The sequence below is a fragment of the Typopeltis vanoorti genome, chromosome 25 (assembly GCF_054136105.1).
Source record: "Typopeltis vanoorti isolate ZY-2024b chromosome 25, IOZ_Tvanoo_1.0, whole genome shotgun sequence".
NCBI lineage: Eukaryota > Metazoa > Arthropoda > Arachnida > Uropygi > Thelyphonidae > Typopeltis > Typopeltis vanoorti.
Genome location: NC_143573.1, coordinates 62,795,537 through 62,939,715, shown reverse-complemented (window position 1 = coordinate 62,939,715; position 144,179 = coordinate 62,795,537). Strand labels below are relative to the sequence as shown.

The 144,179-nt window shown below is 36.0% G+C and overlaps 1 protein-coding gene across 1 annotated transcript; it reads left to right on the top strand.

Annotated features, from left to right (window-relative positions):
* Positions 1-82,944: 82,944 nt before the first annotated feature.
* LOC150092791 (lysosomal aspartic protease-like) lies at positions 82,945-143,827 on the top strand. Its single transcript, XM_090414821.1, has 7 exons — positions 82,945-83,077; positions 88,244-88,377; positions 91,912-92,096; positions 104,800-104,922; positions 119,885-120,032; positions 123,338-123,436; positions 143,187-143,827. Exons 2-7 carry the CDS (start codon positions 88,330-88,332, stop codon positions 143,346-143,348), a joined length of 765 nt encoding a protein of 254 aa, XP_090270947.1. The 5' UTR covers positions 82,945-83,077; positions 88,244-88,329; the 3' UTR covers positions 143,349-143,827.
* The last annotated feature ends 352 nt before the right edge of the window (positions 143,828-144,179 follow it).

Genomic DNA, 144,179 nt, shown 5'->3' with positions numbered 1-144,179 from the left:
TCCGAAGTGATTATTGTATTTATATGTGATATAATTAGTTGTCTGAGGTCTTGTTATACGCTATGTGTTTCTGACTGTCCTGTAGTTGGCATCAAAATAATGTTTTAGCAAAGCTGCATAGTGACATAAATGTTTTGCAGTCAGTATTTTGTGTTCTGACATTGCAGCGTATATAAAGTCGTTGTTGTCTCTTTGTTCCCAGAAGATCAGTTTTATCATTTAGTACTGTAACGAGATTAATCTATTTAGTTTGTAGGCTGCACCGAAAGCATAAGTTGTTATAGCGTATCTTAATAAATTTTGGAATAGTGTTTTGTATATTAGTGTTTTTAGGCGTGTGGGAACTATGTCTTTTAACCTGTAGAGTTTGCCAATTATTGTTCGGAGTTTGTTGTGTAGATGGTTTATGTGGCTATTCCAATTCATATCTGCATCGACGGAAATTCCATGGTATCGTATTGTTTCAATCTGAGTGATTATGGTGGTTTCATTGTTCTGTGTGTTTTTTTTTGTTGGAAAGTAGATGTTGGATGGTTATATATTTGTTATCAACTGGTGGAGTCAGTGGATTTCTGAATATCATTAATTTTGTCTTATCTGAGTTTAGGTGTATGGAGTTTTTCGTGAGCCAGTCTGTGATCAGATTTATGTCATGTTGCATATTTGTTTGGACTATGCTTGCGTTATTATGGATGGATAATATCGCTGTATCGTCTGCGTATTGGAATATCTTACCTTTGAGAGATAACTGATTAATATCGTGCATGTAAATGTTGAATAGAGTTGGGAAGAGAACAGCTCCCTGTGGCACTCCACAGGTTACTGGTAGCTCTCTACTTCGGTTTGACCCGATACGTGTGATAGGCACACGTATCGGGTATTTTGAAGGTAGTTTGTAAACCACCTGTGCAGAGGCCCGTCAATTCCAACATGGCTCAGCTTTTCTTACAAGGTTTGATGTGTGAATGTATCAAATGCTTTAGTTAGATCAATAAAGACTGCCATGGCAATTTTGTTTTTGTCTAAGGGGTATTGTAAAGTCTTCCAAGAGAGATGTTGTTCCCTTATTTTTCTGAAAACCATATTGTGTTTTGGGGATAATATGAACGGTCTCTGTATATGCTGTGAGTTTCTTCAGTGCGATCCGCTCCATAATTTGATTGATAATTGGTAATGTTGCTAAATAATTAAGAAGTCGACATTTTCCTCTAGGATCCGATGAGGTAGCTTTGCTGCTGGTTTCAATATTTAAATTATATCTGTCTAAATTTAATTTTGTAGCGGAAATTATTAATTCTCCCGTTTACATATTAATGATCAAGGTCTTTATATACACCCACCGAGCTTTGACAGAGGAAGTTTATTAAGCATTACACATTATCATTCTGTCTGTAGCGGAAATATGGTTAAATGCGTGACTCTCTCACTCTCTCTCTCTTCAAATTCCAAATGAACGTAACGTGAAAGCTGTTTAAAATGAATTACATTTCCCCTCCTTTTTTTTAGTACAGTGTAACCGCAAAAGGTTATAAGCCTATTTCATATTAGTAACACTGTACTTTTTTAATCACTTCAGTTTCCAATAAGTAGGATTGTAATGGCCTCACATCAGGGGATGAAAATCATCTGCTACCTAAAGGACATTCATAAATAACTGGCTCGCAGTAGAATTCATTCTACTGCGAGTAGAATTCTGCAGCATGTAACGTTGGTGAATAACCCGGCCAACGAGATCGGCCAAAAATAAAAAGTTTAAAGCTCTTTATAAAAATTAGGCCAATTAAATAATCTATAAAAGATAATATAATACACACATAGCAATGTAGGCTGATTATAGCAGTAGAATACTACTCAGTATTTTAAAGGAAATTGTGCTTGTATTTGCGACAAGCTGTTGATAATATTTCTATCTATTATGCAGATGAAGTCATAGAAGAAGCGGCATACTTTATCTCCAAAAGGAAAAATCGGTCTGCTTAAAAAGCAGGAAATAGATAAAAACAGATGGGTTTGTCGAATGAATGGTTGTCAGAATGATAACCGCATGTTATATGCACATATATTTTCATTTGTAATAACTGTCTGTTTATCTGTTTATTTACGAGGATGCAGATAAATGTTCTCTTTTCTTTGCTGAAAGTAATGGCTGTATTTTGTAAATTGTGTCACATAAGTTACAACGGTAGAAATGAATTCCAGGAAAAAAACGAGTTTATTGTACATTCGTAGACCCATAATTTCAAAATAACAAAACAAGCAGGTCACCTTCGTTTTCCATAACGTGTTTTATTTATTTTCTCCTTATTAAAAAAAAAAAAAAAAACACTACTGGGTGTCGTTTAAAAAAAAATTGAAATCTCACCCATACCTTATTTTACACTTTTAAAAATGTATTTTAATTGCTTATAACATTAAATCTTCGAGACTTTTAACTGTTTCCAGCTATTAGTTTTAAAGGGCATGTTCAGTGCATTGCAATTTATATTCTTTCCCTTCAATCTTTGTGTTCTCAGTTAATTTTTGCAATACACCAATGAATCGATAAGCATCGTTCACAGAGGAAAGCAAACATTCCTTGGTACATAAGTGAAATACCTCTTGCAGTTTATCCCTTTCCAACCCACTGCAAGGAATAAAATGTAAAAATGTCCAAAGAGAAGCCGTTTTTGAACACCAGAGTAGCTGTAATCTTTATTTCAACATATTTATTTATTTCTACAATATAAAATAGTCCTTAAAATTTTATTTTGAATTTATTTAAAGTGCTTCTTGTTTCCTGATCAGATTTTTTTTTTATTTTTTAAAATTTTCCTTGGTTATTTCTGCTCTTAGTGAGAACTAAGATCGAGTACTACACTTTTTTTTTTCATAAACATAAACTAAATTTTCCATAAACTGACACTAAAATTATAATATTGGTCATAAAAAATGGAACATCAGTTTTGCTAACATCTTAATGATGTTTACAGCAAGTTTTTTTCGATTGTCTCTGAAGCAACCTGGACTACGTTTCTACGAGAACACCCCAAGTAAGCAAGGTATAATGGCAAAACTGAACAGACTTAATTCCCATTGAAGCACTATAAACAATGCCAAAAGATTTCAAGTTGTATTGGCAATTGTATTGCTGCCTTTATCACCAATTCGAGACCTTTGAGTAGTACTTTATTTACTTATATGTAGGTTTACTATACGTCCCGGTTTGAAGGTATGGTCCCGGCCAGTTTGTCATTTTGTCCCGGTTATTTGGTAAAAATTTAAAAGTGCAGAATATACACGCAGTATGAAAAGTGCAGCCTCGGAAAATGGTGATTAGGCAACACGAATACCCCACTTTGACACTGGCCTGTACGCTGCGTCGCAAGTCATTGTTGAGCATGCGCAATCTTAGTTGAGTTTAGATTGCGAGTCGGTGTTTCTTTTCGGCGTGTTGTTTGTGATTTTTTTTTTACTTCATTAAATTAATTTAACCCCAAAATGCCAAAAAGAAACTGTGTGTTTACGGATGAATTAAAAAAGGATTATCCGTTTTTTAAAAAAAGTTTGTGGTCATATTGACAAAGTGAAATGTGAACAGTGCTCTTCAGAATTTTCTGTGGCTCATGGTGGGCGTTCGGACATAAAAAATCACTTGACATGTGCGAAACATAAGGCTAGTCTAGCAGCGGCAGAAACTTCCTCAAAGATATTGTCATATTTTAAAGGTGCCGCTGCAAGTGACAAAGAATTTTTAATAGCTGCTAAAGAAGCACCTTTTGCATTTCATGTTGCTATTCACAATCTCAGCTTTAAGTCTGCCGATTGTTCATCTAAAAATTGATATCAAAGCTTTTTGAAACAAAGTTTGGACTGGGTAGAACAAAATGTGAAGCTGTCATTGTTATGTGATGATATCAATTGATTCTTCCAACAGGAAAGAAATTAAAACTGTGCCATGTGTTGTGCGGTATTTTGCACCAGACTGTGGAGTAAAAGTTAAACTTTTAGACTTTCAATCAGTTCCCGGTGAAACTGCAGAAATACTGACAAACCATTTAATGTCAGTTATGAAAACTCATAATATAACAAAAAAGTATTGGATTTTGTGGAAATAACTACAATACCAATTTTGGGGGTGTAAAACGGAGAGGAGAAAACAATATTTACAGTCGATTGAAGAAGAACTAGGAAGAAATATTGTGGGCATTGGTTGCGGTGTTCACATCGTTCACAACTGTCTTCAAACTATAGTTGATGTTCTACCTATTGAAATAGAAGCTTTAGTAGTCAAAATTTATAAATATTTCCACATTTAAACGGTTCGAGTCACTCAACTAAAAGCGTTCTGTGAATTTGTAGAGTATAAAAAGGTTCTTCAACTTGGCAACACCCGTTTTCTTTCGCTACTTCCAGCTATTGACAGAATACTTGAAATCTATCAGGGACTGAAATCATATTTTATTTCACAAGAACACTGTCCGGTGATGATAAAACAGTTCTTTGATAATGATTGTGGTGAAATGTATTTGTGGTTTGTGCACGGGCAACTCAGATTGTTTAACAAATCTATCTTGATTATGGAAAGTACAAAAGCGAGTGCAAAACAGATATTGTCATTGAACTTAGAAAATTAAAAACAAATCTTGAGGAAAGGCGTGATAATAAATTTATACCTCAAGAAGCAAAAAAGCTTTTTAGAATACTGGAAAATAATGGAAGTATTAATATTAATACAACACTACAAGAGTTTACAAAATTTTATGACCGATATCTTTCTTACATTGAGCTTTGGGAAAACAGTTTTGGTGGAGCAGAATCTTTTACTTGGATAAACAACATTGAATTAACTTGGTCGGAAATTGAAACTTCAGATGAAAAAATTAATGAAACTGTTGCAAATAATGCAATAAACATGGATGAACTGTTTGATGAAGTGATGATTGCAAAAACATTTTGGTCGACAAACTATGACATTTTGAAAAATACAAGTTGCGAAGAATAATGGATACAACTATTTAGTCATTTCAAATAAAAGGACATTTCATTGCCCAATCTTGTCCAAATTATAGAATACATTTTCAGCCTGCCAGGCACATCTTCACCTATCGAAAGGATATTCTCAATAATGAATAACATATGGTCTGAAGAAAGAGGTAGAATGGCTGAATCAACAGTAAAAGCTGTATTGCACTGCAAACTTAATAGTGAACTAAATTGTAGTGAATTTTTCGACGCGATTAAAAATAACAGAGAATTTTTAAAGAAAGTTCACGCTAGTGATAAATATTAATAACTTTTTAATAATAAGTTATGTTCAGTTAAGAGTAATTAAAAATTATTACTACGAAATGTTTTTTGTTAACCACTCCGTTATTTAGCCTTTTGAATCATGCGTAGGGGGCGTTACTTTCTCTTTTAAGCAAACTCTCAAAAATGTTCCTGTTTGATAAAAAAAAAATTATGGTAAGTCTACCTATATGCGAACCTATCTGAATTTATTTAGATCTTTATTTACCGATCTGAGCAATCGGTAAATAAAGGTATTTACTGATCATTTATTATTATTTATATCTGATCATTTATTTATATCTGAAATAAAAATATTATTTCAGACGACGAAGTGACAACGATTTATTAATATCGCTTTGCCGGATTTCATCGTTGTGTATTCTATTAATAACTGTATTAAAAGTAAGTTAAAAAATTAAGATAAAAGAATATGATAATAATAATTCTGATATGAATAGTAGCTGTGACAAAAAAAATGCATCATATTATATACAAAGTAATTAATTAATGTACTATTGCACATACATATGAACAAGGCTTGACAAATACGCTAGTATACTCGCCCGTGGCGACTAGCTGCAGACCTGACAAAATAGAAAATGTTTTATTTAATAAAAAAATAACATCTCAACCATCTCCACGATGAGTCTTTGACTCCATGGAGGTTTTTATAATAATAATAATTATTATGCAACACTGTTAATCATTTGAAACGCCTAAAACACCAAACTTGGCAACCAAAAGAGGCGTCTCCGTGCTAGATTTTAAACGTTGTAGTTTATTTGTTATTATTAACTAAAAAAGCATATAACGTATATATAGTTACCTATTAAATACTAAATATTATATCTCGGAATTTTGTGTTCACTTTTTTAAAATAATATTCAGCTCCGTTGAAAAATTGGAAACCAAGAAAATCATGTGATTTGACGTATAAAAAAAAAAATAATAATAATAATAAAACCCGACCATATGATTCACATATATATTGATGTAATTTCCTGTGATATTTCCTGTACCAGATATGTGCAGTTTTCAATGATGAATGACTCCTAGTTTTTTACTATTCTTTAGCAATCCGTGATGATTTAATGCCTTTCCGGTATTGTGCACATGATCCTGAGCAAATAATTGCTCAGGTGCTTTTTTACAAATGACTAACCTTAATACTTAAAATTTCATCAATCATATGAAGTAGATTTCATGATACTCAGATAATATAATATTCCATATTCTAATGAGATATATTTTAATAAAAGTTAATATATAAGATTATGGCAATATCTTATCTATAGTACTCATGCAAATTAATAGTCTCTTAGTATAGAAACTGCAAACTTTCTGATCTTATCCACCAGCAGAGGCGGCTCGTAGCTTGAAATCCTGGGGGGTGCTGCAACTTTCGAAATATACATACACACTGTAAGTACAGTGTATACGTGTTTGGATAAAATATCAAAATTATGGTAAAAATTAAAAAAAAATTCAACAAGAAAAAATATTGCTTATTATCGATAAAATTATACAGTTTGGTATAATTCAAAATTACTTACAAATAAAATATATTCTTGTTTTTTTTCATAAAAAATATTGCCTATTATCGATAAAATTATACAGTTTAGTATAATTCAAAATTACTTAAAAATAAAATCCATTATCATAACCCCGATAATTCTAAAATAAAAACTATAACATATGTTATGTCTTTAATTGTAATGTCCAAATATTTAAAGAGACGGATTAAACACGATAAGAACTACGAAAACACTCTACTACTGGTGCAAACTGCATATAAACAACAGTGGAACTGCGCGACGGACAGTGCCGCATTGCATGAAGACATTGTTTCCCTCTTCATGAACATTCCCCATAAAGAAACAGTAGAATTATTAACTGAGAAATCTCCGTCTGATATAGTTGAATTATTCAAATTTGTTATCAGATTCGGTTACTTCACCTGGAAAGGTAAAATTTACAAGCAAGAAGGAACGGCAATGGAGTCTCCTATATCACTAAACTTAGCAAATCTGTTTCTAGAACACCTGGAAGAAAAAATTTTCACTTTTGAACCCAAACCAAAAATTTGGCTACGATATGTCGACGACGGCTTTGCAGTCTGCGATCATCCCGAACATGAATTACACCAGTTTCTAGATAAAATAAACCTTCTTCACCTTCGCATCAACTTTACGCTAGAAAAAGAATCTCCACAGGCTATCTCCTTTCTGGATTTACACATTCAAAGTAAAGAAGACGGTTCCATCGCCACGTCTGTCTATCGCAAGCCTACATTTTCAGGTCGCTATATTCACAATTCTTCCGCTCATCATCCATCTCAGAAATCTGGCATCATTAAATCACTAGTTTCCAGAGCACACAAATTCTGCTCCTCTGAAGAATATCTAAACCAAGAACTAGAAATAATCAAAAATACAGCCATAGTAAATGGATATATTCTTAAAACAACTCACAAAATCATCAATCACTTCCCCACACATCAACGTAAACAAGAAGTCCATAGGATTCCCTTACGTCAAAGGCATCACCGAACGTCTTTCAAAAATTATGAAGAAATACAATTTTGCCACTACTTACAAACTCATCAACTAACTTGTTACCTTCTCCTAAGGACAAACTCTCACATCTGATGTTAACTGGCATTTATGAGATCCCATGCTCCTGCAAATTGTCTTACTTTGGACAGACAGGTAGATCTGTTCAGAAACGCATCTCGGAATATCAAGACCACATTGGTCTTTTCAAACAGAAATCTGGTCTCTCTCAACACGGAGTTGAAAATCCAAACCATAGGATCCATTGGGAAAAGTCAAAACTTTTACACAGATTTTTATATAAATATGAACATTTATATAAAGAAAGTGCTGAAGCCCTGCTTCACAGAACCAAATTTAAACCGCAACGACGTTCTTACTATTCCTAAAGTATGGAAAATTGTCATACAAAATTGTGTAAAATAATCTTTATATATGTTAATTTTTATTTTTATTCATTTTTTTATAACACGTTACTGCACGCATATTGGGATTCCATTGTAATCATGCGCCCTAACTGTATGTTATTCCTAGTATTGTTTGAATTACTGTACTGATGATGTCTCAAGATATTTGGGATCTTTATTGATAAAGGCCAAGATATTATTCGAAATCATCCCAGTGTGATTCGGAACGGATGACCTCTGATATTCCCTTGAAGTTTCGTTCGAACTATGCTTATCTTGAAAAGATAAGGATCACTGAAGCATCAAAAGTGATAACGTTCAGGGCTAGTCTTAGGGCAAGCCTTAGTCCTGTGCTCCAATTAATTTTTTTTAAAGAAATGAGACGAAGCTTTTACACAAGACCCATGTCCTATTCTCTTCTGAGTTCACCTTTCTTTCTAAAATTCTTTCAACTACCTGAAGAAGAGGAAATCTGAAAATAAATAAATAAAATGAAAATAATTTTTATTTTTGTTTAAAAAAGCATGACTGGTCTTTGAGACATTGTTATCGATGTGCGACAGTATTTGACGTGAAAAATAAAACGGTTTATTCTTAAAACCTTCACCTTCGTTCTTGGAAAATCGATCAAAATATTAGTGGCTATATATTGTTACACAACGCCGCAGCAATTTCCCGGAAACCACGACCATCCTCAGAGAGAGATATTTATAGCGAGTCAGGTGTGTAGCAGTAAATCCACGATTCATTACAACTCACAGTCTCGTTAAAAAACGCATTCCCTGATTTTTTGACATTTCATAAGTAAAGGACAAACCTTTAGCTCACTCTCTCGACACCAATCAGCATCTTTGCAATCCGTCTTGCACGCACTTGAACAGTGGCGATCCGTACATAAACACTGCGACAATGCAGTACTCCCAAGGAAAAAATGAAAAAAAAAAAAATTTTGTTTGTGTTTATAAATAATAACAATGCTTACAACATTATATAAATTCAATACAACATGTTAAAGGTTACAGCTTATGTTTTCACATTGATTGAATAGTTAATTGGAATTGTTCGATTAAAGCTTTAGATTACGAAACAAACGCACTGCGATCTAACGCCGATGTTCGTTTGCGCTAGTCATTGCACGTTACGTCATTAGATACACTGCCGTCTGGGCAGTGTATCTCATTATTGCGCGCGTTATTTCTGTGAGATATGAGGATTCAGCTTTTGGCTTTTGATGTAAACGGACATATTATTTTAGACTGAGCCTGATTAATTTGTTTACAAGGTTTTTCACGAAACGCACATTGCACTGGTGCAGACACAGTTTGTTTCCTATTGTATCCCCCTCTGCATGAAACATGCAAGAGGTCTAATGGCCGGCAGGCCCCACCCGCAATGAGGACCAGTGGTGGATTTATGGTTTTATTTAGGGAGGTAGGATTTCAATCTGTGGCCAAGTGAATTCGTGACATTCCTTTTCCCCTATTGTAGGACAGCTAGTTGTATTGTATTGCTGGTAGACACGTGAGAGTATCTATGGGATTTGTTAGTGGACCCTCAAAAGTGCACAGGATTACTTGCAAGTTGCTCGGGACACCTGAGCAACTACTGGTCTCTCTTCTAATCACAAAATAATCCAAATCATGGACACTCCATATGATGAGCTAGACTTCAAACAGCTATTGGCAGTCTTCAAGCATGTAGGTGGCCTGTTGCAAAGAAAATGGCGAAGAAAGGTAGCAATACACCAAATAGCAGAGGTTGAATCAGAGGACTACCAATCCCCTGACACTCTCTTGAGCACTTCTCAAGATAACACCAAGGAGATTTTGTCGCCAGTTATCGACCAGCCCCTAGTGGACTCAGATGACTCTACAGACTATCAGGTTGTCAGCAGGAAGAAGCACAAGAAGAAGTCGCCAGCTGCAGAACCTGAAATAATGCCTCAACTCTTGGAAAGAACAGCTCCAATGGACTTAACAGCACAACCTGATGAGAGAACAGAAACTGATTCCAGGGCACAACCCAAAGAGAGGTTTCCACCAGTAATTTTAAGAACAAAAGAAAAATGGTCTTTAATTGCAGAGACGATGAGGAATACAAACATCAAATTTACATCAGCCAAGAGTACGGATGAAGGAATCCGGATTCAACCAGAAGGAACTTCCGACTACCGCCGGCTCAGCAGACTTTTGGACGAACTGAAAGTCCCATGTCACACGTTTCAGCTTAAGAGTGAAAAAAAAATCTAAAAGTAGTTATCAGAGGTCTGGCTGAAACCGGCTGAAAAAATAGCTGCTGACCTCAGATCACAAGGCCTAGAGCCAATTAAGGTTTCACTCATGTACCGAGCAGACAAGCGCCCCATGCCTCTGGTCTTAGTCGAGATCAGTAAAGACCATAGAGAAATTTATGACCTTAAGACAGTCTGCAGCTTAGTCATCAAGACCGAACCTCTCAGAAGAAAGGCTTCAGCCGGTCAATGCCATCGCTCAAAAATATGGGCATGCACAAAAACTATGTAAAGCAGATTATAAGTGCGTCAAGTGCGGTAACAACCATCCCTCGCACACTTGCGTCAAACCGCGAACCACGCCCGCTAAGTGTGCAAACTGTGGTTACCCACACCCAGTCAACTATAAGGGATGTTCACTCCACCCATCTAACCTGCAGAAGACCAGAGAGGCACTTCACCCGCCCACCCAGAAGCGAGCCACACCAGAAATCAGAACGCGGGCTGTTACTCCCGAGAAATCATACGCATCTGCGGTCTCTACAAGTAACAAACCGGCATCTTGCAACCAAAACCCCGCAGCAATCCTAGCTGCTACTCTAGGAGAGACGTTAACGGCCTTTAGCAAAACAAATCCCAATCGGGCCGACACCAACAAATTCCTCAAGAACACACAAGTTATCTTCTCCATGATTAATGGATAACAGAGTTACCACAGCTAACTCAATTCAGATCGCATATTGGAATGCTAACGGATTAAACAACAATCTCCTAGAACTAAAAGAATTTACTGAACGATATAAGATAGACATCCTTTTAATCAACGAGACCCACCTTCGGCCTTGCGACAACTCAAAAATAAGGTACTACACACTACTTAGGACAGACAAGCTCAATGCCAGAGGGGCAGAACAGCTATCTTTGTCAAAAAAAAAGCATAAGACACAATGAGATCAAGAAAACAACTACAAACCTGGAAGAAACTGGAATTGAGATACACACCAACAACACAGGTACTCTAAAACTATATTCGGTCTACAACCCTCCAGGCAAACCATTCCTAGCCTCGCACCTTTCCCAGCTTCTCGACACAAACGCAGCAACAATAGTGGCGGGAGACCTAAACGCAAAACATCCTGTGTGGAACAGTAGAAACGCCAACAATAATGGGAAGAGCCTAGACAAATTTGTTATGACAAGAAACATCACCATAGCAGGTCCTGTTGAACCAACACACTATGGACCACTGGGCAAACCTGACGTGCTGGACATAGCCATTTTCAGGAATCCCTCGCACCATTTCCAGTTACAAGTTGTTAATGATCTTAGCTTCGATCACAATCCGGTTCTGCTTAGCCTAGGAAGGGAAGAAGAAACCATCCCGGACAATCCTACACAAATCTCAAGAAGCTCAACGCAGCTCTCTGCAACATCACAGGTCCTGTCCCAACCATCTCCTCACCCAAAGAAGTAGACACAGCGATCAGTAAACTAGAAAGCATAATCCAAACTGGCCTTGCAACAGCCTCCACCTTTACCGCTCCAGCTGAAGCTAACCAGCTCCCAGAAGAGATTCTAAAGCTTATCCCCAACAAAAACAGGATCAGACGTCGATACCATGCAACACTATCACCCCAGGATAAACAAGAGCTAAACAGGGCAACAGACCTAGTCCGATATGCGATCAAAGACCATAAGAATCAACTATGGGAGAGGAAACTAAGCTCCTTAAACACTGAAGATAATTCATTATGGGAAATGGCTAAAGCCCTTTGCAGCGATCAACCCAACATACATCCAATCCATGGAGAAAGAGGCATAGTCTACCGAGACGATGAAAAAGCAGAAGCCTTTGCAGATGCCCTGGAGCTGCAATTTCAACCAAACTTCACTCATGTGGATTTGCGCTTCATCGAAAAAATCCACAGGCAAGTACTCTGTGCACTTCATCATCCCGCCAGCCATGACAACACAAGCTATACTATGCCAAAGGAAATATACCAAATCACAACAGAAAAGCACCAGGTCCTGATCAGATTTTGAAACAAAATTATAAAAGCACTCCCTCACAAAACAATAATGCATCTAGTAGCTATCATCAATGAGATGCTAAGACTTAACTACTTTCCCAGTCGCTGGAAGCAGGCAGTATAATCCTCATCCACAAACCGGGGAAAGCATCTCAATTCCCCCAGAATTACAGACCAATCAGCCTCTTGTAAGGCCTTGGGAAAATTGCAGAAAAAGTAATACTAAAACGCCTACAAAACGAAATGGATAATCTAGATCTAATCCGAAAAGAACAATTTGGTCTTCGCACAGGTCATTGCACAACTCAACAAATCCACAGACTTATAGAATACATAACTACCGGATTCAATTGGAAACAACATACAGGTGCTCTTCCTGCATGTGGCGAAAGCCTTCGATAAAGTGCGGCACAAAGGCTTCATCCACAAACTAATAACAGCAACATACTCACTAAACCTCATACAAATCATAGACTCTTACCTGAAAGACCGAAAATTTCTACTGAAACTCCGCAGCCTCAGATCCACTACAAGAAGTATCACAGCAAGTGTCCCACAAGGCTCTCTTCTGTCGCCAATACTTTTCAATATTTACATCTCAGACGTCTCAAACACTCCATCAACTATGATGGCTTTTTATGCAGATGACATGGCGATACTGGCCAGATCACTCAGGCCAGACCTAGCCACACAACGACAACAAAATGCAGCAACAAATTTTGAAAAATAGTTTCAAAAATGGAGAATAGACGGCAATGCAGACAAGAGCACGGCCATACTCTTTACCAGGAAGAAAGCAAACCACCACGGAACAGTCACAATGTTCAATACCGATATCCCATGGCAAAAAGAAGTAAAATACCTAGGAATCACTCCTACATCTCCCATACCTGCAACAAAGCTAACTCAGCAATAGCTCAACTCTACCCTCTACTCAAATGAAGAAGCAACGTGTCCAGAAAACAAACTAAGAATATACAAAGCAATCGTCAGACCAACACTAACTTACGGTTCACCAGCGTGAAGCCACACCTTCCTAGCAACATCAAATATTATAAATAATCCACATCAAATGCCTCCGAATGATCTTCGATGGCCCGTGGTTTGTGAGGAACACTATTTTCCATCAAGACTGAAACCTACATTTCTCCTCCAGATAGCAGCCAAGTACTTTTCTCAGTTATCACTCCATCCCAACCAACTCATTGAGTCATCAGATTACTATTATTATTATTATTATTATTATTATTATTTCAGGCAACTCCAAGGAGACGACAGACTCATCGAGGGAGGCCTTAAGATCATGTCAAGAACAACTATTCGACATTCACACAGTATCTATCAATCATACCTCGCCTTGAACTCATTCACGGTCATAGTACCCACAACAGACTCTGGTATCTTATTCCACTAATTTACCACTCTCCAAGTAAAAAACCTAGCTCTAACACCCTTGTTAAAGACATTCTTGCCCAGCTTCCATATATGGTCCCTAGTACTCCCACCACCACCAATCCTATTCTCAAAAATATCTTCTGGATTGATCTTATAGAAACCCTTTGGTAATTTGAATGTCTCAATCATATCACCCCCTTTTCCGCCTATCAACCAATTTTTGCAACCTTATGAAAACAAATCTTCAATATGTTTTCATAAGGTTCATTCCACAAGCCTGCCACCATCTTGGTCACTCGTCTCTGGATCCTCTCCACCTCCTCCCCATCAAGAAGAAACCCTGTATCCATATATGGGCACAGTAGTCCAGATGGGGCCTTATCAAGGCTCGATATAGAGGAACAATATCTTGTTTGTCTGTGCTTGTTAAAGTATTTTTTAGTAACCAAATGATTTGATGAGCTGATTTAGCCACTTTTGCAATGTGTCCCCCTAAACTTCAACTCTCTATCCACCAACACTCCCAAATCCCTGGCCTTATCAATCTCCTGGAGTATGGTTCCACCAATGTGATATACTGCTGCTAATCTTTTCACTCCAAAATGCATAACCTTACAATTTACCACTTAAATTGACATTTATTTTCCCTAGCCCAGTCCTCCAAACTATCCAAATCATCCTGCAAAATTTGGACATCCTGTGCACTCACAATTGCTCTACCCAACTTTGCATCATTAGCAAAGAATAGAACACTTCCTCTCAGATCCTTTCCTATATCGTTAATGAACAAATTGAAAAGTAGTGGTCCAAGAACAGAAACCTGCAGCACACCACTAGTCACAAGCCGTCTTTTGGACCCCACTCTTGAATAAAAGACTCTCTGGCATCTCTCCATCAAACAACCTCTTATCCATCTCGCCAACTCTATATCCATCCCCATCTGCTTCAGTTTACTGATTAGAGTTCCATGTGGTATCCTGTCAAAGCCTTGGCAAGGTCCAGTAAAATCACTGTAAACCCATTACCCTTATCCAGTTCAGCCGTCACTGTGTTATAAAACGTGAGCAAGTTACTGAGGCATGATCTACCCTTCACAAAACCATGCTGTCCTTCATACAGTATCCCATTTTCATCTATCCAATCCTGTATTCTTCTCTTGACTAGTTTCTCCAAGACCTTGACTACATTTCCTGATATGCTAATCGGTTGGTAAATTAAAACAATAGTCTTGGAACCTCCTTTATGTAGTGGAACTATTTCCCCCTCTTTCCATCCCCTCGGAACTAACCCAGACCCGAGACTCAGATTAAACAAAATGGTCAAGGGTACTGACAATTCTTTAGCCGCTTCACGTATGACACGAGCTGGTATAGCATCCAATTCCACAGATGTATTGACAATGAGGTTTTGCAATAGACTACTCACCTCCACCTCATTCACCACAATTCCCATATAATCTATTGGTTCATTCATTTCTGCAATGTCACCAACTGGATAATATACTCTTGCAAACTGCTCGCTCAGTAATTCAACTATATCAACTGATTCTGTTCCCTCCCTACTATCGGCATTCTTTAAAATCATTCTGCCATATACATATTTTCTTTTACTTGCAACATAACGAAAAAACTGTTTAGGATTCTCTTTAGCCTGCATGGCCAATGTTCTTTCATAATCCTTTTTTGCTTTTCTTACCACACTCGTTACCCTTCTGGCCTGTGCTTTATACTGTTCATGTGCCTGCCGGTCACCTTTCTCCTTAAATTCCCTTCATAGTTGTTTCTTTTTTTGCAGCTCAATCTTAATGGTGTTATTCATCCATTTAACTCCTACTTTATTTATTATTCGGACTCTAGGTATACAGTCAGCCATTGCTTCATGAAATTTTTAACTGCTTCCCATGAACTGTCAACTTCCCTTGCAGTTGTACATGCCATGGCACTGTACCATCAATCTCCTAAGCTTGTCATACTCACCAGCCCGATAATTCCACATGTACCCTGTCTTAATTGTAAATTCCACACCTTTAGCCACCTCCCATATCAAGACCCCATGACCACTCTCACCAATTGGTGGCAACGTGGTCATATTCGTTACAGCCAAATTCTCAGTTGTAATTACCAGGTCAAGCACTCTCTGACCACTAGTATTTTCCATTAAATGCTGTCGCAGATAGTTATCCCTTAATAACCGCATAAAATTTCAATTCCCTCCTCCCATGTGTCCTCTCTTCCTTCCAATGAATGTTACCATAGTTGAAATCTCCCATAATAATTACCCTCCTTCCACTCATTTCTTCTATTTGCTTATGCATACTTTCTCCACCATCTATTCCATCACCTGGTCTAGCAGCACCGAACTGTATAATTAGTTCTGCTAATTTCAATCTCACACCAAATAGCCTCAGATGTGCTCTTTTCTCTATTCTGCAGTTCCACTTCTATTCTTCTTGGCTGTAGCTCATCCGCTATCATTCATCAATAACACTCCTCCCGACATTTTTTTCTCCATGTCACTCCTGAACACTCGATACCCCTCACATTCAATCCCACTAGCTGTGTCATCTTCTGTCAGCCATGTTTCACTAATGCTAATAACCTGTGGTCTGGAAGTGCCAACCAAGGCCAAAAATTCTTCCCTCTTGTTCCTAATACTTCTGGCATTTGTATACATGAATTGCAGAAGCCAATTTTTCCCATCCCTATTTTGATGCCTTATACTAACTATCCCATTCTGATTCGTGGTCTTTCCTACTCGCTTGGGTATATTACACACATTCACACACTGAACTGTCTCCCTAAAATCTGCATATCTACTCCCCCCCCCCCTCTTAATAACTTTAGTTTCTAATTCATACAGTAAATCAAATGCTGAATTTCTTTAACTGTTTGAAAATTGATAATTAAAGTCGAATATTCTGTCTCTCTACTCTCTTTACTCCAAAAGTTACTGTTATCACAAGGAAATGCTAAGAATTGCTGTATTTCATAAATATCTCGAAATCTCGTCCTGTAAAATCAAACAAACAGATAAATGCTCAGTAGATGAGATAAAGTGGACTGACATTTTGCTTGTCATATGACCTTGCACTTGATACAAAGTAAATTTAATTAAAATTAGTTTTATCACCACACAGCACTGTATTGTATTGTCAAATATGACAACACAATCACAAGGTATTGCTAAGAATTGCCGTACTTCAGAAATATCTTAAAATCTCGTTCTGAAAAAAAAAAAATAAAAATAAATATATATATAGTTTATAAAGAATTGAATGACTGGACCGAGATTTAAGTAAAAAGGTTTTAATATAAAAACACGACTAGTTTCGGCTTGTAACCTTCGTCAGGTGACATTATAAAAGAAAGAAAAAAAGAAAAAACACTAAAACACTGAAGCTTAAATAAACTATGAACATCATAGAGAGTCTCTATACATAATTGACACTAAATCGTTGTGGTTGTATTTAAAGCTGTTCTTTCGTTAGTTGTATTGTTGGGAAAGTGCGTGCTAGTAGTAGCATCTCGTGAATGCCAGTATATGATTACAGCTGAATGACAATCTGGGAGGTTGTAGCTCAAGTTTTTTTTTTCTTTTATAATGTCACCTGATGAAGGCTGTTACAAGCCGAAATTAGTCGTGTTTTTATATTAAAACCTTTTTACTTAAATCTCGGTTCTAGTCATTCAATTCTTTTAAAAAATATGTATGTTAACCGAGTTAATGATCATTCTTTCATATATATATATATATATATATATATATATATATATATATATATATATATATATATATTATTATTATTATTAATAAATTATTTATTAAATTCTTTATTCATTGTTTAAGCTTAATTAGAACGTTGAGTTTTTCATTCATAACATTTTCCTTTAAAGAATATTAATAAGAAAAGCTGCTATTCTTTTCTAATGTACAAACAAGCCAATCCGAGAGACAGGAAGTTAATCTTGCAAGCTTGCGTTTTTCATACTCAGGTGTACAGTGAAAAAAAAAAAGAAGAAAATGATGTTGCCAAAACGTTCTAATAAAAACTTCATTTATAATATAACATCAGACAAAACTCATTCAAAGATAAAAAGCCAATCCATAGTACAAGGAAAAGGCACAAAAAATCCCATAACAAAAAAAAAAAAAAAAAAACTAAACCTCTCATGGGAAGAATGATATTACCTTCATCACATCAGCGAATGTAGCTCGGAATAGCAGTAGGCATTACAATTGCATGCTCATTCAATACACAACAACTTCAGTATGCAAGTATGAGAAGTCACTGATTAACAAAACACCACAATAATAATCGAATTTCTGATATGGAGTCTTATAGAGTGTACCGAATAGCATGACATTACTACATGATTTAATATATATTATTACTAACTTCATATCAACAATTTCCTTCCAAATTAGTCAGTTATTTGTTAGATCTTCATTCCTGTCATATATTCTATGTCAGTTTTCTAAAACATTTCTAGTTGCATTAGTCCATCTAGTAGATAACAAATACCTGTTATTATTTTAAAACCAATTATACAAAAAAGTTTGCTTTTGAAACTTTTAAAAGTTCCGATTTTGGTTTTACTCCTTATATTATTATTACGTGACACCTGAAGGAGTCCAAGGACGCATCTCGTGAGTGCACCTACGCCACTATACACATCATTTCCCGTACTTAATCCTTCAACTACTATAACAACGACACTACTACCATTAACACACAACCCCAGCTATTGCCTACAACCACCACCACCAGTATCTTGTGTCTCTAAATTGTGTGTTCTCATGGCCGATATATCTGTGTGCGGAAAGAAAAAACCAGAGTTTTCGTCTCTACTTCTCTCGTATGAGATCGGCTAATTCACATTCAACGGAAAAAGCGTATAAAAGCCACAATTTGCTTAGCAGTGTTGACATATCGTTTCATGTTGAATAAAGCTCTAAATAGAAGTATACCTACATGCGCCATCTTGCCTCCATTCTTCTAGTTTTGTAGGTTAAAGCTCGTATCATATCAGTAAAACGAAGTAGCTGTATAACGTTCATAGGCATTAATTTTTCATGGAATTCATAAAGAAAAGACTTCCCATGTCCTTCATTATTGGTTGTACTGCGTTATTATGGTTGCACCGTTATTTAAACAATTCTTGGCAAAATTGAAGTTATTTTTTATTTAATAGTATTAATAATTCCCTATTGCTGGCTGAATTTTTATCGATAGAGACTGAATCCTTTAGAATGCCTGTTTGTACAATTTGGAGCAGAACAACCTCCCATTTCGCTCTAAAGTCGAAAAAATCAAGAGCTCGAACGAGGTGCCACTCTGGGGCCAATATGGCGGAAAGTAGGCGTACCTTCTATTTAGAGGCTTAATGTTGAAGAACTGCATGAGGTGTCATTTATATATTGCTTTATTCTTTTGTATTTAATCTCTTTGCTCTGAACAAGTCGAAGGTTGTGTTCGTCGCATCTTAATCATTTTTGCATCTGTTATATTAATAACTTATTCTTTTGGAGTATGATTTACACCCTTTCAGACTTCTTCCCAGAATTATATCCCGCTTGGTGCAGGGTCCGCTAATTTTTTTTTTTTTTTACATGAGATGGGTCTACTTCTCCCGTGGTGACCCACTCCATCTTGGGAGAGTGTGTGCATATTAACCACTCGGCCAACCAGGCTGACCATTTACACCGTTTCAGTGGCAGGTGTAAATTTAAAGCTGAACTGAAATGATGCACACTAAAGAATAAAAAAAGGGAATATCATATATATATATATATTTTTTTTTTTTTTTTTTTTTTCTGGTTAAGGATCAATAAGGGTTGGATACATAAAATTATACAAGAAATAAGTGATGTGATGGAAGAGTTAGAAGTGGTTTTCTGCCTAAAGTTGAAATGCTAGGAGAAGAAAGTGATGAAATATCCGGAATGGTGAGACAATTTAAAATATTGCCTGAAGGGATGGCTGGAACTTGGATGGTCTGAATGCATTCAAAATTAATCTAGATGTTGATTTGTATATTTATCTCATCTTTTCCATAATGTGCTAGTCTAAATGGCCTGTCGTGACCAATGATTGTCAAACAGTATATTATTGGATCGATTTGTCTGCTTCGAGCAAAAAAAAAAAAAAAACAGGAAGTTAAAATCATGCTGCCTCCATGTAACACTGGCTAATTTTCTTCAGTGAAATAGAGCGTATAAAGGTTAATTTTTCTTTCTAGAAAGAATTAGAACTCAAGTCATCTATTTTGCCCTCGATGAGTCTAAGGACTCCTTGGAGTCACCCGTGATAATAATAATAATAATAATAATAATAATAATAATAATAATAATAATAATAATAATAATAATAATAGGTCTTTCCAGAGAGGCACATTCAGGTTGTTCTTCTAAGTGCAATATAATGCTGTTTATTAATTTATTATTAATTTATTATTATTGTTGTAGTTAATTTCAATGTAAAACGACCTGTAAGACACTTTATTAGTTAATCTTATAGTAGAACCTCTGCTACTAATGGCTCACGCAAAAAGTTAAGCAAGTTTGAGCGCGGTTTTAGTAGTTGGAACCGAGAATCAATCGTTCGATACTGTTGGCGCTCTCCCTCAATGAGTCATTGGACTCCCTGGAAGTGTCACATAATAATAATAATAATAATTGGTAAGACAGAAATTAATCAAAAGCAACAATAAAAGTAGGCTACAGATGAACCTAAATATATTTAAAATGCTATTTTCTATAATATTTGATATTATTTTTATATTATTCAAAGCTTAATCTCTTCATGAAATACACAAGCTTCTTGTTTACCTGTTTATATTGTTATATTACCGTTCAAGAAAGCAACTCAACCATATTTAATACCACGCCCTAAGAACAAAATAAAAAAATAATAAATAAAAATAAACGAAAATAACTTGCAAACAAATAAATAACAGTTTCATAGACGTCCTAACAAAGAGTCAGAAGACAAATAAAAATCTATTTTGCCCACAGTATTTTGCTATTTTTAAAGAAATATTTCCGATTTAATTTTTTTAAATATAAACTGTAGATATGATTATAAATGTAATGTATTCAATTTTTGATATATTGGGATTATTATAAAAGCATGTTTTAAAAATGAAATTCTGCCTTCCATCCATTGTATATAATCACATACGACAATCCACTTCAATAATGCATTATATTGGAATACAAAAGAAAATGATGAAATATCATATCAAACAAAACTTCAATTTAGCTTAAAGAATTATACCGAAATCGATTTAGGGATTTGTTACTTAGTTAATTTAATCACGTAAATTTTAAAAGGTAGGTACAAGACTAATAGAAATATCCTAGCCCTCCAGAATATTTCTCTTAGTCTTTACCAAGTAAAAAAATTCTCTTTACCAAGTAAAAAATTTCTACAACTCAGACGCTTCAAGTGGGAAAATTATCAGACAGAAACAATGGAAGCGACCAAGAAAAGATAAAGATAAGCGATTAGGAATCTCAGATATTTTAAAAGTAGTCACGTAGAATGTACGAAGCATAACAATTTGACTGTATAAAATTGTAAATAGTTTTACTATGTTATACAGTCGTCTTTTACCATTTAGGCAAACTAGGCAACCGCCTAGGGCGCAAGCCACGAAGGGCCGCATAACTTTCAAAATTTTGCAAAATTGAAGGCAAGAAAAATAAAAAATAGATTTTCATATATTATACATATCGTATATTACTTTGTATATTATTAATAAAGCATGCCAAAATAATTTTTATTTTTTATATTTAAAATTTCATTTTAAAAAATATCCAACTTCTGAAATAAGGAACGTACTTGTAAACTTTGCCTAGGGCGCAAAATAACCTAGCACCTACAGTGTATACAGTGCTAGGTTATTTTGACACATCAGACCAACATATCAGAGCTTCTAGCAGAGTTGCCATTTCAATCGATAAGAATGGGAAAATAGAATAATAATACTAATTATTATTATTATAATTATAATAATAATAATTATTATTAATTATGTCTAATAATAGTAATTATTATTATTAGACACCTCCAGGGAGTCCAAAGACTCGTCGAGGGAGAGTGTGCCAACAGCATCGAACGATTGATCCCTTCCAACTACTAACCGCACTCAAACTTGCTTAACTTTTTTCGTGAGCCATTAGCAGAGGCTCTACCAATCGACCAACCTTAAAGCTACTTAAATATTAGGAGTATGTCCCTGAAGAAGGTAGAAAGGAAGAATGAATAATTTTATGAGGAACTACGAGAACGTTTAAAATAAATGTAATAAAATGACTATATATTAATAGAAGGATATCTTAACAATAGAGTTGGAAATAATTCAATCCCAAATGTCTTAAGAAAAATGAAGCACTTTGCATGAATACAGTGGTCAAGAACTATTAGACTTCTGTATTTTCAATAATTTAAAAATAACTAATACTTTTTTCTAAATAAAAAAATAAATAAATATACGTTGAATGGTAGAGGAACAAGATCTATAATTGATTATATCATTACTAATCAGAAACTAGCTCGACGTGTAAGAGATGCACATGTTTACAGAGGAAATGGATTTTTTTCAGATCATTACTTAGTAGTTTCTAAAATAAAAATACCAACAAAATGGAGAAAATAAGTAAATAAGGAAAAATAAGAAATAGAACAAGTATACAAAGTATACAATGTATATCTATTACAAGAAGAAAGCAGTAGAATGTTATATCAATCACGATTACCAGATTATCTAAAAGAAGCCAAAATCAATGAAGATATAGAAGAATGGAAAACTTCAATAAAGATAATTCATAAAGCAGACTCTGAAGTACTTTAAAAATATTAAAAAGAAAAGCATTAAAATTTTGGAACAGGTATAGAAAATGTAATAAAAGGACTAGTTCAGCCCACTGATGTTCAATAGGGTTGAAATCAGGGCTCTGTGGGAATCAGTCAAGTGTGGTGACATTCATGTCCACAAACCACGCAGTTACAGCAGCAGCCTTAGGACATGGTGTATCGTCTTGCTGAAAGAAACAGTGGGTGGTTCAGTAGAAACACCACAAAGTAGAAAATAGTGCATAATTCAGAATATTCAGATTCCTCTCGGAGTTCAATGTTCGTGGCATCCAAACAGAGGTCCGAGACCAAACGAGGAAAAACAGGACCATACTATCACACTGCCCCATCCGAATTTCATTGGAGGTATGCCCTCTGGTAAGAGACATTTGCCGGTTATCCTCCAAACCAACAACTATCCATCTACTCGGTAGAGGATATAGCGTGATTCATAGCTCCATAACACAGCTTTCCACGCTTCCACGTCCAACTATGCACTCTCTTTGTACTATACAGGACAACGCTGCATGTTGTTTCTGGTAATGTCGGGCTTGCATATTGCGGCTCTACAATGGAAACTCTTTGTGACCCTAGGTTCTGAATGTTTTTATGCAGATTCGTGTTCCAGTCGATGCTCGAAACGCACACGTTGAATGCTGACACGTGTCAACGTGTCAGCCGACGATTGGCGGTTTCCGCATATTATCCTTCATAGCACCCTACGCTCACGTTCAATAAGTGTTGTTGGTCGTCCACTGAGAGTAGCACTTGCAGTTGACTCCCTGTGCTTCCATCTCAGTTATGGTATCATTGCTTATTGACATGGGATGTCCGCATTTGTCAACAATTTGTCAAACCGATAGGCCTGCAATATGACATTCTATCACAACACCGCTTTCAAACTCCCTTGGTCCCAATTTATACTGACTACAAACACGTCACGCGTTACATGGCACGATGCACTTTGGGGGTGTCTCTTCATTTCTTTCCGAGCAGTGTATATATTGATAAGGTTATTAAATTTTGAAAACAACAATAAAACAAGGTATCCAGTACCATTAACCAGAAAAATTGCTGTGAATGCAATGCTGTATGCAAATCATCAGATTACATTATAAGGCAATGAAGACGATCTTCAAAAATTAGTTTATGAAATTAAATAAGCCAACAAAACAATTTAAAAATTGCACAAAGAAAATCTCATGCATTTAAAGGTGGAGATCATGTTAGATCAAAAATAGTAATAGGAAATACAAGAATAAAAAAGGTGACACAGTATAAATATTTAGGCTGCATAATAACGTATCTAAAAGATAACGAAATTTCAGGATATCTGTGAAACAAGTAAAGGGACACTGAATAAAAAAAACAAGACGAGAAATCAACTAAAATTTTATATATGGTTCAGAAACATGGACTGTTAAAAAAGAAAGATGAAAGTAAAATACAGGCTGCAGAAATGAAATTTTTAAGAGCAATGAAAGGATGCACAAAGGACCATATAAAAGATGAGGATATCAGCACACACACACACACACACACACACACACACACACACACACACACACACACACACACACACACACACACACACACACACACACACACACACACACACACACACACACACACACACACACACACACACACACACACACACACACACACACACACACACACACACACACACACACACACACACACACACACACACACACACACACACACACACACACACACACACACACACACACACACACACACACACACACACACACACACACACACACACACACACACACACACACACACACACACACACACACATTCAATGGACAAAAATAGTATGTACAATTATAAACAAATTAATAAATTAATCCGAACAAGTCCATTCGTCATGTTTTTGGTTTTGGTTTACTATTTTAGTTTTTTGGTATTCATCATCATCATCATCATCACGTAGCTTCCTCAATGCGAGGGTGCAGCACCATGTCCTTCTAGTCCTCTCTGTTGGCAGCTCTTCGTTTGTTTGAGCATAGTCACATGATCCTGTCCATGATCTTATATAATCAAACTATGTCCTTCTTTTTTACCTCTTGTCCTCTTCTCGTAGTCTTTCCTTCTAAAACTTGAGGAAATCAGCAGGGCTCCTCTGTCCTGCTGATCTCCTCAATGCATGTCCTGCAGTCTCATCTTTCTCTCGATCATTTTCTGCAATAAAGATTTCTGTGTTTTCATTCTCTGTAGCACCTTTGCATTTGTCACGTGCTCTGTCCATGAGATTTTCAGGGCTCTTCTGTAGCACCACATTTCAAAGGCCTCTATCTGTTGTCTTACTCTCTTCTTGAATACCCAAGTCTCACTTCCATTTGTGAAAACTGGCTAAACTAATGTTCTTGTGATTCTCCTCTTTGTCTCTATTCCCACAGAACTTCTGAGCAGATCTTTATTTTTCCAGAGGCATCTTTACCCATAGCTGTTCTTATTTTTATTTCTTTATCTTGTTTTCCACCTGGGGTAAAGTAGGCACCTAAATATTTGTATTCTATTGTATGCTCAATTTTTATATTGTTTGTGAATATTTCGTTTTCGTGTTAGTTCACTATTTTGGTTGAGGGCTGCGTGTTTTAACTGTCTCTACGATGTTTGTTACAGTGTTGTGCATTTTTAATCGTATAAAAAAGTTGTATTCGTAGTGCTTTATTGACTTTTTAGCTATAAAATGGATACATCTACAAGAAAGCATTCAAAAATATGGGCTCTTTCTCAGCACTCATGGATGTGTGACATCCATGACTGAATGACGAATTGCCAATCACTGTGATGTTGATTTTGAGTACTCATTTTGACTACGCGATTTTAAAGAGGTTTAGAGACAGATATCTTTTATCCTGACAGAAAAGGAAAATATGGGCGAAAAAGAAAAACTATATTTACTCAAGATCGTATACTAGTTAAGAAAAGCAAAATGAATTCAAGATTTTCTGTTGCCTACTTAGAGACTTGTTTGTTAGTGGGATTAATATTTCTGACATAACAGTTCGTCGAAGATTATTGGAAGCAGTGAAGACTGCCTACAGACCAAAACCGAAACAACTGTTGACGAAGGCTTTGTAGAAAAAGAGGCTTCAGTGGGCAAAATTGTATAAAGATTGGACTGTTGAGAAGTGGAAGATCATATTCTCAGATGATTTCTTCGTACAAGGAGAGCGAGTACCCTATGTTCACAAATCAGCGGCTAAGAAGACTTCTCCTGCTCATCTTCAACAAGCTCCTAAATACCCAGCTAAAAAGATGTTTTGAGGTTGTTTTACACATGACAGTCCAGGATCACTTGTGCCCGTTGATGTTATAATGAAAAGTGACCAATATATAAAATTATCGGGGGAAAAGAGTGGGCCCACAGATAAAGAACTCATCTTCCAACAGGATCTCACCATACTTCAAAAAAAGTGAAAGAGTTCCACAAATATCACATCTAATTGTTTTAGTGGCCAGGTAAATCTTCTGACATTAACTCAATAGAAAATTTGTGGGCCATAGTAAAAATTATATTTTGAGATTTAAATTGTGTTACAAAGGATAACTTAATACAATCTATTATAAAAGTATGGTTTTGAGATGCAGAAATAAATAAAATGCGTTCTACATTGGTATGGTCCATGCCTAAGCGAATTAATGAACTTATTAGGAATAGAGGAGCACTTATAACTTATTAGGTAAAGTTGAAGTTTAATTTTTGTACTTATTTTCTTGCGAAATTAAAATTTTTCTTTTTCTTTAAAATGTGAGTGTTCGAATTAATATGTTCGTTACCGTCGTTGGTAGTGCATGGTGTAGTGCAGACTGTGGTTGTGTACTGTAATATAATGCAGACCACGCACACACACACAAACTTAATAATAATAATAATAATAATAATAATAATAATAATAATAATAATAATAATAATAATAATAATAATAATAATAATAATAATAATAATAATAATAATAATAATAATAATAATAATAATAATAATAATAATAATAATTATTATTATTATTATTATTATGGTTAGTCGATCTCTGGCACGGGCAAGCAGGTTTTTCCTCCCGGAAACTCGGGTTTTTCGTCCTGTAAACTCAAGAAAATCGACCGTAGAACCCACATTATTTCAGACATTAAATATATTGTGTTAGGGTTAGAGACCACGAGATGGCGGCACATTTGAGTCGTCTCTCTTCACTGCGTACCGCTTAATTAGTGATAGCCTTGGGCCATCTGTCTCTGATTGGGTACCAGTGGAGATTGAACTGCCCACTCAGTCTCCAAAAGTTAGATAGGGCTAAATGGCCTCGCCTACTCCCGTATATACGGGAATAAAAAGGCGTTAGCTGATTTTTGGTTATAATATATGAACTTGAGCTGCAAGAGTTATGTAATAAACCAACAACTCCAGTAACAGAAATTCATCAAGAGGTAGCTATATCAAACTTTGGATTTCAACTCAGTAAACATCAAGCTGACGACATACCTCAGAATGTCGTCAGCTTGATATAGGTAAAGTTGAAGTTGACAAAAGTGCAGTGTAAAATGAAGTCAGGGATATTGGAACATATGAACTCCATAAATGACCGTATACGACTACCACCATTAAAAGCTTTACAACAATGTAAGCTAAAACAGCTGCTCTTAGACGCAAATGCTGTAATGCTGTGTTGAAACCATCACAACCAACAGTATAAAGGAAACGAATCAGCTCCTGTACAGCACAGCCTATATCATTTCAGTGAAGCTTGGTTGCAAACCGAAAGAGCAAAAGCCGAGGATGAAACAGTTTGCACTATGGAAAATCCAATAAGAACGAAAAGTCAACAGATTTCGAGCTGATCTAAGCAACTTAAAGAGTTTTAAAGAAGGATGGCTGAAAAATAGTAACATAAAAACGAACTGATTAACATATATAATTTGGCCAACAAAACAATTGCTGAAGTTACCGAAGAGCTAAAACAAAGAATTACAGCGACTGCACAGAAAATTAAAAGATATGAAGCAAGAATAAATCAATATTTACAAAATATGCAATTTCGACAGAACCAACGTCAGTTCTTTCAGTCTTTCCAGAGAAATACAAATGCAAACCATCAATTCACCAGGAAAAGAAGAAACACTCAAATTTTGGAAGTCAATCTGGAAGACAACAAAGATGCCTCATGGATTAAGGAAATAGAATCAGAAATGAAACAAAAACAAATGCAAAATGTCATTATCATTAAAGAAATGGTCAGTGCTCAAGCTAGAAAATTAAAAAACTGGAGTGCATCTGGCAAAGACGAACTACATGGATTTTGGTTAAAACATCTAACCAATCTACATGATCGAATGGCAGAACAATTTAATTATTTGTTGCAGCCAGGCTCAGTGGAAGACTGGATGATATCTGGGCGCACTTTTCTCTTCATGAAAGATAAGGATAAGGGTGCAGACTCAAGTAACTATCGCTCAATAACATGCCTACCAACTATGCTTAAGCCGTTCACTGCAATCATAGCAAATTCCATATACCAGTACTTATCAGATAATCAGATGTATCCAATTGAACAAAAAGACAATTTTCAAAAATCTAGAGGAACAAAAGACCAGATCGTTATTAATAAAATGATTCTCAGAAACTCAAAAAGACGAAAAACTAATTAAACATGGCATGGATAGACAACAAGAAAGCATTCGATTCCCTCCCACATTCGATTCACTCCTGGATCCTAAAATCACAAAAAATATTTGGAATTAGCAAAAACATATGTTCGTTTCTGTCTGCTGCTATGAAATCATGGAAAACAACATCAATAGTGAATAATGAACGATTTGGAGATATCAGCATTAAACGTGGAATTTTTCAAGGTGATTCCTTGTCACCATTGCTCTTCAACATTTCTTTGATACCTTTGTCTATGATTCGGAAGAAAACAAAACTTGGATATGAAATTCCTAAATGTAATATTAAAATTTCCAATCTGTTGTATATGGATAACTTGAAGCTACATGGAAAATCGGCCCAGCAAATAGATTCTTTATTGAACACAGTTGGTATATTCAGTCAGGACATCCAAATGGAATTTGGTTTAGATAAATGCGCAATTTTATCTATTAAACGAAGAAAAATCAATGAGACTAGCAATTTTAATTTTGATCAAGAGAAATATATAAAAGCAATTTCAGCTGGCACACACTATAAATACCTAGGAATATTAGAAGCCAATGATATTCTCCACTCGAAAGTTAAACAACAGGCAGCATCAAAATACATCTAAAGAGTTAGAAATATTCTGAAAACAAAACTAAATGGATTAAACACAAATAGAGCAATGAATTCATGGACTATACCAGTTATTTATTTATTCATATGGGGTTTCCTCCCTTTTCTCCCCGTCTCTATTGGGGAGAGTTGAGCCCCCCTCATGGGGGGTTAAGTATTTATGGTTGCAGATCCGTGTGTGTGTTCACGGGGCGGGTTTGCCTGCTTGCGGGATGAAAAACCCCAGATAAACTGGGGAAAAACCCTGCTGTCCACGCCAAGACAGGCTAACTTGGCTATGGCTGAGGAAGATTATTAAGCTCCTCACATCGGTGACGGGAATCGAACCCAGGACACTCCTTCCCTAGGCATATGGTTGCGAAGCGCAAAGCCACTAAGCTAACCGTGCGGACAGGCTATACCAGGGATCCGATACACAGCTGGCATAATAAATTGAACAAAAGAAGACCTGGACAAACTAGACCGCAAAACTAGAAAACTAATGACTATGCATCATGCATTACATCCACGAAGTTATATTGACCGGTTGTACCTATCGAACAAAATAGGTGGAGGGGGTCTGGTGCAAGTGAGGCAGACTGTGGAAGAAGAAATTGGTTTAAGAAATTACATCGACAATAGCTCTGAGCCAATGCTTCAAGCAATCACACAAGAGTGCCTTCTAAAAGTAACAGGAAACAAATCCGATTACAAAAAGGAACAACAAAATATCCGATATGTGCACTGAAAAAATAAACTTCGATATAATGAGGACAAAATTGACGTGAACAAGACATAGCAATGGCTACAACGGATACATTAAAAAAGAAACAGAAGGATCAGAAGCAGCTCAAGAACAGGCATTACAAACTAATGCAATCAAAGCAAAAATTTTGAACATCAATAATAACAGCAAATGCAGATTATGCGATCAGAAAGTTAAGACTGTAGAACATCTAATCAGTGCCCGCAGCAAAACAGCTCAAACTGACTATAAATACAGCCATGATCAAGTGGCCAACATAGTTCATTGGCATGTATGCAAAAAAATATGGCTTTCCTACATCTGATAACTGATGGGAGCATAAAATAGAGACTGTATTGGAAAACGAAACAGGAAAAATTCTCTGGGACTTTAGAATACAAACTGATCGACATTTGGAACACGATAGACCTGACATCACAATTATCGAACATCGATAGGTTTGGATTATCGATATTGCAGTACCCAGGGATAACAACATTAACAACAAAGAACTGGAAAAAATTACTAAATATCGAGATCTGGCAATTGAAGTTGGCCAACTGTGGCTTAAACACATCAAAGTCATCCCAATAGTTATCGGTGTACTTGGTACAACTTCAAAGGAGCTATCTAACTATTTACAGTAATTACTAATTAAAAATCAATGAAGTGACCCCATATGACCTACAAAAAACAACATTACTTGGAACAATCCATATTTTACGACGCTACCTGACGGACTATTCGTAGATTCTTGGGTAGAATCTGAACTGTTCTGTATCACCAGTCAAATTTTTATTTATACGATATTTTGTTTTGACTGTGTATCAATTATGTGAATAATAATAATAATAATAATAATAATAATAATAATAATAATAATAATAATAATAATAATAATAATAATAATAATAATAATAATAATAATGAGAGCCTGTGTAGCTCAGTGGATGTTGCGTTTGCACACCACGAACTTGGTTTCGAGTCTAGTCGGCGACTAGAGGAAATATTTCTAAGCCTTTTTTCGACCGGTTCCCGAGTTAGTCGATCTCTAGCACGGGCAAGAGGGTTTTTCCTCCCGGAAACTCAGGTTTTTCGTCCTGTAAACAGGACGAAAAACCCGAGAAAATCGCCCGTAGAACCCACATTATTTCAGACATTAAATATATTGTGTTAGGGTTAGGGACCACGAGATGGCTGCATATTTGTGCCGTCTCTCTTCACTGTGTACCGCTTAATTAGCGATAGCCTTGGGCCATCTATCTCTGATTGGTACCAGTGGAGATTGAACTGCCCACTCAGTCTCCAAAAGTTAGATAGGGCTAAATGGCCTCGCCTACTCCCCGTATACGGGAATAAAAAGGCGTTAGCTTATTTTTATAATAATAATAATAATAGACTAGTCTTATAGCTTGATTTGCTTTGGTTGAAATTCTAACTGTTCCAACTAAATATAAATATATACTTTTTTACACTGTAGGATGAGCTGTTTCTTCCCATCTTTTCAAACTTTCAGGTGGTCTTTGCAAACGCCCTGAATTGGATATTCCAACATTTTTTATAAATTTACAGTGAAATTTAGGTTGCTCAGAAACACAAGCAGTGATATTGTGCATTGACCGATGCATGAGGCGAATAGCATGCTTATATGTCATATGACATCCTCATGTTAAATGCACCTAGAATCGGCTATGTGCATAGTTTATGCTAAGTCTTTTGCATTTAGCATAAACTGTGTGCCCATTTTACAGCATTAAGACCATATGCATCCTCTCTCCGAATTCACGAGAGTTGTTCTAGTTTTCCTGACCACGGAGTAGTCATATATTTTGCTGCACGATGTACAGGGCCATTGTAATCACTAAACAACTAAGCCTTAGTTACTAAGGCAAATGCCTAGGAGCGGTAGGTTTGGAGGGCTGCAAAATTGTATCTCAACCATCAAAACAGTTTTTTGGTTTTAATTTTACATATTTTCGTGAATTTAGGAGCTACAAAATAGTGCTTACTTGGGGGGAAGGATACCTATCTTAAAAACGACGCTGACAATGCAACTAATACAAACCATAACACTGGTCACACTCGCATTCTTAGGTTACTAACATTGGTAATTTATAGCACTCTTGTTAGCCACTACAGTCTTCAAGATTGTAAGACCCCAAGACACAATGTTATGCGAACTCTCCTCCCATCTACTTATTTCCATGAAAATATTCGTTATAGTAATTAATTATAAAGAACACAAGAATATTTTTAATTTCAGGGACAGCTTAAATTTAGAAATCCATCCCAAACATGGTTTGGAAAATTTGAGAAAGAAGAGAAAGAAAGTTGAGAAAGAAGTAGTAATAATACTACTTCTTTCTCAACACTAGTAGCTTGTCTAATATTAGTTGACAGATTGTAATAATTCATAATTATGCAAACACATTTAATTTTCTCATATTTCTTAACTACGCAAAGACAAACGAATGTTTTCAGTGGCAAACTGAAGTTACATCATTTTTTTTTAGCGCTTGACCTCACGAAGGAAGACTTGCTTTCGAATCTAGTCGGCGACTAGAGGAAATTTTTCTAAGTCTTTTTTCCACCGGTTTTCTGGCACGGGCTAGCGGGTTTTTTCTCCCGGAAACTCGTCCTGGAGAAAAATGGTTACTCGTCCCATAAACTCAAGAAAATCTACCGTAGAACCCACATTATTTCAGACATTAAGTATATTGTGTTGACATTGTATATATATTGTGTATAATAATAAAATACATAGCTATCGTTTTATCATGAGTTGTCTCGCCTTCATGCCTGTGCAAAATTGGAGTAGCGTGTGAGCAAGCGGAAATTATTCACAGGCACCATATTATAGAGGTGAAGATTTATGGGTTTAATTATAAAAAGAAACGATTAAAACAGAGACACCGATGGAAAAAAATTAAAAAAAGTTGCTGAGCTTACAATAATTTTAAATGTATCTTTTGGCCTTAAAATGACCATCTCTGCTACTAACGAAAAAAGTTCAGCAAGTTTGAGTGCGGTTAGTAGTTGGAAGAGGATCATTCGTTCGATGCTGTTGGCACACTCTCCCTCGATGAGTCTTTGGACTCCCTGGAGGTGTCTAATAATAATAATAATAATAATAATAATAATAATAATAATAATAATAATAATAATAATAATAATAATAATAATAAATAAATATATGCCTCTGACATCAAAATGTTCATATATGCCGGCAAAGGTTGGTCGATTGGTAGAGCCTCTGCTACTAATAGCTCAGTTAAGTAAGGATGAGCGCGGTTAGTAGTTGGAAGGGACCAATCGTTCGATGCTGTTGGCACACTCTCCTTCGATGAGTCTTTGGACTCCCTGGAGGTGTCAAATAATAATATTTCTATGCAATAATTAAAATATACTATTCTGTTGGAAATAGAATTTTCTATTTTATTACGTGTTTTAAAGTAAAAAAACAACAACTAAAGTAATAAAATACTAATAATTAACACATATAATAATAATAATAATATTTTTAACCAGTAAAAAAAAAACCTGTTTGTGATGTCTATAGCAACAAAAACTGGGAGAGTTCTATACAATCAGGACTAGATAATTTGCTGATGTCATTTCTGGCGATCGCAAGTGGATGGTTGGTCATGTGATCAACTGCGCCGGTTGAGTTTGCCCATGTGATGTTGATTGCGTTACTGTTGCTGATTTAAGCACGAAACTTGTGAGGTTGTTCTTCATTCCTTTGAATAGAATAGCGAAATGAAGTTTAATTTTGCTGTCTTACTTTTAAGCTTTCTGGCATGTGCCAGTAGCCAGAAAACGATGAGGTAAGTGGTTTGTGTATGTTGTTTTTATTGAAAATGCCCATGACGTATAAATGATCAAGTCATGATAAACGAAAGTGGTAATGTTAGAATGCAACTTTTATATTGCCTCCCTTGATGAATCTTGACATAGGACAGAAGGTTGCACTTAATTGCTATTTGAGTAGGCGGCAAGGTGAAATTGAAATAAGATTTGGATACTATTGAAATAACAGAAAAATTAAGTGTGGCACCTCATTTACATTTATGTTAAGAGTATGAATATTGAAGTGAATGGAAGTTCTTTCCCCCTTTTTGTTATTATTTGTATAGTTTTTTTATGGTTGTAATATTATTGTATATATTTGTGTAATGGTGTCTTTCATGGTTGGTGATTTTATAAAGTTAATTATGAAGCAGGTGCATTAAGTTGGGGAGTGATGAATTCATGGACATCTCCCACACATTGAAAACCTAATTTTCTGTCTATGCAATCTCAACCTCCCTTGCTTACTGCCAAACTCTTTTGTGTCAGAATTTTTGCTAAATGGTAGGAAAGTGTCTTGATGCATTCCATGAGGTTTAGTTCCATGTTCCATCTTGTGTCTTGGTGTGGAACTACTTTACTATAGTACCTGAAATGGAGTAGATACTGTTTCCTAGTTAGTTTATTAGGCATGTTCATGAAAGGTGTCTCTGCACTGTGCACATATGAAGGGATTGAAATGGGGGATAAGGAGGTGATAGCACCACTGTATCAGATATTAATTTAGCCATTATCTGGATTGCTGTGCACAGATCTGGATATCTTGAAGATAAATAAACACTAAAGAAAAAGGTTCTGATGCAGGTATCGTCATAAGATTGTGGAATGTTGGCTATGAGGATAGGTTACCCGAATGTGATTGCATTTCTTTGTAGAAAGGAAGCAGAGAGGGGATATGATTGAACCTCTAAGTTGATGGGAAGAGCTTATCATTTAGATATTAGAGACATATTGTATATATGTGACTGGAGAGGAAAAAATCATTTCCTAGGAGTATAAGGTGAGAGTGACCACGTAGTCCTGACTTGAAGGAATTTATGTGGAATTGTAAGACAGTTTACTATATTAGACCTAGCAATCAGAGCAATACAGTGGATGAAAAAATTTGAATGAAGACAGAGGTCAGTAGTGCTTGGGAAGTAGTACTACTGACTTCTCTTCCTTTAGAATATCTGTTAATTAACAGCAGTGAATAAGATAAGGTGAAGTAGAGTAAAATGGATAATTAGAAAAATCAAACAGTTGAAAAAGAGGTTAATTAAGATCTGTAAAGAGAGAAGTAGTTGTATGAGGCTCTAGTTAGAGAGGTGACTGGTATAGTAAAGAGAGAAAAAACATTGCAGTGAGAGAGATTAGTGCAGCAATTTAAGGAGAATCCCAAGGAGCTTTTTTGTTATGTGCAGAGATGACTTGCTTGATGGGGTGTGGTAGTTGTTTGACAAAGGAAAATGAAGGAGAACTATTTAATTATCATTTTATTAGGATGTTTCATTCTGGTGACTGAGTCTTTATTCCTGGAGGATTAAGGGTGTGTGTAGAGGGTTAAAATTGAATTTAGAGGATGTATTCCAACTGCTGAGCACTCACGTAATAAGGCAGTGGGACTAAATGGAATTTTGCCACATTGAATTAGCTGTTCAATACCAATCATTATCTTACCCTCCTTCCATTTCTTGTAGTGGAAGGAGGGTAAGTAGTGCCTATGCATAACATTTTATGGTAGAATGGAATTACCAGTTTATATTTTTTCTATGGTCAAGATTTTGAAAACATTGGTAAGATACTGTATATAGAAATGGGTAGTGAGGGCTGTATTATATATAAAAGCCAGCATAGATTTGTTGAAAAGCAATATTGTTTTAGCAATCTGGTTCTTTTATGATAGAGTACCAAGATCAGTATGTTAGGAAAAGGCATATGTAGGGTTTTTATATTTTGCAAAGGAATTTGATATGGTGCCACATTATAAGTTGATATTTAAGTCAATGTTTTGGTTTAGATATTGAAAACTGGCTTTATAGACTATCAGAGTTGTATGTGGTGGTGGGGGGGGCTGTATCATGGGGGCAGGAGGGTTATAAGTGACTTACTGGGACCATTACTGTCACTGGATTACAGAGAGATATATACTTGTTTGCAGATGATATGAAGTTTGGGAAGGATATTAGTAATGGTGCTGATGCTGTGATTTTTTAAGAGGATTTGAATAAGCCAGAAATGTGGCAAATTAATGTCAGTTTAATACAGCTAAGTTTTGAAATTTGTGATCCCCAAATGGAACCCTGCATACCAATTTGCATATAAAATATCCAGGTCCTTAAAGAAGTACAACCTCTACACAGCTTTTAAGCCCCACTGGAAGCTTGCTACCCTAATCTGTTCCAACAAAGATTAGCTTCCTTCTCTCTCAGTGCCTGGAGTATATATCAAGTGCCCTGTTCCTGCAAGTTGGCATACTTTGGACATACAGGTAGATCAGCCATCATCTATATAGGTGAGCACAAAACATACATCTGCAATCATAACTACAGTCAATATGGTCTTGTGGACCATATATTGGATATCACTCGCAGGATCTTTTGTGATAAAAGATCCTGCGAGTGATATCCAATGCTCTATCACGGTAAATTTAAATAAGACTGTTTTTGGAATCTGCTGTAGCACTCAGAAATCAACTGAATTTAAATAAATATGGATGCAAGGAACTTTCCAAATTTGGGAAACATTAATTCTCATAGATCTCAATTTACAACCTGGGCCTTCTACAAATGCCCATAAAGGATGCCTCAGCTAGATAGGACTTCAGTCATATCCACATGCTTCATTTAATATTCTGTTGTCTTTGTGCTTCACAAGTGTTAGTTTTGTACTCCCTGAAGATGTCTCAGTGACTGAGATGAAATATTAGAAGAATTAAAATAGCATTTAATCCATTCTTGGTGTTGTTAATACTCCATTAAACCTCCATCGTGATATCTTCCTAGCACTTAAGTCTTAACAATGGAGAGAGAGAGATTCAGTACCTTCCCAATCTACAAGGGTATAGAGTAACACAGTCTGTAGTGTATATAGGACTGAACCAGATGGTAGTGCATTTTGAAGTCTTCCTGATCAGTAGGTGCAAAATCTCACTGCCAAGTTGTGCCTGGATGGATTCTGTGTACTGGCATGCAAGGAGCACTGTCAAGATGTTATGGCATGGAGTTGAGATGATCTGTATAGGCAGTATATGGTTTGACCTGTGGTTTGAAATATGACCTATTTCCTATCATTGTATGTTTCTCTGCTCTTTTTCTCTTTACCTTTGCAATACTATCATGAAACTAAATCTAAATAAATGTAGTTGTGCTGCAGTTAAATTAAACAAACAACAACAAAAAAAAACTCCCAAAAATTTTTAAAAATATCTTACAAAAAAAAAATTTCTTTTGCATTCACTTTACCAATATTCATGTTATTAATACCAACCTAAGGTGCAGTATAACCAGCAGACATCCAGCCCTTATCTCATGTTTTTAAGGAATCCAAACTCTGCCACAACAACCACAGTCCATCTTAACTGTCAAACTATGCTCTATATGATTCCTTCTGCCACACACATTGCAGAAGGATGGGGGGGTGGGGGGGGGGGGGGGTGGGGGGGGGGGGGGGTGGGGGGGGGGGGGGGTGGGGGGGGGGGGGGGTGGGGGGGGGGGGGGGTGGGGGGGGGGGGGGGTGGGGGGGGGGGGGGGTGGGGGGGGGGGGGGGTGGGGGGGGGGGGGGGTGGGGGGGGGGGGGGGTGGGGGGGGGGGGGGGTGGGGGGGGGGGGGGGTGGGGGGGGGGGGGGGTGGGGGGGGGGGGGGGTGGGGGGGGGGGGGGGTGGGGGGGGGGGGGGGTGGGGGGGGGGGGGGGTGGGGGGGGGGGGGGGTGGGGGGGGGGGGGGGTGGGGGGGGGGGGGGGTGGGGGGGGGGGGGGGTGGGGGGGGGGGGGGGTGGGGGGGGGGGGGGGTGGGGGGGGGGGGGGGTGGGGGGGGGGGGGGGTGGGGGGGGGGGGGGGTGGGGGGGGGGGGGGGTGGGGGGGGGGGGGGGTGGGGGGGGGGGGGGGTGGGGGGGGGGGGGGGTGGGGGGGGGGGGTTTCAGACAACCATTTTTGACTTTTCCCAGAGGTGTGGCAAGGGGCCGAATCCTGCTGCCATACATACGGCCTACCATTGGCTACCCTTGTTATCCAGGGCTTGACTACAGTTAGCAACTCCACGAACAAAGCCCGAATTCCAATGCCAGGGTTCTTCAACACCTGTTCCTGCAGATTTGCGAGGAATTCTGCTGTACGAACGCAATCAGATCGTCTGCTAGGGATCTTTCTTCTTGCTACATCCTCGTAGTCACCATTGCAAGTCTCTAGTTCATGCCTGATTGTTTTTACTGTATTCAGGGAGCATTGGGCAGCAGTCGTAATATCCTTATTTTGATGGCGGGCACGAATCATCATGATACAAGTTATTCTCTTCCATGATTCAGGTGGGTTCCAGCTATCCATCCTTTCTGACATCTTGTATATGAATGAAGAAGGGTCCAAACTTTTAAATGAAGAGAAGTGTGTGTTAATACATGTAACTTACGGAAAAATATAATTAATTATAAATATGTCAAATTTATCCCGAACACCCTGTATATATCATCATCATCATCATCATCATCAAAAATTCCTGCCATGTACCCTCAAGGGGTGTACAGGATATGACAGTACTACATGAAAAAATTACATCATTACTAACTTCCCATCTACAATTTTCCTCCAAATCAGTCTGTTACTTGTCAAGACTCCAACATTATCAGATCTTATATTTCTATCGTCTAAGGCACTTTGTACCGTATCAATCCACCTATAGCTTGGTCTTCCTCTGGGTCGTTTTCCTGCCAACCTGGCAGAGAACACTTGTTTTGCTAATCTTTCCTCTCCCATTCTATTTAAGTGACCATACCATCTGAGATTAGCTCTGCTAAAGCATTCCTGGATGCTGACAATGTCAAGTTCTTTCCTAATATCCTCATTTTTAATATGATATTGCCATTGATGCCATCTGTTCACGCCTCTAATCTTTCTCAGGACTCTCATATCTGCGGTCTCTAGTCTTTGGTCAAGTGTTTTACTTCTGACCCAGCTCTCAGATCCATAAGTTAAAATTGGTTTGAACACAGTCTTGTATACAGCTAATTTAGTGTTCCGACTAATTTCTTTCTTATTCCATATGAATTTATTCAATTGACTTCCCACGATACCAGCTTTGCTGATTCTGTTGTCTATTTCTATATTTAGTTTACCATCTTCAGTAAAAATTGTGCCTAAGTAGCTGAAATGTTTTACTTGTTCCACAGGTTCTCCATTCACAACACAGTTGACATTTTCAATGATTCTGCCTATTTTCATTGTCTTTGTCTGTTTATTGCTGACCTTCATACCATATCTATTACAACAGCTATTCAATTTAGTCAGAGAATCTTGCAGACTTGTAGCGGATTTATTTAGAAGTATAACATCATCCGCATAAAGCAAATTGCTGACATTAACATCTCCAATTTTGATATCAGGTTTAATACCACATTCCTTCATAATGTGATCCATATAGATAATGAATAACAGAGGGGATAATGTACATCCTTGTCTCACACCAGATTTAACATTAAACCATCTTCCTGTACTTCAATTCTAACTGCTGACTCACAACTCAAATAAAGACTAAGTATTGATTGATATAATGCCCCATTGACACCATATAACTGCAGCGTATTGAATAGCTTCTCTCTTGGCACCTTGTCATATGCCTTTTCCAAATCGACAAAACTTAAATACAGATCTTTGTTATATTCCCATGCTTTCTCGACTATTTGTCGTAAAGTGAAGATCTGATCCTGACAGCCTCTATTTGGCCTGAATCCAGCTTGTTCTTCACCAAGCTTTTCTTCCACAATTCTTCTCAACCGTTTCTCAAGTATACTTGCATAGATCTTGCCAGGAACACTCAGTAGGGAAATACCTCTGTAATTCTCACATTCAGTTTTATTTCCCTTTTTATATATGGGTACAATGAGAGCTCTACTCCAATCATCGGGAATTCTTCCCTCTGTCCAGGCTTTCTGAACTATGCAGTGCAGCCACTGTAAGACTCTTATACCACCATACTTCAGCATTTCTGGTCGAATATCATCTACTCCTGCTGCCTTTCCACATTTCAAGCCTTTGATGGCTTTTTCTACTTCAAGTATGGATATGTATTCCTGACTGCATGCCTGGTCAGTGTTTTTTTATCACTGTGCTGTTATCACTGCTTGTTTCATTTAGCAGTTTTTCAAAGTAATTACTCCATACTTCAAGGATATCTTTTTCTCCTGTTTTCATTTCACCTTTATCATCTCTAATTCCTTTTACAGCACTCTTTCCTCCATTCCTAAGCTTCTTCAACAACCTCCAGAATATTTTGCCACCTTCTTGATATTTATTTTCTATATTCTTGCCAAAGTCCTCCCATGACTTTTGTTTAGCTAGTTTTACACACTGTTTAGCTTTCTTACATTTGTCTCTGTATTCTGTAAGAGTAAAAGCTGACTTATTTGCCAGGAACTTTTGATATGCTTTCTTCTTTTCCTTCACTGCCTCTTTAACTTCCTGTGTCCACCAGGGAGTTCTGATTTTTTTATCTTTGCACACAACCTCACCACATGCCTCTCTGGCAGAATCAATCAATGTTTCCTTCAGAGTTTGCCACTGAATCTCCAAGGTTTGATTCCTGTTCTCAAACTCTTTCATTTTCTTTTCAATAATATTTCTGTATTTTAGTCTACAGTTTACATCTGAGAGCTGCTCAACTTTTATTCGCTTTAAAACTTTCTTACATGTTATTCTTTTCAATATGAAATTCAATTTTATCCTGCTCAAGACTAAATAGTGATCACTTCCAATTTCAAATCCTCTGTACACTCTGGTGTCCTGCACCAGGGAGAAAACATCACTATCAACAATAACATATTCAATGAGACTTTTCTTATTCCTAGCCTCTTCTCTCCATGTGAATTTGTGCACATTTTTATGTTGGAACATGGTGTTAGTAATAACCAGTCCATGTCCTGAGCAGAAATCCAACAGATATTTGCCATTATTATTAGCTTTGCTCTTTTCTCCAAATTTTCCCAAAATATTTTTGTATGTCTCACAATCATTTCCTACTCTACTATTTAGATCCCCAACAAGGACCAACTTTTCCTTTTTCATTGTGTCAGTTGCTTTTTCTAAAGCCTCAAAAAATTCCTCCACTTCTACCTTAGTAGAACCTTCTGTGGGACCATAGGCACAAATAAGTCTCATTGTCCAGTTCCCCATTCTCATATTTGCCCACATTACTCTACTTGAGACTGACTGCCATTCAAGAAGATTAGCCTCGTATTTTGTGTTGAATACTATGGCTACTCCTTCTTTTCCTTGATTGTCATTTCCTGAATATAACATTTTGTATTTATTGCTCAGAAAGATCTCACCAGTTTTGGTCTTTTTTGTTTCAGTCATCCCTATTATGTCGATCTGGTACTTATCTAATTCCTCAGCTAGCTCCATTTCTTTGCCATTCAGGCTTCTTACGTTGATAGTACCGATCTTTAACTCTGGTGATGTTGAGTTGGGGTTTGTTTTCAGATTTGTTCCAGTAGCTGACTTTTCGCTGTTCACCCTGTTTCCCTGGCGAAAACAACGGGGGCCTTGTTTAACCGGGCGACGCCCCAGCCGGCATGAAATTTTGTCATGTTGTACCATCATTTTTTATTTTGGTTTAACCAATAAGAATACAATTTGGTCGGCTAAATCCCAAATTGCCAGCCCATCCTCGTTCGTTCAGTATCAAAGTAGATATCCAACAGGGTGCACCACGAGAAGGTGAGGATTGGACATTAGGTCAGAAGCCCTGGTCGGTTCTCCGCATTCCTTTAAAGGCTATGTGGAGGTCTCCTCTCAGTTATACAGCTTTGACCCTTAATCACCCCTAATATATATATATATATATCTCCGAAACAAGAAATTTGGAACCCATATCACATCAATGTTGAGTGTTGGCAAGGTGAAAATGTTCCCGTTATTATTTATATATTTCATTTATTAACTAGGGGAGCTATGCCCAACCCCCCGTGTTCCGGTATGGTAGACCAGTTCTCCTTCAATTGTGATAACTCGAAAGGGGGTTCAGCCCCTGAATTCTGATGACTCGAATTTTGAAGACTCGACACTCAGGGTAGCCCCTGAGTTTCAAAACATTTCGATAAACATGACATAAAAAAGCTTATCATTTTATATATATATAGGGTAGATTTTGTTTCATTATTTTTTATTGTTTTGATGAAATACTTTACCTGGAATACTCTTTCCAGTTTCTCTGTGTCATAAAAAGAACTTAAAAATTAGCCTTCAAGATGAAAAAGAAACAGTGCATTCGGGTATCCCTCTATCAATATTTGTAGTCCTGAAAAGGACTGTTTTGATGGCCTTGAAAACAAACATTTTTTATTTCATACTGTTCAGAATTTAAAATTCTTGAACAGCGTGGAACACCTTGAAGCAAGGGTAAACACACAAAGCAGTTTTACACTCAGGGCACCAGATTTTTGTTTCTTTTCTGATATTTTTTTTATTACATACATAATATTTGCGTGGAGGTTTTTTTTTTATTAGCCGTTGGTGATAGATTTTCAGGATAATGGTTGGAGTTAGCAGCGTTCAACCTCAGATGTCTGACAGGATTTCCTGTTTTTCTGCTTGCTGAAGAAGGTGCATGTGCATGCAGCAATGCTTTCGCAATTTCTATTCTGTATTCTAGATATGTTATGGTAGACAAACATTTTTTCTTGTACAGGAGGAAACTATTCCAAATAACAAAATCCAAACACTTCAAAATTCAAATAACATGTCCAAACACTTTTTTGTAATATTTTTTATGCTGTTTCCTCATTACAGAGTAGAATGATAGCTGCTGATCGCACCTGTCGACTCAACCCATAGTGTCGTTGTATGCACACACAGCAATGGGTTTTTCTTTCTTCAAACCATGCTTCTCCACGGATTCCGCTGATGGATTGTGCAGGGAAGATAGCAGAAAAACATCTTTTTTGTCTTTCCAACGTAGTGCACTTTCCCTCGCTGATAAGTTCGGATTTCCCCCTTCGATAGCTTTCCTGAAGCCAGATCTGGAGGCATATCTCGCCTTTTTGCATTTACAGTACCATAACTATCTGTAAGATGCTGTAAAAGCAAATCAGCGAGTTCAGGACACATATATAGTAATTATCCATTATAATGCAGTAACCTTTCCCCAGTAAAGGGTCTAGTAACTGCATTACTGCACGCATCGACAAGGGGAGATCCGAATATTTATCGTGCTCGATTACAGTTTGCTTTCCCGTATAAGGTTTGAAATCCCAAAGATATCCACTTTCCGATTCGCAAAGCATAAAAAATTTTACTCCATACTTCGCTTTCTTTTTGGGAATATACTGCTTACATTTCAGTCCACCTTTGAATGGCATAAGGCTTTCATCGATACTCAAGTCTCTCTCAGGAATGTAGAGTGATCTTCATTTTTGACGGATTTTCATCAGAAAATCATAAATTTTGTTGAGGACTGGGCAAGGATGTGTTGCCTGATCGTATTCTTCATTATTCTGAAAATGCAAATACTTCATGATGAGACTGAATTGTTTTTCAGTCATAACATCACGAAACATTGGCGTGTTCAGAATCTAGTCTATAGACCAATACATTTCGAGAGCGGGCTTTCGAAATGTATTTCGAAACTTCGGGTTTTTCACTTTCTTTATTCTGATATTGCATTTGAAGGATGACAGTGATTTTAAATATTAATTTCACCTGTATCTGAATATCACATAATTTCCTGATTTATAATAATCAGGAAATATGTATATTGTCTGATTTATAATTTGCTAATTTATAATAATCACCACATAGTTTCAGTATCGAAAAATTAAAGTTATGTGGAACAATTACTAGAGAAAAATCACGAATTAAATAAAAATTGTACCTATGTTTCATAACAGTTTTCGGGTGTGTGATAGTAATGCAACGGGGGGGGGGGGGTTTAAACTATCAGAGGCGAAATAAAGTTCAATTCTATTGTAAAAATATGGAAATGAAATTTCACATTTGATATACATATTTTGAATGATAAAAATAAGCAAATGTATCGCTTACTTTAAAAATTGGAGAATAAAATATCTGAATTATGCAGAAAATATAAATTTAAATCATAACTGTTAATTTCATTTTGTAATGACCAATTATACAAGGAAACCAAGAAAGTGAAAGTACAGATTACTATACAACATGAAGAAAAAATTTAGTAATATGATTAAAGAATTTCATGTTATTCTCTATAAAGCAAAGTTGCTCAAGCGTGTCCTAAAGGAAATCTGTTAAGTATTATTCGATTTTGATGGTTTTGTACAAAAATAAAATTAATATAACCTGGAACGTCGGCAGCCGGTTTTCTTTTCTTTTTTTAAAAGAATATTCCAAATAATTATCGTAAATTAATTTCTTCGAGAACAAAGAAAAATCTTTTGTCAAGTAGCGATTAGAAAAAAATTAGCGCAAAAAAATAAAAAATTAAATTGGTTAAGTGAAGAAATTATGCAAGACCTTTATTTTGTCCAGAAATTAAAATTGTATTGTACAATAAAAAGAGAAAACAAAAATATAAATAATTTCTCTATTTTTAGTCTATCATATATAACTAAAATCCAGTTCACCAGCATGGAACAAGAAAGTCCGTTTCTTGTTATAGGCAACTGAGAGGCAGCTATGAACGGGAGATAATCCGATTAACCTTTCTCTTCAGCGTGAGGGTTTATCACACCTTCTAATTGACATGACAGTCAAAGTGCACTTCTTATCCAGGTTCTTTAAACAGGAGGGCTGAATCTTATCCAGATTTAGTTGGACGTCTATAGATGTCCTAGCCGGTAGGAAGGTTAACCTTTAAAATTGATCTTAGAGACCTTAGCAACCCTTTTTAGCCAATGGCTACAGCCTGTATAAAATAGATAAAATATTATATGCATTCCCCCCCCCCCCCAGCCCTCCTGCACCCAACACACAGGATCAAAGTAGTAAAGCCATTCCCATTTCATATGTTAAGGGTACATCAGAAAAAATAGACAAAGTTCTTTACAAATATGATCTCCATGCCACTTTAATTCAACTGGCTACTTTTATTTATTCTCCATTCTCCTAAAGCTGTATGTCCTTTTGAACATCCGGGAGTGTATCAAGTTCCTTGTGCCTGCAAGTTAGTCTGCTTTGGACAGACTGATAGATCAGTTAACATACACCTTGAGGAACATAAAAATTACATCCGTGATCATCTGTATGGCAAGTTGGGATTGCAGACCATGTTCTGGATACTTTTCATATGATCAGATGGTGAAAAACATCTTGATTACATAGAAGTCATTACAAGTCTGAGAGGCTATTCTTAGAATCAGCATCAGCTATGAAGCAATCTCTCAACCTCAGCAATTATGGTTGCATTAATTTACCAACAATCTGGGAGACTATCATTTTAATATCTAATAGCTGGACTTCTCTGAATTAACTTTGTAGTTATCTGATCCACAATGGGTACCATGCAAGGACATTAGGTGTCAGTTACAATTTAAATTATTTCTAAATTTACTTGGTTTAGTGCTGTGTACCTGTCACAATTTCATTGTGCTCTGGTGATGCAGAGTAGAAAACCAGTGAAATATTAAGCGAGTTTAATAAATGTATGTTTTCCTCTTGATGTTAATTATACCAGTAAAATTTATTATGAAGTCTAGTGGATAGGAGGGATAATGATATGATAGAGACATTATAAGTTGGTAAAGCATTCTTATTAAATTAATGTTGAAGAAATTTTTCATAAAATATTGTAAGAGGGAGGAGTGAGAACAAGAGGTGATCTCCAGAAACTGTATAAGGAGGGTGTGCACAACTTACCAAGAAGCAAATTTTTTGCATGGAGATTGCTGAATGGTAGGAGTATGTTAATATTTAATGAATTTATTTATCCTGTAGGCGACTGCACCATTGTTAATATTTAATGAATTATCCTATAATATGTGCCATTGTTAATATTTAATGAATTATCCTATATAGGCTGCGCCATTAGTTATTTATAATGTGTATTATAAATAATATTTCATTTACTAACAATTATTTTTATTTTTGACTCCGAGTGTCCCTATATGTTATTATATTTGCACAAAGAGTTCACTCCAATTGGTGCAATGACTTTAACTCACTCTTTCAGAATCCAACTAATCATTGACTCAATACCAAGTACAAAATAAACACATTTAATAAAACTTAAAACAATATATATACACTTCTAGTAAAAATACATAACTACAACTACAGATTAAATGGATCCAAGGCCTTATTTAAAAAATATAAACTTACTCTTAAGACAAAACACTTTTTCTTTCACAAATCACAAAAAAAATGTTCATAGTCTTATTCTCTTCCTGTTAAGGCTCTATCCAGAAGTTACAAGGTTCTGTACTTCATTTTTTAGGATCCCTTTAAAATTCCTTTTTACTGCCTCACACAAAACAAAATCAAGTTCCTTCCTACTTGAATATATCTTGGCCAGTTTATAAAAACTTAGTTTCAAGATTTCCCTTTTCTTTACTTATTCCTTCTTGAAACATATTATTTCCACTATTCCTTTTTCGGAATACAATATGAAATTTCCTTTTGACTGCCGCACACAAAAAATTCAAGTTCCTTCCAACTTGAATATTCCTCGGCCAGTGTTCTAAAAACTTTCCGAACGCTCTCTTGTTTACCACTGTAACTTGGATACGCAACGCTTTTCTTGTCAGCTGTCAATCAAACATCAAGTTCACTCCGGGAGCATGCGCACTTCAACAACGTCAGAAACTACGCATTGTAATAATATGGCTGACTCGCTGTATCCACCAGCGCTGAAGAAAGTCTTTCATAAACACAAAATTCAACATTTAAAAATACAACAAACTTTCTTATAAATAATACAAATAATCAATTAAGTAAGTACTTCAATATTTTTACTTCCTTACATATTACTTCTAACATAATATTTTCATAACGAGCACATCACAAGTGCAGACACTGCGTGTATGAAAACAAAAACTAACAAGCAAAATTAATACGTAAAAATATTCAGAATTTATAATATGATTATTTTTACATCAGTTTCATTTTTCTGTGAAAAAAAATTTTTTTTTTTTAAAAAATTTTTTTTTAAATATTTAACTTACATCTGAACAAACTTTTAATATTTATTTCTAGATTGTTATATTTTAAGTTCTAATCTAATTATCTAATCATTATGTATATCTTCTGAATCACTAGTTTCAGAATCATCTGACACTAGAGATAATTCTGAACTTTCTTCTTCCAAATTAGTATACTTAAAAATTTCATTTTTATACCTTTCAAACACTTCATTTAAACTACTTGAATGATGTCCTAAATCTATAGAATCATCACTATCAGAATCAGTTTCTACAGGTTTTTGAGATTCTAAAAGTTTCTGGGATTCCTTATCCTTACTAACTAAATTTGAGGTATCTTTAACTTCCCTTTTCTTATTTAATCCTATATTTATCAACCTATGAAATTCCGCTATACTTTCATCAATATTTGAATCAATTTGATTATCATTATTCCTACATTGTACATCATCTGAAATGTGTGTCTTGGGAATTCTAAAATTTCTTGTATTTTGGTTCACTTTACCAAAGTTTAATTTTTTCTTTCGCTGCATATTTGAATTATGAATATTAGATCTATTCCCTTTCCTATCATTTAACTTTGAATAAGATTCACAATTAGTATTAGGAAAACTACATTCATCCTTCAATATTTTATTCATATTATCACCTAAAGTAACTAAATTTTTATTTCCCAAAAAGTACCTTTTTAATCTATCAGAATGTACATTTAAAATTTTACTAGGATTATTGACATCTTGAATTCTAAAATTCACAGGAGAAAAATTGTCTAAAATTCTAAATGGACCTAAGGCTTTCTTTCCTAATTTCCCAACTCTTTTAATACTAGATTTATCATCTAACAATACTAAATCACCTGGTACAAAAGATTTATATTTTCTAAAACGATTTATATATTGTCTAGTTTTCTGAGCACTTAATTTACTTATTCACCTACTAGTCTATGAGTAGTGGAAAACTTATCTATTACTAATTCTAAATATTCATTTATATCACTGTATCCTGTATTTGGAATAACTGAAACAAGTTCATTAGGAAAAACTGGATCAAAACCATATAATGCAAAAGATGGTTTTTCCTTGATAGCAGAATGAAAAGCAGACCTACATGCAAATAATGTTTGAGAGATATGTGTATCCCAATCATTCATTTTGGTGTTTGCCAACTTTGAAAGTATTTGCTTTATGTTTCTATTTAGTCTTTCACACATACCATTACATTGCGGATGATAAGGTGTTGTAAAATTCTTCTTAACATTAAGCAATTTACATAACTGTAATAATAGTTCAGATGTGAAATTTGCTCCTTGATCTGAAAGTAAGGTCTGAGGAGTTCCATATCTACAAACTATCATATTCAAAAACTTTCTTGCAATAGTTTTTGCAGATTGGTCTTTCATTGATACTGCTTCAGGAAATCTAGTTAGCATGTCTATGACTTACTAGAATATACCTATTTCCTTTTTTAGTAATTGGTAGAGGACCTACTACATCAATAGCAACAGCTTGAAATGGTCTAGTTGGAATTGGAAATGGTTGTAAAGGAGCTTTTCCTCTAAAAGGGGATCTTATTTGGCACTTATGGCATGACTTGACATACGTGAGTATATCACTCTTCATACCTTTCCAGATGTAACGATCCTTTATTCTTTCCAAAGTTCTAGAAAACCCTTGGTGTCCTGCTAAGTCAGAATCATGGAAAGTATACATAATCCAAGGAATCATTTCAGTTGGTGCCAATATTTTCACCTTCAATTTTCCATCTTCCATTTGTCTAGATAAGAGTAACCCATCTTTATCTAAATACAAGTTATCCAGATTCAAAAATGTATCTAGTTGAGTTTCCTCTTTCAATACTGCTTCATAAATAGTTTTTAGTATGGGATCATCCTTTTGAGCTTGGATAATCTTATCCTTTTCCCAAATTTGTAAACTAGGATCCTTATTCTTTAGAGTTTCAATATTAAATACTTGATCAATATCACTAGTATCTAGAAAAACTTCAGGAGACTGCTCTAATTTTCCACTGTCACCTGATTTCCTATCCAAACAGCATTCTATTCCACACAATGATACTGTATTATCAACAAAATTACACACAAACCCATGACGTTTCAGAAAATCAATTCCAAATATTATTTGTACATTTGGATTTGAAGATTCTGGAAGAACAATTAAAGAATGAGAAACTTTCAATGGAAAACAAGGAATTGAAATAAAGACATTAATTTGCTTATAAGCTGAAATTTCAGATTCAAATATTCCTTTTAACTTAATTGGATTGCTTAAAACTGAAATATCATTTGGAATTAGAGATTTAATTTTGTTAAATAAGCTATAAGAAATGAGTGAAATGTGTGCACCTGTGTCAAGTAAGATTTCACAAGGTACATCTTCAATAAATCCTTGTAATACTGTTAAAGGATTACTTTCATTAGCATAAGGAGCTAATGCTACATCAAACTTTCTTTTATGGTTATAGCTGTCTTTGGCTTTACCCATGTTTAGTGAATAGTTTGACATTTCTGTCCTTGCCAGTATAATATTGGAATAATAACTAATTCCAGATTTATTTTTATTCTCTGATTTCTTATTTTGAAAACAAGATCTATCTCTAACATAACAATCTTTAGCAAAATGACCCTGTTTATTGCATCTAAAACATTTTGGAATGTATCTCCTATGAGATGCTTTATTCCTGTTAATGCTATCAGATTTACAAGAAAAAGATTGATTATCTGTAAGATTTTTGGATATTGATAAATCCGACATCATCTTAAACAGAAGTTCCTGTCCTTGTACTATGGGTCTCTGTTGTCTTTCTATTTCTTCACTCAGAAATGTTTTCAGTTCCTCATATTTTTCCAAATCATGTAATTTTACCCTGGAATCAGATTCTGGAATATCTTTAGTAAAATTCACAGAAGTTTCCTTAGACTTTTTCTTTTTATTTTCAGCTTTACCCTTTTGAAGCTTTTCTTCTCTCATTTTATCAGTACCCACAATGCTAGAAGAATGAGTTTGATTATGCTGAAAAGAATTTACTTGCTTATTGCTTGAGGAATGAAAAATATCTCTTAATCTTTCTTCCTTTTCTTTAACAAGCTCAAAACATTGTTCAAGATTTCTAACTTTTTTCTTATACGCTGTTTCTTTTAAATTATCCTTAAGGCCAAGCCTAAATTGATTAAAGAGCAACCATTCTAAAGAGGATTTCTCTTCAGATGAAATATTAAATCCATGAGCAATGGTCCACAATCTATGATAATATTCAGAAACAGATTCCTTATTACCTTGGATACACTGTTGAATCTTCCAAATGTTAGGCCCTAATTCTCTTACATTTGAAAATTCTGATATTAGCAAACTTTTAAAGGTTGCATAATTGTCAGTATCTCTTAGTAAAGGAGATGTGTTTAAGAATGTTTTGGCTTTTCCCAACAATTTATTACGAAGTATAATTAACAAGTGAAAATCTGACCAATTTCCTAAATCTTTAATTTTTTCTGCATACCTAAAAAATGTTTCTATGCTTTCACTACTATCACCTGAGAAAGAAGGTATTACTAAGGTTGGATTTATTAACCTAAAAAATTCTTCATCATTAACTGAAGGAACTTTACTACTAATATTACTATTTTCTGTAGCCATTTTTTTTTTTTTGATTTGAGTCAAGATTTGCCTTTTGGATTCTAAAATAGTTTAGTCATAACCAATTATCCTGTCGTCGACTGCGCCATTGTTAATATTTAATGAATTTATTTATCCTGTCGACTGCGCCATTGTTAATATTTATTGAATTTATTTATCCTGTAGGCGACTGCGCCATTGTTATTTATAATGTGTATTATAAATAATATTTCATTTACTAACAATTATTTTTATTTTTGACTCCGAGTGTCCCTATATGTTATTATATTTGCACAAAGAGTTCACTCCAATTGGTGCAATGACTTTAACTTACTCTTTCAGAATCCAACTAATCATTGACTCAATACCAAGTACAAAATAAACACATTTAATAAAACTTAAAACAATATATATACACTTCTAGTAAAAATACATAACTACAAATACAGATTAAATGGATCCAAGGCCTTATTTAAAAAATATAAACTTACTCTTAAGACAAAACACTTTTTCTTTCACAAATCACAAAAAAATGTTCATAGTCTTATTCTCTTCCTGTTAAGGCTCTTTCCAGAAGTTACAAGGTTCTGTACTTCAATTTTAGGATCCCTTTAAAATTCTTTTTTACTGCCTCACACAAAACAAAATCAAGTTCCTTGCTACTTGAATATATCTTGGCCAGTTTATAAAAACTTAGTTTCAAGATTTCCCTTTTCTTTACTTATTCCTTCTTGAAACATATTATTTCCACTATTCCTTTTTCGGAATACAATATGAAATTTCCTTTTGACTGCCGCACACAAAAAATTCAAGTTCCTTCCTACTTGAATATTCCTCGGCCAGTTTATAAAAACTTAGTTTCAAGATTTCCCCCTTTTTCTTCTGTACTTATTCCTTCTTGAAACATATTATTTCCACTATTCCTTTTTCGGAATATAATATGAAATTTCCTTTTAACTGCCGCACACAAAAAAAATCAAGTTCCTCCCAACTTGAATATTCCTCGGCCAGTGTTCTAAAAACTTTCCGAACGCTCTCTTGTTTACCACTGTAACTTGGATACGCAACGCTTTTCTTGTCAGCTGTCAATCAAACATCAAGTTCACTCCGGGAGCATGCGCACTTCAACAACGTCAGAAACTACGCATTGTATAAATATGGCTGACTCGCTGTATCCACCAGCGCTGAAGAAAGTCTTTCATAAACACAAAATTCAACATTAAAAAAATACAACAAACTTTCTTATAAATAATACAAATAATCAATTAAGTAAGTACTTCAATATTTTTACTTCTTTACATATTACTTCTAACATAATATTTTCATAACGAGCACATCACAAGTGCAGACACTGCGTGTATGAAAACAAAAACTAACAAACAATATTAATACGTAAAAATATTCAGAATTTATAATATGATTATTTTTACATCAGTTTCATTTTTCTGTGAAAAAAAATTTTTTTTTAAAAAAATTTTTTATATTTAACCTACGTCTAAACAAAAATTTTAATATTTATTTCTAGATTGTTATATTTTAAGTTCTAATCTAATTATCTAATCATTATGTATATCTTCTGAATCACTAGTTTCAGAATCATCTGACACTAGAGATAATTCTGAACTTTCTTCTTCCAAATTAGTATACTTAAAAATTTCATTTTTATACCTTTCAAACACTTCATTTAAACTACTTGAATGATGTCCTAAATCTATAGAATCATCACTATCAGAATCAGTTTCTACAGGTTTTTGAGATTCTAAAAGTTTCTGGGATTCCTTATCCTTACTAACTAAATTTGAGGTATCTTTAACTTCCCTTTTCTTATTTAATCCTATATTTATCAACCTATGAAATTCCGCTATACTTTCATCAATATTAGAATCAATTTGATTATCATTATTCCTACATTGTACATCATCTGAAATGTGTGTCTTGGGAATTCTAAAATTTCTTGTATTTTGGTTCACTTTACCAAAGTTTAATTTTTTCTTTCGCTGCATATTTGAATTATGAATATTAGATCTATTCCCTTTCCTATCATTTAACTTTGAATAAGATTCACAATTAGTATTAGGAAAACTACATTCATCCTTCAATATTTTATTCATATTATCACCTAAAGTAACTAAATTTTTATTTCCCAAAAAGTACCTTTTTAATCTATCAGAATGTACATTTAAAATTTTACTAGGATTATTGACATCTTGAATTCTAAAATTCACAGGAGAAAAATTGTCTAAAATTCTAAATGGACCTAAGGCTTTCTTTCCTAATTTCCCAACTCTTTTAATACTAGATTTATCATCTAACAATACTAAATCACCTGGTACAAAAGATTTATATTTTCTAAAGCGATTTATATATTGTCTAGTTTTCTGAGCACTTAATTTACTTATCTCACCTACTAGTCTATGAGTAGTGGAAAACTTATCTATTACTAATTCTAAATATTCATTTATATCACTGTATCCTGTATTTGGAATAACTGAAACAAGTTCATTAGGAAAAACTGGGTCAAAACCATATAATGCAAAAGATGGTTTTTCCTTGATAGCAGAATGAAAAGCAGACCTACATGCAAATAATGTTTGAGAGATATGTGTATCCCAATCATTCATTTTGGTGTTTGCCAACTTTGAAAGTATTTGCTTTATGTTTCTATTTAGTCTTTCACACATACCATTACATTGCGGATGATAAGGTGTTGTAAAAATCTTCTTAACATTAAGCAATTTACATAACTGTAATAATAGTTCAGATGTGAAATTTGCTCCTTGATCTGAAAGTAAGGTCTGAGGAGTTCCATATCTACAAACTATCATATTCAAAAACTTTCTTGCAATAGTTTTTGCAGATTGGTCTTTCATTGATACTGCTTCAGGAAATCTAGTTAGCATGTCTATGACTACTAGAATATACCTATTTCCTTTTTTAGTAATTGGTAGAGGACCTACTACATCAATAGCAACAGCTTGAAATGGTCTAGTTGGAATTGGAAATGGTTGTAAAGGAGCTTTTCCTCTAAAAGGGGATCTTATTTGGCACTTATGGCATGACTTGACATACGTGAGTATATCACTCTTCATACCTTTCCAGATGTAACGATCCTTTATTCTTTCCAAAGTTCTAGAAAACCCTTGGTGTCCTGCTAAGTCAGAATCATGGAAAGTATACATAATCCAAGGAATCATTTCAGTTGGTGCCAATATTTTCACCTTCAATTTTCCATCTTCCATTTGTCTAGATAAGAGTAACCCATCTTTATCTAAATACAAGTTATCCAGATTCAAAAATGTATCTAGTTGAGTTTCCTCTTTCAATACTGCTTCATAAATAGTTTTTAGTATGGGATCATCCTTCTGAGCTTGGATAATCTTATCCTTTTCCCAAATTTGTATACTAGGATCCTTATTCTTTAGAGTTTCAATATTAAATACTTGATCACTATCACTAGTATCTAGAAAAACTTCAGGAGACTGCTCTAATTTTCCACTGTCACCTGATTTCCTATCCAAACAGCATTCTATTCCACAAAATGATACTGTATTATCAACAAAATTACACACAAACCCATGACGTTTCAGAAAATCAATTCCAAATATTATTTGTACATTTGGATTTGAAGATTCTGGAAGAACAATTAAAGAATGAGAAACTTTTAATGGAAAACAAGGAATTGAAATAAAGACATTGATTTGCTTATAAGCTGAAATTTCAGATTCAAATATTCCTTTTAACTTAATTGGATTGCTTAAAACTGAAATATCATTTGGAATTAGAGATTTAATTTTGTTAAATAAGCTATAAGAAATGAGTGAAATGTGTGCACCTGTGTCAAGTAAGATTTCACAAGGTACATCTTCAATAAATCCTTGTAATACTGTTAAAGGATTACTTTCATTAGCATAAGGAGCTAATGCTACATCAAACTTTCTTTTATGGTTATAGCTGTCTTTGGCTTTACCCATGTTTAGTGAATAGTTTGACATTTCTGTCCTTGCCAGTATAATATTGGAATAATAACTAATTCCAGATTTACTTTTATTCTCTGATTTCTTATTTTGAAAACAAGATCTATCTCTAACATAACAATCTTTAGCAAAATGACCCTGTTTATTGCATCTAAAACATTTTGGAATGTATCTCCTATGAGATGCTTTATTCCTGTTAATGCTATCAGATTTACAAGAAAAAGATTGATTATCTGTAAGATTTTTTGACATTGATAAATCCGACATCATCTTAAACAGAAGTTCTTGTCTTTGTATTATGGGTCTCTGTTGTCTTTCTATCTCTTCACTCAGAAATGTTTTCAGTTCCTCATATTTTTCAAAATCATGTAATTTTACCCTGGAATCAGATTCTGGAATATCCTTAGTAAAATTCACAGAAGTTTCCTTAGACTTTTTCTTTTTATTTTCAGCTTTACTCTTTTGAAGCTTTTCTTCTCTCATTTTATCAGTACCCACAATGCTAGAAGAATGAGTTTGATTATGCTGAAAAGAATTTACTTGCTTATTGCTTGAGGAATGAAAAATATCTCTTAATCTTTCTTCCTTTTCTTTAACAAGCTCAAAACATTGTTCAAGATTTCTAACTTTTTTCTTATACGCTGTTTCTTTTAAATTATCCTTAAGGCCAAGCCTAAATTGATTAAAGAGCAACCATTCTAAAGAGGATTTCTCTTCAGATGAAATATTAAATCCATGAGCAATGGTCCACAATCTATGATAATATTCAGAAACAGATTCCTTATTACCTTGGATACACTGTTGAATCTTCCAAATGTTAGGCCCTAATTCTCTTACATTTGAAAATTCTGATATTAGCAAACTTTTAAAGGTTGCATAATTGTCAGTATCTCGTAGTAAAGGAGATGTATTCAAGAATGTTTTGGCTTTTCCCAACAATTTATTACGAAGTATAATTAACAAGTGAAAATCTGATCAATTCCGTAAATCTTTAATTTTTTCTGCATACCTAAAAAATGTTTCTATGCTTTCACTACTATCACCTGAGAAAGAAGGTATTACTAAGGTTGGATTTATTAACCTAAAAAATTCTTCATCATTAACTGAAGGAACTTTACTACTAATATTACTATTTTCTGTAGCCATTTTTTTTTTTTTTTTTTTTTGAGTCAAGATTTGCCTTTTGGATTCTAAAATAGTTTAGTCATAACCAATTATCCTGTCGTCGACTGCGCCATTGTTAATATTTAATGAATTATCCTGTATATAGGCTACGCCATTGTTATTTATAATGTGTATTATAAATAATATTTCATTTACTAACAATTATTTTTATTTTTGACTCCGAGTGTCCCTATATGTTATTATATTTGCACAAAGAGTTCACTCCAATTGGTGCAATGACTTTAACTCACTCTTTCAGAATCCAACTAATCATTGACTCAATACCAAGTACAAAATAAACACATTTAATAAAACTTAAAACAATATATATACACTTCTAGTAAAAATACATAACTACAACTACAGATTATATGGATCCAAGGCCTTATTTAAAAAATATAAACTTACTCTTAAGACAAAACACTTTTTCTTTCACAAATCACAAAAAAAATGTTCATAGTCTTATTCTCTTCCTGTTAAGGCTCTATCCAGAAGTTACAAGGTTCTGTACTTCATTTTTTAGGATCCCTTTAAAATTCCTTTTTACTGCCTCACACAAAACAAAATCAAGTTCCTTGCTACTTGAATATATCTTGGCCAGTTTATAAAAACTTAGTTTCAAGATTTCCTTTTTATTCTTTACTTATTCCTTCTTGAAACATATTATTTCCACTATTCCTTTTTCGGAATACAATATGAAATTTCCTTTTGACTGCCGCACACAAAAAAATTCAAGTTCCTTCCTACTTGAATATATCTTGGCCAGTTTATAAAAACTTAGTTTCAAGATTCCCCCTTTCTTTACTTATTCCTTCTTGAAACATATTATTTCCACTATTCCTTTTTCGGAATACAATATGAAATTTCCTTTTAACTGCCGCACACAAAAAAAAAAACTTAGTTTCAAGATTTCCTTTTTCTTCTGTACTTATTCCTTCTTGGAACATATTATTTCCACTATTCCTTTTTCGGAATACAATATAAAATTTCCTTTTAACTGCCGCACACAAAAAATCAAGTTCCTCCCAACTTGAATATTCCTCGGCCAGTGTTCTAAAAACTTTCCGAACGCTCTCTTGTTTACCACTGTAACTTGGATACGCAACGCTTTTCTTGTCAGCTGTCAATCAAACATCAAGTTCACTCCGGGAGCATGCGCACTTCAACAACGTCAGAAACTACGCATTGTATAAATATGGCTGACTCGCTGTATCCACCAGCGCTGAAGAAAGTCTTTCATAAACACAAAATTCAACATTAAAAAAATACAACAAACTTTCTTATAAATAATACAAATAATGAATTAAGTAAGTACTTCAATATTTTTACTTCTTTACATATTACTTCTAACATAATATTTTCATAACGAGCACATCACAAGTGCAGACACTGCGTGTATGAAAACAAAAACTAACAAACAATATTAATACGTAAAAATATTCAGAATTTATAATATGATTATTTTTACATCTAAAGTTTGTGGTATCTGTGGAGAACATGAATATATTTAAAGCACAGTATGATGAGCTGTGTGTATGACTGCAACCTCGCATGATGAGTTTTTGACTCTATGGAGGACTGAGGATGATGATAATTTTTCATAAATGTATGATGAAAGTTTTTGATTCTGCATAACTGATATGTTAATAAGGTTTCATTATTTTTGACATAATATTAATTAATTATGTCAAATACATATGATGGCCATTTTATGAACCTTATGTGTATCTTCTGTATTTCCAGTAGAACACCACTATCTTTGGGTCATGGAGGATATCTCATTACTTTGAATCTCATGGCCATCTCTTAATGGTGCTGCAAGCAAGCACATCTTTTTCTCCCCTGATGTGATGGTTTTTGATTTTAAATTTCCTTCCAAACCTAAATGGCTTTGTTCATTTTAATGTTACTGAATTTGGAGACCTGCAAAACAAAAACAAATGGTTTTTTTTTATACTTAGTAGATATCATATATATCAAATTTATATATGCATAAAAAAACTTTACTGATATAACTTATTTCCTACTAACTCTGGCTATTAACTTTTCACACTACCTGCAAATTTCTTATAGTATAAATGTCTTTGTCTGTTTTTCAGGTAAAGAAAATGACTGGTTGAAAATTGTATCTTTTGAAGCTGGATCTCATTATTCATTTCGTAAGCATCCAGAAATAAGCTGTGAACTCATCATGGAACTATTGAAAAAAGTTCAGCATAAAAGCTAATACTTGGAATTTGCTGTGTAAGTATAATATTCTTGTGATTATTCTAATTATTACTGTTACTATTTAATCTCTGTTCCATGTATGTGTGTTCATAAGACTAATTGTGAGAAATTTGTTAGATACACTTACTTTGCTTATCAATTTCTGGTTAATCTTTGCACATAGATTCTTCAGATTCTTTTCACACTTCAATCCCTTGAAAATATATTGTTTTTACCTTGTATAATACACATCTTGTACCATTTGTTGGTTCTTTGTCTTCTCCCATCTCAGTTCCAGTTATCCTATGAAAAATCTCTACAGCTATGTAATAAACTTCTCACACTAATATTATTTTGGTTATCTCTATGCTTTTCTGCATTACATTGAAATTCAGACTAATACACTCTCAGTTACATATCTACATGTAATGAAAATTGTTTTTCTGATTAAATTACTTGCATGTATGCATAATTAAATATTTCTTTTAAAAATATTTAAAGATGAAAGGGAACAAGCTGCATTCAGGTTAAACAGGTTGTCAGGATCAGATTTTCAATTTAACACAAATAGTTGAGAAATACTGGGAATATAACAAGGATTTGTATTTCAGTTTTGTGGATCTGGAAAAGGCATATGACAAGATGCCAAGAGGAAAGCTCTTCCAAACACTACAGTTATATGGTGTAAATGGCACATTTAACATCAAGATGGTTTAATGTTAAATTAGGTGTGTGACAAAGGTGCACATTATCTCCACTGTTATTCATTATGTATGGGATTATTATGAAGGAAACTGGTATTAAACCTGATATTAAAATTTGGGATGTTAATCTTATGCTCTTTACTTTATATACATGTTATAGTGTACTTCTAAATAAATCTAGTACAGGTTTGCAAGATTCCCTGACTAAATTGAGTAACTGTTGTCATAAATTTTTGGTATGAAAATTGGCAATAAAAAGACGCAGACCTTACATATACTCAGAAACATTGAAAACATTAACTTTATCATGAATGGAACAAGTAAAGTGGATTGAACACATAGAAACAATGGACAGTTCAAGACTACCCAAAAAAATACTCTGATACCACCTAGCTGGCAGATATGGAGGTCAAGGACAACCAAAGAAAAGATGGAATGAGACCGGAACAGACCACTGGGCCTAAATCCCTTAAAGGATGATAATGATTATGATGATGATAGAACAAGTAAAACTTTTCAGCAATATAGGCATGATTTTTAGTGAGGATGGCAAATTAAATATGGAAATAAATACATGTGGCGGGGGTGCTTAAGGATCAAAGCTGTATAACTGAGAGAAGACCCCCACATAGCCTTTAAAGGAATGCGGAGAACTGACCTAATGTTCAATCCTCACCTTCTCGTGGTGCACCCTGTTGGGTATCTACTTGGATACTGAACAAACGAGAATGGGCTGGCAATTTGGGATTTAGCCGACAAAATTGTATTCTTATTGGCTTAAACCAATACAGAAAATGATGGTACAACATGACAAAATTTTATGCTGGCTGGGTGGGAGTCGCCCGGTTAAACACGGCCCCCGTTGTTTTCACCAGGGAACCAGGGCGAACAGCGAAAAGTCAGCTACTGGAACAAATCTGAAAAAACACCACAACTCAACATCACCAGAGTTAAAGATCAGTATTATCAACATAAGAAGCCTGAATGGCAAAGAAATGGAGCTAACTGAGGAATTAGATAAGTACCAGATCGACATAATAGGGGTGACTGAAACAAAAAGGCAAAAACTGGTGAGATCTTTCTGAGCAATAAATACAAAATGTTATATTCAGGAAATGACAATCAAGGAAAAGAAAGAGTAGCCATGGTATTCAACACAAAATACGAGGCTAATCTGATTGAATGGCAGGCAGCTTCAAGTAGAGTGATGTGGGCTAATATCAGAATGGGGAATTGGTCAATGAGACTTATTTGTGCCTATGGTCCCACAGAAGGTTCTACCAAGGTAGAAGTGGAGGAATTTTTTGATGCTTTAGAAAAAGCAGCTGACACAATGAAAGAGAAAACGTTGATCCTTGTTGGTCTAAATAGCAGAATAGGAAATGATTGTCAGACATACAAAAATATTTGGAGAAAAGAGAAAAGCTAATAATAATGGCAAATACCTGCAGGACATGGACTGGTTAATATTATTAATACCATGTTCCAACATAAAAATGTGCACAAATTCACATGGAGAGAAGCAAGGAATAAGAAAATTCTCATTGACTATGTTATTGTTGATAGTGATGTTTTCTCTCTGGTGCAGGACACCAGAGTGTACAGAGGATTTGAAACTGGAAGTGATCACTATTTATTCTTGAGCAGGATAAAATTCAAGTTCATTTTGAAAAGAATAACATGTAAGAAAGTTTTAAAGCGAATAAAAGTTGAGCAGCTCTCAGATGTGAACTGCAGACTAAAATACACAAAGATTATTGAAGAAAACATGAAAGTGATTGAGAACAGGAATCAAACCTTGGAGATACAGTGGCATGCCTTGAAGAAAGCCCTGATTGATTCAGCTAGAGAGGCAAGTGGTGAAGTTGTCTGCAAGGATATAAAAATCAGAACTCCATGGTGGACACAGGAAGTTAAAGAGGCAGTGAAGGAAAAGAAGAAAGCCTATCAAAAGTTCCTGGCAAATAAGTCAGCTTGTTCTCTTAGAGAATACAGAGACAAATGCAAGAATGCTAAACACTGTGTAAAACTAGCTGAACAAAAGTCATGGGAGGACTTTGGCAAGAATATAGAAAATAAATATCAAGAAGGTGGCAAAGTATTCTGGAGGTTGTTGAAGAAGCTTAGGAATGGATGAAAGAGTGCTGTAAAAGGAGTTAGAGATGATAAAGGTGACATGAAAACGGGAGAAAAAGATATCCTTGATGTATGGAGTAATTACTTTGAAAAACTGCTAAATGAAACAAGCAGTGATGACAGCACAGTGGTAAAAAAACACTGACCAGGCATGCAGTCAGGAATACATATCCATACTTGAAGTAGAAAAAGCCATCAGAGGCTTGAAATGTGGAAAGGCAGCAGGAGTAGATGATATTTGACCAGAAATGCTGAAGTATGGTGGTATAAAAGTCTTACAGTGGCTGCATTGCATAGTTCAAAAGCCTGGACAGAGGGACAAATTCCCGATGATTGGAGTAGAGCTCTCATAGTACCCATATATAAAAAGGGAAATAAAACTGAATGTGAGAATTACAGATGTATTTCCCTACTGAGTGCTCCTGGCAAGATCTATGTAAGTATACTTGAGAAACAGTTGAGAAGAATTGTGGAAGAACAAGCTGGATTCGGGCCAAATAGAGGCTGTCAGGATCAGATCTTCACTTTACAACAAATAGTCGAGAAAGCTTGGGAATTTAACAGAGATCTTTATTTAAGTTTTGTCGATTTGGAAAAGGCATATGACAAGGTGCCAAGAGAGAAGCTATTCAATATGCTACAGTTATATGGTGTCGATGGGGCATTATATCAAGCAATATTTAGTCTTTATTTGAATTGTAAATCAGCAGTTAGAATTGAAGGAAGTACAGGAAGATCATTTAATGTTAAATCTGGTGTGAGACAAGGATGTACATTATCTCCTCTGTTATTCATTATCTATATGGATCACATTATGAAGGAAAGTGGTATTAAACATGATATCAAAATTGGAAATGTTAATGTCAGCTCTTTGCTTTATGCGGATGATGTTATACTTCTAAATAAATCCAATACAAGTCTGCAAGATTCTCTGACTAAATTGAATAACTGTTGTAATAGATATGGCATGAAGGTCAGCAATAAAAAGACAAAGACAATGAAAATAGGCAGAATCATTGAAAATGTCAACTGTGTTGTGAACGGAGAACCTGTGGAACAAGTAAAACATTTCAGCTATTTAGGTACGATTTTTACTGAAGATGGTAAATTATATATAGAAATAGACAACAGAATCAGCTGGTATGGTGGGAAGTCAATTGAATAAATTCATATGGAAGAAGAGGGAAATTAGTCGGAACACTAAATTAGCTGTATACAAGACAGTGTTCAAACCAGTTTTAACTTATGGATCTGAGAGCTGGGTCAGAAGTAAGACACATGACCAAAGACTAGTGACCGCTGATATGAGAGTCCTGAGAAAGATTACAGGCGTGAACAGATGGCATCAATGGCAATATCATATTAAAAACGAGGATATTAGGAAAGAACTTGACATTGTCAGCATCCAGGAATGCATTAGCAGAGCTAATCTCAGGTGGTATGGTCACTTAAACAGAATATGCGAAGAAAGATTAGCAAAACAAGTGTTCTCTGCCAAGTTGTCAACAAAACGACCCAGAGGAAGACTAAGATATAGGTGGATTGATATGGTACAAAGTGCTTTAGATGATAGAAATATAAGATCTGATAATGTTGGAGTCTTGACAAGTAACAGACTGATTTGGAGGAAAATTGTAGATAGGAAGTTAGTAATGATGTAATTTTTTTCATGTAGTACTATCATATCCTGTACACCCCTTGAGGGTACATGGCAAGAATATAGGTGGATTGATATGGTACAAAGTGCTTTAGATGATAGAAATATAAGATCTGATAATGTTGGAGTCTTGACAAGTAACAGACTGATTTGGAGGAAAATTGTAGATAGGAAGTTAGTAATGATGTAATTTTTTTCATGTAGTACTATCATATCCTGTACACCCCTTGAGGGTACATGGCAAGAATTTGATGATGATGATACATGTGGCTTCCAAATCGATCAACATACAAAAACAGACATACTACTCTTTGTTGATGATCAGATCATCTTTGGAAAGACTGAAGATGAACTACAGAAATCAATTTATAATTTAAATAATAATATACAACAGTATGGCCTAGAAATGTCAACAGAGAAAACTCAAGTCATGACTTTTTATGGAAATAACCCTGTGAGAAGTAAAATAGTAATAAATAATAAAATAATTGAGAAAGTTAATAATTTCTAATACCTAGGCTGTAAACTGTCTTACATAAATGAAATAGATATTGTTTTTAAGATGACAAGCTTTATAAAAATCACTGGAATAATTAACAGAACCTTTAAACCTAACTACATACAGAAACACACAAGACATAGAGTCTACAAAACAATAGCCAAACCTACACTATTATATGAAAATGAGATCTGTACTTTTGCAGAAAAAGACACACAGAGAATTCACGCAGCAGAAATGAAATTCCTTAAGAAAACAGTAAATCTTACTCTATTAGATAAAAAAAAGAAATAGTGAAATAATTAAAAATCTCAAAATCGATTCATAACAAACTCAATGATCAATATAGTAAAAACTGGCTAGACCATATAGCAAGAATGCAGAGAGAAGGGCTACCAAAAAAGATCTTAATATATAATCCTAGAAGAACAAGGAATAGGGGAGGACCAAGAAGAAGATGGACCGAGTCCGGAATAGGCCACGTGGCCTAGAACCTAGATAGGAAGATGATGACGACGACAATAAATAACAAAATTAGAAAGGCTGGTATGATAGGAAGTCAACTGAATAAATTTATGTGGAATAAGAAAGAAATTAGTCAAACACTAAATTATCTGTAAGACAGTATTCAAACCAATTTTAACTTATGAATCTGAGAGTTGGGCTAGAAATAAAACTGTTGACTTAAGACAAAGACCACAGATATGAGGATTCTGAGAAAGATTAGGGGACTGAACAGATGTAATCAATGGCAGTATCATATTAAAAATGAGGATATTAGGAAAGAACTTGACATTGTTGGCATTCAGGAATGTGTTAGCAGAGCTAATCTCAGGTGGTATAGCTACTTAAATAGAATAGGAGAGAAAAGGTTAGATAAACAATCATTTCAGTATTCATTACAGTAAAATTATAGAGACTACAACTTGTTAGGAATGGTTACTTTAATTTCACCCTTCATATTAAAGTCATCATCTGGAGTATACACATAAAACCTCTGGCAAAAAGTATCTGATCAACTGTAACACTAAAATTGTATATATATTAGGATTTGTTTTTCCTCAATACATAAATTTTGTACAGTTTGAACAGTTATGAATATAAATAAGCTTAACAAAGAAATAAAATGTATTACAAAAAATATTTTTTAGTTATTTTAATCAGAAATTAGGTGAATGGAAAATCAAACACTGAAGAAAAAAGTCTGTGATCATTTTTTGATTGGAAGATATTATTATTATTACGGGCAACTTCAAGGAGTCACACTCATTGAGGGAGACCCTAACATCATGTAAAGAGCAAATATTCAACATTCACACAGTATCTATCATACCTTGCCTTGAACTCATTACAGTCATGGCAGCTTATTCCACTCATTTACCACTCTCCAAGTAAAAATCCTAGCTCTAACACCCCTGCTAACCACACTCTTGCCCGGTTTCCCTGTTCTCAAAAATATCCTCTGAATTAATCTTGTAGAAACCCTTCAGTAATTTGAATGTCTCAATCATATCACCCCTTTTCCACCTATCAACCAATTTCTGCAACCCACAAATCTTCAACCTATTCTCATAAGGTTCATTCCATAGACCTGCTATCGTCTTGGTCACTCGCCTCTGGATCCTCTCCACCTCCTCCCCATCAAGAAGAAACCCTGGTGCCCAAATCTGGGCACAGTAGTCAAGATGAAGTCTTATCAACGCTCGAAACAGAGGAACAATAACTTGCTTGTCTCTGCTCGTCAAAGTATCCTTCAGTAACCAAGTGATTTGATGAGCTGATTTAGCCACTTTTGCAATGTGCCCCCTAAACTTCAACTCCCTATCCACCACCAACACTCCCAAATCTCTGGCCTCGTCAATCTTCTGGAGCACAGTTCCACCAATGTAGTATATTGCTGCTAATCTTTTCACCCCAAAATGCATAACCTTACATTTTGTCACATTAAATTGACATCCATTCTCCTTAGCCCAGAACTCCAATCTATCCAAATCATCCTGCAAAATTTTGACATCATGTGCATTCTCTATTGCTCTACCCAACTTTGCATTATCAACAAAAAAATGAACAGTTCCTCTCAGATCCTTTCCTATATCGTTAATGAACAAATTAAATAGTAGTGGTCCAAGAACAGAACCCTGCGGCACACCACAAGTCACAGGCCTTCTTTTGGACTCTACTCCTGAATAAACTACTCTCTGATATCTCTCCATCAACCACCCTCCTTTCCATCTCACTAACCATATATCCATCCCCCATATGCTGCAGTTTACTGATTAGAATTCCATGTGGTATCCTGTCGAAGGCCTTAGCAAGGTCCAGCAGTATCACTGTAAACCCATTACCCTTATCCATTTCAGCCATCACTGTGTTATAAAATGTCAGCAAGTTACTGAGGCATGATCTACCCTTCACAAAACCATGCTGTCCCCCATATAGTATCCCATTTTCATCTATCCATTCCTGTATTTTTCTCTTGACTACTTTTTCCAAGACCTTGACAGCGACTCCTGATATGCTGATCGGTCGGTAATTTGCAACAGCAGTCTTGGAACCTCCTTTTTGTATCCAGTCACTTAACTCAGTATTCAGTTATTCCTCCTTTAGCCCGAATGATGGCTTTCATCCTTTGTAGCATGGACTCAATAAGCTTTTGACAGTCAGTTGGCAGAATTTCACTCCTGCTTTCCTTGATTGGTTGATGTAATTCAACGACATTTGTGGGCCTTGTGGTGTCGATTTTTTGCTTTAAAATATTCCAAACATTTTTGATTGAATTAAGGTCTGGAATATTCGAAGGCCAAGTCATAGTTTTAAGTGGAGTTTTTCCATTGTTTTGCAGGTTCATGATTCGTCCTGTGCAGTGACAAGATGCATTATCATATTGAAAAATGAAGTCATTGGAATCATGGAACCATTCAATACTAGAACCATAAAATGCTTTAAAAGTTTTTTGTAGACTTTGGAGTTGACTGTACTTAGCACAATATGGGGGGTGGGGGGGGGGGGGGGTGGGGGGGGGGGGGGGTGGGGGGGGGGGGGGGTGGGGGGGGGGGGGGGTGGGGGGGGGGGGGGGTGGGGGGGGGGGGGGGTGGGGGGGGGGGGGGGTGGGGGGGGGGGGGGGTGGGGGGGGGGGGGGGTGGGGGGGGGGGGGGGTGGGGGGGGGGGGGGGTGGGGGGGGGGGGGGGTGGGGGGGGGGGGGGGTGGGGGGGGGGGGGGGTGGGGGGGGGGGGGGGTGGGGGGGGGGGGGGGTGGGGGGGGGGGGGGGTGGGGGGGGGGGGGGGTGGGGGGGGGGGGGGGTGGGGGGGGGGGGGGGTGGGGGGGGGGGGGGGTGGGGGGGGGGGGGGGTGGGGGGGGGGGGGGGTGGGGGGGGGGGGGGGTGGGGGGGGGGGGGGGTGGGGGGGGGGGGGGGTGGGGGGGGGGGGGGGTGGGGGGGGGGGGGGGTGGGGGGGGGGGGGGGTGGGGGGGGGGGGGGGTGGGGGGGGGGGGGCTTGTTATCCAGTTTTATGACTCTTGATGATCTTGTGAACAAAGGCTCACTCGGCTTCTTGTCCTTTCTTTCATTAATTGCAAGTTAAGTTGGTAAGTTCTTTTATGTTGGTTTTTTATTTTTATAAAATTATTTGGTTATTCATAAAACCAAATAATTTTATGTAAGATTATTTGGTTTCAAATTAATTTTTAGTTTGATGATTTCAGATGAACCACCCAAATCAAAAACTTCAATTGCTCATTTTCCTCTTTGAAGGGTCATTTTATTTGGTTTCCATATGATATTGTAATAGCGCCAAAATGAAAATGAAAATGAATGGCTAAATTGTGTGAAGCAAAGGGAGTCCAGTTTGGAATGAATTTGTACTAAAGTTGCACTGGTTTCCAGTGTGCTCAGAGTCAAAATAAAGTTCGTACAGGTAAACTTCATATAACGCGGTAATTATTACTATTACTATTACTATTATTACGGGCAACTCCAGGGAGTCATTAGACTCATCGAGGGAGGCCCCAAATCATATTCATCACAACTATTTGACATTCATACAGTATCTATCATACCTCGCTTTAAACTCATTCCTTGTCACAGCATCCACCACAGACTCAGGGAGCGCATTCCACTCATTCACTACTCTAAAAGTAAAAAACCCAGCTCTAACATCTTTACTAATCACACTTTTGCCCAGTTTCCATGGATGTCCCCTAGTCCTCCCACAACCAGCCCTGTTCCCAAAAATATCTTTTGAATTAATTTTATAGAAACCCTTCAGTAATTTGAATGTCTCGATCATATCTCCCCTCCTCCGCCTATCAACCAGTTTTTGCAACCCACAAATCCTCAACCTGTTCTCATACGGTTCATTCCACAGACCTGCTATCATCTTGGTCACTCGCCTCTGGATCCTCTCCACCTCCTCCCCATCAAGAAGAAACCTAGGTGACCAAATCTGAGCACAGTAGTCGAGATGGGGTCTTATCAAGGCTCGATACAGAGGAACAATAACCTGCTTGTCTCTGCTTTTCAATATTCTTCAGCAACCAAGTGATTTGATGAGCTGATTTGGCCACTTTTGCAATGTGTCCCCTAAATTTCAATTCCTTATCCACCAACACTCCTAACTCTCGTGCCTCATCAATTTCCTGGAGCACGGTTCCACCAATGCAATAAACTGCCGCCAATCTTTTCACCCCAAAATGCATAACCTTATATTTTGCCACATTAAATTGACATCCATTCTCCTTAGCCCAGACCTCCAATCTATCCAAATCATCCTGCAAAATTTTGACGTCATCTGCATTCACTATTGCCCTACCCAACTTCGCATCATCCGCAAACAAATGAATTGTTCCTCTCAGATCCTTTCCTATATCATTTATGAACAAATTAAACAGCAGTGGTCCAAGAACAGATCCTTGTGGCACACCATTAGTCAGAGGCCGTCTTATGGACTCTACTCCTGAGTAAACCACTCTCTGATATCTCTCCGTCAACCACCCTCCTATCCATCTCACCAACCCTATGTCCATTCCCATATGCTGCAATTTACTGATTAGAATTCCATATGGTATCCTGTCAAAGGCCTTAGCAAGGTCCAGTAGAATCACTGTAAACCCATTACCCTTATCCAGTTCAGCCGTCACTGTGTTATAATACGTGAGCAAGTTATTGAGGCATGACCTACCCTTCACAAAACCATGCTGTCACCGATACAGTATCCTTCTATCCAATCTTGTATTTTCCTCTTGACTATTTTCTCTAACACCTTGATAATGATTCCTGTTATGCTGATTGGCTGGTAATTTTCAACAGCAGCCTTAGAACCACCTTTGTGCAGTGGAACTATTTTCCCCTCTTTCCACCCCCTTGGGACTGACCCAGTCCTGAGGCTCAAATTAAACAAAATGGTCAAGGGCACTGACAATTCTTTGGCCGCTTCACGTACGACACGAGCTGGTATACCATCCAATCCCACAGATGTATTGACATTGAGGTTGTGTAATAGACTAGTTACCTCTACTTCATTCATCACAATTCCAGTATAAGCTGTTGGTTCTTCCATTCCTGCAAAATCACCACCTGGATGATATACTCTTGCAAAGTGCTCGCTCAGTAATTCCACAATATCGACTGATTCGGTTACCTCCCTACCCTCAGCATTTTTTAAGATCATTCTACCATGAGCATTTTTCCTTTTACTTGCAACATATTGAAAAAACTGTTTGGGATTTTCTTTAGCCTGCGTGGCCAATTTTCTTTCGTAATCTGCTTTTGCTTTTCTTACCACCCTTGTTACCATCCTGGCCTGAGCTTTATACTGTTCCTGCGCCTGATGGTCACCCTTCTCCTTAAATTCCCTCCACAATTGTTTCTTTTTTTTCAGCTCAAGCTTAATAGTGTTATTCATCCATTTAACCCCTACTTGATTTATTATTCGGACTCTTGGTATACAGTCAACCATTGCCTCCTGCAAACAGTTCTTAACCACCTCCCATGCACTATCAACATCCAGCCCTTGCAGTTTTACATGCCATTGCATTGAGCCAAGCACACACCTAAGCTTGTCATACTTACCACCCCGGTAATTCCACATGTACCCTGTCTTAATTGTAAATTCGACTCCTTTAGCCACCTCCCAAGTCATGACCTTATGGTCACTCTCACCAATTGGTGGCAACATGGTCATGTTCGTTACAGCCACATTCTCAGTTGCAATTACTAGGTCCAGCACTCTCTGCCCCCTTGTATTTTCCAATACATGTTGCCGTAGATAGTTGTCCCTTAATAACCGCATAAAATCCAATTCCTTCCTCCCATGTGCCCTCTCCTCTTTCCAGTCAATGTTACCATAATTGAAATCACCCATAATAATTACCCTCCTTCCACTCATTTCTTCTATTTGCTTATGCATACTATCCCCACCATCCACTCCATCACCCGGTCTATAGCAGCACCCAATTGTATATTTTGTTCTGCTAGATTCTATCTCACACCAAACAGCCTCAGATGTGCTTTTTTCCCCATCTTGTAGTTCAACTTCTATACTCCTTGGCTGAAGCTCATCAGCTATCATCAATAACACTCCTCCCCCCTTTTTATTCACCCGGTCACTCCTGAACACGCTATACCCGTCGCATTCAATCCCACTAGCTTTATCATCTTCTGTCAGCCATGTTTCACTAATACCGACAACCTGTGGCCTGGAAGTGCCAACCATGGCCAAAAACTCTTCCTTCTTGTTCCTAATACTCCTGGCATTAGTGTACATGAATCGCAGAAGCCCATTTGTCCCATCCCTACTTTGATGCCTTATACTAACTATCCCATTCTGATTTGTTGTCCGTCGTATTCGCTCAGGCATAATATACTCATTCATACACTTAACTGCCCCCCTAAAGTCTGCATATCTACCCCCCCTCTTAATAAATCTAGTTTCCGTGAGTCTGTACATCCACTTCCAGATCGTTCATCAACACTCTTTCAAGTCTCCGTACACCAACTCCATTCAAATGTAACCCATCCATCTTATATAAGTCCTTTCGCCCATCGAACTCATTCCACACATCCACAAATTCCACACCACTCTCCATGTATAACCCACGCATAAAGTCATTGGCAATTATGGCCCTCCTTCTAAACACTTCGCTGTCATACCGCGGTAAGATACTCTCCATCCTAACTCTCTCACTCTTCTCTTTTGCTACCTCAAACAACTCCCTCACATCCTCTATCATTTCCATTTTGTCCTCTTTCAAATCATTCGTTCCTGCCATGATTATCATCTCTTTCACCCTCTGTTTTTGCAGTCGAATAGATTCGCTGACGTCCTTTATGTTCGCATCCGGCTGGTACGACTTCGTTAAACTCTCAATTATATCCCCATACAGCACTCGCTCCTTCATTTTATTTATGTTTACGAACATTCTATTATTTGCCGTCACAGACTTCCGCCGGTTATTTGTCGGTACGTTCAACACACATTATTCCATACGCTCCAGTTGTCTTTTAGCTCTGTGTATTGCACCATTCAAACGGGCAATTTCGCTACTAGCATTTATCTCACCATTTTCATTATCGATCAAATCATCCATTCTTTCTGTGTTTCTACCTTCATTTACACTTTCAGCGACGCTCTCACACCTATCTGGCACTACCACGCAATTCTCTAGCACACCGCCATTTTCTACATTCTGACTATCGTTAACGATATCACTCTCGACACACGAAACATGCTTGAAGTCCTCATTCTCTTTACACTTTCTACACATATTAACTCCACTATCACTTTCTAACCAGACTCCCACCGCTCTTCGCAAAGCATACATCTCACAGACAGCACATTGCATAAATTCGTTTACATCAAAACTCTTAAACAAACATGGTGACCTGGCCGCCATTTTTTTCTTTATCGGTGCCATGTGTACGCTATCTTTTCTTAAAAATAATAATTAAAATAACAGAAAACACGCAAAAATTGCACAGACACACCAAGAAACAAAAAGCAAACAATACTACTTAAAATTCTAGTAAAATATCCAATGTTAACACAAAATACTACTAATCTTTTCAGGAGCTCTCGACAAGCCGACGATCTAATCAGTGCGACACCAAGCGGCGAAATATTTCCAATGTATTTGAAATAAGAGACACTCCTAAACAAAAAAAAAAACAGGCTATAATAGCCGTAATTATTATAATAGTGTTTAAGAGGAGTAGCATGGGAATTTTCCCAGAAACTATACCTAGTTTATTGTAATGTTTCTTGTTTTTTGCTGTAATCAGAATGTATTTTATTGCATTGATAAATAGGAATAATATGAATAGTTTCTTAAAGATAAAAATTTTTTTTATTATTTTTGTCATTATTACGTGACATCTCCAAGGAGTCTAAAGACTCATTGAGGGAGGTCATCTACTCTACAACACTCAATCGCCACCACTTAATCCACCAACTACACTGAACTGCCACTACCATAATCATCTACAACCAACGTCATCTACATCCCACCACCACCACTAGTATTTTTTGTCTGTAAATTGCATGTGTTCTGAAGGTCAGCAGATTTGTCTATGTGGGATGAAAATCCAGAGTTTCTAGGAGAAAAAAAATCTTTGCTATCTCCATATGAGATCAGCTAACTCACCTTCAGTTGAAAAATTCCCATATAAAGATTCTTCTCGTCATGACAAGAATCGAACTTAGGCCTTTTCCAACTGAAGGCATGATATACAATCATTTTTCCAATTGTGCTATGGAGGCGCTTTTAATGGTTTGTTTAATATCTAAATAATTTTAGTCATTTAAAATATAAAATCCAAACTTGTGGCTCTTTGCTTTATGCGGATGATGTTATACTTCTAAATAAATTTGCTACAAGTCTGCAAGATTCCCTGACTGAATTGAATAATTGTTGTAATATATATGGTATGACGGTCAGCAATAAAAAGACAAAGACAGTGAAAATAAGCAGAATTGTTGAAAATGTCAGCTGTGTTGTGAACGGAGAACCTGTGGAACAAGTAAAACATTTCAGCTACTTAAGCAAGATTTTTAGTGAAGATGGTAAATTAAATATGGAAATAGACAACAGAATCAACAAAGCTGGTATGATAGGAAGTCAATTGAATAAATTCATATGGCATAAGAGAGAAATTAGTCAGAACACTGAATACTAAATTAGCTGTATACAAGACGGTGTTCAAGCCAGTTTTAACTTATGGATCTGAGAGCTGGGTCAGAAGTAAAATACTTGATCAAAGACTAGATAGCGCAGATATGAGAGTCCTGAGAAAGATTAGGAACGTGAACAGATGGCATCAATGGCAATATCATATTAAAAACGAGGATATTAGGAAAGAACTTGACATTGTCAGCATCCAGGAATGCGTTAGCAGAGCTAATCTCAGGTGGTATGGTCACTTAAACAGAATGGGCATGGAAAGATTAGCAAAACAAGTGTTCTCTGCCAGTTTGCAGCAAAACGACCCAGATGAAAACCAAGATATAGGTGGATGGATACGGTACAAAGTGCCTTAGATGATAGAAATGTAAGATCTGATAATGTTGGTGTCTTGACAAGTAACAGACTGATTTGGAGGAAAATTGTAGATAGGAAGTTAGTAATGATGTAAATGTAGTACTATCATATCCTGTATAATCCTTGAAGGTATATGGCAAGAATTTGATGATGAAGAATCCAAACTTGCATGTGAAAAAAATTAGGAACCAGTATCATTTTTTAATCTTCAAAGAATAAGCTGGTGAAAATATCTCCAAAGAGATTCAGTAGGTGTTTTGTTAGATTGAATGAGCAAATATGCAAAAAAAAAAAAAAAAGATGATGTATTTTGGAATTTTTCTGTCCTCAGAAGCAAGTTGAATCAAATGAAAAGTAACTGGCAGTCTCACTTTGACTTAAGGTGTCTCATTTAGTTGGGTGGTTGTTCTTATGGTGAACTATTGTTTGTATGAGTGTAGGAGGAAAACAAAGAGTTATTAATTGTGTTATTAATAGCTTTAAGCCATTTGGGACAAAACAATTTTTTTTTCCGGGGGGGGGGGGAAATCCCATATTTCAGAAAAATACATGCTCTGATTACAATAATAATGAAGAAGCCTTTACAATGTATAGCAATGTATGGAGATTCCATTATTAGAGGTATATGGATTAGTGGCTGCAGGTTTGCTTTCCAGGAGGAAAATGAGCAAGATAATTAATGCTCTGGATATAAGAAGTACATGAGCAAAAGCATCAGTGGTAGTTGTGGAAACAAATGATTTGATTGGACATAAGGATGGATATTAGGAAGTTATGGAGGTGACTGAAAGATAACAGTGTAATGGGAAAGGTTGTCAGTGCGTTGCTGAAGTATGACAGTTTATGAGTTGAGATGGAGAGTGTGAATCATGAATGGTATACTGGCAGAGCGGTCTGAAGGGAGTTCCGTTTTTAGATGTGTGGTATGTATTTGAGGGAAGAATGAATTCTACAAAAGTGATGAATTTCATTTGATTGGCTTTAGCAAGTCAGCTGGAGAGACTGTTGCTAAAAGGAAATGCAGTGTCATGCAAGCAAGAGATCAGAGGAAATAAGAGGTGAAGTGAAAGATCAGGAGAGTGGAATGGGTTGGACTGAAGCACTTATTAATGGAAATAGTAATAGTTTGAGAGGTGAAGAAAGAAAGAACAAGAATGCAAGAGGGACAGGGAAATGGAGGGGATTAGGAAGAGAGCATGGACGAAGTGGATGTTGGAAATAGTAGTGAATGTGTGATGGAGATGATCAATTTAGGAATGGAATGTATCAATTTGTGAGAAGGGTAGTTGAGACTGAGATATGAGGTTAGTGGTGATAAAGGTGATTGGACAAGGAAGTGAACCGCTGTGTTTATTTATAAATGCATCAGAAATAAGGGAGATGAAATTGTTTCACTGATTGAGTTTATTCAGTCAAAAATTGTCGGGATATGATGTGAAACATGGTTGAATGAGGATGATATCCTCACAGGAATAAAAATGGAGAGGTACAATGTTTTTTGTGAGTATGGAAAGGACAAGAAGGGAGGCAAAGTGCTGCTGATGGTGGCAGGGAAATTATGTTCATATAAGGTAGAGATGGAAGAGGGAAATAATGGCAATGGTTTTGAGGCAATGTGGTGTGAGGTGGTGATTGACAGGAAGAGATATTCATTTGGATGTTGCTGTAGGCCAGGGAATTTGGAGGGTGGTGACAGAGAAATGTATAAGCAACTTGGGTTAGTGAACAACAGAATTATGATCATAAGTGATTTTAATTATGGTAATACAGATTGGAATAAAGAGATAGCATTTTGGAATAAGGAAATGAATTTCTTCAGAGAACTATTTTAGGCAGTATGTAAAGGAGGGCATGCGAGGATCAAGAGTTTTAGATTTGATTATTTCATCAGAAGATGTGACTGTGAGTGGAGTGTCACACTTCTCTCCATTTGCTGAGTGATCATGAAGTGATCACCTGAGTTGTGGCTAGTCATATGAAGACTCATGTGAGAAAAGAATATATGTGGAATTACAAGGCTGGTGATTATGAGAAGCTTAGGAGACAGCTTGGTGCTATAGCATGGAATGAGGAGTTAAGCAGGAAAGAAAGAAATGTTGATTGGGAACTGACAGAAATATTTAACATTTATTTGCAAATGTGTTCTGAAGTTTGTTCTTATTTGTTTAAATATTTATTTGCTAATGTGTTCTGAAGGTCAAAAGGGTGAATAAGGTAGGTGTCAAATGGATGAATGAAGGGATTAAGCATGAAATCTGGAAGAAGGCACTTTGGAGGTAGCACAAGATGATTAATGGTAATAACCAGTTGCACAAAGAGTGTAAAGAGCAGACCAGGAAGGTGACTAAAGATGGCAAAAGTGTAGTATAAGCAGAAATTTGCAAATGAGACAAAAAAAATCCTGGGAGTTTTTTCAGTATTTGTTTCAAAATTCAAAATTTTACAATACTCACTTGGGAAGTGACTAAGTTTATGAATGTTCTGTTCAGAAAACGTTGCATGCTGAACTAACAAAGCAGGAAATTATGACCAACTGAGGAGTATACTGAGTTCAGTGGAATGGGATCAGTTGCTGGATGGAAAGAATATCGACAGTGCTGGGAAGCATTTAAACAACACTTGAATGATGCAATATCAGAAGTAGGAGTCAAATGGATGTGTAATCTTATTAAGCAAGAGATTTGTAAGAAAAGGATGATGTGGAAGGAATACAGTGTGCATAAGGATGGCATCCGTTATCTAGCAGCATGATAGAATAGTCGTAACTGTTGTACGGAAAGTAAAGTCTGAGTATGAAAAGAAATTGGCTCTGTGTGCTAAAGACAACCCACAAGAATTCTATTGATATGCTGCAAATAAAAGAAAGAATGAATATGAAAGAATAACTATTCTCAATCCTAATGGTATGAGGGTTACAGATGCAAAAGAGGTTGTTCAGTTAATGAGTGCCCATTTTGTTAAAAGCTATCAACCTGGTGTACGCAACATTGAGCTGAATGTTGCGCCTTCACTAGATGAAGAAATGCATTTGTATGAGGACGAGGTATTAGAGCTGTTGTACGAATTGAATAAGAATTCAGCAATAGGGACTGATGGGATATCAGCACGTATGCTAAAAGAGTGTTCAGCTGAACTAGCCATTCCTTTGACCTTTGACCTTTTTAATATGAGTCTCAGATGAGGAAGTTGTCCCTCAACAGCTCAATAAATGCATTTTCATTCTTCTCATGAGATTCTACTGCTACCCAATCAATATTTGGATAATTCAAGTCTCCCATTATCATTACTCTTTTCACACTCATCTTTTCTATTTGGTGATGCATTTCTTCATCACTAGCAACCGATCTTCCAGGTCTGTAACAACACCCCACTATGTAATTAGTCTTGTTAGATTCCACCTCACACCAGATGGCTTCAAACTCCTTGCCACATGAAGTATTGTTAGTGGTACTACAATCATGGGTCTTAAATCTAACCGGATTCAAGTTATCAGATATCATTTACATCCTGCCTCTCTATCCTTCCTAAAAATACTGTACCCTTGACACTCGATACCAGTTAGTAGATCTGATTCTGATAGCCAGGTCTCGCTAATACCTACAATCTGAGGTCACAACATATTGACTAAGGCAACAAACTTATCCCTTTGTTTCTGATACTCCTAGCATTCGTGTACAGACATAATAATCTGTTTGTTCTTTTGTATTGTCTTGTCTGCAGTCTGCCTGACACAGTTGGACAACTTGCAGATCTCTATTATTCTCTAATGCCTTACACATGTAAACATCTTTGCACACATATGATGGGTCCAACCGGATGAAAACACAAACCCAAAGTCGTTCTCTCCCAATCAACATTTCCGTGACACAGCCCATTCCCATCATTAACAGAGTTATATAACATTGTTGCTCTTACGCTCACATTCACACCATTCCTCTCTTTATAATTTAGTTTCCCTGACTCTGTGTTAGGTCTCATACCAGCATGAGACTCCTGATGCCAAACGCATTCAGGTGTAGGCCATCCCTCTTATACAAATCCAATCTTCCCTCAAACTCACTCCACACATCCAAAAACTTGCATCCATTCCTTCTACATAGCCTGTAGAAGGAATGGATGTCGAATCGTTTGCCATCATAGCCCTTCTTCTTAATTCATTTTTATCATAGTGAGGTGAAATAAGATTTTCACTTTCTCACTCTTCACTCTCTCCTCTTCCAACAACCCTTTGAAGTTCTCATTCATACTGAACTTATCTCCAGTTAAATCGTTCGTACCTACTACGATTTCATTTAGTTTTCTTTTCTGTTTTTGAATTGCTTCCTTTATATTCTTAATTTTCGCTCCAGGAAAACTCGATGTTATAATTCGCTCATCTATAGCATGTTGTATTATAGAGTCACAATACCAAATAATTTATCTTTTTTACTAACAATGTCACTTTCCTGATTTCCGTCATCTCCTGTTACCTGTTTCCTTGCTTTGTTGTCCTTATTTTCCTGTTTAATTTTCTTTTTCTCCCTCTGTTTATTTAAACGTCTCTCGACTTTTTGCAATTCCTGTGTCGTCTCTCTGATGATCTGCTTCAACTTCGCTATTTTGGAAGTTAATTAATTTTTATTAATCTCCTCCATGAGTATAATAACCTCGTTAGCAGGGCTAATCTTCTTGTTCTCGCCTGCGGTCCTTTTTTAGCATTGCATTTCTTGCCATTTTTTTTGTGCCATTTCAAATGTATACTAAATATTGAAATAGCTAATAAAAATATGTGATAAAATACTAAATACACTGAAATTTACACTAGTATACTACAAAACTAATTTTCTAAGGAAAAACACAATAAAAACAGACAAGAATCACCAATTCCACAGGAGCACTAAATTTGCCAACCAACCACAATGTATCCTTGAACCAGAATCATAAAATGAAAAGATTCTAATTCCTTGTTGATATAGGTTAGTATTTGTATAATAAACTACACTCCACCTATGTTACTTTCTGAAGAAAGAATTCAACTCAAACAGACATTTGAAAATCTAGATTTCAGAGTAACCTTTCAGGCAGGATGGAATAATCATAGGAACCATATAGACAGCATACACTTATGGAGTTAGGTTCTGTGCTGATTATGAAAGATTCTGAAAGGACTTCGATGGGATGACAAATGTATTGGACAAGGGAGATGCATATACAGTTGTATACTTAGATTTTTCAAAAGCTTTTGATAGATTGCCACATCAAAAGTTAGTAACAACTACTACTACTACTATTACAAAAAAAAAAAAAATATATATATATATATAAGGATTGGATATTAAATTAGTGAGCTGGATTAGTGATTGGTATCAGCATGTTGCATATGGGATGTCCCAGAAGAGTAAAGTCACTAGTGGTGTGGTACAGGGGGAACTGTTTTGGAGGGCCATTGTTGTTTAACTTGTATATTAAAAATATTGGGATGAGTTTCTATAGAGATATATAACTGTTTGCAGATGTTGTCATCTTACAGGAGAACCCCTTAAATAGAAGGGGCACAGTTCATTGTTGCAAAGTTTAAGGTTCTGAAATTTGGTGGGCAACAATGGGATGCAAAGTATATGCTTGGTGTGGAAATTTTTGGAGAAATTTGAGGATACAAGAGACCTGAGAATGGTGGGGGATAAGAATCTGAAGTTCGGAGGTCACATCGTACAAGTTAAGTCATCATATCAGATTACAGCAATGATGTGGACTATCTTAATGTGCAGAAATAATGATGAGGATACATACATCTTCAAGGCCCACCTTTCCTAATTGGGTTGTGGGGGCAACAGCTGCAAGGGGAACTTCCAATGGTCACGATCCTCCAAGCTCAAGTGGTCTGGTGGGATTCCCAAATGTGTCCACCCAAGGTTTTGGATATAATCTATCCAGCGAGTCCTTGGCCTTCCACGTGGCCTCCCACTGAGGGAGCCTCTCTTGTGGCATTCTGACCAGGTGCCTGTACCAACGTAACTGTGATTTCTCAACATGGAGAAGCAGCGGTTGAGTATTGAGGGTTTCCCGAATTGCAGAGCTTCTGTCGAGTCTTGTCAGCCCCACAACCCCTTGAAGGAACCTCATTTCAGCCGTTTGGATTCGTGTCCGCATTCTTTCGGTCATTACCCAACTCTCATGACCATAGGTGAGGATGGGGACATAGACTGTATTGAAGACAGCCAGCTTTGCCTTCTGTCTTAACTCCCGCTTCTATACTACCGAATGGCCAAGCTCCCGCAATATTGAGCTTGGTAAGCCAATTTGAGTATCTAGCTCTACGTCCCATTTTCTATCATTCATGAATATGGACCAAAGGTATTTAAACTTCTCCACCTGCCTCATTGGGACTCCACTTACATTTAGAGTGCACTGGGGTGGTTGTCTTGAGACCACAAATGTTTCAGTTTTGGCCACACTGATCTTCATTCTGGCGTCTGCACAAACAGCTACAAACCTATCCAGGGTCCGCTGGAGGTCATCCGTGGAAGAGCTAAGCAGAACTAGGTCATCTGCAAAAAGCAGACGTCCAATGCTACATTTTCCAATTCTGACACGCTCGTTGCCTTGGCTGTGCCTATCAATCCAGTCCATAAATATTATGAAAAGGAGGGGTGACAGAACACACCCTTGGTGGAGGCCAACGGAGACTGTGAAAGGTTCAGACTTTGTGTTGTTTACCCTGACACAAAACTCTGGGCATTCATACAGGGACTTGATGGCAGCTAATAGTTCTCCATCCACTCCATACTCCTGCTCCTGTACTACTTGCCAAAGCTTATCCTGGGGGACCCGGTCATATGCCTTCTCCAAGTTCACAAAACATGTGTAGACATTCTTGGCATATTCCCAAGATTTCTCAAAGACTTGCCTTAAAGTGAAGATTTGGTCAGTTGCCCTTCTACCAGGATTCTTCTTATCAGTTGCGCTTCTTCCTGGAATGACTCAACTATGCTCCTGCACCGTCTTTCCAAGCACTTATCATCCACTTTCCCAGGCAGGCTGAGCAGAGAGATGCCACGATAGTTACTGCAATCCTTCTGGTCTCCCTTCTTAAAGACTGGTATTATTATGCCTGTCTGCCATTGCTTTGGTGCTTGCCCAGATATCCAAGCAGCCTGACACACTTGAGTCAGCCAGAGAACACCGTCTTGATTTAAGACTTTTAGCTTTTCGGGCCGAATTTCATCATCGGCAGCAGCCTTGCCTGATTTTAGCGATTTTATTGCTAAATGGATGAGGATATATTAGAAAAAATTCAGAGAAGACTGAGGTGGTAACTGGTCTTTGGGATGTAGGATATGAACTCAGATTAAGTGAATGCAATTTGCAAAACTTCGTGAATAGGAGGAAGAGAGGAGATTTGATTGAGATGTTTAAGTTGATAAGGGTTGTTACTGGATTAATGTGGAAAAAATTTTTTAAAATGAGAAGTGGGGGGGGGGAAGCAAGAAGCCATCCCTGGAAACTGTCTAAGGAGGGTGTGAGCAAAGGCATAAGGAACAGGTTCTTTGTATGAAAATTTGTCGGTGAGTAGAATGCATTGCCCTGACACTTTGGTCAATGTGGATACATTGAATGAGTTTAAAGCATGGTTTGATGGGCTTTGTGGTAACTGTTTTCCTACTGCAGTGAGTCTTTTGATTCCATGGAAGTCTGGTGTTGGTAATATTCAAATAACAGTTGCGCAAGACTAACCAGGTTGACAGTATGTTTATATGATTTCCATGTTCAAAATGAACTTAGCATGCATTATTTTAATCACGAGTCATTAGCAATGTGCTGTAAATTTACATGATGTCTGATGATAAATTCCCCAATAATATTGCTTTGAGTTTTTAAATCGGTGAAATGTCTTAATTTTCAACAACAAAAAATAGAACTGATGTAGTGTTTTCTTCTAATTCACATTGGAAGTTAATTTAGCATGCATTATTTATAATCAAATGAATAATTAGTAACATGCTGAAAGTAGCGGTTAATTAGGGAAATTCCAAAAATACATCTTTGTAAATATATTACAAACCATTCTGTTTATTATAACATAGTATAACTAAGATGAAAGGCCAAACGGGTATTTCTGGCGAGGTTGATATAAGTTAAGGGGATAAAAATCCCTTATTGTTTTTCCGCCAGTAAGCGAAACTAAGATCGAAAACTACAATCTGTAACGTTTCATGCTGACGAACTGTCAGCGTATCCAAGCGTAAGTGACCACTTGGTAGTGCCACACCACGGCAACTCGTTGCAAAGGTGGAGCAAGCCCCCTCACTGTTACATCTCTTAAGAGCTGTGTGTTTTACATTATGAGAAAATATCAAGAACAGTGAGGGAGCTTGCTCCACCTTTGCAACGAGTTGCCGTGGTGTGGCACTACCAAGTGGTCACTGACAGTTCGTCGGCATGAAACGTTACAGATCGTAGTTTTTGATCTTAGTTTCGCTTACTGGCAGAAAAACAATAAGGGATTTTTATCCCCTTAACTTACATTCTGTTTATTGTGTGGATAAAGAAAAAGAGCATGGGCAATATTGCCTGAGATCAAAAGAGAGAAAGAATTTTTTTTTTTTTTTTAATCAGAAATGTTTTGATTTTCATTCATCTTTTGTTTAAGAAATATTTTTATTCATTGAATGATAAGGATATGCTATTGTTGAATTAAATATATCTAAATACTATAATAGTGAATGGATTGATTTAGAATTGATTTACAAATAATATAAATGTATTTCTAGTGACGGAGCCTCAAGCTGCCTCAACTGAAAATTAAACTCAAGTCGATTTCATTTGCACTTGAGGCATCTTAAAATTAGAATGCTAACATACTTATTTTCACTGTTCCAACTGTTTTTGTTTTTTTTTCCTTAACATTAAGTTATGTGAAGAGTATATGTACTTGCATGTTAAAGATATTCTTATAAAAATTTTCATTTGAAGGTTTGACTTTGATTAAAGTACATTAAGTGTATTTCATGAAAGTATTCCTTATTAGTATTTAAGGTTCAAATAGGAGGAGGACTGAGAAGTTCTGATAATCACCACGGAGGAAGTGAGGAAGAACGATTTAACTTATACATTATTCTATATATTTTTGTTAAGTGTATCCTCTGAGAAAAAAAGTTTCATCAGAAAATATCACCTTTTTCTAGTTGTTTTTCAGAACTTCTCAGCCCCCCCCCATATATCAAATCAAAAATAATAAAATAAAAATAAATAGAAATAACATCAGATAAAAAAAAAATCAAAAATAATTTGTCGTTTTGATTGGCCAAGTAGTCACAATGTCTGCTATCCAACCAACAGGCTTAATTCCTGATATGGATGTTTCTGATTATCTTTAGGTTGCAGATGATTTCATCGCCCTGCTTATCGAAGGCCTGAAGTGGCTTGAAAAGGTCCCATGTTTGGTCTCCAAAGCAGGGGTACAGATTATGAAATAAATAAATAAAAAAAAAAATGAAATAAAATAAAGGTTCACAACCTTTCTTATGTGGGAGTCACAAAAAAATTACTAAAAGATTTGAATTTTCTATTTGGTTACATTGAGATGCTTATATCTTCTCTTCATTTTCTTTTCACTCATTTTCAGTCCACTGCTGAACAAAGGCCTCCTCTTCCCTCTCTACTACAATGCCTAGATGTTTATATAAACATCAAAATTTAATATTTGGATATTCACATCTCTGTCGTTTAATATTTGTCGAAAGTATTTTGAGTTGATTATATTATACTATAAATTAAAGATGCGAAGACATTATATTCTTGGTTTCATCCAAGTGTAAGCAAACAAAGTTTGCACATGAGGTCACTTCGCAACTGGGCTATTTGTATAAAAATGCTAATGACTTCGCATCAGTTAGAATGGAATAAGGGCCATTACCTAGACTGGTTTTGACCTTTATTGAGATTTCATCAGTCGGAGCTATACTCAGAAGTGATACCAAGGTTAAATATTTCCATATACAAGTAGCCAAAAGGTGTCCCACCTTATTGCTTAAAATACTCTAGATTAGAGATAGATGTCGAAAGTATTTTTGCTTGGTTGTACTATAAATTAAAGACTTCTGCATTACTTCAACCTTGGTATCACTTCTGGGTCTGGCTTCCACTGATGAGAGACCAGTTTCAATCTCAATAAAGATTGAAACTGGTCTGGGTAGTGGCCCTTTTCGTAATGTATAGCATTTTACATGTCTGTAAGGATATGTGCATTGCGTTATGGGATATTAAGACAATTGATGCTAATCACTTGTGATTATCTGATTAAAAGTAGTTTTTCCTAGTTTTGTGTCTTAGAGGATATAACACCTATAAGTTAAGACTATCCCCATATCCTTATGGATAGGGAATTATCTTATTATCATTGGATCTCATATGATCCAAGCATAAATATTTAAACTTAAAACTCTGCTCTTGAATTAAAAGTAGTCTGTATATTGTTGTAAGTAGATCTATATAATTGTTTATATTTCTGCAGTAATTTTAACTATTGTTTTCTTATCTTGTTTAGTATTCTTATATAATCTTATATTATTAGGCTCAGTACTATGGACCAATCAGTATTGGAACTCCTCCACAGAGCTTCAAGGTTGTATTTGATACAGGATCATCAAACTTGTGGGTCCCATCCAGTCACTGTAAATGGACAAATATTGCATGCTGTAAGTAAAGGTCAACTAAATGACAAACCAAAACCTAGATTTAGATAAGTATTATTAAACAGTGTTTTTAATTGTAATTTTATTAAGCATTGGATAGTTTTAAGTTCACGTTTGAGTTTAGTTTTCAGTTGTCTAGTATCCATTATTTTGAAGATCTGTTGTATATTGTTTGGAATGGGGAAACCAGGGATGAGATCTTAGTTTCTCTATATAATAATTTTGTTTGTTTGTTTCAGATGGATATGATGTAATGTTTCCATGATGGGTTCATCTTTATAGTTTCAGTATTATAGTACTAAAGATGAATTAGACATCCTCATAAGGAGATGACAAAGCTTTCTCTCTCAGGAACTCAATGAAGAACAATGTTCAGAAACAAAAGTTGTTCATGAAAGACACCAGTTCTTCATTCCTCAAAGCCAGCCAGCCAGAAAACTTATGCAGTTAAGTTACTAATGACTGGCCTCATAGCCATGTCAATTATGGCGAAGTCATGCGAGTTTTGAAATTTCAGTCATAAATTACAAAAGTGTCAAATTCCAGCTCATACTGTTATGCATGTAGATAAATGGCATTCATCACTGGTCAGTCATGTATGAAAGGTCCTTTCATAATCAGCATAGAACCAACTCCATAAGTGTTTGCTGTCTATATGTTTCCTATGATTATTCCATATGATTTTTATTTCATCCTGCCTGAAAGATTTCCCTGAAATCTAGATTTTTAAATGTCCGTTTGAGTTGAATTCTTTGTTCAGAAATAATATAGGTGGAGTGTAGTTTATTATACAAATAGTAGCCTTATCAACAAGGTGTTAGAATCTCTTCATTGCCTTGATGATATTGGAATCTTTGTTACACCACTTGTTGAAGGTAGGCATATTGTGAAATGTTTCTCCATCTGTATCCGAAGTTTTAACCTATGCTGGCCAAATTCACATATTTGTATTGTTTGAGTTCATTTTATTTTCACTTTACATTTAGTTTTAAAATTTGAAATTCTTATTTCAAGTTTTAAATTAATTTTAATCTTATATTTCAGATTTCTTTTCCTTATTGTTCTTGCAGGTGTTTAAGAATTCATTATTGGTTTAGTATTCTTTATATCTTAAATACTCATTTATAACGAAATATAGATCTTTTGCTTTTGAAGCTTTAATTTACTGTTCATTTCTTATTTTACATCATATGAATTTTTTCCTCTTTGGACAATGTCAACTCTTTTCATTCAAGGGTTTTTAATTTGAATCTTTATCTTAATTTTATTAGTTTTGTTAAATTTTCTTTTGTCTTGGTTACATAAATTGCATACATATTCTCTCTTGGTTGTTTGATATTTATTATATCCTCAACAATTACTTTTCATGTTTGTTATCCATAGTAATTTAGTGTAATCTTGAGAAATTTTTCAAAACATGAGTTTTGAAAAATTTCTTAAGTTTACAGAGAGAGGCATGGTGAACTCAGGAAGTTAAAGAACCAATCAAAGAAAAGAAGAAGAAAGTATATTGAAAGTTCCTGGCAAGTAAGTCTACTTGTGCTCTTAGAGAATATAGAGAAAAATGTAAGAAAGTGAAGCACTGTGTAAAAGTAGCTGAACAAAAGTCATGGGAAGACTTTGGTAAGAACATAGAAAATAAATATCAGGAAGGTGGCAAAATATTCTGGAGGTTGAAAAACCTTAGAAATGGAGGAAAAAGTATTGTAAAAGGAATCAGATGATAAAGGTGACATGAAAACTGAAGATAAAGATATTCTAGATGGATGGAGTAATTTCTTTGAAAGACTGTTAAATGAAACAAGTAGTGTCATCATGATGGTAGAAAACTTCCAACAGGAATGCAGACAGGAATACATATCCATACTTGAAGTAGAAAAAGTCATCAAAAACCTGAAATATGGAAAGGTAGCTGAAGTGGATGAGATTAGGCCAGAAATGTTCAAATATGGAGGTGTAATTCAGAAGGCCTCGTCAGAGGATTGAATTCCGCATGATTGGAGCAGAGCTGTCATAGTATTCTATAGGGAAATCAAACTGAATGTGAGAATTAGAGGTATTTCCCTACTGAATGGTCCTGGTAGGATTTATGTAAGTATACTTGAGAAATGGCCAAGAAAAATTGTGGAAAGGAAGCTTGGTGAAGAACAAACTGAATTCAGACCAAATAGAAGTTTTAGGATCAGATTTTCACTTTAAGACAAATAGTTGAAAAATGTTGGGAATATAACATGGATTTGTATTTAAGTTTTGTTGAACTGGAAAAGGCATATGAGAAGGTGCTAGAGAAAAGCTTTTCAAAATGTTACAGTTATATGGTGTAAATGGGATATTATATAGAGTAATACACAGTCGCTATTTGAGCTGTAGGTTTCAGCATTTAGACTTGGAGGTACAGAAAATGATTTTAGGTAAAATCAGGTGTGCAGCAAGGGTGCACATTACCTCCATCTACATTATCTACAAAGTGTTATCAAAAACAAGCAACTAGGAACAGCAGAACATTGTGCCCTTCAATTGGAAAAGACCTGGATTTGATTCTCGTTGTGATAAGGGAAATTCTTTTTTGGGCTTTTTCAATTGAATTTGAGTTAGCCGATCTCATATGAAAGTAGAAGAATTTTTTTCTCCTGGAAACTCTAGTTTTCATTCCCTGTAACAAATTGGCCTTCAGAACACAATTTACAGGCAAAACATGCTGTTGTTGGTGATGATGGGTGGTAGTATCGTAGTAGGAGAATTAAGTGGAGAGGGTGAGATGTATTTAGCGATGTAGAGTAGTGTCCTCCCCCTGATGATCCCTTGGACTTCCTGGAGGTGTCATGTAATAATAATAAATCTCTGCAACTTACCCAATTTAAATTTGGACTCAATCCCCTTCAAAGTAGTCCTCTTCTGACTTCATGTAGTAATCACACCATATTTGCCATGCTCCAAACCTTCCTGGAAGTCTCTGTTGAAGTGCATCAAGCACAGCTTGCGATTCGTCTTGGATCTCCTTAACAGTGTTGAAGCACTGCCTTCAGTTTAATTTCATTTTTTGGAAACAAAAAGAAGTCACTAGGTGATAAATCTGGCGAGTAAGGAGAATGTTGGATGACTGCCATGCTATTGACTGACAAAAACTCTTGCTTTGTTAAGGCACTGTGGGAGGAAGCTTTATTGTGGTGGAGAACCAGTTGCAGCTTCGCCACAATTCCAGTTTTTTGCACCGAGCATCTTCTATCAGCTGCCTTAAAATGTTGCAGCAGAATTCTGCATTGACCGTCTGACTGGGTCAGATAAATTCTCTGTGTCCCCTTTAATGTCAAAAAATGTGATAAACATGCTCTTTGTTGATGAGAATTGCCTTGCCTTCTTGGGGAATGTGGACTCTTCCACTGTGACGATTGCTGTTTTATCTCTTGGTTGTAGCTGTAAAAACCCAAGTCTCATCCCCTGTGATGATCCTTGAGATGAAGGTTAGGCCATCAATGGCCTTCTGATGAAGATGTTGCCAGACATTCACATGGTACTCCTAGTCAGAAGTCAAGAGATGGGGAATGAACTTGGCAGTGACACAATGCATGTTCAGATCTCTTGTGATGGTCACTTGAACTGCTCCATATGAAATCCCAATTCTGTCAGCAACTTCCTGAATGGTGATGTGTTGATCTGCAAGGATGGTCTGTCAAATTTTTTCAACATTTTTCTTGGTTGTGTGGGTGGACCAGTTGTCCTGGCTTCTCATCTTCCTCCAAGGCAGTTCTGCCTGTCTTAAAATGTGAGTACCACTCAAAACACTAAGTTCAGCTCATGGCTTTGTTGTTCGGCTCATGGTGAAGTAATTTAAAGGACCCCGAGGCAAATGTCCCCAGTTTTACACAAAATTTACATTTGCCCTTTTTTCTCATTTCATGTTCGTGGCAAAATCGCAGAATGGCACAAACACGTGATAAAAATAATGGGCATTACACTAGTTCCAGTGCAAAGATCTCAATGCCACTTGTCAAGCTGACTCAACAATGTCTATGCCACTGACATCCAGCAGCATGAGAGTATCCGGCACAGTCCAGTTTCTTTTTGATAGCACCTCGTATCTGGATCACATTATGAAGGAAAGTGGTAGTAAGTCCAATATGAAACTTAACAATGTTATTCTTAATTCTTTACTTAATGTAGATGTTATTATACTTCTGAATAAATCCAACCCATGTTTGCAAGATTCCCTGACTAAATTGAATAACTGTTGTAATAAATTTGGTATGAAAATCAGGCAATAAAAAGAGACAATGAAAATAGGTAGAAAAATTGCAAACATCGATTTTTCATCTGTATCCTGAATGGCAAACTTATAGAACAAGTAAAACTTTTCATTCTGGCTATTTAGGCACATTCTTTAGTGATGATGATGGTAAATTAAATATGGAAATGGACAACAGAATTAGTATAGCTGGTACGATATGAAGTCAGATAAATAAATTTATATGGAATAAGGCAGAAATTAGTCGAAACACTAAATTATTATATACAAGACAGTGTTCAAACCGAGTTTAACTTATGGTTCTGAGAGCTGGGTTAGAAATAAATCACTTGATCAAAGACAGAGACCTCTGATATGAGAAAGATTAGTGAAGTAAACAGATGGCATCAGTATTACATTAATAATAGGATCTCAGTAAAGAACTTGACATTGTTGGCATTCAGGAATGTGTTGGTAGAGCTAATCTCAGGTAGTATGGTCATTTAAATAGAATGGAGAAGAAAGATTAGCAAAGCAAAAGTGTTCTTTGGCAAGAAAAAGATTCAGAGGAAGATCAAGATGTAGTGGATTCATACAGTAAAAAAGTGCCTTAAAAGACAGAAATATAAGATCTGATAATGTTGGAGTCGTGATAGATAATAGATTAATTAGGAGGAAAATTGTTGATTGGAAGTTAGTAATGATGTGACTTTTTCATGTAGTACCTGAGGGTATCAGGTATTTCATGATGATGATGATGATAAATTTTTATTTCATTTTATTTGTAAATCAATTTTACTTAGTCCTTATCTAACACTTTTGGAAATCTTATGTATCAAGGAGCTTACAAAAAAGAAGTCTAAATGTAAAAAAAAAAGTTATTTTTCTATAAATGAGATTGAAGATAAACTTTTATAGAATGTGCTTTTATTTTTATTTTATTATAGTATTGCACAATAAATATGATAATTCAAAGTCTAGCACCTATAAGAAGAATGGTACTTCTTTTGAAATAAAATATGGAAGTGGAAGCATGACAGGATTTTTGAGTACTGATAATGTCGGCATTGGAAATGCAGTGGTAAGTTTTAAGTTTATGTAAAAATGTATGCAGTTATTTTCATAGATATTTTGTTCATATTGAAAAATTCAGAAAATGTAAATTTGTTACTTGATATATATCTTGCACAGAATTTTTTTACATCCTTGATTGCTAACTTCATTTTCGAAAGGTAGCATTTGAAGTAAACATTGAAAATAATATAAGGTAATGAAGTGAATTAAAAGAAAATTTGTTTTTCATGTATTCTGCTGATTATATCTCCTGGTCATGAACATGGTTAGGAGATAATGCTAGCTTTGATTCCTTTGTTTCTTTTTAGCATAATGGAATCTACTGCTGGCTTGCTGGGCATATCACAGCTTCACCAGTAGTCAGAATTCAAAATGAATTTTCATCCATCAGGCATCCATGACTAATTGCACTATTGCCTCATTGTCCTTTTGGCTCAGATGTTGAGGAATCATTTTAGGGTGAGAGTGTTAGAGAGGATTTCGGATGGACTGGAAAGTGTACAAGATTGGTGGAAACATAATTCAAAAGTAATCCTGAGCTGTGCAATCGAGGTGTTTGGTGAGACATCTGGAAAGATTAGAGAGCAGAAGGAGGGTTGGTGGTGGAATAATGATGTACAAGTGGCAGTGACAGCTAAGAGGAAGGCAAAGCAGAAGTGGGATGAGTCAAGAGTGGAAGAGGACAGAGAGGTGTACAAAGAGAGAAAGCAAGAAGCCAAGAGAGTTGTGGCACAGGCGAAGGCCATGGCATATCAAGATCTGTATGATCAATTAGAAACAAAGGAAGGACAGAGAAAAATTTACCAACTAGCGAAATGTAGAAATAAAGCAGCTAAGGACATCTTACATGTGAGGCAGATCAAAGATGCTGAAGGAAGAGTATTATGGAGGGATGTGGACATAAGAAACAGATGGAAAATATACTTTGAGGGACTTCTGAATGAGGAAAATGCAAGGACTCACAGAGGAGATGGGCAGCCTTCTGAGGGGATGGTGCAGAACATCAGTAGAATGGAAGTGACGGAGGCCATGAAGAGGATGAGGAATGGAAAAGCGGTGGGCCCCGACAGAATTCCAGTGGAGGCATGGAAGGCACTGGGGGAAGAGGGAATTGACCTGCTGTGGGACCTGTTCATGAAAGTTTGCCAACAGGAAAATATACCCGAGGAATGGAGGGAGAGTACTCTTGTTCCCATCTACAAGGGTAAAGGGGATGCACAAGACTGTAAAAATTACAGAGGAATAAAGTTGATGTCCCACACAATGAAGATCCTAGAAAGGGTTCTTGATGGTAGATTGAGGGAGGAGGTGGAGATTGCAAAGGAACAATTTGGCTTCATGCCGGGTAGATCAACAACAGATGCTATCTTTGGGTTACGACAGATGATGGAAAAATATCGAGAGAAACAAAGGGAGCTACATCTGGTATTTATTGATCTGGAGAAAGCATACGATAGAGTGCCAAGGCAAGAAGTCTGGAGGTGTCTGAGGGAGAAGAAGGTGCCGGAGAAATATGTCAGGTTGGTGCAGGAAATGTACAGAAATGTGAAGACAAGTGTTCGGACCTGTTTGGGACAGACAGAAAGTTTTCAAGTAACAGTTGGCTTGCATCAAGGGTCAGCATTAAGTCCGTTTCTGTTTAATATTGTGATGGAGGTGGTAACAGAGGAGGTGAGAGAAGATGCACCTTGGACAATGTTGTATGCAGATGACATCTTGCTGTGTGTAGATTCAAGAGAAGAAGCGGAAACTAAACTGGAAAGATGGAGAAAAGTACTGGAAGAGAGAGGTATGAGACTGAGCAGAAGTAAGACAGAGTATATGTGTTGCGCAGTGGGCGGTGGCCAGGAGACAGACCTGGAGCTGGAAGGAAATGTCATCAGGAAGGTGAGAGACTTTAGATACTTAGGTTCGACAGTGGAAGAAGATGGAGGAGGTGAGAAGGAAGTGGGATGCAGGATACAAGCAGGTTGGAGGAACTGGAGGGAGATGGCTGGAGTGTTATGTGATAAGAGGGTGCCGATCAATCTGAAAGGCAAAATTTATAGGACAGTATTGAGGCCAGCTATGACATATGCTATAGAAACTGTGGCCCTGAGGAAAAATAACATTAGCAGGATAGAAGTAGCAGAGATGAGAATGCTTAGGTGGATGTGCGGTGTGACCAGAAAGGATCATCTGAGAAATGACTGTGTCAGGGGAACAGTGAAAGTTACGAACTTAGGAGCGAAAATACAGGAGGCAAGGTTGAGATGGTTTGGTCATGTGATGAGGAGGGAGGACGAATATGTGGGAAGAAGGGTCATGCAGATGGATGTGCAAGGAAGGCGGAAGCGTGGGCGGCCAAAGAAGAGATGGAGGGAGCTGGTAGAAGAGGACTTGAAGATGAAGAACTTGGATGTGGTGACAGCCCAAGACAGGAAGGTGTGGAGGAGACTCATAATAAACAGTGACCCCACTTAAGTGGGAGAAGCTGCAGAAGAAGAAGAAGAAGAGTTGGCCCAAGAACTCGACTTTTTTTTTTTTTATTTGAAATATTATAATTATCTTTTAAGTTAATTTTTTTCTCAGAAGGAATTTTTTTGGAATAATTTCAGCTTTCAATTTTTCCTTTCATCATCTAATCTCAAAGTTTCAATTGATAACCATTGATTCATTCTTTATTTCTTTTAGAATATACTAAAACATTGTTCCACTGTATCATTTTCTGATCTAGACAGATTAGAAATGCTGATTTATATCTTCATGACAATGATGAGGATGATGAAATTTATCTTCCACATCCACCATTATGAACATCCATGCCTATGGTAGGATAGGATTTGAACCTGCAGCCTGTTAGTTGAAGAGCAGTATGTCACCATTTGGTGATATGTTATGTGTTTGTGCACGCACACCATGAACACTTAATAGTTGACATGACTGCTCCTTAGAATTTGATACTTCTAAGTGATAGATTTCCTGCATGCCAACCAGACATGTTTAGTTCTCTGTCATATTCAGAAGAATATGACAAAGAACTAAATAACCATCACAAATTAGCTTTCCAATTAGGATTCATACATATTTAAAACATATATAAATGCTATAACCAGTGTTTTTAGTACCTTTGGGATTATTATCCATATTTTAAGGGAAAAAAAAAGTTTTTCTTATTCATAATTTGGCTTCATTAATTTTTTTTTTTGCGAAAATGTGTGTATTAATAATTTTAACAAAAATTATAAGGAAAAGGTTATATTTTAATTGACAAACTACAAATTCATACATATATGCAGAACGTTATTCTTTGAATACAAGAAAGATTCCAATTTGAAAAGAATGTTATGGTGATTTAAGAATTCATATTGTACAATATGGCAATCAGAGTTACAAATAATTTTTAATTAGCAAATTTTAGTTTGACTGGTATACTATTTTAGCATCGCATGAAAAAAAACATTATGCAATAGCAGCATAATAGAAATGTTGTTGGCTGGTTTTTTTTTTTTTTTTTCAGTTATCTAATGAAAAATGTGATTCTTTAATGTTTTCATTTTAGGTCAAAGACCAGACATTTGCAGAGGCAGTGTCTGAGCCCGGTTTAACTTTTGTGGCAGCTAAATTTGATGGTATATTAGGTTTGGCATTCAGTACAATATCAGTAGATGGTGTAACACCTGTATTTGACAACATGGTGAAGCAGAAGCTGGTAGATCGTCCCGTGTTTTCTTTCTATTTAAACAGGTAATGGCTTTGAAGTGTATTTGTTCCTGTTATTTATAATAATGCTTACCAGTTCCATTTTTATGAGAATTTCATGTTGTGTTAATGGATGTGTATTATAAAAATTTGACAAAATATTAAGAAAACACAATCACAATTTTGTGCAGGTCTCCTCTCACAGAACACCCTTTTTCCTACTAGTCCCAACACTTTGTTCTTTGGCACTACAAAGGTAACAAGTTGAATGACCTCCAGAATTTATATTCTTTCTTTCCATTGTTGTCTGACTATTGCTTCTGATCCTTTGGCTCAAATACCCTGGGCAATTTGCCAAAATTATTCTGACTGGCATGAAGATCTTTGTTCCCCCATTCAACCCAAAATTCTTATTCACTTCCCAAGTCTTGGTTCAACAAAGTATAACAAAGCAGTTGAAGGAAAACAATTCAGCTTACCACAGATGGCTTGTATTAAGAACTTCAGTTTCATACTTGGCATGTGCTGAAGCATACAATAAAAATGCAAAGCATTCATCAGGAAATCTAAATCTGACTTCATAAAGGCCAAAAGCAGAAAAATTGCCTCCTGTCTAGATGGAAGTTGTGCCTTCTGGTCCCTTGCTAAGGCTGTCAGATGCAGCTTCTGCTTGTCTGTGCTACTACTCTCTTGCTTGTTCAGATGGCACCCAAAGATAAAGCTGGCTTCCTGTCACCACTCTTTTCTTCTAACTCCTGCATAGATGATCAAGGAAAATAGTCTCTTATCATACTAGAAACTGAGCACCATATGCCTGCTGTGATTTTTTGGCAAAAAGACCTCAGAAGGCTGAATGACTTGATTAAGAAGATTAAAAGTCTTCTGGTACTTATGGTCTCTTTCCAGTAGCTACTACTTATCTCAATGCAGGGAAGCAATCAATATCCAATCTATTCCAAAAAGAGAGAAATAAGATGTTGGCTGTCAAACTACTGGCCAATTGCCATCATCTCAATCCTCTTCAGAATAATTGTGAAAGTCATCAGTATTCGACTTCTGGCAACTAGCACTTTCTCACTTAAACAACATCTATATGAAAAATAATGACTGTTGTAATGTGCATGTGCTTGTTGGAAAAAAGCACGCTCTGGTATTAAAATATGCTGTTTTGCCCAATTCTGTTTACAATATGCCTGTAAAAAATGTTTTATTATTTAATGGGCACAGTATATATATTCAAGGTACTTCAGAGTATATTGCTCAACTAGCCCAACAATTAAATTAGTGAGACCACATTCCAGAATGTAAAGTTTTATACTTTACAACATTGAATAGCATAATTTCTTTTCCTCTGCTTGTCATACCAGTCTGTTCAAGTTCTCCTGAAGAAATGCTATACCAGACAAAAAAAAAAAAAAATTATATGTACCTTTTAAATTATTTATGATATCTGTATGGATGATTCAGGATGTGTTTTTTATTTCAAGAACATGAGAGGTAGAACATACAACATATCAATGCTGTGAGTGGTGGGTTGCAGATGAGGATTTTTTTTTTAGGGAAAAAGAAATCTGACATTTTTCCCCCTAAAAATCCCACTTCAATGAATAATAATGGACAAAGGACTGATCTTTGAGACACACCACTGGTTACCCAGAATCTTGCAGATTCACCCCTATATACAACTTTTTGATATGTCAGGGATCAAATAGGACCCGTCCCTCATATATGCACACCAGAAGATGTGGAATCTGCAGTGGCTAGCCTCACCCAACAGATTAAGTCCGCTATAATGGTTGTATCCTACCAGAAACCTGTTCCCAAGCCTGATCGTTTGCCTGAGGACATTATGGACCTGATCAGAGAGAAGAGCAGAGCTAGGAAGAGATTTCATAACACTCGCGCACCTCAGGATAAGACAGTGCTTAACAGATTGAATGGAGCAGTAAGAGATGCACTTAAAACACATAGAAACGAAGTTTGGGATAAAAAGTTAGCCTCTATCTCACCTATTGATCACTCTATCTGGGGCCTACTGAGAAACATCAAAAATAAAAACAGATTCCCCCCCCCCCCTATAATCTCAAACCAGGGCCTAGTCCACACAGATGCAGATAAGGCAGAAGCCATACTTAAAAATCTTGAGGATCAGTGCAAACCTTCTTATAACAACATTGATTTCAATTATCTGTACAAAATCCACAGACAGGTTAGGCATGCACTAAACCTCCCGGATACCAGTGCTGATCATATTGCACCCGCATCACCTGTTGAATTATGATATTATTAAAAAACTTAAGCACAATAAAGCTCCTGGATCAGATAGCATCTCAAACAGGGTGATCAAGCTGCTGCCTCGAAAAGCTATAGTGCATCTGACCAGTATAATAAATGCAATCTTAAGACTTCACTATTTTCCTTCCACCTGGAAAATGGCTGATGTGATTCCTATACATAAGCCAGGCAAAGACCCACACTTACCGCAGAATTATCGTCCAATCAGTCTCATCTCCAATCTGGGTAAGGTTGCAGAGAAGGTCATCCTCTCACGACTCCAAACCTCAGTAAATGACCTAAACATCCTCCCTAAAGAACAGTTTGGATTTCGACAACACCATAGCCGCAACAGCAAATCCACAGAATTGTGGAATATATCACCACCAGCTACAACTGGTGCCTGCACAAGAGCTGTATTCCTAGACCTATCTAAAGCATTTGACTAAATCTGGCATTTTGGACTCCTGCACAAACTTATCTCAGCCGGTATCTCACTAAAAATGGTTCATCTAATCCGTTCATATCTTCAGAATAGATCAATGCAAGTTAAAATTAACGGTTCTACATTGTCCCAGCGCCATATCTTTGCTGGAGTGCCGCAGGGATCTCTACTGGCTCCATTGCTGTTTTCTGTATACATGTCAGACATCCCACACAATCCGATGACTTCCATTTTAGCACTGTATGTGGACGATACAGCAATACTAACCAGATCTCTCAGACCCTGCTTTGTTACCAGAAAATCTTCTAAAGCTGGAGGGTTGGTTCTCCAAGTGGAGATTGGAAGTCAACCCCCTGAAAAGCTCAGCAGTTCTCTTCTCAAAAAGGCCAATGTCTCCTGCAGGAGATGTGTTACTATTCAATACTAAAATTCCCTGGCAGAAAGAAACAAATAAAAAAACAGTTTCATTCTTCTCATGAGATTTTACTGCTATCCAATTAATGTTTGGATAATTAAAGTCTCCCATTATGATTACTCTTTTCATGCTCATCTTTTCTATTTGGTGATGCATTTCTTCATCACTAGCAACCGATCCACCAGGTCTGTAACAACACCCCACTATGTATTTGATCTTTCCACCTCACACCAGATGGCTTCAAACTCACTACCACATGAAAGACTGTTATTAGTATTCTGGATTCTAGCCAGGTATCACTAATGTGTGCAATCTGAGGTGCCAACATATTGACCAAGGCAACAAACTTTGTTTCTGATACTTCTAGCATTTGTGCTGCATGTTCTTTTGTATACTCTTGCCTGTAATCTGCATGACATAGTTGGACAACTTGCAGATCTCTGTTCTTCTAGTGCCTTATATATGCTGACATTTTTGTACATATCTGATGAGTTTGAACTGGACGAAGACAAAGTTGAAATCGTTCTCTCATAATCATTTTCATAATTAGGCCTATTCCTGTCATTAACACAGTTACATAACATTGTCACTTTTACACGCGTATTCTCACCATTCCTCCCATTATAGTTTAGTTTCCCTGACTTTCTGTGTTAGGTCTCATGCCAGTTATTAGTTTTTAAAAATTCCTAATACCAGATGAATTCAGGTGCAGGCTGTCCCTCTTATAGAAATCCAATCTTCCCTCATACTAACTCCACGCATCCAAAAACTCAAATCCATTCTTTCTACACAGCCTACGCATTGAATTGTTTCCCATCATAGCCCTTCTTCTTAATTCATTTTTGCCATATCAAGGTAATATGCTTATGATTTTCACTTTGCTACTCTTCACTCTTGCTTCTTCTGACAACCCTTTCACATCCTTTTTCATACCTAACTTATTGCTAGTTAAGTCATTAGTGCCTACTACAGTTTTGATCTCATTTACTTTTCTTTTCTGTTTTTCAGTTGTTTTTGTTATATTTTTAAGTTTTGCTCTGGGAAAACATGAAGTTATAACCTGCTCATCAGCGGTATGTTTTATTATAGAGTCAGCATTACAAATAATGTCCTTCTTTTTACAGTCACATTACCTACTGATTTTTGTTAGTTACTAACTTACCTGATTCTGTGCTTTGTTTCTTATTTTGCTGCTTAATTTTCTTTTCCTCCCTATGTTCATTCAAACACCACTCAACCTTCTGTAATTCCCGAGTTGTCTCTCTAATGATGTGCTTTAACTTTGCTATTTTTTAGATTAATTCATTTTCAATAATCTCCTTGATATCTTTAATATCCTCCTTAGCAGGGCAAGCGTTCATATTATCAGTTTTGCTGCCCTTCTTAGCATTATCTTGTCTTGTGCATTTTTGGCACTATTTAAAACTATATTTAATATTTCAATATCTTAACAAAAATGTGTCATAAAACTCTAAATATACTTATGTACACTCATATCCTATATACAAATGTACACTAATATACTCATCATCAACAACAACCATGGGTCCAATGCCCATAGGTGTCTGCTGCCACCTTGATATGATTCTTCCATTGCATTCTATTTTGTGCAAGATGACTCAGTTTGTGTATAGAGTTTCTGCACCATTTGACGATGTCATTGCCCCATTCTGTTTGTCTTCCTCTTTTGTTCTTTCCTTCAATTATTCCAAACAGCAACGTTTTTAGTTTTCTCTCATCATTCATTCTACATATATGGCCAAATAGATGTAGTTTCCTTTTGATTATTTTCTGGATCAGGTTTTCTTTTGGTTGTATTCATCTGTAGATTTCCTCATTGTTCACTTTCTGTATCCAGCTTATTCTCAAGATCTTTCTATAGCACTTCCTCTCAAATGCCAATATCCTCCTTTCAGATTCTCTCAGGAGTATCCAGGCCTCGCATCCATAGAGCATGTTGCTGAAGATACAGGTTTCTACAATGCGCAGTTTAGTTTGCATCTTTATAGCTCGGCTCTTTCATATTTTGTCCATGGCTATTAAAATAGTTGTTGCTCTGGCTAGTCTAATTTTTATCTCTCTTTTTGGAGTCCATTTATGTGTCATGTGGCACATAAATAAAATGTGAAACACTTCACATATCCAAGATATGTGAAGTGTTTCACATTTTCCAGTTGAAATCTGTCTATCATAACTCTGTTTAGTAACTCCTGTTGTCCGAATATCATTGTTTTAATTTTTTCAAAGTTAACATTTAGTCCATATCTTTTTCCTTCTGTGTATAGTGTTTGCAATGTCTGTTCCAGCCTTGCTGTGTCGTCTTCAATCAGGACGATGCCATCTGCAAAGCAGAGGTAGTTTATTCTCATGTCATTTATTGAAATCCCTCCACCTTCTTCTTTAATCTTATCTGGTGTTCTTCCCAGATGTGTGATGATGATGATTGGTGATATTGGGTCCCCTTGACTAGTGGTAAACCAATCTCCAGTCTCACCTGCTATCCTGATTTTTGCTTGTGCTTGGCTGTTTATATCTTTCAGCAGGCAGATCAATTTATTGTCCACACCATAGGATTCCAAGACAGCCCATGTTATATTTTGGTCAATATTATCAAATGCTTTTTGGAAGTCCACGAAACAGCAATATATCGTTTTGTTCTTTCTTCGAGCTTTCTCTGCTATTAGTCTTAGTGCGAGCATTTGTTGCACTGTACTTCAATCTTGTCGAAATCCGGCTTACTCATCCGGAAGATGTGCCGACATATGCCCCTTCAGGCGTACTGTTAATATTTTCATCAGCACTTTGCCAAGATGACTCATGAATGCAATAGTTCTGTAATTGGTGCATTCTAAAGCACTGCCTTTCTTATGAAGAACAACTAAAACCGATTTTTTCCACTCTTTGGGGGCATATCCTGATCTCCATATTTCATTACATAGCTGATGTATTTCTTTTACACTGATTCTCCCCCATATTTTAGCATCTCACCTATTATGTTGTAATTTCCAGGACTCTTGTTGTTCTTGATGTTTTATAGCCTTATTCACCTCCTCTTCCAAGGTGTCATTTTCAAAGATCTCTGCTGGTGGAGAAATTGCTTTTAGTTCTTTGATTTCTTCTGTTGCAGTATCATTTAGTTGATTTTTATATAGTTCACTGCGATATCTTGTCCATCTATGCATTATTTCTGATCTTGTTGTTTGCCACTTCCTATTGACATTTCTTATAAGTCTGTAGACCTCTCTAGTTTTGTGTTCTCCTTAGTACTGTTCAAAGTCTTTGCACTGGTCCTCCAACCATTTAGCTTTATCAGATCTTGCTGCTTGCTATACTTCATTGCATTTTTGATGGTATAACTCATCTGCTGCCTCTGAATTATCTCTTAAGTTTCAGTTCTCTTTTCTCTTGTACCAATTTTAGGATTTCCCGAGTTATCCATTTCTTGTTGATCTTTTCTCTTTCACGAATTACTTCCTCTACTACTTTTTTTAGCACTGTAGTCAGTCATTCTGCTCTTGTATTTATGTTTTGTTTTTCACTTGCGGTCCTAAGCTTAGTTTCCAATATGTTCTGATATGCTGTTCTTAGCCTTTCTTCATTTAGTTTTGACATATCTCTAGCTTTTTGAAACTTTCCTTTGTACTTCTGTTTCAGTTTTAGCCTTATATTTGTAATCACTAAACTGTGGTCTGAATCAATATCAGCTCCAATATCAACAATGATAGACCAGAAATGTTGAACTGAGGTTCTCCATTTCTGGTCTATTAATATCAGGTCAATCATATTCCTATGTTTGCCATCGAAGGCGTGCCATGTCCATTTACGACAATCTTTTTGTTGGAATTTGGTATTGCAAATCATCAGGTTGTTATCCATGGCAAATTCCAGAAGCATCTCTCCATGTTCATTTCTTTCTCCATATCCAAATTTTCCCATAACATTTTCCTATCCTGTGTTATTTTTACCAATCTTTGCATTCCAGTCTCCTCCAATGATGGGTATATCCTGCTTCGGCACCTCATCAATTACTAGTTGTAGATCCCTGTAAAATTTCTCAATGTTTTTATCTGCACTCTCTGCAGTGGGCACATATATTTGAATGGTTGTGATATTAAATGGTTGGGCACTGAATCTTGCAACCATTATTCTTTCACTAACTGGTTTGTATCCTATCATTGCCTGACAGGCCTTGTTACTTAGCAGGAAACCTACACCTGCTTCATGCTTGCTTTCATTTCCTGACCAAAGAAATCTTCCACCATTTGATTCCCCTGACAATGTCCATCTCATTTCTGAAATACCCAATATATCACATCTGTATTTCTTCATGAAGCAACTGCAATTTTCCAGTTGCCCAGAGTGTACTAATTCACTAATATACTATAAAACACTAATTTTCTAAGGGGAAAAACACAATAAAATAGATGTCACCAATTTTACAAGAGCAGTAAATTCACTGTCCAGTCACTATGTAGCCTCAAACCCAACTAATATTATCATTTTTAATATGATTCTGCCATTCATGCCATTTGTTTGTTCACTCCTCTAATCTTTCTCAGAACTCTCTTATCTGTGGACTCTAATCTTTAAGTTCTTTATTTCTAACCCAATTTTCAGGCTCATAACTTAACACTGGTTTTGAAGATTGTTGTATTTTACTTATACAAGTAAAATATTTCAGCTATTTAGGCAAAGTTTTTCGTGAAGATGGGGAATTGCATTTGGAAATACATAACAAAATTACCGAAGCTGCAATGGTGATAAGCCAGTTGAATAAATTTATATGGAATAAGAGATAAAATTAGCCAAAACACTAAAATAGCAGTATACAAAAAAAAAAGAAAAAAACGCCAAACTAGTAATATAAAAAAAAATTAGCCAACACTAAACTAGCAGTATACTGTTGTATACTGCTAGTTGAGTGTTTTGGCTAATTTTATCTCTTATTCAATATAAATTTATTCAACTGCATCAAGGATATCTTTTTCTCCAGTTTTCATATCACCTTTATCATCTCTAATTTCTTTTATAGCACTCTTTCCTCCATTTCTGAGCTTCTTCACCCTCTAGTATATCTTACCACCTTGATATTTATTTTCTATGTTCTTGCCAAAGTCTTCCCATGACTTGTTTAGCTAATTTTACAGTGTTTAGCTTTCTTATATTTTTCTCTTATTCTCTAAGAGAAAAGTCTTGTCACAAAATGATGCCCTCACTAATTTTTGTAATGGGTGTAGATATTTTGTTGAAACCAAGATGTCTTGAGCTGCATTATTTACAATTTTCCACAATTGTTTCTTAACATGATCAACTTGAGAACTTGCACATTTCTGACAATGTTCAAGTAATGTTCAGTGTTCATAAATCAATCATAATAGATGCTTGCTTCTGGAATCATGATAGATGCTTATATGGAACCATATCACTTTTTAGATTTGATTTGATACAAGCAATCTCCTGTCACTGTTCATATAGTTTTAGGAAAAGATAGTTCAGATTGAACCAAATTCATCTCTGTTTTGTATTCAAATATCCATAGTTAATATACATATTATAGTATTTCGAGAAAAAATGTGCCGAACTAGAATTAAAATACTTAATTATGAAAATGAAATATTTGGATTCTTTTAAGGTCAAACTAAATAACTGGGAGAGGAGATTTCCACGTAATCTCTGTGGAATGCAGAGATCTGAGCGGGGATGCTGACTCATTCAATCCTCACCTCATAGTGCGTTGCATTATTTGGCATCTAATTGATGAATAAACAAAGATGGGCTGACAGTAATAAACAAAGATGGGCTGACAGTTTTGGACTTAGCTGACCACATTATATTCTCTATTGGCTTAAACCATAAACAAAAAGTCCTACAACATTATGAAACGTCATGCAATCTGGTTCACTCCTGGTTAAACAAGGCCTCCTCCCGTCCATATCCTTTTTGTCAAGAAACCAGAGTAAACAGTGAAAATTAGCTACTGAACTCATCGTCATTAGAGTTGAACAGTGAGACTTGGCTCACTCACTCACTCACTTAGTAGATCTTGAGACTTTATCTTAGGGTTGTGGGTTCATGTTCCATGTTAGGCAGTTAAATTTATAATTGTTACCCATATATAGCACTGTTGTGTTATAGGACTTGCGACTTCTTGTGTGTGTGTAATTATGTTCCCACAGAAGGTTCTTCTAAGGTAGAAGTGGACGAATTTTTTGAGGCTTTAGAGAAAGCAACTGACGCAATGAAAAAGGAAAAGTTGGTCCTTGTTGGGGATCTAAATAGCAGAGTGGGAAATGATTGTCTGCTATGCAAAAATATTTTGGGAATATTTGGAGAAAAGAGCAAAGCTAATAAAATAGCAAATACCTGTTGGATTTCTGCTCAGGACATGGACATGGTTATTACTAGCACCATGTTCCAACATAAAAATGTGCACAAATTCACATGGAGAGAAGAGGCAAGGAATAAGAAAAGTCTCATTGACTATGTTATTGTTGATAGTGATGTTTTCTCCCTGGTGCAGGACACTAGAGTGTACAGAGGATTTGAAATTGGAAGTGATCACTATTTAGTCTTGAACAGGATAAAATTGAATTTCATTTTGAAAACAAAAACATACATGTAAGAAAGTTTTAAAGCGAATAAAAATTGAGCAGCTTTCAAATGTGAACTGTAGACTAAAATACACAAAAATTATTAAAGAAAAAATGAAAGAGATTGAGAACAGGAACCAAACCTTGGAGATTCAGTGGCAAGGCTTGAAGAAAACCCCTGATTGATTCAGCCAGAGAGGCATGTGGTAAGGTTGTTTGCAAGGATAGAAAAATCAGAACTCCATGGTGGACACAATAAGTTAAAGCGGCAGTGAAGGAAAAGAAGAAAGTATATCAAAAGTTCCTGGCTAATAAGTCTGCTTCTCTTAGAGGATACAGAGACAAATGTAAGAAAGCTAAATACTATGTAAAACTGGCTAAACAAAAGTCATGGGAGAACTTTGGCAAGAACATAAAAAATAAACATCAAGAAGGTGGCAAAATATTCTGGTTGTTGAAGAAGCTTAGAAATGAAGGAAAGAGTGCTGTAAAAGGAGTTAGAGATGATAAAGGTGACATGAAAACGGGAGAAAAAGATATCCTTGAAGTATGGAGTAATTACTTTGAAAAATTGCTAAATGAAACAAGCAGTGATAGCACAGTGGTAAAAAAAACACTCAACAGGCATACAGTCAGGAATGCATATCCATACTCGAAGTAGAAAAAACTATCAAAGGCTTGAAATGTGGAACGGAAGCTGGAGTAGATGATATTCAACCAGAAATGCTGAAGTATGGTGGTATAAAAGTCTTACAGTGGTTGCACTGCATAGTTCAGAAGTTCTGGACAGAGGGACGAATTCCTGATGATTGGAGAAGAGCTCTCATAGTACCCATATATAAAAAGGAGAATAAAACTGAATGTGAGAATTACAGAGGTATTTCCCTACTGAGTGTTCCTGGTAAGATTTATGCAAGTATACTTGAGAAATGGTTGAGAAGAACTGTGGAAGAAAAGCTTGGTGAAGAACAAGCTGGATTCAGGCCAAATAGAAGCTGTCAGGATCAGATTTTCACTTTACGACAAATAGTTGAGAAAGCATGGGAATATAACAAAGATCTGTATTTAAGTTTTGTTGATCTGGAAAAGGCATATGACAAGGTGCTAAGAGAGAAGCTATTCAATATGCTACAGTGGTGTCAATGGGGCATTATATCAAGCAATACTTAGTCTTTATTTGAGTTGTAAGTCAGAAGCTAGAATTGAAGGAAGTACAGGAAGATGGTTTAATATTAAATCTGGTGTGAGACAAGGATGTACGTTATCCCCTCTGTTATTCATTATCTATATGGATCACATTATGAAGGAAAATGGTATTAAACCTGATATCAAAATTGGAGATGTTAATGTCAGCGCTTTGCTTTATGTGGATGATGTTATACTTCTAAATAAATCTGCTACAAGTCTGCAAGATTCCCTGACTAAATTGAATAACTGTTGTAATAGATATGGTATGAAGGTCAGCAGTAAAAAGACAAAGACAATGAAAATAGGCAGAATCATCGAAAATGTCAACTGCGTGGTGAATGGAGAACCTGTGGAACAAGTAAAACATTTCAGCTACTTAGGCACAATTTATAGTGAAGATGGTAAATTAAATATGAATATAGACAACAGGATCAACAAAGCTAGTATGGTAGGAAGTCAACTGAATAAATTTATACAGAATAAGAGAGAAATTAGTCAAAACACTAAATTAGCTGTATACAAGACAGTGTTCAAACCAGTTTTATTATGGATCTGAGAGCTGGGTCAGAAGTAAAACACTTGACTAAAGACTAGAGACCACAGATATAAGAGTCCTGAGAAAGATTAGAGGCATGAACAGATGGTATCAATGGTAGTATCTTATTAAAAATGAGGATATTAGGGAAGAACTTGACATTGTGATCATCCAGGAATGCATTAGCAGAGCTAATCTCAGGTGGTATGGTCACTTAAACAGAATGGGTAAGGAAAGATTAGCAAAACAAGTGTTCTCTGCAAAGTTGGCAGGAAAACGAACCAGAGGAAGACCAAGATATAGTTGGATGGATACGGTACAAAGTGCCTTAAACTATAGAAATATAAGATCTGATAATGTTGGAGTCTTGACAAGTAACCGACTGATTTGGAGGAAAATTGTAGATAGGCAGTTAGTAACGATGTAAATTTTTCATGTAGTACTATCATATCCTGTACATCCCTTGAGGGTAAACGGGAGGAATTTGATGAAAAAAATTAAAATAATTGGATTGTTTTGCTCCAACTGCTTCTGATAAACAACAGAGACCTATAACTACTACTAGTAGTTATAGGTATCTGTAGATCTGAGGGAAACTGGTGAAAGAGGGATCTGGAATCCCTCTTTCACCAGTTTTCTATGAACAAATTGAGTAAAAATTGCAAATAAAATAACACTTAAGAAAAACTGCACTCTAGAATTGCAGAAATTTGGAAGAACATGACTGTAGACCTGTCCATTACCTAAAAATCATAACAAATTTTGAGTATTCTTCTAATAGCATCTGCTGTACAGAAATCCTGCTGCTACTTTTTAGCATTTAGACCTTAGAAATTTCAAACAGCCTTAAATTTTTATTTCAAAGAGAGAGTTTGAAATGTTTGAGTTTTTTTCTGAAGATATTATTCTTTTGTTGATAGTAAACTAGTAGTAAAAACTCTCACTGTTATTTGTCTTCTATTAAATTCAGCTTAATATATTCATTACTCTATAAGATAGAGAGAGAGGTCATGGTTTAAATAAGATAGAGCCACACTGAATTATACCTGTGAATTTTAATTAATTAATGATGTGAATTTTACTCTTGCAAAGGTTCTCAATGTGGAAATTGAAACCAAGGTTTGAATAACTCTGTTATTTTATCCTTACTATGTTGTTGCAATTGTCAACAAATAATACATGATGTATGCTGAACAGTGAGTAGCAGTGATTAATGGAAAGTGTATATGAGAGAGTTCATTAAGAAACTTCTTTGCATATGTTTTATATTTTATATAAATTGCCACTTTTGTTTTTCATAGAGATCCAAGCAGCAGTCCTGGTGGTGAAATTATATTTGGTGGTAGTGATCCTTCATATTATAAGGGTAATTTCACTTATGTTCCTGTGGACAAGAAGGGATATTGGCAGTTTAGAATGGATGGGTAAGCAAAAGTTTTTCAGCAATAAAAATTATTGAAAATTAGCTAGTTTGATTTAAGAGAGGAAGTTAATATGATTCCTTTTTCAATAGGATTAATTTCTTTTTTCTCAAATAATTTCAATAAGCAGTCTTATTTTTGCATAAAATTAAGGACATGCCATCATTCTTACTCATTCTTATGCTGAATCATGATCATGTAATGGAAATATTGCACATTTGTATACCTTTCCATTACAAAAGCAGAAAATGTATGGTGATGATTTTCATTTTCTTATAAGCATATACATATAGATATAATTAATGCATGTTGTTGCATAGCTGATAGTGGGGTTTTTGATAACACAGGATACCCATCTGTGTAATAAGGACACAGAAATTCATGTTTAGGTGTACAGTCCTGTAACAGAGTATGTTGTGAAGTTTACTTTTATTTTTAAGGGTGTTTTCACTGCTCAATGGTTGCCTTATAATTTTCCTTCTCCATTGTCAACAGTCATTACAGGAGTTAGTTTATCTATGGCACATAGGAAGCAGATTACAAGATTGTGGTACTGTTGGCCGATTCTTCACTAGATGCTGTTTGTAATTAGTGACAGTCTTGGTCCAGGTATCTCTGATTGGCTACCAGTGTCCATTGAACTGTTCCCTCAATCTTGAAAAGTTAGAGCCCTAACATGGTCTTGCCAACTCTCTATAGGAGAATAATATGCCCTAAAGTGTGTGTAATCTGTTTTGTAGGTTTGCTACCAGTGCATCTTGCATTTTCTATTTTCTTGTCTGATTTCATTATTTCTGATTGTCATACCAAATATTTTACAGTAAGCATTTAATTTGGTTTAAGATTCTCAAAGGCCTGTAACAAATCAGTTTCAGAGGATAATGTCATCTGCACAAAAAATTATAAATTACAGTGGAGACGATACAACTGTCTTGCATCTTAACCCATCCAACTAAATCTGGATATGATTCTGTAACACCCATTGAATAACATGGATAAGAAGTGCAATTTGGTCTCACTATTTCATCCACCTCGGCCGGTAGGGAGGTTAACATAACCATCTTCCTGTATCTCATTGAGTTCTAAGTGCTATTCTGAGTATGTCATGTATTGTTCTACATAAAGTTTCATTTATACAATGCAGATTTAATGCTTTAAAGTTATTCCATTTGTACCTTATGTGCTTTATTGAGATCAGTAAACCTTAAGGGAAGAATCGTATTGCACTCCAGTAATTCTCAGTGATGCATTTATGAAATCTCTTACAATGATTTGATTGTAACAATCAAATCTGTGTTTGGTTACACTAATTTGGGGAGGGGGGGATGTTTAAGTTAATAAAATTTCTGCTTAATCAAATTTTTTATTTTATGATATTTTATACAGTCTTTTTGTTATAATTTTTTTCAGTTCCATCTATATATGAATCAGTGCCTAAAAAAAAATTTCTACCCTAGTACATAGTTTCTTGTAAATATATTTTTTGTTATAAATTATATATATTTTTAATAGTTTCACCCACAAAAGGTAGTAAATCTTTCATGGGTGGAGTTGACTTTAAGATTATCAAAGTATTAAGTTATGTAACCCTTAAATAATCATTTATCTCCCCTGAAGACATTCACAGACATATTTTCTCATGGTGGGACTTGAGCTCACAGCCTGATGTGTGGATGTCCTGTATACTATTCAGTGAACCAATATAATATTTTATTATTTTTATTTTCTATTTTTTCTAGTTATGCATAGTGATGATTAAATTTAATATCGATAATATTTGTAATATAAGGTTGAGAATCACTGCTATGTATGCTTCATTTTTGTAATCATTTGTCATAAATAAAAATCTGCTCTTAGTTATCTGGCAGGGTAAAGAATGCAGGAAAGACAGATGCAGAGGGTAGTTCATTGAGGGTATTTGGTTTTAGGCTATCTGGCAAATATGATGAAATATATAATTGGTTGCTGCTACACTGGTGTCCAAAAACCTAAGGACAAAGACTTTCTGAAGATTACACCTACAAATTCAGATGAATCAGCTTGTTAGCAATTTGTATAACTGAAGATTTAGAGTGGAAAGCAGGTAGTACACATTCAAATTTTTGAATCGTGCAAATAGGTCATGTGGTAGCACTCAACAGGATAAAAGGCTGTGCTAAGTGAATTATCTGCGAACAAAGTTCTCTTCATGAAGGAATAAAGTTGCAAACGTGAATGTCTTGTAAAGCATTTCCCAAATGGTGGGTCATGACCCAGCACTGGGTCACCTAAAAAAAATAACTCTCAAAAACCTAGGTGTTTCATTTTTGGGTTTTCTTTTTTTTACAAAACTCTAAAATACAAGCAAATAGTATTTAATCGGGATTAACGAATAAATAATTTAATTAATAGAGACAAAAAACATGCTCTGTCCACGCCCATGTCACCATTTCACAGTCTCTTTGTTCGCGGGAAAGTAACTCAACTAATGGTGAGGCTGCATGGCGGCAACCGCACCACTATCTGAATCGTTTGGCGGTCTGGCGTTTATTTTACTCGCCCGCCATGTACTCACTCTGCTTGTTCAGTTTGAGTTAAGCATCGAGAGAGAGCATATTTTTTTTTTGTATTTATTCATTAAGTGTACCTTGCCCGGTGGGTTCGGCTGAACAACCTTAATTATTATGATTGTTTCTAAATAATTTATTTCATTCTTTCTTCATCTCACTTGCCATTACCCATTTAATGATGGATAAATGGGTAATAAAACAATGTGCTGGTTACAAACTCTTCAATTAGCACTAATGAACAATTGAGCGATGTGCAGAGTAAATGCTTCTTTATTATAATAATAATAATAAATGAAAACTCTATGAACATTCAAATCTGTTTTTATTTTACCTATTGGCCATAAAAATTTTAGTGGGTCACGAAGATGAAGTATTAAAATAACCGTGCCACGGAAACAAAAATTTGGGTAACCTTGATCTAGATGATATCATGTGGGGAAGAATTATTGGCAAGCTTGAAGGCAGCAGAATTACTCATTTATTCATTTTGTATGGAGATTCAACGGCCGTGAACCCCTTTTATGGTGAGGTACTACCCCCCCCCCCCCCCCATTTTTATCCGGACTGGACCGGCATAGCTGACAATTCAGACCTATGGCTGGAGAAATTGTTTTAAGTATTCCTGATTGTATCCGTGTGTGTGTGTGTGTGTGTGTTCACGGGAGTGGTTTGCCTGCTTGCGGGATGAAAAATCCCAATTAAACTGGGGGGGGGGGGGGGAACCCTGCTGTCCATGCCCAAGACTGGCTAACTTGGCTATGGCTGAGGAAGATCCTTGAGCTCCTCACGTTGTCGATGGGAATTGAACCTAGGACGCTCCTTCCCCAGGCATATGGTTGCGAAGTGCTTAGCCACTAGGCTAACCGCATGGACAGCAGAATTACTGATATTGCCAGAGAGTGTGGAATCTTGCATAGCATTGTATCTCAGTGTGTCCATTAAGCATAATGTCTCCCCCACACCATGACCTCAGTGTTTCAAACCAATTGAATATGTTCTAGACGTTTGCTGAGAAGTTTCCCTCACTCTACCTTGGAGCATGAAGACAGAATTTTGGTTATAACAGTAAAATGTAATTATGTTGGATCCTACTTCGTCTTAATCTATACTTTGGATCCGACATGATTACTATTACGATGTTCTTAGCTAATTGATAAGTTGTAAGTTGATTTCTAATTCAAATATAGAGAAAATTTATATTTAAAGACTGTGCCACTTTATATTTGAATTAGTTCAAGAATTGAAGATAAACCAACTCTCAATTACCCTTCCTTTATACGTTGTTATTATATATACTGGCCGAGTATATTTGACTTACTTAATTCACCTGCTTTGGTTCGAATATTTAATGAATGGTGCAGTAAAAGAGATTCAGGCAAAATACAACTTTTGATTAACAAAAACAAACATTTAATTTTTAGAATCACAAATTTTACACTTAAGTTCAAATCAGTAATTAAGATATCACAAACATTTTAAATTCTCTAATAAATTGAATCATACAAACTCAGACAATGGTAAATTTGTTGTCTCTAATACAGTCTTCTCACAGTTCCTTAAGTTCCAAATACAATAAAATCTCAGTAACACCACTTTACAAGCAAACACTTTTAAATTTACACTTCAGCTAATCTTCAAAATAGTTACTGTTAACATAAGGAAATTCTAGGATGAAACTCGCACACTTCTCTGTATAGGAATATTAATGGTTGGAATAATCTTACCGATAATCTTCTATCTTCATTATACACAAACACTTTTTATAACCGTAAACACTTTTAACAATAATCGGCACTCATTAAAATAAATCTTCAAAGCCTTAACTGAATTAATTCACGGTCACTATACACATAAACAAACGTTCTTGCATGAAGTACTACTGATCACTCAAAAATAAGGCAACACACAATAATTCCTTAACTTGAGGTTTTATATGCACAGTTGTTCACTCTTCCGGCATTCAATTAATTCTTTAGACACTACAATTCTAAACACAACTAACGGTAAACTTCAATTTTTACAGCCTCTACTATTCTCTAGTTACTCCGTGCTTTATTTCAAGACTCTGTGTGTCCTTGAAGGGTTGGCCCTGAAATTAAATCTCAACTCAAGTATTGCTAGTCTATTTAGTAGTCACTCAGCTGTCTTCCATAGCTATAATTGTTATTCTACAACTTATTAACTAACCGCCTCTCGACTAGTAGACTTTATTAGCTGCTTGAGTGACTTGCCGACTCGCTATTATCGCACTGTGATTCCCGAATGCCAAATACTCAGATTCCAACCTAATGCCAATCCTCTCCTTTTTCTCTCTCTTAATCTGTAATCTCCCCATATTTTCAGCATTCTTCCCTTTTTATATCCATTCTTCCTGCCTAAATTATTCTCGTGATTTTTTTCTAAAACTTTTCAATAAACCTTCTCCTCACGTGGTGTTCCAAAACGTGCTCGCTCGCTTACACGCGTCTCCATGACAACCAAACAAAATATAATAAAATTGAGGTATTGTATAACGCTAAACTTCTACAAATAGGAATAAATAAAGAATATTTACATTTCAATTAATGCGCAGTTAAATTATCAAATACAAGTTCTTATAATAATGAATAAAATAGCTTAACAATATTTAATACAGTCTTTTCATTATTAATACATATATCTTTGATTAAATAATTAAATATTAGACAAAATTAAGGTAGTTATATGAATATTAAATTGTAAAATAAGTTGTTTACATTAAATAATATTTACACATCTAGTCTATGTGATGGAAGATCATGTTGGATTCTGAAACAAATAATAATTACTCCAATCTCTATATAATCAGAATCCAACAATTGATACACCACGGCAGGTCAGCTTGCAAGTCTGCTTCATTCAAGCACAGGTACACAGATATCTCGACTTGTATCCATAAAAGTTGAACAAGACATCAATGGGCTAATGTACTCTTTACGGGTGAGAGTCATTTCAGTCTTTCCTCCGATTCTAGATGACACTTGATCTGGCATGAAAGTGGTACTGCTTACCATCGAGAATATTCTTGAAAGGGATAGATATGGCAGTGCTGAGGTCATGGTGCGGGTGAGACATTATGCTTAATGGACATACTGAGCTACAAGCTGGAAAAAGGAACTATGACTGGTGAATGATATTGCAACAAGGTTTTTCAATGTCTTGTTCGATTGTGCTGTAGGCAAAGAATTCATTTTTATGGATCATACACAAGCAGTGGATATACTTCTGGAGACTGAAGATATTAATTGAATTGATTGACCAGCACGCTCTCCAGATCTCAACCCCATAGAGCCTGTTTGGCATGGAATAGGAAGATGCATTGCTGCTTGAAATTCTCCTCCAGAAAATAAACAAGGCCTTATACTTGCTCTGAAGGAGGAGTGGGTCAGTTTGCCTCAAGAATTCCTGAATCACTTGGTGCTAAGCATGGTATGTTATGAGAGCTGCTTCACAGTTCGGGGTGAACGTTTTCCATACAGAAATGTCTCTCCACATAGTTTTCTGTAAGCACTTTACATTAATTCCTTAACTATGTCCTTAGGAAAAGTGCAATTTTTGCCATAAATGTATTGCAATTTAACTTGCATAGAATTATAACATTTTTTGTGTAATATAAGTTATTAGCATACTGGCAATAAATTTGTCCACATTTGGCTGTAGTCATGAACATTTTTTCATATACAGGTACAATGTTGTTTGTCCTTTGCTTTTGGACACCAGTGTATAATTCATTGTGTATAAGGAAGAATGTAGATGACATGCATTGGCAAATTAACATAAGTGCAGATTAAGTAATTATTATTGGAGATATAGACTACGGAGACAGATTAGGAGTAGGAATGGTCACAGGGAAGGAGGGAAGGAAGGAAGGAAATGAAATTTATGCAGTTGATGAGAGATAATTACCTGAGGCAGCATATGGAGAGGGCATGAAGTTTAGATCTAGTCATAGTTTCAGAGAACTTAACAGTAACCAATCTAACTACACTGCCTCCATTTGTAGGAAGTGATCATGTAGTCTTGACCTGGGAGATTACCAGACATGCAGAATTTTCTATAAGAAGGGATATTTGTGGAATTACACAGCAGATGATTATGACAAGCTGAGTAGTTAGCTTACAGCAGTGCCAGGGCAAAAGAATGGGGGGGGGGGAGATAGATGTTGGTGGTGGTGCATGGGAAGTGGCCAAGCGATGCTTGAAGAAATCATATGAGATTATATCTATACTTAGAATCAGAGGGATAAATCAGATATTAATTAGATGGGTGAATAGCATTAAGTAGGAGTTGCAGATGAAGAAAAAGTTGTGGAAGGAAGGAATATAAAGAAAAAGATCAGTATATCCATGAGCAGTACAAAGTATTGACCTGTATGGTAAGGAAGGCCAAAGCTAATTATGAGAGAAAGCTGAGGCCAAAAGAAATCTTGGAGTTCTTTCACTATGTGGCAAGTAAAAAGAAGGAATGGCTATAGAGGAACAACTTTAAAAAGTGATGATGGTGGAAAGGTAACAAAAGCAAATCAAATAGTTGATTACTGAGTGTTCATATTGCAATAATGTACCATCTAGGTGATGATGTTGCAATGCCAGATGTGACATTGATTGATGAAAGAATAGAGGTGCTTAGAATATTGCAGAATCTCAATGTGAACATGGCCATGGGATTAGAGGCCATAACAGCCTGTGTGTTATGAGAATGTGCAAGGGAATTATCACCTCTGACCAACTGTTCAGTTTAATCCTCAGTATTAGGAAGGTGCCAGTGGAGTGGCAAGAGGGGAAATTATTCTCACTGCATAAAAGGAGGTTCCAAGACAGGTATCAAATTATAGGCCAATCAGCATATCAGGAATAATGGTTAAGGTATTAGAATGGGTAAAAGAGAGAATTTAGAACTGGGTGGATAGAAATATGATACCTTATGGTTTTGTGAAAGGTAGGTCTTGCCTTGGTAATTTGTTTACTTTTTATAAATGACAAAGAATAAGGGAAATGGGTACTCAGTGATACTGCTGGACTTTGCAAAGGCATTTGACAGGATTCTACATACGAGGGTGGTCTGAAAAGTTGTTGGCCTCAACCATAGATGGCAACACTATCGGCAAGATTTTTTTTTTTCTAAGTTGGTATACCTGTCATAAGCATCCATGTAAAATTGCAAGTCATTCTATCAAGTAGTTTGTTTTATACAGCTGTCTGAAGTAAAAGTGTTGTCTGTATCCCTTGCAACGAATAAAATTGAGTATCATGCAGTTATAAAATTCTTTGTAAAAGAAGGTTTAATACCAAAAGGAATTCATTTGAAGTTCATAAAAGTTTATGGGCACTCTTCTCCTTCATTTTTGACAATTAAGAAATGGGCTGCCGAGTTTAACGTGGTCACACCAGTCTTGAAGATGATCCATGTGAAGGAAGTCCAAAAAGCGTAACAACACCAGAAATCATTGATCAAGTGCACGATATGGTATTGGATGACCGGCGAGTCAAAGTGCTTGAAATTGCTGAGACTATAGGCATTTCAAAAGAACATGTAGGATATATTTTGCATGAAGAATTGCATATGAAAAAGCTTTGTGCAAGATGGGTGCCACGCTTGGTTATACCGCGCGGTTAGCCTAGTGGCTATGCGCTTCGCAACCATATGCCTGGGGAAGGAGTGTCCTAGGTTCGATTCCCGTCAGTGACGTGAGGAGCTGAAGGATCTTCCTCAGCCATAGCCAAGTTAGCCAGTCTTGGGCGTGGACAGCAGGGTTTTTCCCCCAGTTTATTCTGGGGTTTTTCATCCCGTAAAGCAGGCAAACTGGCCTTGAGAACTCAACACTACAGGCCATAGGATACACCGGGGCATAAGGCTGACCAGCTTATCCTGTAAAAACGGAGTGAGGTCCGATGATCGATGGACCCTCGACACCACAAGGTAAAAGAGGGTATAAGGAAGATGATGATGATGATGATGAAAATTTAATTGTTAAAACGCTCCAAGTGTTTTAACAAGAATAAAACTGATTTTGTGCATCGATTTATTACTATGGATGAGACTTGGATTCACCATAACACACCAGAATTCAAACAGCAGTCAAAACAGTGGAACAGAAGCCAGTTGTTCAGTGCCAAAGAAGACAAAGTCGGTTCCATCAGCAGGAAAGGTCATGGCATCGGTGTTTTGGGATGCTAAAGGCATTTTATTTATTAATTATCTTGTAAAGGGTAAAACAATAACTAGGGAGATATTATTCTGATCTTTTAACCAGACTAGAAGAAAAAATTTGTGAGAAAAGACCTGGTTTATAGAAGAAAAAAATCATCTTTCACCAGAACAATGTACCTGCCTACAAAGGTGTTTTGGCAATGGGAAAATTAAGGGATCTGCACTATGAATTGTTGGAACATCCACCCTATTCCCCAGATTTGGCTCCCTCTGCCTTCTATCTCTTCCCAAAACTAAAACTCTTTTTCGCTGATCAACATTTTTCTTTGAATCAAGAGATGATTGCGGCTGTAGAGGGGTATTTTGCAGATCTTACTGAGAACCACCACAGGGATGGGATAATGGCACTGGAGCATCACTGGAATAAATGTATCATTCTTAAGGGAGATTTTGTTGAAAAATAAAAATAATTTTCAAATTATAAATTTTTTTCATTATTGTTAGGCCAAACTTTTCAGACCCCCCCTCCCCCCATCGTAGAACTCTGTTGCATGAATTGGAGCAATTGAGGACAGATAACATGAATTGAGAACATGAATATGGTGATATGGATTAGATGCTGGCTGATGGATAGATATCAAAGAGTGGTTTATGGAGTTGTTGAATTCAGGAGAAGGCAGGTGACTAGTAGTGTACCACAGAGCAATTGTCCTCATTGTTTAATTTGTACATCAATGATATAGGAAATGATTTGATAGGAGATATTTAGTTGTTTGCTGATGATGCTAATGGGGAAGTGTGATGGTAAATGAAGGTAATGCAGAGATCCTTGCAGGAATTCTTAGCAGTATGGATAAAGATAAATGGCTGCCAGTTTAATGTTGCTAAGTGTAAGGTGTTGCACTTTGGGAAGAAAAAATCATAAGCTGTGTACTATAATTGATAGAAATGAACTGCAGGAAACTGATGAGGCAAGGGACTTGGGGGAATGATGTTGGACAGGGAATTGAAGTTTAGAGGGTATATACCATAAAGCTATCCAGATTACATGGTTGTTGAATAACACACTAATAAGCAAGGATAGAGAAGTTATTGTTCCCCTTTATAAGGTTTAATGACCACATGTGGACTGTTGTCTGCAGATCTGGTCACCTGGATTCTGTAGGGGATGAAGAGGTGGAGAGGATTCAGCGGCAAGTGACAAAGATTGTGGTAGGTCTATGCAAAAGTAATCTTAGAGTTCTTTCACTATGTGGCAAGTAAAAAGGAAGAATGGCTATGGAGGAACAACTTGAAATAGTTGAGAGTAGATTGAAGGTCTGTGGACTTAAAAACTAGCTGATAGGAGAAAAAAAAGACATGATAGAAGCACATTAAAAAGGGTTTATTGGATTGATACTGAAGACTTTTTTTTCAGTATTGGCAGAAAAAGAGAAAATTTGGGGTCACCCATGGAAATTTTGTAAGAATGTGGTTAGCAAGGGTCTCAGGACTATATTTTTTTGCTTGGAGGGTGGAAGGGATTGCCAGGGTTGTGAGTGTTTTGTCAGTGAATAAGTGTAAGGAGAGGTATGATAGGTATTGTGTGAATCTCCTGTGATGAGTCTTCTGACTCCATAGATATACCTGCATAATGATAATATCCTTAACTTCAGTTTTTATATTACATTTATGTTATTTAATAATCTTTTATTTTTTTGTATCTTTTCCTCCATTTCTAAACTGTCTTAATAGATAAAAAGGAGATGAATTTTATTGCCTGGTGAGAGGCTTGAAATGGTTTGAAAAACTTTCATATTTGGTTTCTAGAGAAGGTTTTTGGACTATGTGATAAATAAATATATAGATAAAAATAAAAGAAAATCCATAGTCTATCCATTGTAGAGATGCAGTATAGGTTTACAAATGACTTTTTTGCGCAAAAAGAAAAGGGGAAAAAAAAAAGATTTTCCAAAACGTTTTGCCATCTTCATACTATTTATTTTCTACATTCTTTCCAAAATTTTTCTCATAATTTTAGCTATTTTACACATAACTTACTTTAGCTATATTTTACTTTGTATTCTCTTTGAGCTCATGCTGATTTATTAGAAAAATAACTTTTTATCATTTCTTATCTTCATATCTTTTATCTGCTTTAAATTTCTTATTTTTATATCTTTGCTGACACATTTCTCTATATGTGTGTCCTTAGCTGAGTCTGTCAATGTTTTCTTCAGTTTGCCACTTACTTTCAAAGGTTTGACATATTTTCAAACTCCTTCCATTTTTTGTTAGTGATATATGTACAGGGTGTTCGGGATAAATTTGACAGTTTCGTAAGGAAAAAGAAAATCTTCTTTGTATCTATTAAATTTAATGAATTGACAAAAAAACATTACAGGCAGAGTTAATTACAATACTATCAACAAGATTTACTCAAAATAACCACCATTAGCATCGATCACAGCTTCAATTCTGCTTCGGAACCTCAAACAAGCTGATGCTACAGTCTCCCTGGGAAGGGCCGCAAAAACTGTTTTAATTTTATCCATTAACTGGGCTTTTGTATTACTGGAAGTGCGATTGGTGTCTTTTTCAACTGCGCCCCATACAAAATAATCCATGGGGTTAAGGTCTGGGGAGTTTGGAGGCCAAACATTTGGACTGGTGAAGTCGTAGAAATTTTCAGACAACCATTTTTGACTTTTCCCAGAGGTGTGGCAAGGGGCCGAATCCTGCTGCCATACATACGGCCTACCATTGGCTACCCTTGTTATCCAGGGCTTGACTACAGTTAGCAACTCCACGAACAAAGCCCGAATTCCAATGCCAGGGTTCTTCAACACCTGTTCCTGCAGATTTGCGAGGAATTCTGCTGTACGAACGCAATCAGATCGTCTGCTAGGGATCTTTCTTCTTGCTACATCCTCGTAGTCACCATTGCAAGTCTCTAGTTCATGCCTGATTGTTTTTACTGTATTCAGGGAGCATTGGGCAGCAGTCGTAATATCCTTATTTTGATGGCGGGCACGAATCATCATGATACAAGTTATTCTCTTCCATGATTCAGGTGGGTTCCAGCTATCCATCCTTTCTGACATCTTGTATATGAATGAAGAAGGGTCCAAACTTTTAAATGAAGAGAAGTGTGTGTTAATACATGTAACTTACGGAAAAATATAATTAATTATAAATATGTCAAATTTATCCCGAACACCCTGTATATTTGAGTCTATATATCATGTCTGAGAGTTGTTTAACTTTGATTCTTTTAAAAAAAAATATATATATATATATATATATATATATATTATTATATTTACGGCTATTTTGCCTGCTTCTGTTTAGGAGTGCCCCTGTTTAAATGTCATTGTGGCTTTTCTTCTTTCTGCGATGTCCAAACTACTGTGTGTGTGTGTGGGGGGGGGGGGGGGGCATTAGGCAATGTGGGAGAATTAAAATAGAGATGGAAAAACCAGTTTTTTTGAATAATATATATATATATATATATATATATATACAGGGTGTTCGGGATAAATTTGACATATTTATAATTAATTATATTTTTCCGTAAGTTACATGTATTAACACACACTTCTCTTCATTTAAAAGTTTGGACCCTTCTTCATTCATATACAAGATGTCAGAAAGGATGGATAGCTGGAACCCACCTGAATCATGGAAGAGAATAACTTGTATCATGATGATTCGTGCCCGCTATCAAAATAAGGATATTACGACTGCTGCCCAATGCTCCCTGAATACACTAAAAACAATCAGGCATGAACTAGTGACTTGCAATGGTGACTACGAGGATGTAGCAAGAAGAAAGATCCCTAGCAGACGATCTGATTGCGTTCGTACAGCAGAATTCCTCGCAAATCTGCAGGAACAGGTGTTGAAGAACCCTGGCATTGGAATTCGGGCTTTGTTCGTGGAGTTGCTAACTGTAGTCAAGCCCTGGATAACAAGGGTAGCCAATGGTAGGCCGTATGTATGGCAGCAGGATTCGGCCCCTTGCCACACCTCTGGGAAAAGTCAAAAATGGTTGTCTGAAAATTTCTACGACTTCACCAGTCTAAATGTTTGGCCTCCAAACTCCCCAGACCTTAACCCCATGGATTATTTTGTATGGGGCGCAGTTGAAAAAGATACCAATCGCACTTCCAGTAATACAAAAGCCCAGTTAATGGATAAAATTAAAACAGTTTTTGCGGCCCTTCCCAGGGAGACTGTAGCATCAGCTTGTTTGAGGTTCCGAAGCAGAATTGAAGCTGTGATCGATGCTAATGGTGGTTATTTTGAGTAAATCTTGTTGATAGTATTTTTGTCAATTCATTAAATTTAATAGATACAAAGAAGATTTTCTTTTTCCTTACGAAACTGTCAAATTTATCCCGAACACCCTGTATATATATATTTACAAATTATTATTAGATCTCTTGGACACTGTTATGTAGTATCTTGAGCAATATTGATGTTGATATTGAAGATATATTGATTAATGGTAATGAGATCTTTGAAGGCTGTGTGTGTGTTTTGTGTAGCTGGCTACATTGATTACTTACTGTTATTATTAGCTTTACCTTTTTGTTCACATTTTTTTTTTTTTTTCAGAACATTTAGATGTCTAGGATTTGTTTCCTATCTTGCTATTTAGGTCTCAGATGAGAACGATGTTTTCATTTTCCTCTATTCCAACTGCTTTCTCATAACAGAGAAAGTGTGTGCAGCAGAAATTCTGATGCTCTTTCCTTAGAGCCATCATTGGAATCTTAGGCAAATAACTTTCAGTGTTCAATTTCACATTTTGAAATTTGCCCACATCATTTTACTTGAAATTGACTGCCATTTGAAGTTCATGTTTGTGCTTTATACCACTTGTACTTTCTATTATTCCTGATCCCTGGTGCTTGAACGGTATTATGTTTAGAAGGATATTGCCTGTTTTTTGTCACCTTAATTTTAGTAACCAGTCAATATATTACTTGTGTAATTCTTCTCCAGCTCTACCTCTTTCTTGTTGATGCTTTATGTTAATGGTGCCTATCTCAGTTCTGCTGAGATTATTCCAGTAGTTTTTTTTTTTTGCTGTTTATTTTGGTTTTGTGATGAAAAGAGTGGGGTCACTGTCTTCTCTTCATTCTTGGTTATGCAGCTTTTACCCTCAAGTTATTGTCCCTTCAAAATAATTATATTGATATTAATTTTGGAATATGCATTATTAACATGCTCCTGGTTAAAAGTTAGCACATGTAGCTCATAATTCAAAGTATACAAAACTCTGAGTACTTGATGTTCACTTTTGTACTTGTTTCCAACATGGTGCATCCTAGAGACACCTTAGAACTTTCGGATACAAATATTTATTAATGATTTGAAGTCTATAATCAACATTACTTTGATTTTGGTGTTCGTTTGAGTCGACATAGGTTTATGATGTTTGAGGATGGAATTCACGTCTAAAAGGAATCATGTTTTGGTTTGCAGCTAATCACTCCTTTTTTGAATTGCTCATTGCATTATCATCAAATGCTATTCGGATTGTCACTTTGCTAGTTATCACACTCAGGTTAATGTGCGCATGTTTCAATCAAAGAAATTCTATTTCTTAATGTGATATAAGTTAAGTTCATATTGATACTGTGATTTAACCATGTCGCCATCAATATGGATAAAATACATCACTCCTCTACACTTCGTAATCCTCATATATTTCAATGTAATATCAATGGTATTAAAATTTTAATATGCACTTCGCATCCACGATAACCTGGACGTATATATATATGTCTTGGCCAGTTGGGTGGTTAAACTAATATGTAATTAAAGTTGATTCTGAAATTCTTTCTACCAACTGAAAACTCTCACATTGTTCATATCACAGTTCCTCCTTTAAGGAAATTGTAAAGAGCAAAACTGATGTAGTGATGGAATTAGATTTCTTGATGATAAGGTCATTTATTGAGAATATGTCAAAAAAAGTCTTTATTTAATGTTTTCTAGGAGGTTAGTAAGAGCAGTGCATATTTAAACTACAAGTGTATAGAGGATTAGCTATGTTTTGTGCATGTGTACAGAAGTTAGCTTATTTGAACACATAATTGGAAAGCTAGTATTTCAATTTCATTGTTATTTCTCTTTGGTATTGTTCATGGGTGTGCCTCTTCCATAGAGAAGGCATGTACCCATAACAATAATAGTGACATATTTTGTGTATGAAATTAAGCTGTGCATAAAATATTTTTATTTTCATTTTTTCTTAGATTATCTATCAACGGAAAAAAAGGTGTCTATTGTGCTGGTGGATGTGAAGCAATTGCTGATACAGGCACCTCTCTTATTGCTGGTCCTACTGCTGAAATAACTAAACTGAACCAAGAAATTGGAGCAACTCCAATGGCTATGGGAGAGGTATTTATTAATTTGCAAAGCACTTGTATTGAGAAAATGCATATAATGTTGATTTTTGGTGTAGTTTTAGGTGTTTACTACTTGATTTTTGTAGTTCTCCTTCAACTAACAGCTGATTTTCCTATTAATTTAATTTTGATAATTTTATTTTCAAATGTAATGGTTGTGTGCAAATGTGATGATTGTATAGTTATGTTACGTTAAATGGTTTACACACACACACATGTACAGAGAACGCATGTAAGAGAAAACTTACATGTGTTCTCTTAATTAAAGGAATGCAGATAGCGTGCGCACACACAACAAGGCTTCTGTTGCTGTTAATTATTTAGTTCTTGAGGTCTCAGCCAAAGCACTATGTTAAAGGAAATTTGCTATAGCAAACCAGACATTATAGCAGTTACTTTTCAGTTACTAATGTTATAAAAAGCTATCTGAATATCAAATATCCTGCTGATTACTACAATATGTAGTAGCTATGCTATCTGATCAAAAATATCCGGACACCCATTCGTAGTAGTGCATATGGCTATATACATTACAACTATGGTTCATACAGGCATAAAATGAAGCACACAGTGTTGCATTCTTAATAGACAAACATTTACTATAAAATTAGCCATATTGAAGGGCTCAGTGACTTTTGACATGGCATCATAGGATGCCACCCTTTGCAACAACTCGGTACAGGAAATTTCTGCCCTAATGCAGCTACCCATATCAAACGTAAGTGTTGTTATTGTGAAGTGGAAATACCTAGGAGAAACAACAGCACTATCATGACCTGGTAGGCCACATAAAATCACAAAGTGGTGCTTCTGAGTGCTGAAGTCTGTGATGTGAAAAAAAAATTGCCTGACCTCAGTTGAAACATTGACTACCAAATTCCAAAATAACCTTGCAACACAATTTTTTTTCAGGATCTGAAGTGAAGAACATTGTGTGGCAGGCGCAATGCTAAGCATTGGATGGATGGATGGTCAAATTTGCTGCCATTTGACAATGGAGCAGTGGAAATATGTTCTTTGAAGTGATGAATTGCACATCACCATCTGGCAGTCTGATGGACTAGTCTGGGTTTGGCTAATGCTAGGAGAACATTACTGTCCCAAATGTGTTGTTCCAACTATAAAGTTTTGTGCTGGAGGAATTATAGTCTGGGGCTGCTTTTTATTTATGGCTTGGGCTTTCCCCCCACTTCCAGTGCTGGGAATCATAATACTGCAGCCTACAGCAACTTTCTAGACAGTTCTGTGCTTCCAATTTTATGGCAACAGTTTGGGGAATGCTGTTTCCTGCATCAACATGATAGTATCTCCCCTCCCCCCCCATCCCTGTGCAGAAATGATTTAATGAGATGGATGTTGAGGAATTTGACAGGCCTGCACAGACCCCTGATCTCAAACACCATCACTTGTGGAATGAATTGGAATGCTAGTTATGAGCCAAGCCAAATTGTTTTTGGGAGAATGGAAGGAAATTATCACAGCAGCATACCAAAATCTAGTGGAAAGCCTTCCTAGAAGACTGAAGGCTATTATAGGATCAAAAAGGGGATCAGTTTCATATTAATATCTTTCATATTAGAGTGAGTTGGGATGAGCAGGTGTCTCTAAATATTTTTGATTAGATATTGTAGGCTACAACATGAATACATTTGTCACTACCTCATTATTACCAGAATGAGATGAATTGGTCATGCCAGATATGGTCTGATCAATTCAAATATGGTGAATCTAGTCACTTTTTTTGAAGAATAAAGTTAATGGCATCAACTTATTAGTTACTAGAACAATAACTTAAAAAGCATACTTAGCTTGGTTGCAGTTGAAAAAATATCATTGTTGTTTTTATTATCAGACTCATTTTGAGATGTTCTCACTGTTACACTTTATAAAGCCCTTGAGCTCAAATTATTCATTCGCCATCCTGTCATCAAACACCTGTTTTGCTGAGCTTCTCTCATTTTGTTAAACAATGTCTAGATCCTTTGATATTTTCATTTTTAATACAATTGTCATTGATGCCATCTGTTCACTATCCTTATTTGTCTTGCAACTCTCATGTTGGTAGTCTCTAGCCTTTGATCAATTATTTCTAATACAATTCTCAGATCTATATGTTAAAGCTAGTTTAAAATGTTCTTGCATGCTCTGGCTAGTTTCTCACTTATTCAATATAAATTTGCCATAACACGTTCACTGCCACGCTACTTCGGCATAGTCTGTTCCCATACGCCGAGCAATTTCACTTCTTCAAGGTCAGTACGGTACTCTCGTTGGCGGCGGTCAGTGTCATCAGAGTATATTCGTAGTTGGCTTGTGCAGAGCATATACCATCTATGAGAATACACAGTTTTGATGCTAGCTCCACAAGCCAAGCATTTTCACTTCTTCAAGGTCAGTACGGTAATCGCGTTGCCGGCGGAAAGCGTCATACGAGTATACTCGTTGCTGGCTTGTGTAGCTGGTTTACCAACTACGAGCATACTCGTAGTTGGCAGCGAATGTGTTAAACTATCTGTTATCTATTTTCATATTTGATTTGCTGTATTCATTAAAAATTTAATCTGAATATCTAAAATATTTTACTTGTGCTATAGATTCTCCAATATGAATGCAATTTATATTTTTCATGTTTTCATATTTCTACCTGTTTTCATGTTTTTTTTGTTGCTGATTATCATGGTAAATTTGTTATTATAGCAGCTATCTATCCTTGATCCTGCCATATGGGATACTATGCTGCTGCTGCTGTGTAAATAAGTTTGCATTATGAGCTTTTTATCACCAATTTTGAAGAAAATAGAAAATGAATCTTATGGTTGATTGGTTTCCGATTGTGTTAATTCTTATGTTTCAGTCTCCTAAGTACTATGAACTGTATCAATCCACCTAAATGTTGGTCTTAAATCAGGTCTTTTTCTTTCCATTCTGACATAAACACTTGTTTTGCTTACATGTAGAATGCTAAACATGCAAGTTTCTTCCTAGTATATTCATTTTAGTATGATTGCCACTGGCATCTATTCATGCTTCTAATTTTCCTCAGAACTCTCATATTGGTATTCTCTAGTCTTCAGTTGAGTATTTTATTTATTTCTCAGATCTATAAGTAGCATAAGTGAAATAATTTATGCTCCATAAAATCCCTTCAGCCTATTGCTGAATGGGCATCCTAGGATTCAAATAGCTGTCTGTTTGTTTGTTTACAAATCACATCATTTGTTGCCTGCATGCAAAAATGTAATGCATTAAGTATTTAAATTTTATGACCTTCAGAATCTGTTTTATGTTTTCATTTAGTACATGATAGACTGCAACTTGATTCCTAAATTACCTCCTATTTCCTTCACATTTGGAGGACGAGACTTTACTCTTCAGGGATCTGATTATGTCTTGAAGGTGAGTGCAATTTATTTTCTTGGAAATTTTTGATAAATTCTGTTTGCTTTTAAAACTTTGAGATTTGTTATATTTACTATTAGTAATGATTATGACATATCTATATTAAAATTAAGTAATGTACAATAGTAATAATCTTAACAACATAATCTTAATTTTATTTCTTAATTTTCTCAAAAGGATTCATGTGTGGGTTTATTCAGTTCACAGTTTTGGTCTGGGGAACAGTAGGTATACATCCACAAACCAAGGAGTTTATCTTCGTTGAAATATATACAGTAATCTTTCAGTTATCTGACTACAGTGGGTTAACAGTTTGCCCTTTGGATAGTTGATGGAATGTCCTCACAACTAGGCTGTTTATATATAGAGGCTAATGACTTCACATTGATTGCCTTATTATCCCATAATGCAAAGCACACATTCTTTTGGGCGTGTATAATGCTATGCATTGTGGGAAGGACCACCACCACCTAGACTGATTTCGATCTTTATTGAGGTTAAGGTATAGGGTGATTCAGAATGATCTACAAGATCACTCTGAATCTCACTGAATGATCCTAAAGGATCACTACTAAGCTCATTACTCCAGGACAGGAAACTCAATAGTGGCTACACTCGCTGACAGACAACAACTCAGTACCGAGTAGAATCACTCTACTCCCGCAGGAAACAAGTAAGTCCAAATATGAACATTATTAAATGTCATCAATGGGAGTCAGACCCAAGAGAGATCAAGGTTGAAGTAATGCAGAAATCATATCTCATATACAAATAGTGAAAAGGTGTAACACCTTATTATTAAAATCCTCTGCAGACTAGTTACTATTTATAAATTGAATTAAAACTTGCCAAGAAATTATATTGTTTAATTTGAAGTTAGTTTCTGTACTATAAATCAGTTTTTTTTGTAGATATGCTTATACGTGGGGTGCTTAAGGGTCAAAGCTGTATAACTAACAGGAGACCTCCACACAGCCTTTAAAGGAATGCGGAGAACCGACCAGGGCTTCTGACCTAATGTCCAATCCTCACCTTCTCGTGGTGCACCCTGTTGGGTATCTACTTTGATACTGAACGAACGAGGATGGGCTGGCAATTTGGAATTTAGCCGACCAAATTGTATTCTTATTGGTTAAACCAAAATAAAAAAATGATGGTACAAAATGACAAAATTTCATGCCGGCTGGGGCGTCGCCCGGTTAAACAAGGCCCCCGTTGTTTTCGCCAGGGAACCAGGGCGAACAGCGAAAAGTCAGCTACTGGAACAAATCTGAAAACAAACCCCAACTCAACATCACCAGAGTTAAAGATCGGTACTATCAACGTAAGAAGCCTGAATGGTAAAGACATGGAGCTAGCTGAGGAATTAGATAAGTACCAGATCGACATAATAGGGGTGACTGAAACAAAAAAGACCAAAACTGGTGAGATCTTTCTGAGCAATAAATACAAAATGTTATGTTCAGGCAATAACAATCAAGGAAAAGGAGTAGCCATAGTATTCAACACAAAATACAAGGCTAATCTTCTTGAATGGCAGTCAGTCTCAAGTAGAGTAATGTGGGCAAATATGAGAATGGGGAACTGGACAATGAGACTTATTTGTGCCTATGGTCCCACAGAAGGTTCTACTAAGGTAGAAGTGGAGGAATTTTTTGAGGCTTTAGAAAAAGCAACTGACACAATGAAAAAGGAAAAGTTGGTCCTTGTTGGGGATCTAAATAGTAGAGTAGGAAATGATTGTGAGACATACAAAAATATTTTGGGAAAATTTGAAGAAAAGAGCAAAGCTAATAATAATAGCAAATATCTGTTGGATTTCTGCTCAGGACATGGACTGGTTATTACTAACACCATGTTCCAACATAAAAATGCACAAATTCACATGGAGAGAAGAGGCTAGGAATAAGAAAAGTCTCATTGACTGTGTTATTGTTGATAGTGATGTTTTCTCCCTGGTGCAGGACACCAGAGTGTACAGAGGATTTGAAATTGGAAGTGATCACTATTTAGTCTTGAGCAGGATAAAATTGAATTTCATTTTTGAAAAGAATAACATCCAAGAAAATTTTAAAGCGAATAAAAGTTGAGCAGCTCTCAGATGTGAACTGTAGACTAAAATATAGAAAGATTATTGAAAAGAAAATGAAAGATTTCGAGAACAAGAATCAAACCTTGGAGATTCAGTTGCAAACTCTGAAGAAAACATTGATTGATTCTGCCAGAGAGGCATGTGGTGAGGTTGTGTGCAAGGATAAAAAAATCAGAACTCCCTGGTGGACACAGGAAGTTAAAGAGGCAGTGAAGGAAAAGAAGAAAGCATATCAAAAGTTCCTGGCAAATAAGTCAGCTTTTACTCTTACAGAATATAGAGACAAATGTAAGAAAGCTAAACAGTGTGTAAAACTAGCTAAACAAAAGTCATGGGAGGACTTTGGCAAGAATATAGAAAATAAATATCAAGAAGGTGGCAAAATATTCTGGAGGTTGTTGAAGAAGCTTAGGAATGGAGGAAAGAGTGCTGTAAAAGGAATTAGAGATGATAAAGGTGAAATGAAAACAGGAGAAAAAGATATCCTTGAAGTATGGAGTAATTACTTTGAAAAACTGCTAAATGAAACAAGCAGTGATGACAGCACAGTGATAAAAAAACACTGACCAGGCATGCAGTCAGGAATACATATCCATACTTGAAGTAGAAAAAGCCATCAAAGGCTTGAAATGTGGAAAGGTAGCAGGAGTAGATGATATTCGACCAGAAATGCTGAAGTATGGTGGTATAAGAGTCTTACAGTGGCTGCACTGCATAGTTCAGAAATCCTGGACAGAGGGACGAATTCCCGATGATTGGAGTAGAGCTCTCATAGTACCCATATATAAAAAGGGAAATAAAACTGAATGTGAGAATTACAGAGGTATTTCCCTACTGAGTGTTCCTGGCAAGATCTATGCAAGTATACTTGAGAAACGGTTGAGAAGAATTGTGGAAGAAAAGCTTGGTGAAGAACAAGCTGGGTTCAGGCCAAATAGAGGCTGTCAGGATCAGATCTTCACTTTACGACAAATAGTCGAGAAAGCATGGGAATATAATAAAGATCTGTATTTAAGTTTTGTCGATTTGGAAAAGGCATATGACAAGGTGCCAAGAGAGAAGCTATTCAATACGCTGCAGTTATATGGTGTCAATGGGGCATTATATCAAGCAATACTTAGTCTTTATTTGAGTTGTGAGTCAGCAGTTAGAATTGAAGGAAGTACAGGAAGATGGTTTAATGTTAAATCTGGTGTGAGACAAGGATGTACATTATCCCCTCTGTTATTCATTATCTATATGGATCACATTATGAAGGAATGTGGTATTAAACCTGATATCAAAATTGGAGATGTTAATGTCAGCTGTTTGCTTTATGCGGATGATGTTATACTTCTAAATAAATCCGCTACAAGTCTGCAAGATTCTCTGACTAAATTGAATAGCTGTTGTAATAGATATGGTATGAAGGTCAGCAATAAAAAGACAAAGACGATGAAAATAGGCAGAATCATTGAAAATGTCAACTGTGTTGTGAATGGAGAACCTGTGGAACAAGTAAAACATTTCAGCTACTTAAGCACAATTTTTACTGAAGATGGTAAACTAAATATAGAAATAGACAACAGAATCAGCAAAGCTGGTATTGCGGGAAGTCAACTGAATAAATTCATATGGAATAAGAAAGAAATTAGTCGGAACACTAAATTAGCTGTATACAAGACTGTGTTCAAACCAATTTTAACTTATGGATCTGAGAGCTGGGTCAGAAGTAAAACACTTGACCAAAGACTAGAGACCGCAGATATGAGAGTCCTGAGAAAGATTAGAGGCGTGAACATGGCATCAATGGCAATATCATATTAAAAATGAGGATATTAGGAAAGAACTTGACATTGTCAGCATCCAGGAATGCGTTAGCAGAGCTAATCTCAGATGGTATGGTCACTTAAATAGAATGGGAGAGGAAAGATTAGCAAAACAAATGTTCTCTGCCAGGTTGGCAGGAAAACGACCCAGAGGAAGACCAAGATATAGGTGGATTGATACGGTACAAAGTGCCTTAGACGATAGAAATAGAAGATCTGATAATGTTGGAGTCTTGACAAGTAACAGACTGATTTGGAGGAAAATTGTAGATAGGAAGTTAGTAATGATGTAATTTTTTCATGTAGTACTGTCATATCCTGTACACCCCTTGAGGGTACATGGCAGGAATTTGATGATGATGATGCTTATACGTTGGCTGTTCATAACTATTATTTTTGAAGAAATTACAGCATATACTGAATATTAATTACAATAACTTTAATTAATACTTCCAATATTTGCAATGTTACCTTGCCATTATCAGGGATTACAGAACAATGATATGCCTGTACAGACACAACACTGAGTGAATGAGGCCGAAGAAAGGCAACAAAGTCAGGCCTAGCGGGCTAAATTGGGTTGCACTGGGCTTGAATATCTGAGGATGAGTGCTTTCCAAATTTGGGACAGTTTCATGCACCCAAGTTTGTTGAGGTTTGGTAAGTTTGTCAGGGCTGAGGCAGATTCCAGGAATAGCCTCTCATATTTGTATTTGCTGTGGTGCAATAGTGGCCTTTTTTCCATCATATCCTATGATGGGTGTCCAAAACATGTTCAACAAATCCAGAGTGGCTGTAATGGTGGAACTGGATGTAGTCCATGTGTTCAAAAATTCTGATATTGGCTCTCTTGCCTGTTTGGAAATAGTAGGATTGTTTGCAACTGCAAGGGAACTGGTAAACATCTGGCAGATCTACTGAATAATAAATTTAGTTGAATCCTTTATCCAAGTATAAGCAAACAAAGTTTGCGTCTGAAGTATCTTCAGGACTGAGGCAACTCGTGGTAAAGGTGGACTAAACTATCATCACTTTTAGGAGATGCTAAGACAATTGATGAGAGCTTAGTCCACCTTTACCCTGAGTTGTCTCAGTCCTGAAGATACTTCGGGCACAAACTTTGTTTGCTTACACTTGGATAAAGGATCAAACTAAATTTATTATAGTCTAACCAAGTGGAAAAAAAACTTTCAAGAAACTTTCATGACATGTTTTCCATTTAATTCTGGTAATAAGGCCAAGTAGCCAAACTGTTGATTTATGTAGGGCAGAGTTTAAGGCTTTTTTTTTGTTTTCTTTTCTTTGAAGGTTTCCATTAAATAGTTAGCCAGGGATGGAGGGAGTGAGTTCATGGCTGCCCTCTCTATCTGTTTGTAGAATTTTTCTTGTCAGCCCAAATAGAGTTAATGGTAAACTGAAACAGAGCTGAGATATTGGGAGGAAATGTAGCTTGGATAAGGTCTAAGATGTTTTTTTTTTTTTTTTTTTTTTTGCAACATTAGTGAATAGAGAGGAGACATCAAAACTGACCATTATGTCAGTGTGAGGAGTATGAGGTTTCCTATGCTGGCTTTAAAATGGGCTGAGTGTTTTTTGTGAAGGAGTGTTGCCAGTTTATTGTGAGAGAGCACTTTGGCTAATTTATGTGGGTGAATCAGTGGCAACTACAATGGGATATAATGGCACTGCTTACACATCTCATTGTTCTCTGATCTCTGATGATGGCAGTGTAATGTTGCTGAAATATTGTAATTTTCTCAAAAATAATAGAAGTCATTTGATACACTAAACCCCTATCAAAGGTTGGTTAATCAAAGGTATTCACTATACAGAGATCACTGCATTTACTTTTAAGCATTACATATGAAAAATAGACGTAATATAATCAATTTTGTGAAACTTTTTAATTGTGAGTTTTATACCAGTTAGCTGAAGTTGTGTTTTGAATTATAGCTGAAGCAACTAAAATTATGTTATCTGTTAATTGTGTGTTCTTTTGGCTGGTTTATTTTGTTTTGTGGGATGAAAAACCTATGTTCCCTGGAGGAAGGGAAGTGGGGGGTGAGAGAGAGAGAGAGAGAATAGAAAACTGTTACCTCTGTATGAGACCTACTAACCAGAATTGGAACTGAAGTTGTGAACAGTTAACATGGTTGTTTTGTTATTAGACCATAAGCTGTCTCTGTGTGTGTATGCATATAAATACCACTGCTCTGACTGGATAGATTTTAATTCTGGTATTAAGACCAAACATTATTCAAGAAAAACCAAAAGAGTTTGAAAACAAGAACCGAACCTTGGAGATTCAGTGGCAAACCCCAAAGAAAACTTTGAATCGGGTATACTATATATTAATTAGAAAAAAATTTTAATTAATACTTTTAATATTTTGAGAGAGTCGAATTGCTGTCATCACGGAACAATGAACAGATTGATATATTCACTCAAGGTCCTACATAAGGTAAGGATGACTGAGGCATAGACAACAAAGTCCTGAAATATCACCCCATCATTGGTTGGGATGGGTGTTCTTGGTTGGTGGGCTGAAGTTCAAGTTCTCAGGATAAGTGCTTCCCAGATTTGAGGCACTTTTAAACCAAATTTATTGAAGTTTTGGGTAGTTCTTTAAGGCTGATGCAGATTCCAGAAAAGTCTTTTGTATTTGAGTTTGCTCATATTTTTTTCAAATGAATATATAGTATACATTGTTAATTTCTTTAAGTAATACTTAATGCATAAACCTTGCCACCAGAATTACTATAATCCACTGAGATTCCACAGCATGCAGAGCCCAGTACATTAAGTTAAAATTGAAACTTTCCAGGCATCTAAATAGGTTTGCCTTTCGCAATGCTGCCAGGATAAGAAATGTCATCCCTAAATCCCTAACCACATGAAATTAAAACAAAACACTACTTCAGTTCACCAAAGGCTTTGTATGAAGCTAAAAGAATTATAATTACAAAAGTTGATAAGGGAAATGCCACTGTAATTCTTAACCAACATGATCTCTCTCACTCACTCACACACACATTTGCCTCTCCTTAAGGACTGGTCTCTTTACCAGTCATTTGACAAATATATAAGTGCACTAGTTTTGCTCTTCACCAAGAACAGACTTGTGCCATGCTTTTTGCTCACTGATACTTACTTATTTGTGTGCTGGAAAAGGAGCTCACTGCTACGCAATGCTGATCTCTAGATGATCCTTTCAGGCATCTCTGACAAAAAAATTTCAAAAAGTTAAATGTCAGCACCAGTAAATTTGAGAATCTGTTAAAAAAATTAGACTTCTAATCTTCAACAGCCACCAGAAGAAAAAAAACTGTAATAAACCTTTCATCCATCATCTCAAGCCAGATGCTATCAACACACTCAGTCATGGCCATAACTATGCTACCTAAAAATATACCCACTGAAGAAATTGTGATTCAAATTGAAAGAGGGATCCACAGCATCTAACATTTGACAAACAGTATCAGATTGGATGTAGCAAATGCCCTAACACAAGCTGAACTGCCAACAAGCAAACTGTCTTGTATGCCACTGTAATTCTTAAACAGCATGATCTCTCTCTCTCTCTCTCTCTCTCACTCTCACACTCACACACACACACACAAAAAAAACCTTGCCTCTCCTTAAGGACTGGTCTCTTTACCACCCTATGGACTATGATCTCACAGACTCCTCCACTGGAACCTTAATAAGGTTACCTCCTGACCTATGGAAATTACAAATAAACAATTCAAGGTGTCCATGAGATGAATTTCTTTTAGCATGGCATTGTACCAATTGAAGTTTGGTTAAAAAAAAAAAAAAGGTTTTTTAGTGAATTGTTATCACTATTTGCTGGTGAGTACGCTGTATTCATTTAATGCCATTAGAGATATTAACCACAGCTCTATGTGGATGTAATACCCTTAAATAAATCTTTTTCTTTTTTTGTTTGTTTCAAGGTCTTAATCTTTATCTTAATCCACTGCTGTGCAGAATTTGGTAGGAAATCATTAAAAAGCCAAAAACTGTGAACATAGATAGGAAAAACAGAAAACATAACAGTAGCAAAGTTGTGGAACAAAACATTTTAGCTATTTAGGCATACTTTTTTTAGTGAAAATGCCAAATTAAATCTCATCATTCCTGATATGTACTACTCCTCTCCCACAATTTCAGAAGTACTATGATAGTATTACATAATTTAAGTTTACATTATTACTAGCATTCACATAATTACTTTGATTGCTAAATGAAACAAGAAGTGATAGAAAAGTTGTAGAAAATGTTTCAAGTGAAATACAATGAAAAATAGAGCATATATATTGTAATGTATTTAATTCATGTTTACTTATTTATTTATGGTCATTTGGTTCCCTTTTTAAGAGTTTAAGATATATTATCTATATGCTGTGTCAGTTAATTTATCAGGTTTATGAGGATAGTAGAATTATGTAGTATTGCATTTCTACCCTAAATATAATTTCAAGGTATGTTTAACAAAATAATTATCTATTATTGATTTAATGCAATTTTTGTAATAGTTCATCATCAAATTCCTGCTATGTACCCTCAAGAGGTATACAGGATATGATAGTACTACATGAAAAATTTACATCATTACTATTTACAATTTTCCTCCAAGTCAGTCTGTTACTTGTTAAGACTAAAACATTATCAGATTTTTATCATCTAAGGCACTTTTTACTGTATTAATCCACCTATATCTTGGTCATATTCTGCCTGCCAAATGGGCAGAGAACACTTGTTTTGCTAATCTTTCCTCGCCCATTCTGTTTAAGTGAACATGCCATCTGAGATTAGCTCTGCTAATGCATTCTTGGATGCTGATAATGTCAAGTTCTTTCCTAATATCCTCGTTTTTAATACAATATTGCCATTGATGCCATGTGTTCGTGCCCCTAATCTTTCTCAGCACTCTCATATCTGTGGTCTCTAGTCTTTGGTCAAGTGTTTTACTTCTGATCCAGCTCTCAGATCCATAAGTTAAAACTGGTTTGAACACTGTCTTGTATACACTAATTTAGTGTTCTGACTAATTTCTCTCTTATTAAATATGAATTTACTCAGTTGACTTCCTACCATACCAGCCTTGTTGATTCTGTTGTCTATTTCCATATTTAATTTACCATCTTCACTAAAAATCTGCCTAAGTTGCTGAAATGTTTTACTTGTTCCGCAGGTTCTCAATTCACAATGCAGTTGACATTTTCAATGCTTCTGCCCATTTTCATTATCTTTGTCTTGTTATTGCTGACTTTCATACCATTCTATTACAAACAGTTATTCAATTTAGTCAGGGAATCTTGCAGACATGTAGCTGAATTATTTAGAAGTATAACATTGTCTGCATAAAACAAAGAGCTGACATTAACATCTCCAATTTTGATATCAGGTTTAATATCACTTTCCTTCATAATGTGATCCATATAGACCAGATTTAACATTAAACCATCTTCCTGTACTTCAATTCTAACTGCTGACTGACAACTCAAATAAAGACTAAGTATTGCTTGATATACTGCCCTACTGACACCATACAACTGTAGCACTTTTTCATATGCCTTTTCCAGATCTACAAAACTTAAATACAGATCATTGTTATATTCCCATGATTTCTCAACTATTTGTCGTAAAGTGAAGATCTGATCTTGACAGCCTCTATTTGGCCTGAATCTAGCTTGTTCTTCACCGAGCTTTTCTTCCACAATTCTTCTCAACCGTTTCTGAAGTATAAATGCATAAATCTTACCAGGATCACTCAGTAGGGAAATATCTTTGTAATTCTCACATTCAGTTTTATTTCCCTTTTTATATACTATGAAGCTCAATTCCAATCATCGTGAATTCGTCCCTCTGTTAGGTCTTCTGAACTATGCAGTGCAGCCACTGCAAGACTTTTATATCACCATACTTGCGCATTTCTGATCGAATATCTACTCCTGCTGCCTTTCCACATTTCAAGCCTTTGATGGCTTTTTCTACTTCAAGTATGGATATGTATTCCTGAATGTATGTGTGTTGAGTATTTTTTACCACAGTGCTATCATTGCTTGTTTCATTTAGCAATTTTTCGAAGTAATTACTCCATACTTCAAGTATATCTTTTTCTTCAGTTTTAATGTCACCTTTATCATCTCTAATTCCTTTTACAACACTCTTTTCTCCATTTCTGAGCTACTTCAACAATCTCCAGAATATATTCCACCTCCTGATATTTATTTTCTATTTTCTTACTAGTCTTCCAATGACTTTTGTTTAGCTAGTTTTACACAGTGTTTAGCTTTCTTACATTTGTCTCTGTATTCTCTAAGAGCACAAGCTGACTTATTTGCCAGAAACTTTTTGATATGCTTTCTTTTCCTTCACTGCCTCTTTAACTTCCTGTGTCCACCATGGAGTTATTTTTCTATCCGTGCAGACAACCTCACCACATCTTAGTCTATAGTTCACATCTGAGAACTGCACAACTTTTATTCGCTTTAAAACTTTCTTAAATGTTCTGCTTTTCAAAATGAAATTCCATTTTATCCTGCTCAAGACTAAATAGTGATCACTTCCAATTTCAAATCCTGTGTTTATTCTGGTGTCCTGTACCAGGGAGACAACATCACTATCAACAATAACATAGTCAATGAGACTTTCCTTTTTCCTTGTTTCTTCTCTCCATGTGAACTTTTGCAACATTTTTATGTTGGAACATGGTGCTAGTAATAACCAGTCCATGTCCTGAGCATAAATCCAACAGGTATTTGCCATTATTATTAGCTTTGCTCTTTTCTCCAAATTTTCTAAGAATATTTTTGTATGTCTCACAATCATTTCCTACTCTGCTATTTAGATCCCCAACAAGGACCAACTTTTCCTTTTTCATTGTGTCAGTTGCTTTTTCTAAAGCCTCAAAAATTCGTCTACTTCTATCTTAGAAGAATCTTCTGTGGGAACATATTACACACACACACACACACACACACACACACACACACACACACACAAGAAGTCGCAAGTCTTATAACACAACAGTGCCATATATGGGTAACAATTATAAATTTAACTGCCTAACATGGAACATGAACCCACAACCCTAAGATTAAGTCTCAAGATCTACTAAGTGAGTGAGCGAGCCAGATCTCACTGTTCAACTCTAATGAAGATGAGTTCAGTAGCTATGCTCTTTTCTCCAAATTTTCCCAAAATATTTTTGTATATCTCACAATCATTTCCTACTCTACTATTTAGATCCCTAACAAAGACCAACTTTTTCTTTTCATTGTGTCAGTTGCTTTTTCTCTAAAGCCTCAGAAAATTCCTCCACTTCTACCTTAGTAGAACCTTCTGTGGGATCATAGGCACAAATAAGTCTCATTGTCCAATTCCCCATTCTGATATTTGCCCACACACTCTACTTGAGACTGCTTGCCATTCAAGAAGATTAGCTTCGTATTTAGTGTTGAATACTATGGCTACTCCTTCTTTTCCTTGATGGTCATTGCTTGAATATAACATTTTGTATTTATTGCTCTGAAAGATCTCACCAGTTTTTGTCTTTTTTTGTTTCAGTCACCCTTATTATGTCCAACTGGTACTTATCTAATTCCTCAGCTAGCTCTATTTCTTTGCCATTCAGGCTTCTTATGTTGATAGTACCGATTTTTAACTCTGGTGATGTTGAGTTGGGTTTGTTTTCAGATTTGTTCCAGTAGCTGAATTTTTGCTGTTTGCCATGGTTCCCTGGCGAAAACAATGTGGAGCCTTGTTTAAATGGGCGACTCCCCAGCCAGCGTGGAATTCTGTCATGTTGTACTATCATTTTGTATTTTGGTTTAAGCTAATAAGAATACAATTTGGTCGGCTAAATCCCAAATTGCCAGCATATCCTCGTTTGTTCAGTATCCAGGTAGATACCTAACAGGGTGCACCACGAGAAGGTAAGGATTGGACATTATGTCAGAAGCCCTGGTCAGTTCTCTGCATTCCTTTATGGCTATGTGGAGATCTCCTCTCAGTTATACAACTTTGACCCTTAAGCACCCACTTTTGTAGTAGTTTTAATCACTAAATCACAGGTCTATGTCAGCGAGTTCAGAACTGAATGATGCTCTGAAACACAATAAGCGTGTTATTTTATATCGACTTTTATGAGCATTTTCTTTTATCTGAAGATGAATTAGCAATGGAGGTGGTAAGTTTTTCATTTTGCAAAACAGGCAAAGGCCAGTAGAATACATACTATTAACGGATAGCATACAGTTGCCCCAGAGCCTTAGTTGTTTTGGCTAAAATTTCAAACAGCCACACCCTATCATTTTTCTTCAAACTAATGTTATTTTGTGAGGTTTAGAGTTATGAAATCCTTTATTCTAGACACTGTTTTCAATTTTAAGGTGAATCTGCCATTCATTTCATCTGTTTGTTCCTAATTTTTTCATAATTTTCATTTCTGTCATCTCTAGTCCTTAGTTGGTTGTTTTAACTCAGCCTTTGATCCATAAATTAAAATTGATTTCAAGTGCTTTTTTGTATGCTGCTAATGTAATATTTCTCTCTTATTCCATAAAAATATATTCAGATGGCTCCTTAGCAGGAAATTTCACTTATTTTATTATGTTTCCATGTTTAATTTGCCATAGCACTAAACCTTATGCATAAATAGTTGAAATATTTTATTATATAGATTCTGATTTTCATTTGCTGATAAGGGTCAAAGCTGCATAACTGAGAGGAGACCTCCACATAGCCTTTAAAGGAATGCGGAGAACCGACGAGGCCTTCTGACCTAATGTCCAATCCTCACCTTCTCATGGTGCACCCTGTTGGGTATCTACTTGGATACTGAACGAACGGGGATGGGCTGGCAATTTGGGATTTAGCCGACCAAATTGTATTCTTATTGGTTAAACCAAAATAAAAGATGATGGTACAACATGATAAAATTTCATGCCGGCTGGGGCATTGCCCGGTTAAACAAAGCCCCCATTGTTTTCGCCAGGGAACCAGGGCGAACAGCGAAAAGTCAGCTACTGGAATAAATCTGAAAGCACCTCCCAAATCAACATCACCAGGGTTAAAGAACGGTACTACCAACATAAGAAGCCTGAATGGCAAAGAAATGGAGCTAACTGAAGAATTAGATAAGTACCAGATCGACATTATAGGGGTGACTGAAACAAAAAAGACAAAAACTGGTGAGATCTTTCTGAGCAATAAATACAAAATGTTATATTCAGGAAATGACAATCAAGGAAAAGGAGTAGCCATAGCATTCAACACAAAATTTGAGGCTAATCTACTTGAATGGCAGGCAGTCTCAAGTAGAATGATGTGGGCTAATATCAGAATGGAGAATTGGACAATGAGACTTATTTGTGCCTACGATCCCACAGAAGTTTCTACTAAGGTAGAAGTGGAGGAATTTTTTGATGCTTTAGAAAAAGCAACTGACACAATGAAAAAGGAAAAGTTGGTACTTGTTGGGGATCTAAATAGCAGAGGAGTAGGAAATGATTGTCAGACATACAAAAATATTTTGGGAAAATTTGGAGAAAAGAGCAAAGCTAATAATAATCGCTTAATACCTGTTGGATTTCTGCTCAGGACATGGACTGGTTATTACTAACACCATGTTCCAACATAAAAATGTGCACAAATTCACATGGAGAGAAGAAGCAAGGAATAAGAAAAGTCTCATTGACTATGTTATTGTTCATAGTGATGTTTTCTCCCTGGTGCAGGACACCAGAGTGTACAGAGGATTTGAAATTGGAAGTGATCACTATTTAGTCTTGGGCAGGATAAAATTGAATTTCATATTGAAAAGAGTAACATGGAAGAAAGTTTTAAAGCGAATAAAAGTTGAGCAGCTCTCAGATGTGAACTGTAGACTAAAACACACAAAGATTATTGAAAAAAAATGAAAGAGTTTGAGAACAGGAATCAAACCTTGGAGATTCAGTGGCAAGCGTTGAAGAAAGCCCTGATTGATTCAGGTAGAGAGGCATGTGGTGAAGTTGTGTGCAAGGATGGAAAAATTAGAACTCCATGGTGGACACAGGAAGTTAAAGAGGCAGTGAAGGAAAAGAAGAAAGCATATCAAAAGTTCCTGGCAAATAAGTCAGCTTGTGCTCTTAGAGAATACAGAGACAAATGCAAGAATGCTAAACAGTGTGTAAAACTATCTAAACAAAAGTCATGGGAGGACTTTGGTAAGAATATAGAAAATAAATATCAAGAACGTGGCAAAATATTCTGGAGGTTGTTGAAGCTTAGGAATGGAGGAAAGAGTGCTGTAAAAGGAGTTAGATGATAAAGGTGACATGAAAACAGGAGAAAAAGATATCCTTGAAGTATGGAGTAATTACTTTGAAAAACTGCTAAATGAAACAAGCAGTGATGACAGCACAGTGGTAAAAAAAAACACTGACCAGGCATGCAGTTAGGAATACATATCCATACTTGAAGTAGAAAAAACCATCAAAGGCTTGAAATGTGGAAAGGCAGCAGGAGTAGATGATATTCGACCAGAAATGCTCAAGTATGGTGGTATAAAAGTCTTACCACTGCATAGTTCAGAAAGACTTGACAGAGGGATGAATTCCCGATGAGTGGAGTAGAGCTCTCATAGTACCCATATATAAAAATGGAAATAAAATTGAATGAGAGAATTACACAGGTATTTCCCTAATGAGTGTTCCTAGCAAGATCTATGCAAGTATACTTAAGAAACGGTTGAGAAGAATTGTGGAAGGAAAGCTGGGTGATGAAGAAGCTGGATTCAGGCCAAATAGAGGCTGTCAGGATCAGATCTTCACTTTACGACAAATAGTCGAGAAAGCATGGGAATATAACAAAGATCTGTATTTAAGTTTTGTTGATCTGGAAAAGGCATATGACAAGGTGCTAAGAGAAAAGCTATTCAATATGCTACAGTTATATGGTGTCAGTGGGGCATTATATCAAGCAATACTTAGTCTTTATTTGAGTTGTAAGTCAGCAGTTAGAATTGAAGGAAGTACAGGAAGATGGTTTAATGTTAAATCTGGCGTGAGACAAGGATGTACATTATCCCCTCTGTTATTCATTATCTATATGGATCACATTATGAAGGAAAGTGATATTAAACATGATATCATATTGGAGATATTAATGTCAGCTCTTTGCTTTATGTGGATGATGTTATACTTCTAAATAAATCTGCTACAAGTCTGCAAGCTTCCCTGACTAAATTGAATAACTGTTGTAATAGATATGGTATGACGGTCAGCAGTAAAAAGACAAAGACAATGAAAATAGGCAGAATCATTGAAAATGTCAACTGCGTGGTGAATGGAGAACCTGTGGAACAAGTAAAACATTTCAGCTACTTAGGCACAATTTTTAGTGAAGATGGTAAATTAAATATGAAAATAGACAACAGGATCAACAAAGCTGGTATGGTGGGAAGTCAATTGAATAAATTCATATGGAGTAAAGAAATTAGTCTGAACACTAAATTAGCTGTATACAAGACAGTGTTCAAACCAGTTTTAACTTATGGATCTGAGATCTGGGTCAGAAGTAAAACACTTGACCAAAGACTAGAGACTGCAGATATGAGAGTCCTGAGAAAGATTAGAGACGTGAACAGATGGCATCAATGGCAATATCATATTAAAAACGAGGATATTAGGAAAGAACTTGACATTGTCAGCATCCAGGAATGCGTTAGCAGAGCTAATCTCAGGTGGTATGGTCACTTAAACAGAATGGGTGAAGAAAGATTAGCAAAACAAGTGTTCTCTGCCAGGTTGGCAGCAAAACGACCCAGAGGAAGACCAAGATATCGGTGGATTGATACGGTACAAAGTGCCTTAGACGATATAAATAGAAGATCTGATAATGTTGGAGTCTTGACAAGTAACAGACTGATTTGGAGGAAAATTGTAGATAGGAAATTAGTAATGATGTAATTTTTTTCATGTAGTACTATCATATCCTGTGCACCCCTTGAGGGTACATTGCAGGAATTTGATGATTTTATTATTAAGAGAGAATTCCACAGAGTCTGGAGCTCATCAAGGGAGCTTACATATCTCCTGCACTAGTTGTGATACTTATTTTATAATTCATTCATCATGCTACCTGCACTCATGATTATAGCATTATCTGCATAAAGTAAGATACCGAGTTAGATATATCGAATTTTCATATCTGCTTTTATGCCACTTTCTATCACGATGTGATCCATATAGATGGTTAATTGCAGTGGTATGTGCTTGGTCTTCTACCTAGTTTTACATCAGATGATCTTCATGCACATTTTCATTTCTACAGCTGACTGATAACCTACCTTAAATAATATTCAAATGTAGTATTTTGAACTCTTCTCTTTGTACCTTATGTCTTTGCCAAATCTACAAAACTAAGACTTGTATTTTCATAATGTCTCAACTGTTTGTTTTGAAGTAAAAATCTGATTCTGACAATTCTTATTTTATCTTAAACCCAACTTGTTTTTCTCCTGACTTTCTCTTTTTCTTCTGTAAGTTTCTCTTTCAGTTTTTCTTAGCTATTTTCTCAAGTCTCTAGTGACAGTGCTATTGAAGCACAGTCATGTCTTTCTCTTTGAAGAAAGATCTCATTTTGGTAATGTTTTCTGATCTCGGTTCAAGAGGACTCTTCTTGGGCTGATTTTCACATCACTCCCATCCTTCCAGAAAGATGTGGTATTCTTTTTTTTTTTTGTTTAAACCACTACTTTTTGCCTGCTTAACTCCTCACACTTTATAAATCCAACATCCATACGATCTAGACGATCATTCTCACATTAGTCTCCAGACCTCTTTGAGAATACACAGTTGAATCCAAAAGAGAGTAATCTGCTTAAGAGACTCTCTCTCGCATGCGCGTGCACACACACCCTCCAATTGTCTTCTCATAGAACTGTTTCTGCATTGTCATTTTTATATTCTTGTCATCTTCTTTTATTCATCTACTTCTATTCTTTGAAACAACTTTATACATGCCAATTTTCTCCATTGAATACAACCCAGAAACACAGTTATGATTCCTTCATCTCCATAAACACTTGTTCACACACAGCATGGTACAGCATTGTTGTGTTATAGGTTTTGTGACACTTAATGTGTGGAGTTGATATATAGAGGAATCTTTCACTTTAGATGGTTAATGTATCCTGTGAAAATGTGTTAATCAGATAAAATAAGCAATCCAAATCTTTACTAATTTTTTTAAAAATACATTTCTTTTTATCATTTTACCTGCCATTATAACTCTAAAGGATAATAAAATGTCTTTAAAAGAAAATTATGAGAAATATTTGAACAAGGTACTTTGCTCTAATTTTTGTTTCTTTTTTTGTATGCATATACATCTTGCAGTAACAGCTCATAGCTTTGTCTACATTCTGTCACATGCGTGCTGTATCCATAAGTTGTTTTAAAGTTTCAGCAGCTGAAAACAATAATTCGGATTCTTTTAATGTTATATCCTTTATCGGTACATACAGCAGGGTTTTTTCCTCCCGGAAACTCTGGTTTTTCATCCCGCATACAAACAAATCGGCCCTTCAGAACACATGCAATTTACAGACAAAAAAATGCTAATTGTGGTGGAGGTGGCATTGATGGAGATGATTCGTAGTAGAATTTCGGTGTAGTGGTTGAGACAGTTGTGGGTGCCTCCCGCAATAAGTCTTCAGACTCCTTGGAGGTGTCAGGAATAATAATAATAATCTTCTCCATCACAATCATCTTATTCTTCATATGCACATTCATTGATGTTAATGCCATCATCTCTCATTTTTACTGAAAGCAAGTTTAATAATTCCCAAACATTTATTGAATGAGGAAAGACCACATCATACTCATACTTCTTAATTCAAGTTTTTGTTCCAAAGTGACAACTTTTTTGCTTCTTTCTATTATTGGCACTCATTGGTTCATTCTTCTTTTTATCTGTAGTCGATGTTGAAGGATACATTTTTAATATAAAAATTTTTATATAAGGCAGTAGACAGTAAATGCATGCTTATTTAATGGTGGCTTGAACTACAGTGCCTACTCTGCTCATGTTCATATTCTGTTACGAAGTTGCAAGCATCATTTGAAATTATAAATCAACTCTAGCAAAAAAACGAGAACTAGTTCATGAGGGGACAGTGCTTTTTATGTGTTTTGCTTCAAGCTAAAATTTTCTTGCTGGTATATTATTTCCTTCTACTTCAGACAGCTACATTTTTATAATTTCAGCATATACAGTATATGGCATGCTGGAGAGAATTGTTAGTTAAATTTTATTTGTAAAATTATATGTGAATTATCTTATTGACATTGAAAATCTTAAAATGCGATTCTGATTTAAAATTTTTATATGTGCGTGCGTGCATGGGTGTGCGTGTGTATGTATACATGTGTGATATATATATTCTTTATTTGCTTTGAAAATTTGTGTTACATGAATTGTTTGGTTTTTGTACCCAATGCCTGTATTATGAACAAGTTACCGTGTATTTTCTGCAAGTGAAAAATTGAAAGATGATATTTGACAGTACATTTATTCATGTTTTGTTGTTTTCATTCCACTTGTCTCTCTACTGTATTCAGTGATATGATAAACTGAATACAGTAGTTTCATCTAGACCATTATGAACAGAATATGTTTAAGTGAATTTTTAACCTGTGTAAAATAACTTGTTATATCAATTTATTATTATACATGTATTTCCATGGAGTCAGAAGACTTACCGCAGGAGATCTGGTATTCACATGCTAGCCATTATTCACATAATACCTGTCATACTTCTTAAAATCATTCACTGATGAAGAACCCTAAATCTCCTCTGGCTGCCCATTCACCACCCTCCAAGCAAAAAATCTAGTCCTGATACCTTTTTCTTACACAACTTCCACTGGTGACCCCTTGTTCTCTCTCTTCTTGCCATGTAATGAAAGTCTTCAATGTCAGTCCTATGAAATTCCTTTAATAACTTAAATGCTTCTATCATGTCAACTCTTTTTTGCTTGTCAGCTAATTTTTGAGGATCGTCAATTTATTCTTATTGGGAGCATTCCACAGACCTGCTACAATCTCTGTTACTCACAGTAATGTCACTGGCATGAACTTTTACCGTGAAATTTTCTGGCACAAATACATCATATTCGTAGCTTCCAAAGAAGGTGTGTCAGTTTTCTTTTTGAGACTCCCTGTAGTTGCCTAATCTTATGCACATCCCGAATTTGCCAACACTTCCAATACTGTTCTCACACTTGGGTTTGACACTGTCTAGGAGGCTGTATTGTTAATTGACCTTCTTTCTCACATGCAAACTCACTTTCTCATGAACATTCCCCCCCCCCCTCTGCTTTGTCTTCATTTGTTTTTATAAGTTCTGCTGAAACGACTTCCATCATTTCCTGTAAACCTGCAGAAATAAGTAGTTAGTGTTGAATATCTATCACAATCTAGTTTCAGATAGACTGAACCAAAATTCTTATCCTTTGTATTCATTCATTCTCTATTCCTTTGTGTGATACCCAAGTACTGTGACTTCTAGCTATTCAAAAAATAAAATAAAAAGAGGGGAGATAACCCTCCCTCACTGTGCACATATGGCATTAATGTTTTGTAGGTTTTTGTAACCTCTTCTGATGGGATTAATAAAAACAAAACATATGATATAATTGGTTTTCATTAAATAGCTAGTTTGGATATTTTTGTTGAAATGTAGTCATATGACATTCAAGTTGGTATGAACGGTATGTATTTTGATTTTGCAGTCTTGAACAAAATGTTATAAGCTTTATTATCACATTACTGGTTTAATTTAAAATTTCAGGTTACACAGCTTGGCCAAACTGTTTGCCTAAGTGGATTCCTAGGACTTGATGTTCCAAAACCAGCTGGTCCTCTTTGGATTTTGGGAGATGTATTTATTGGAAGATTCTACACAGAATTTGATTATGGTCAGAGTCGTGTTGGATTTGCTGAAGCAGCTTAAACTTATTACCATAATTAATTTTGTTTTTAAACCATGTTTCACCACTAACTGTTAAGTAGCACCAAAGAGAAAGTTGTACAAGGCAGCCTTTCAAGATATATATATATATATATCATCATTGCTTGAATTTCTTGTTGATCGGTTATGTCACTTAAGCTATTTTTGAAAATATTTAATGTTGCACATTGCCTCTGCTGAAAACCCATTTCTTTAGACTCTCAAAGTTAACCTTCTAGAATGTTTCCTCTTTTCTCTTATGTTTTGAAAGGGGAACACTGTGATACTTGCTCAGTGCTCAGGTTTTATCAATACTGTATATTACAGTGGTTAGTATAATTAAGTGTTCTGTACAAAATGTGAAATAACTTTAATATTAGCAAATATTAACTACTATAACTTGTCACCCTGTTGAAATATTGATGTATAAGCATGCATTCCTAGTGAAATGTAATTATTTGAATAAAGGCCATTACAGAGTATGGTGCATAATTTATTTTTTTAATAAATGAATCATAGGTATTTTCAATTACACTAATATTATTGTATTGTAATATTATAATATTAATATATTACTCTAATCATATTAATATAATTTTTATTACTAATAGTTTTTTGTGATGCAGTAGTTAGAATACATGATCTCTTAGTTTGAATGATCTGGATTCAAAGTCCTTTGTAAATGAGGGAAAGTATTCCCAACTTTTTTTTTTTTCCTCCAAGAAATGACTAGTTTTTGGAGAGTTCTTCCTCCTGATTTAGCAGGTTTTATTCTTTACCATAAAGTGTATTTTGAATAGAAAGAAATATACTTTTCTTGCTGGTCAGAAACCT

Coding starts and splice junctions, on each gene's coding strand:
- LOC150092791 (XM_090414821.1), top strand. CDS start 88,330: ATGACAGGATTTTTGAGTACTGATAATGTCGGCATTGGAAATGCAGTG. Junction 104,923..119,884: donor TGGCAGTTTAGAATGGATGG/GTAAGCAAAAGT, acceptor ATTTTTTCTTAG/ATTATCTATCAACGGAAAAA. Junction 120,033..123,337: donor CTCCAATGGCTATGGGAGAG/GTATTTATTAAT, acceptor GTTTTCATTTAG/TACATGATAGACTGCAACTT.